This window comes from Zonotrichia leucophrys, chromosome 6, assembly GCF_028769735.1.
Source record: "Zonotrichia leucophrys gambelii isolate GWCS_2022_RI chromosome 6, RI_Zleu_2.0, whole genome shotgun sequence".
Taxonomy (NCBI): domain Eukaryota; kingdom Metazoa; phylum Chordata; class Aves; order Passeriformes; family Passerellidae; genus Zonotrichia; species Zonotrichia leucophrys.
In genome coordinates this window covers 23,982,651-24,126,829 of record NC_088176.1, presented here as the reverse complement: position 1 = coordinate 24,126,829, position 144,179 = coordinate 23,982,651, and the positions used below count along the sequence as shown (strand labels likewise).

Here is a 144,179-nt window from a genome sequence, read left to right as displayed (position 1 = left end):
ACAAAACAATCCTTCTCCAGCCTGGGAACCAAGGACACCATTGCAGCTTCAGGCCCCAAAAATAGAAACAACAGCGAATTGAGGAGAGCAATCTAGAGGATGGGACTTCATAACCTGAAGCTGTAATTGTGCAATTAACCCCAATATGTAAATGCAAAAAACTTACAAAAGTGTGAAAACATTCACACATGGATGTGTGAGCCATCATCCATCTTGGGTGTAGCCTCAGCCAGACTCTTGTACTGCCCAAGGTGTCTCCTTTGAAGGCTTTTTAATAAATCCCTGCTTTATTCCTTTAACACTGTCCAGCTCCTAGCACTGCCTCTGTTCCAGACACCTCTCGAGGGATCAGTGGAAGAAGGGCTCTCATCTGCTGGGCAGCCAACCGAAGAGCTCCCAAACAGGTGGGAACAGTTTTGTGCTCTCCCAGTCAAGGCAAGGCACACCTCAGTGGTGAAATTCCCAGGTGTTTGCTGTTCCCTCATTAACATTGGTGCTGAAACTGTAGAAAACAGTTTTGAATTTTGGAAAGATACCTTTAAACCAAGCTCTGAGTTTTGTGGGATTTGCAGAGACCACCTCTCAAGAGGCAGAACAAACCTAGCAGATGTTACTGGTCTCAAAGCAGACAAGGTACTCTGTCCTGAGGGATCAGCCCTCACTAACCAAAAGCTACAACACAAGCAAGGTCAACAACAGCACCATGTCCAACATTTGTAAATGGAATTCTGCAAAGTAAAATTTTTATTGGAACATTCCTGACACATTTACATATGCTTTCCCCACACTTTTGCCAGAAAGGACACCTTATAGAATAGAAAACCTGCCAAAAACATATGCAGTTCAACTCTGGGAATAATTTTTGAAAGTCTGTTCCTTCCTGGATGTGAGCAAAGGTTATTATGTGTCTAGAATAGATCCAGTCCAGACAGATGGAGCATCATGGGGGGAGGAGGACTGAACTCATGGTCTGTTTGTTTCCTGAAGAGCCTTTGGTAATGAACTCTGTAAAAAGACTTTTTGTAAATCCAAGTGAACTAAATTGCTTTATACAGCACTGGACTAAACAACTTATTGACAATTAGATTTTTTTTTAATTGCTTAAGAAATGAATCATGGAAACAGAAGAACAAGGAGGAAAAACTGGATAAAATAATTTTAAAATGCACACCTGTCAGTAGGCTGGAAATTAAACCTCTTCCGAAAAAAGAGTTTCTCATTCAAATCATACGAGCAATCCCATCAAAAGTCAGTAGTTTATTCTTTTCAGGAATAAAGATCTCTATCGTTCTTTTCAAGCTCTGACCAGCCTCAGATCACAGAATCATCTATCAAGATCCTCAATAATCCATCCTGTTCCCTGTGTTGTTACTGTCTGGAATTAACAATGTGCCCTAGAAACTACCACATTATCTGAAACCCCCTGAATCTTTAACAGGATGCAGTCTTCTAAGATTTGCCGCCTCTTCTGATAATTTTTGAAAGGGCAAAAAACACTGCAAACACATGCTGAAAATTTGAGCATAAAAGAGAAATCTTAGTGGTGTTTTTCTTTAGCATCAGATTCATACTACTCAAAAAAACCAAGAAACACAAAAAAAGCAGAACGAAAACAAGGAACTTATGATTTTGAGCCAAAACTGAGAAAGAGACCGAAGACAATTTTAGCAGGCCTCATGAGATTGAAGTGACTTTCAGCCACACCTAATGTTATTTCAATCTATCTTTGCTTGTATCATTTTACCCTGTTTGGTCCAGCTCTTGTTCTTACTCAGGTACTGAAGTGCCAGGTTTGGTTCAAACCCCAGAGGCAAGAAATGAGCTCATTTCAGTTCAGTCCCAGCTATGATACATCCCCTTCCCAGCTTCATCTCCAGCGCTGTGTTTTCACTCCTTTCCCCATTCCTACAGAAGGGGCAATGCAGAGTAAAGGGCTCCTGATCATTCTTCATCTCTTTACCACAACATGGTTGTGGGGACTTCTTTCTCCACGTCCTACTGACTGCTCCTCCCATGGGAAAACAAGACAAATATTGGTTCAGGCAATTCAAAGTACAAACCTACAGCAAATATGCAATTTGTGTTTGAGTGAAATTTTGAGTAAGTCTTTACCTAGTTTTGCTCACATTCAGGCTATGGTCTTCTAGTAGTTAAAAAAACCTTGAGAATTCCTTCACAGATATTATCCACTGATCATTTAAAATGAGGCTTAAATGGCAACCTGTTTATACCACAAAAGGTGAAATTAGTAAATGGATGATACTGTAAAAATCCAACTAGCTTTTAATACTGAATTTCTATGGATCATAGGTTTGTTTCATAGCTCTATGAAACCTGCCCTTAAGAGTAATTGAAGAATAATTACAATAGCATTTTTCAAACATGTTTCAATCGTGACTGCCAACGCAAGAGGGGCTACAGCAGAAAAGGTAGGAAAACCAAAAACTGGCTCAAGACTTTTCCCCCTTTTCTGCCTCCCCATGAGATTTTGCCAAAGCAGATGACACACCAAACTGTGCTACATGGCAAACTGGAGCAGAGAATTCACCCGAGTCAAAAGTCCCTCCCCTGTTTTCTTTCTTCAGACACCACTGATAAAGGAGATTGGCAACATTCACTCAGGATCACTATCCAAATGCCCACATCCTTAGGCCATAATCTGAAACCCTGATTTTTTGCTCAGGAAAGCTGGCATTTAGCAACAGAAATTCAAAGCCAAAGAGCCAGTTGCTCCAGACTGCACCATCACAGACAACCCGTCTCAGGTTCACTGCTAAGTTATTTTGGTGCCAAATAAGTTTTCAACACAATCTTCCAGCATAGAAATTTAAGAACCTCCAAAAGAGGGAAATATAACCCAGAAGGAAAATTTAAAATAAAAAAAAAGTGAAGGCAAAACAAATTCAACTGTACCCAGCAACATGTTGGGAAAAAGAAATGAATGAAGGAAAAAGTTGCGGATAGCTCTGTATCTGATTTTATACAGTCAGCACAGAAATGCTTTATCATCACCTACAATATAAGCAACCCAACATTTTTAGTACTGTATAGAAGCATGTATCTTTTTTGTACTAAAGAGAGTTAATTTTCATCTATTTCCTGTATTTCCTCCATTCAGGCAACTACTTAATAAATTGATCTTTGTTGCATTTCCATTTTCTCCACCAATACACTTCTTATAATTGGAATGAGCTGCTCTATTAAGCTTCTTAATAGATTCTATGTTCTCAAAACCCAATAACTTCAGGACAATACATTAAAATAGACAACAAATTAAGCTTGCTGTTTGCAAATGTGAGACCCCATCAACAGTGACCTTTAAAGTTACTGCAAGGACACTGTTTAGAATTGGTTGCAGAGAAGCCAGTATCTGATACATGTAATTGCAATAGTTTGTGCCAATGCTGAACACCCTGAGACTCCTCTGATGGCCAGGAACCAGTCACAGCTCTGATGTGAAGCAGCTTTGCACACATGTGCAGATGTCAATGAATTCACTTAGAGCTGTGGGTGCACAGTGGCTGTGGAATAAACAGGACCTCTGCATCAACCAGCACAGACATTGCCTGGTTTGAGTGATGGAGTCTGGGATTAGCTTTGTATATGCAAACAGTGTTGAGCATTACACACAGCACAGAAGTATTTTGACAGTCTAACATATTTATTTTAATTATATCAATTTGATTCAATAGCTATGCCACAATATCACATTAACTTAGTTTGGAATACCATGTGAGCAGTTTTTATTTGCAAACCATTACAAAGATGTAATTCCATTTAAAAATAGCAAGCAGTATAAAATAATTCTCTCAAAGCTGGTTAGCCCTGGTATGATTTCTGCCTCTGCCAATAGCTAATAGCTACCTTCACATGCATTTTAGATCACTTCTTAAGTAAGTCAGAGGGGTTTTCTGCCACAGCTGAAGAACAGGGCAACCTGATAATGTGGATGGTGAACACCTGCAATACACTGAGCGGCTGGAGCCAGGGGAGGGGCATGCCTGACAGACACATGGCAAACTGCTGGAGTGGGTGTTTGCCACAACCCAGCCTCTAGGACAGGGCAGGAGATCACATTTGCTCCAGCAGGTGTATCACCAATTCCAGCCTGAGACCAGACTGAAACAACACTAAGAGTTAGGAGGAATGAGCCTGGTAAAGTGAATCTGGGTAGATAGCCCAAAAGGGAAGATTGTCTTCATCTAGCTTTGTGCTTCCTGGGAAATGTTTTATTTAAAAGTGAGTCCCCAGCTGCCCTTCACCTGGCATTAGCCTTTGCTAACCACTTCCACAAACAGCTCCATGGGTAACATCAGCAACACAGCCGCCCTCCTGGCTGCCAATCGACCCCTCACACCTCTATTTATATTTGATTCCAATGCCTGTTTCCTTGCAATTTCAGTTTCTTTCGAGTTACACATTTCCGCAGCCTGGCAGGGTGAACTGTTGCAATCCCCCTGCTCACAGGCAATTAGTGAGTGTACACTTCCATGTGAAATACTTTGGCATACAGTTCATTTCGTATTACCCTGCCTGCATGATCTGTACGGCACCTTCTACCAGCACGTTGCTTTTTTTAGCATGGAAATCGTCGTACAAACGACTTTGCTTTTGTTACAGTTTTTCACATTTGCCTCAGGCTTAATCACGAGCACAACTGCTAATTATTTGCACCTCCCACAGTGCGGACTGGGCTTATCCAAGATAAGAACAGTTCAGCCCCTCCTTCGCCACCTGCCAGCCCAGGCCTGCTGCCAGCAATTCCTCTGATAACCCCGGCTGTGGCAGCAGCTGAGGACGAGCAGTAAATATTGTTTGTTTTCCTAGGGCACTTTTACTGGGAGGCTGTGGCGAGGGGTGTGGGGCTGGGCAGGGGCACAGCTGAAACAATCCAGGCCAAAAGCGCTGTGAGGGACTGCTGTTACCACTAAAACCTAGATTTATTTCATGTTTGGGGACAAAACCGAAGTACCTTTGTTAGCTGGCATGTGGTGGTTCTCCTCAAAAGCAATATTAACATGTCTCCAGCCAGGCAGGGGCTGTAGCTCTTTTCAGGCTGCAGGCAGGGCTCCCTACAGACATGCCAGCCTCTTCAGCGGGCAGGGCTCCCTGGAGCCTTCCCGCAGGACTGGAAATCCGGGAGCAGGAGCAGCGGCAGGGCAGCCCCTGACCCGTAGTCTGTGCCACCGCCTTTCCCTCGGCAGGGCTGGAAATCAGGAGCGGGAGCAGCGGCAGGGCAGGCCCTGACCCGGCCCCGGTGCCACCGCCATTCTCTCGGCAGGGCTCACGACGCACACCAGCTCCCACCCGCTGCCTACTAAACTTGTGTTCATTTCAAACAAGTCTGGTCAATTTCCAACGTTTTCTCTCCCATTGAAGAAAGCTACCTAAAGGAAACAAGCATAATCCAAAACAAGTATCTTTACTGTCTTCCCAGGTGGAGCATCTTCACGCTCATTTGGCTCGCCGAGTGCTTCTCTCCACAATGAAGACTGAAGCCCACCATTTTTATCTCTGACAGAGCTATTATGGATAAACCAGATCCAAGTTATTTTTCATCATGTGCAAATGGCAAATGTGAAAACCTAAAGTCTAATGTTGCAGTGCTGACTTCCCAGGCAACTGCTTGTCTCATGTGAACACATGGAAGATGCAAACAGCACCTAAGATGGAAGTTCACTCACAACAGCATAAAACCAGGGTTAATAGAAACACTTCCTTGATGGCTTAATTAGACCTAGCCTAGTACAGCTGGACAGAAGCAGAAAAAGCCCTGCAAAAACAAAGTCATGGACAAACTACTCCATGGGGCAAAATGCCAACAATTTCCTTGTAAATCTCTGAAGGCAGCAGTTGTCTATTCAGCAGAGACTCTTCAATTATTCAAACATAAGCCATGTTTTCATATTCACGTGACCTCATCTGAATCTCACAAGGGACAAAAAAAAAAAATTACTGACAAATTAATTTGAGTCAGGTGTCAGCCTAGTATCATACAGACAAAGATGAATGCATTAGAATTTCAGTATCAGTAAACAGAACATTATGAGATTAATTAAGAAAATCCCAAAATACCAGATGTTTAAAAAAAAAATCTACAGACCCATTCAACCAAATGCTTTTGTATGAGGCAGCCTGGTCCCACATGGGATCTCACATCTGAGATAGCAAATATTACTACAGTATAATAATAATGAATTTCAGCTTGATGACAAAGAGTAAACTTTTTCAAGAAGGAGACCAAGAAATTACTGATATTATCTGCCCCACTGCCTGTTTGAGGATGAAGTATTAAAAATAGGTATATCATAGTAACTACTTTTTTATGCTATATATGGCATAAAAAATAAATTCTGCCGCTCTTCCAACAAAATGATTGTTCAAAGTCTGCTGTCATACAGAGAAAGACTTCAACTGTCAGCTAATTTAACAGGATTGAAACCATCTACCAACTCTTTTCTCCATTCATCTTAAGCCTAACAATGTACCATGGAACCAAGCTGGCTGGACACAGGAAGATTTTCCCAAAGGAAGCAAGTTACCCTGTCAGTGCCAACCCCACAGAAAATCACAGAGTAGCTACACACATTGGGAAAGGTCTGATACTGTTTGTCCACAAAGCTGCAGTCAGTGAGGGACCCACTGGCAGCCTCAGGGTGCCAAAACTGGCCAAGTAACACAAGATCTAGATGCAACACTGTTTTGAAGATCTGCTTAATAACCTAGTGAGAAGTGGAAAAAACTGAGATGCTTTCATGCTGGAGGAAATGATCTAAGCACAGGAGTGAGCTACTCTGATCAAAGATAAAGAATTTCCCAAGCTCCTACCCAGTAACTGTTGATCTTCACACATCTTAATAAAATATTTGCCAAGGGCAAAACTTAGGTAATAACTCAAAGTAAGGGACATATTTGGAGACATTCAGGAGAGTTTTCTTCCATGGAAGTTCACTAAGGCAACACACAAAGAGACAATATTCTGTAATTGATTAAAATACTTTATTGGCTAGAAAATGCAGAAATATGCAGTATGCATAGAAATATACTGAAATATGAAGTCTTCCAGAATATTCCTGTATAAAAACCACAATTCATACTTCTACATCTTATTTATATACAATACCAAATGTATTCAAGAGTGTGAGTAAGGTCATATTTGCATTTCTTTCTTCTCTTGAAAGCACATTTGGTGTAGTCCAAGGCCTTTTTGTTTCTTCAAGAGAAAATTGCACAGCTACCCTATTTCCTCATTTGGCCTGAAATCTGATGATATTTTACATACTCTTCTCTCCCTTACTAGATCCTTTCAAGCTTGACTTCTGCCTCTTTTTCTCCCTTTGTCCCAGTATGCGATAGACTTTTTTCTTAGCCTCCTTTTGCCTCTTGAATTTCTGTTCATCCTCCTTCTGCTTAACTTTGAGATATTCTTTAAGCTGTTCCCGATGCTTTACTTTGGCTTTCTTTATCTTGTAATTGTTCACTGTACTCAAAGCACTGAGTAGAGCTGATATCTAGAACAGAAAATACACAATCAATATACATGCAGCTCAGTTTTGGTGAGCAAGAAACAGTGTAACCTCAGCAGACAGACATAATGAATCAGAGATTCAAGGCAAGTTCCTAATTATCTCTGCACCTGTTACCCAATTTCTAAAATGGTTTAATTATTTATCCTGTTTGGAAATTAATCAAAGCTTTAATTTTTGTGAACTCTGATTTTGGTTAGATAGCTTTTAAAAGGCTGTGCCTAATTGCTACTATAGAACACTTAAACTGCAGTGTGGATCTTCTTGCCTCTGCAAGCACTCTAATTCTCAATTTTGGAAGCAGAGTATTTGCTTCAAATCCTGTCTGTGTTAATAATGCATGGCAATGACAAGTCAAATAAAAAACTGCAGCTGCCAATTTAAGTCACCCATAATATGAGAGCACTAAATCCAAGTGAAACACCTTGCAAGTGCTGTGACAAGGACAAAAGTCGCATTTAGGCTTAGGTGACCTACTAGTCTAAAAAATAGACACCATCCACTCAGTGACAGTTCCATACACATACTGTGTGCCAAACAGGAACAAAACAAATTGCAAGTGATCATTTTTCACCAGGAACATATATATCTTTAGCATTAGCAGTAGATTCAAATGCCAGAACAATAGTCCGAAAAGCTTTAAATAACACATTTACCCTTCAGGAGTCCTTGTTTCAGAGTAAGTGATAATTACCTTCTTTTCATGAGGCTCCCTGATAACAGCTGGTCTCCACTGGTCTTTTGGAGTCTTGCCTTTCTTCTCAAGATTCTTAGGCTTGTTCTTAAAAGGCAGTGCCTTCTGCAGTGCTTTAGGGATGTGGAGCTTATTGAAGTGCCTCTTCTCCCTCACAATAGGCTAAGAGAATGAATACAGAACATACATATAATACTCATGATCTTAAAAAGCTTTTATTTAATTTTGCATCTTTTAGTGGGGAAAATACCCCACAAAACACCACAAACCAAAATAGAAATACACACCCCTCAAAAAAACCCCAAACCAAACAAAGCATAAAAAACACGAACCAAAAGTAAAAAACAACATCCTCTGACATCCTTGGACTGAACTGTAAATGATATGTTCACCCTAATTACTACAGCAGAGGTCTCAGTAAGCTTCTGGAGAAGACTTCTACTCTGCAGATTACTTTATAAACTTTAAGTGACCCATAACAATCTACTCTCAACTGTTTTATTTCCATCTCATGCCAGGACTGTGCCTTGTAGATAAAAATTTAAAGTCCCACATGCATGTGTATGAACATGTATGAACACTGCTCTCAGTCTGCACAGGTGAGACACACTGCAAATCTGACTGGTTTAAAAAACAAAACAAAAACAAAACAAAACAGAAATGTACCTTATAGAGAGAATCCTTGTTTTGTTTCAGTTTGATGCCTCGCTCATACCTCAGCTGGCCTGTTGTTTTCATTCCACTCCAACTATCTTTCTCACCTGCTGGCTTCAGCAGGGATGTGACAGGGTTATAAAACATTGGGATAGAAACAGGATACCAAGTCCTCACAAAAACAATATCTGAAAGAAAAGGGAACATTACTTGGCTCTAAAAATATGAAATGTAAAGAGTTCATCACATCCACACTCTAAGCAAAGATGGCCTGAACAGAACAGATACTGCACCAAATGCTAGCAGTGTGTTTGGTATATAGACCAAATGTCTTCAACTTGTGGTAAAAGCAATGCAAAACCCCATAAAGGCATGAACAGCACACATTCCTCAAGAGTAGGCAGCTGAATACCATCCTGTTCATCATTCGTATTCAAGAACAAGCAACAGAATTCATATATGTAGATGTGCCTGTAAAATTACTGACAACACCAATTTTCTTTTCCTTTGCCTATTTTTATAAAAGAACAACTTGCTTTTATTTTGCACTATCTGTGATTTTGGTGTGTTTAGGAAAACAAGTCATATAAACCCAAGTAAGTATAAACTCATATTCTCAATATCACAGTGACACTCAGCAAACATAGGAGATCCTCTGCACAATTTCCCCAAAAGGTTACAGGAAAAAGTTCTCAGAAAAGTGTCCTTTTAAGCACTTGTACCACTAAATTCAATTCATCATGTTCAAGGAAAAAGGCTGTGTAAAACACTAAAACTGTGCTCTGTAAATCATTAAAACACTTGAAGATGCTTGTCTTCAACTCAAGCCTTTTCATCTGCATACTATATGACTTCTGAGTAGAAGTGAAAGAAATCCAACACAAAATACCCTTCTTTTGAATTTCACTCCACATCTCACAAGGTATTTCTTACTCCATGAATTCACATCTCAATTATCAAATCCCAGAATTCTGAGACACAGCTTTACAATCTGTGAAGAAGGATGAAAGCTGTGTGATACCTTACATGCAATGTGCAACTTACCACTCATCAGCAGCTTGTCTTCAAATGTTGCTCTGAAAGCACCCACAGGAGCTCTGAGGGCCTTTTTGATCTGGCCTCGGATGCCACTCACACTGCGGATCGCTGCACCTTCAAACTTGGCCACTTCCAACTGAGAGTTAAACATGCCCTGAAAATGTGAATTACCACTGTCATTCAAGATGCCAAGTCTCTCTCTGTGACCTGTGTAGGCTACAAAACCAGAATTCCCACAAGCATATCTTATAAAGAAACAGGAGGAGCACAGCATTGTCTTTAGAATAAGAGTGCTGATCATACCAAAAACCCAGAGCTGACTTTAGGTGAGCTACTGAAAGCAATGTACTTAGTAATACATCACAGGCAAGGCTGCTAAGCATTAAATGTATGTATCTAAAATTTCAAACCAGAACATATCTACAGAAGCTTTACAGTTCTCCTTTAAAGTAATTTGCTAGAACACAGGGTACCTTAAAAACAACCAAGCTGCATTAAGTTGCTAGTTCTGAGATTCTAATACAATACAGATTGTGAAGGTTTGTTCTTCTTTCACATATCACAAGAAAAGCAAGAAAAAAAATCTCTCTATGCCTAGTGCAAACCCTTGAATGCTTCATTGCTGGGATCACCGCTTAGCTGCTTGCTGCCTCAAATGCACAACAACCTAAGCTCTCCCTGAGCTGAAAGCCCAGCTAAGCACAGTGGGAAGGTCAGTGAACATTCACTTCTGCAGCACTCCCTACCTTAGACATTTTTGTAACTGTAACTGAGAAGCCTTAAGCACTGCTAGAAGTCTCCTTTGACTCCAGAGCTGAAATTTAGTGGGATCAGACTGATCAGTGGGATGAGGCCAGGCACAGGTTTACATCCTCCAAAGCTGTCTGTCATTGCTAATCAGTGGGTTTTTAGGAAGGAAGCAGGGGGTGGGAAGGAAAAAAAATCACACTGAATGTGAATCAGGAGACTGTTCCAGAATTTTTGTCTGCTTAACAGTTACTCATATTCTTTGTAGTAACCAGTTCCTTTAGAGATCACTTGGAAGGGAGCTCCAAAAAGCACAGGCAGCTCCTGAGATCCAGAACAGCATTCAACAATAACTGAGAACTTCTGCCTCAGGAAAGACAATCCCAGGGTGCATTCCTTCCTAACATCAGTACCTGTGGTTTTGCAGTATACATACCTATGAACTTACCTTAATAAAACAAGTGTTCTTGAAAATTTTGAATGGAAAACCAGTTAGCTTTAATTTCTTTACAATAGTGATGGATTTATCTAAATCAAGCACAACTCCTGTGGCAGCAATCCGGAAGTCAGGCTGAAACATCAGACATGAAAGACACTGCTGAATGTGTATTCCTCAAACGGTGAAGACACCATTTAAAATCACAGAATCATACAATACTTTGACTGGAAGTCATCTCTAAAGGTCATTTAGCCCCACTCCCCTGAAGTGAGCACAGACCAATACATGAGGCTGCTCAGAGCCCCAGCCAGTCTGACTGAATATTTCCAGAGACGGGGCATCCACAATCTCTCTCATCAACCTGTTCATGTTTTACCACCCTTGTTGTAAAAACCTTCCTCCTAATATCTACCCTAAATCAACTCTTTTAATTTAAAATCATTTCCCCTGATCCTATCACAGCAGGCCCTGCTAAGTTTATCCCCACATTATTTTTAAGCCCCCCCTTATATACTGAAAGGCTGCAGCCTCTGAGGTCTCCCCAGAGTTTTCTCTTCTCCATGATGAACCCCAACTCTCTCACAGCCTTTCTTCCTGGGAGAGTTCCTCCATCCCTCCAGTCATCTTTGTGACTGCTCTCTGGACCTGCTCCAGCAGGTCCCTGTCTCTCCTTTGCTGAGGGCCCCAAGGCTGGCCGTGGTACTCCAGCTGGGGTCTCACCAGAGCAGAGCAGAGCAGAGGGGCAGAATCCCCTCTCCTGCTCTGCTGCTGGCACTGCTCTTGCTGCAGCCCAGGGTGTGATTTGCTCTCTGGGCTGCAAGTTCACACAACCACAGCTCAGCCTCTTGTCCAGCAGAGCCCCAAGTCCTTCCCAGCAGGGGCTGCTCTCAATCCCTTCACTGCACAATCTGCACCGACACTGGGGCTGCCCCACGTCTGCTGCAGGACCTTGCACTTGGCCCCACTGAACCTTAGGGGCTGCCTCCAGGACCACTTCCCAAGGTTCCCCTGGACTGCATTCCATTCCTCAGGCACATCAACCACACCACTCAGCCTGGTGGTGCCTGCAAACTGCCTGTGTCACTGATGGTCAGTGCTCATCAAACAGTGCTGGTCCCAGCACAGACTGCTGAGGGACACCACTTGTCACCACTGCACACCAGGACACTGCACTGTTGACCACCACCCTCCAGATGTGGCCATTCAACCAACTCCTCCTCCAGCAAACAGTCCACCCACTGAATGAATATCTTTCCAACTTTGAGAAAAGGATGTTGTGGGGCACCTGCACTCCACATTTCACTTCTAAGATTCAGAATTTCTAACCTTTACAGAAGTAATGCAGCATGAAAAATGCAGATTGACTAGTACAGACTCGTTGGAAGTGCTGCTGACATAACATTCCTACCATTCACTAATGAGATTTCCAGAACTGCCATTCTAATTACCTTGGAAACAATCTAAAAGTCCTTGTGATCTACCTCACTGTGTTCTCTTTATGGAACAGAATCTTACTCAGACAGAAAGTCTCAAAGGAGAAGTGCTTTGTGCACTGCTCTAAGACACTGTATTATGTGAGGGACACATGATGAAAACAGACTTTTAAAACATGTAAAAAGACAACTGTGCAATAGTACTTGAAGGCATATTTTAGGAAGGAGATAATAATCACCACTGATTACTGACAAGCTCATTACAATGCCATGCAAAGCTTTTGTTACCAGTTGTCTGCAAACATGAACCTACTTCTGATTAATATATATCTGATAAAGATCATATCTGATAAATACTGCTTTAACACTATTTAAATTGGAATTATGTAATGGCTTGGTTTTGAAGGGACCTCAAAGATCATCTCATTCCAGCACCTCTGCCATGGGCACCTTCCATTAGACCAGCCTGCTCATCGCCCCATGCAACCTGGCCTTGAATCCACAGCTTGTCTGGGCAATCTGTGCCAGAGCCTCATCACCCTCACAGTAAACAATTTCTTCCTGAAATTTGCTAAAAAAACAAACAAACAAAAATATCCTCTCCATACAGTTTCCCACCTCAACATAATACACCTTTCAAAAGCTTGAGTCCCGCTACTTTCATAGTTCCTACAACTACACTGTTTTATCATAATGTAAACTTTTTTCCCAGAACATATGTATTTTCCACAAATATCTATAGAAAGTGTTAATAAACATTCTGTGGTAACAAACCTACCGTTGTGCCACTGACAGACTGCACTGCCAAAAATCCTGTCCCCTGAGGAGTGATGGGCCCTAAAAGAAAATAAATTTTAAAATTTCTGAGAAGTTTTACTACACAATATATCTAGCCCCTATTTAAATTCCAAAAGCTTAAAAAGACATGAAAAATATACTCAATAAAGAAAACCAAAGTTTAAAGCACTGAAACTATTGCTTACATTAAAAGGCACATAAAGGAATGGTTAACAAGAAGTTACTCCTGCAAGGGCTGGGCCCATAATGTGTGCAAAGTCTATCTGCACACAAATCAGGCTCTTCTTCAATTTGCTACAACTTAGCAGAATGCTCAGAATTTGATTAAAAACCAAGCAATTCACAAATCATTTAAATAATCCACAAATATCAGAGAACTGCCAGTTTTCCCACACTACTTGATATTTTTTGTTCCAGGGGAAAAAGCTGTACTTTTCATTGCAAAAGCTGCATTTCCTGGCACATCCTGCAAAGCCAGAGAGCTGCACTCTGCTGAGGTGAGGCAGGACACACTGCAGCAGGCTCACCCCAGAAGGCTGCCCTGCAGTGCATGCACAGTGAGAGCTGCACTCTGCTGAGGTGAGGCAGGACACACTGCAGCAGGCTCACCCCAGAAGGCTGCCCCACAGTGCATGTGCTGGGGGGTGTACTTGAGCAGGCGGTGCCGCCCGTTGTGGTCCTCGATGTAGAACATGGGGATGGTCTGGAAGCGCCTCCAGCCCAGCGACAGGATCAGGGGATCGCGCGTCTTCAGGATCTTCTTGTACCACCGGTGCTTCTTCAGGCGCAGCTGGTTGGAACAGAGGGTGAACCACGCTACTACAGAATGGCAACAGTGATTCTGTTTTCCAGGAATGATTGAAAGCAACTTCTAGCTACACTAGAATTTTTATACACTAAGTTTTATCTTTGGTTTATCTTCAGAAGATCAATCAGTATTTCACTCACTCTGAAGCCATGTGTGTACCCATACAAGCAAGTATTATATTAAAAATACATTTATATATGTGCTAGTAGCTTTTCTGTAGTCACTTGTATATAGATCATGAAGGTCAGAGAACAATTAATGTTTGCAATTTAGCAATCACAGTATCAGACCTTAGTCCTAAGACACCTCTGCAGCTGAACATTAAACAGCAGTAACCTTTTCCAGTTATCCAATTAAGCCTGCAAAGATCGAGAATCTGCTACTGTAGAATTACACTTTGTGTCTAAAGCAAATCCCCTATTCAGGAGACAAGGATGGAAGTTCCTGTCTGTGTTTACTGTATTTTAAGTACACAGAAAGCAGTAACTCCAGACACCTTGAAGCACACCTGCACTGAGATAAAATGCACTCAGCCCTTTGGCTACGTACCTGTACATAGCCGACATTTCCCTCGCTGTTGCCCAGACCACCCAGGATGATGGGATAATGAGGATCAAAGTTCAGGACAAATTCACAGGGCACATTCTCAATCTCTATTCGAACATACATGCCAGGCCTGAATCCCTCATACTGCACTCTGGTCTCATCATCCTGATCTTCAAATTCCGCTCGGTTCAGCTATGGGACAAAGATATAATTCACAAAATTCAAGTACTAGCAACTTGTTCAAGAAGGGATGGTTCTATTTAAAACATTCTAACATCTATATAAATCTTTTTGGGAAAGATCTAATAGGTTTTGTGACTTCAGAAGAAGATCTCTACCACCACAAAGCCCTTCCAATTTGAGATCCCAAGTGGGCCTGTTAGTCTACTTGAAAGACAGTACCCAGTATTCAGACACTGATTCTTTTACTGAATGTCCTTCTTTACCCTTTAAGTGCTCTCAGTGCATCAGCATATCAGAGCTCATATTATCCTTTGTGACAGAGGCTAATGCAAATAGGGAAGGATTAATTTAACAACTATTTAGGGCAAAAAATTGTCAAAAGACAAGACAGTGAGGTTATTAACATTATTAAAGTTATTAATGTAAGGCAGTGTTCTCCCAAGTCAGTCAAAGAAGGAAGCTACTTTTAAGCTTACAAGTTCTCATGTAGAAAAAAACAAAGGCCTGGAACAAAACCAACACCTCACATTCTGGATACAGTTACACTGAAGACTTCTACCACATGTACACAGCAATAGTCATTAATTATTTTTTCCTCAAAATAACTTCACAGTTGGATGAAAAAGCCTGTCACGGAGAATTTACTTATCCATTAATAACACTGCAAAAAATCATACTAAAAATAATACTGGGAAAATATATGGCAGAAATTAATATGAGGAGGATTTTCAACTTCCTACACATAAAAGGATGCTTTTTGTTTAAAAACTTTTTAAGTAGTTGAAGTTTAGATGATACATCCTGGCTTATTCAGTGATTTAAAGTATGGTTAAATATTGCACTCAGTGTAAATTAAGCTTTCACTTGTTTGGCTTATTTACTTGCTTTCCTTTCCAGATAACAGAATCAAAAAGGTCAAGCACAAAAAAATCACAAGCATGTATTTCTTTCTGAAATACCTCCTGAGCATCACCTGTGTCTCCAGGAAAAATCTTTGGGAGACAAACTCTGTGGAGGATTTTGGAAGACATATAGCCAGATAAATTGTCAAATTAGCAGACAGTACCTGTGCTTGTTTATGCATTTCTTCTTTAAGATCATCAAAGTATGTGGCATCCCCTTCATCATATTCTGCATCAAACATTTCTTTAAGTTTTCTTTTCTTGTCCATGCGCTCCTTTTTCTTTTCCTCCTCCTCAGGTTCTGGTTTAGACATTTTTTCATCTTCCTCCTCCTCTTCTTCACTTCCAGACTAATCAACAATAAGTTGTCAAACATGTAAAATGGTTCACTGAAAACAACTCATTCTGATCAACATTTTGACAAATATCATTAAACAATACTTTCTTATAATGTCAATTATTAGAGACTTGAAAAACACTTCCGTTTTAGACAGAAATTAGCAAGCTATTCATACAAGGAGACAACTTCAGCAAGGACCAAAAGATCTCAAGATCTAATCTATTCCTTTTTACTGACAAAACTTTTTTGACTGAAGATAATTTTATCGTAAGGGAACAGACCCTAGAACTGACCTACCTGTTATTCTACAGCTAATATAAGCATATGTAATAGAGGAGGGAAAAAAATTGTAACCAGTTGACATATCAACTGCTGGAAGGCTGGAAGCACTCTAGAGAGCAGGGAGAAGGAAGTTTGTTCACAGACCATTTGAAAACTGCCAAAATTATGCCATTACCCTCAATTTTATAACAAATGCAAAGCCATCAAGTTGCTCAGTCCAAAAAGAAATTGATTTTTCAGTCTGTACTGTCACAGACAACTACAGTTCTGTTATTGGAAGATATCCAAGCCGCAGCATAAAATTGCTTCCACCAGCCTCCTTTATGCAGATAAGAGGAATGAACTAGGAAACTGTGTCAAGTTTCCACTATTTGTTGTGTTTAAACAGAGTGCTATAATCTTCTGCATCAGATGAGATGACATAGTACAAACAGTTATGATTACATTTGGTTTTAAAATACTTCTGTCCTGCCTCCAGATCCTGCAGCTCTTGATTAAGCCTGACACCTACTGTTAAATAAGTGAGGTGACTTCTACATAATTAACTACAAACAAAAATTCAAGTCAGGCTAAAAACATGCCACTCTAGATAAAGTCAGTAATAAACATAAATTTTCTTTCATGCTCCCACTGATTTTCTTCCTATTGATTTTATGAGCACCGAATTTGTTACATAGGATGCCTATCACTTGGTAAGAAACACATACTTATCTTGCTAAAGAACATAAAAATGCAGATCAGACCTGCTCTCCTCCAGCAGCAGCTTTTCCTTTGTGCACAACCCCAGTTTCCAGATCTTCAAAATCTCCATACAGCTCTTCTGCAACAGTGAGCACCCAAGACATGTGAGCATTAGTTAACCATCCTGCTGTATTGCTGCACACCATCTCCCATGTGTTCAGTGCTATGCATTTCTCAGTGCTGCCATCGAGATCCATTTCAGTCCAAACACTTTTGATTCCCATCAAGTTTTATACATTTGTTTTGCCCTCTTTACAGCTTCAGCTGAAAATTCCCAGCTAAACTCAACGTGGTCTTCCTTTACCCTTTCAACACCCTTATGATTTAAAAAATGCAAATAAAGTTTAGATCACCCCAAAGGACTCCCAATACATTAGTTTGCACTCTAATGACTCAAGACACCAGCAGAGCAATTGAGCTCCTATGTTTAATTAAAAAAAATTAAATACAGCTGTCAGTCTTTGGGTTAAAAACATGTGCTTATAGAAGCCTGTTAAAGCACAATCATAATGCATGTAAGATACAGCCACATTACTAAACTTTTTAAAGTATTTCCTAATTTAAAAAAAAAAAAACAAAAACACCACCTCCAAAACATCTGAAGATAAATCTCACTTTTCAGCCAAATATGAAAGGCAAGTTTGTCTTCCTAATAAAGAATAGTTTCTGTTTATTTCTACCATGACTATCCAAAAGAATAAACCATATATGATAAATAGATGAACTCAGATACATAATTCAAAGCTGGCATGACCAAGTGTTGAGACTAAGGACTCCATTTTGTAATTTAAGTTACATACTCTATTTTTCAGACAGTAAATTTCCAGAATGTGGTATGTGCCTACTGTTTCTACAGAGACTGACCGCAATGTGTAATTATATTAGTATCTATATAATAATTTATATATAGTTTGACAAAAAAAACCCCTGTAAGTATAGCACTAAGGTACAATATTCTATATACATAACTAAAATGTCATACTTTTCTTAAAAATCCTATAGAGGAATCATTTTTACAAGTGTTACACATACCATCTTCCTCCAACAGCTTTGCTGCATCTTTATCATCCTCCCACTTTCCAGTAACAAAGCAGTCTCGAATACTGCTCATAACCTGCAAAATAAATTGCACAGCTGCATTGCCTTGCACAGCTGCAGCTTATCATCAACAGAAATGTTCTCCAAGACATTCCCCACACCCCCATCAGGGACAATTCTCAAATGCAGCTCGACATCAAGACACCCTCACCAAAACTACACAATGCCTCCCCAAAAGCAGGATTGTGAACTCAGTTTAATTCTTGCCAAAAAGTCTTTACATTACCAAAATCTCTACCCTATATTGTATTTTCAATTGGGTCTCCCCTACTTTTTATTTTTTGGTAAAAGAACAAACTGTTATCCACCAAATACTCAAGAGAGACCAGCATTAAACTGATTTACTGTAACTTGCCACTCTTCTAAAAACAAACCTTGGAATCTGTTACTTATACTGACAGCAAGTGGCAGAATCTAAGACACTGTGGCCATAGCTCCCACAGCTCTGTTTCAATGACAACTCAGCCATGCTTTATGAGACACAGCCAGGACAAAACCAGCAGGATATGCAGAAGCAATTATCCAATGGCATTACCTCTTCTAAATCCCAATCTTGTGGCTTTTCTACCAGGAATTTGGAGCAGTCAAGAGCATTGGCCTTCTGTTTGGATGCCTTGTCTGGACGGCTGACACGAAACAAACCTCCGAGTTCATCATCTGCATCCTCACTCTCCTGGTCCTCATCCTCCACAGCTAAACCAAACACAGAGGCTGTGATGATTTCCCCCACAGTACATGCATGAAATTCATTAATCACCTCTCTCCTTATGTTTCCCAACAGCTGCAGCATAAAGAAATAACAGAACCAAACTGGAACAGTTTTTGGATGTAAAAGCCTGAAGAAAAAGGTACACTGATCCAGTTGTTTCCATAACTGGAATTATATTAAAAAAACTTTGCCCAATAAGTAAACAGAGGATGCTTGTGCAATATCACAAATCAGAACAAAAGCAAAATGGTCTCTGAACAGGAAGGAACAGGAATTAAGCTTGGGTATAAATCAAGAATACCAGACTGGAGAATATGTCAGAAAGTCTTCTCACACCTGCACTGTGGAAGGTTTACAATCTCACCATGTTCTACAAAGGTTCTGCACAATGAGATTGGCACTCTCAGACAACAACTGTAAAAGTTGTGAATTAAAACAGGACAAGTTACATAAACAGCAATTTTCTCTTCCTTTTAAGCCAGCTATTTTCCCTTGACAAACACCTGATACTAAGTCATGTATAAGAGACTCTTCCACAGTCACTGTGAGACAGAAATTCCTGAAACCAGCCAACAGACAACATCCCTTTATGAAACACAATTACCACAATGGGTTTGCATAATATCTATCAGATGATTACATAAATAACCAAACCTTAAAGGTTTGGAAGAAATAACTGTGTAAGAAAACATGAGTAACAACTGAGCAGTCTGGAAAATGAACTCAAAATGCTTTTTATGGGAAAAGTAAAAACTGTCTTCTCATTACAATTATTAGTGAAAATGAGCATCAGCAATTAAAAAGTCAATTAACTCTCCTCAAGCCTCCCACCAAATGACCATGCTCAAATATTCAGACTTGAAAACTTGGTAACAGCTAAAAGCCAGCATATATTGAGTCAAGTTTCCAAGCAGATCTGCACCTGTTCCATATACAAGTTTCCGAAGATTGGGGGTTGATCGCTGCTGTCTTAGAAAGGCCTCAGCTGCCTTCTGTGTGAGGTCCTCTTTCCATTTAAGTGCACCTGAAAAGGGAAAAAATTGCAAAAAAAAACAAGAATCAGCAACTACAAAAATAATTTAAATAAGGACATGACTTAAGAATGTTCAAAGGACAGCCTTTGATCATCTCCAAAGATGGAGATTCCTGTTCCAGTGCTCAGTGAGCAGTTAGTGCATTTTAGTAACATTCCCCCAAACATGTTTCAGTCTTTCCAGATGTAATAGAGCATCATAATTTGTTTCATATAAATAGCTATAAAGATTAAAGAGAATTATATGCAAAATCAATGACGTTTTGTTTATAAAATGAATCACCTCCATTGTAGAGGAAGGAAACCTGACACCGCATACCACAATGTAAATGAAAGGCTTAATAGCAAGTATTTCAAGCTTTCCTAACTTGAAGTTTTGCTACTTAAGAATTATATATAAATACATATTTATATATATGTATGACAGGCAAAATTATGGAGTATTTACTAATTATATCCTTTAACAATTAATACAATTAAAGTGAACAGTAAAAATTAAACAGTTATAGTCTACCTGTTGTGTCAGCAGAAAGATCTATTTTTTCTTCATACTCCTCTTCCTCTCTCAGCAGGTTCTCCACATCATCATCCTCAGTATCCACAGTTTTAACTTTGGTGTGTTTAACACTATCAGCTTTCTTTGCTTTACTGTCCTGAAATCCATTCCTATTTGACTCTTCAGCTTCTAATTCCTCATGTGATTCTCCCTCATCATCACCCTCTTCAAGGGAAGAGTTCTCATCCTCAGATTCTGATGCCTCTTCTGCAGTGCAGTTTCCTGAATCTGTAGTGAGCACTGCTTTTCTTTTGGGGCTGTGCTCTGAGATTTGTGGTTTTGTTTCTGTATGTTCACTATCCATATCACACTGCTTAGATTCAGCTCTCTTATTTGCAGCCTCGATTTCACTACCTGAGCTTTCATCTTCGCAAGTCCTTTGTACATCCCCCTCCTCCTCTTCCTCCTCCTCATCTTCCTCCATCTCACTGTCTTCAGGGGCAGTTTCTCCTTCTTCTTCAGAGCTCAGCTCCAGATCATCATCACTGTCAGCAAATGCTGGTAGCTCATTCACAGCTTCTTCCTGAGGCACCTCTGTTTTCAGACGCTTGGCTCTCCTAACAGCCATCCCTTCCCTCAAGAGCACTCTCTCACTTTCTTCCTCAGCATCATTTTCATCATCACCATCACTTCCATCTTCAGACACTGCTTCTTCTTCTTCTTCTTCTTGGTCATCTTCCTCATCACTTGCTACATCATCATTTTCCTTCTCGTCGTCTTCAAACACGGCTTTCCGACGGACTCTTCCAGTCTTCAAATCCACCTGCCTCTCTTCTTTTGGCATCACAAACCTGTTCTCCCAAAGACCACATTTGGGGTAAGATGGTAAAGTACAAGAAAATTTTAATGAAAGAATGAAGCTTCATGTTAATATTGTTAAACAGTTCTACAAATTTTCTTTCAAAGAAAGTGAAGTTACATAGACCATTAGAAAGGCACTGGCATCCTTTAGTGTCTCTTTATTCAAGAATATTGAACGTTATAGCCAAAACTAATTCCAATAAATTTCTTCCTTTTCCATGGAATTAATTAAAACAGAAATGTTACTTGTATCAGCAAGAAATTCCTGGAAGGCAGGTTGCAAACATTCTAGTACCAATTACTTTTATCCCAAAATACACTGTGGCATATGAGTAATCACAGAAGAGGAAGAAACAGACATTTTACAGGCTGTGCTCGATTCAGAATTCTTCCTAAATTAGAGCCTGAAATTAGAGATTCATTCATGCTCAAACACTGTTCAGCATTCAAAACTTACTCTTGTCCTACATCTTCTGAACCCAAGGGTGCAGAGTCCATGAAGAGAGAGACCTTGCTTGATGCCATCTTAACATCAATGGCTGAGTGTGTGGAGATGAGGCTCTGAACAAGTTCCTGATTTGGCCTCACTTCCTCCTGGAAAGACAAAACTTACTTTTCAATGAAGTTGAATAAACAATTGTCTAGTGACACCTATCAGTCTAAACCAGCAGAAATATACATATGCAAGAAAAAATTGCAGAGCATTTTAAAGAAAGATTTTCTCAGAATAGAATAGCAAGGTCTCCCTTCCCCTCTTCATATTTCAAGAATATCTATAATATCAACCCAAGAAAAACTGAAGAGGGACTCCTTCACAATATGCAACCACTACAGTAAATACCAGCAAACACATTATCATAGACCCAAAGGTATTTAACATTTAGCACAATATAGGGAAAAAATTGAATTCAATTTGTTTGTAGGTAAATCCTTTTTATTCTCCCTTTTGACCCCTTTAAGTTTTCTCCCAACAATCACCATGCCCTGCAAATCAGAATACTAATAGTTCAGCACCAGGAGATTTCATAAATTTTAGGTCAATATTTGGAAAGTTATTACACAAACTTTAGGTCTTTAATATTAACTGATCTTCCAATGTTTTGTACAATACAAGAAATAGAAATATCCCTTCTCTGAAATCCCTGAAGGAGAAAAGAACTAATTATCACTATGGACAGATAAGGATTGTTTTAAAGAAGCTTATTTTTAAACACTTATTTTGGCTTTAAGGATAAAAACTATGTTTTCTAAGAGAATTCAAACCACCACCAGCATTCTTTTACCTCTTCTTTTTCATGAGCATGGCTTCCACCAAGGTCAATGTAAACAGCATCTTTGTCATACACAATACCCCCAACTCCTGAGAGAGGGGCATAGACCAGCTTCTCCTTCTCATTTAAGGAACGTTTCTTCTGCTGCTCAGGGAGAGCACAGGGGTCTGGCAGGAAACTCACATCACTCACTGTGAAGTCCCCAACACCTGAGGGGACAGACAATGGTTCATCAACAGGAAGCTCTGTACCAAACATCCAATTCCTCTGCCTTACCACTGAACTCAGAGAAGTATACAGAAATTCACCAGAATCCTGCAAAGCTTTGTTTGTTTCTTTGGTTGTTTTCAAATGACAAAAACAGCAACTCACTTTTCTGAGTAGGTCTGTAAATTTATTATCAGGGTATTTCTAAATTTAAACTATTTAATCATTCACTTAAAATATTAAATCAATTCTGACCATAATAAACATAATCTACTAATTCACATAATTTAAATTAACTTGTCATTATTAGGGCTGATATGTTTTACATTTTCAGCACTTTCTAAAAGTGATACACTTATAAAAAATTTTAAGTACTGTGAATAAGGTGTTTATCAGTGCAACAAAACTGCAAAACTATTTACAAGATTTATTTTCACAAAAATGTGCACTATGAAAACAATTTCAACAACGTAACAGAAAGGTGGAAAATCTGTTGTATAACATACTCTGAAGATACAAATAATTTCAGTTATGCTGTTTTTCACATATCAATACAGAAAGAATTCTAAGACTGATAAATTACCTGGCATATGAATTTGACTTTTGTTTTTCAGGTGTGCTCCTCTCAGGTATCCATACAGGGATATCTTCCTGTCACATTTGGGATTGATTCGAACATCCTCTGGGTTTGTCAGCTCTTCCATTCTACTCAACATTTAAAATAACAGTTAAAATACCCAGACTCTCAATGATAACTTTTGAGAGAAGTTAATTTAAGAAAAGAGAACATCACTGCTGCCACTGCATGATCTGCAGACTCTAATAATCAAAACTGAATTATCGTAAGAAAGAAAATATTCATGGGAAAACTGATCTCCTAAGAACATTTTAGAATTCTTTTCTAAAAGCTGTGTAATTATGCTCAACAAATTTCCAGAAGGTTTACTGACACTTCACTGAGCAGGTACTGCTTTCTTAGCACATTTTAACTACTCTTTATTGGCTCTGTACACACAACCCTCCTCTAATCAATCTCACCGATAGAGGGCAAACAGAGCAGAAGGGGTATTCCAGGGAACTCAGGGGACTAATTCACCAGCTGCTGTTTAATCACTAGAATGCTGTTTCTTTTCCACAGAAATTCAGTATACTCAACAACAAGCAGGATTATTTTCTGTGTTTTCAAAAATATTTACAATATACCAGAGGCATGTACATCAACTGACACAAAGTGAAAACTGAATGGCACAAACCTGTCACCTTCCCTTCCCAAAGCCACCCAGGGAACACCAAACACCCATGCACACAGAGCTGAGGGCCAAAAGTGCAGCTTTTTCAAACAACAAGGTGCTATCTAGGCTGGGAATAAAGAACAGAGACAAAACCACACACCTGTCTGCAAGAACATACGGGTGAGACGTTTGCCAAGTGAGAGGCCGGAATTTCATAACCGAGATAAAACGTCCCAAATTGTGAATTTCCTGCTTTTGATATTCTCCATGAACCATCCCAGACAAATAAAACAACTTGGCACCCTAAACACGTTAAAAAGACATAAAAACATAAAAAATTCTATTTAATACGCATAAAGCTAACAAGAAAAATACACAGTTAATGCAATTGTAATTTGTAAGTCTTAATTGAAAATTGTATTACAACTGGTTCTGAAAGATCAAACTAACAAGGTTACTTCAACATGAAAATTGTCCCCTAAATCTCACTGGAAAACTATTGACATCCTCAAGACCTCATACAGACCTACAAGCAGATCCACCTTGCACAGCACCTGCATAACAGACCTAGTAGTAAATTAAACAGCTTATCACACCAGGATAGAGAATAATTACACAAGTATTTTAGCAAACAGAAGAAAGATTAAACAATCTGATCCAGTATCAACATTGTTCACTTACCTATTTAAAAGATGTAAGAACATAATAAACACTTAATTATTGAGCCACTTTTAATTTAGCTTGCATAAAACAAAATACATGAAAAAAATAATGCTAAATGTCATACCGGATACACTTCAGTCCAGAATCTGTGCTTTAACTTCTTTTTAGTCTTCTTTAATTGTTTGTTGTTCTTGAATGTGTCCAAATGGGTCAGAACACCCATAATTTTGGGAAAGCCATGTACCTGGCAAATGTTCAGGAATTCAAATGTCTCCATCTCAAATCCAAAGCTGGCATCAATGAGCATGAGAACCTGTAAACACAATATTCACATTTCACTACAGCAATACCCCAGTGCCTACATGAGATCATTTCAAAGACCACAGCTTTAAACTCTTCTCAGGAACCAAAATTCTAAAATGCACTGACACAGCAGCCAACAGTCACATGAAAATGGAAGCAAAGTTGGTTCAGGGTTTTAACAATAAAGAACTCAAAGTATACAGGAACTGATGCCAGATCTTCAAGCACTGATGTAATCTCAGCCCCCTAACAACAAATCCAAACAGATTCTCAGCACCACTATGTGCACACAGAATTTGAAACATCCACTAGCAGAAGTATTTGTACTGTTTGGTACATGTCCTGCACTCAGTAGAAAACACAAAAGTAGAAGAATATCTAGTTAAGTGTACACATGCATTTAGATATTTACACAGTTAATACTTAGACAAGGATCCCAATACCTAATCAGCTGTGAATAATATACTCCAAACCCACATGTAAAGTAAAATTCTAAACAAAGGGATCATGCACTGGATCCCCGGGATCAGTTGGTGTAATCTCTTGATCCAAAAGTTGCAAGTAAATTACAACAGTGACCACACTCCACTGAAATCAGCTGTATTACTGCAAAACAGATGGAGACCTCAGGGTGCAGAAAAAACCCCAACTAGTACACTAATAAATATTTGTACTTTGAAAATTAGTTTAAAACTTCTTGACTAAAACTCACTTTCAGATTTTATATGGTTTAACCAAATCCCCTAATGAGAAGTCACTGTGTCACCTTGGCTCGTTGTAACACCTTCCACTAGAAGTTTACCAGTTGCATTGGCAATGAAGCTCAGCAGCATTTCTCTTCTTTCATATCCTCCCCACCACCACACACACACACAGAGTTTTACTTTCCCCCACCCTCAGGATGAGCAAAGTGCTGGGGTTGTTCCAGAACATAAGGTGTGTCAAAGAGCTCAGGTCCTGTTCTCTTTCAAACCAAGGACAGTTTTGCCTTTGATAGCAAAAAATGTGTAGACAAACCAGACACCAGTGCAGTCCAATCAAAAGTAGTATTTCCAATCTAAATTATAGTAGGAATCACATTCCATGGTTAACTTACCAAATCAGCAACTTTAGCCAGGTCAATCATTGTGTTAATGTCACACCCACATTCAATAATGGTCAGCCGGCGCTTTTTACCTGGAAACAGAATTAAGCATCAAAAACTGAAACAGGGGGAGCAAACCAATTTGTACAGTTTTCTTTTCAGGTCACATTCCTGGAGTTCCTCCAGGTTATCTGGGACTCAGATTCTGGTCTAGCATGTAAATCATCCAACATTAATCACGGCAGAAGTGTCTGTTTTTAACTGTTGATAACTGTACTAAAATATAATTTTTTAATTTAAAATTGTCCAATCTTCTTTTACTGTACATATGCCAGATCACAGATCCAAGTGATATCTTCAAAATGACCAAAAACCATGAGAACATGAGCACACCCCAGCTCTCAAAGCAAGACAAGTAAGGAGCACAAAAGCAGCATTTCCATTTCTCCTCTCTTTGTTCTCACCTGAAACAATTGTAACAGGACCTCGAATTTCAACCAGCTTTTGCCTGGTGAAGTTCTTAATGAGACATTTTATCACAGTGCTCTTCCCAACCTTGGGAGGGCCAACCACAACCACCACCACGGGAGGTGGCTCCAAAGGAGTCCGGTCAACCACGGGAATGTGATGCTTTTTAGTCTTCAGATCCTGAGTTCTGAGGAGAAATTTGTAATAAATAAACAGGAACACCATGGATAGCAGCATTTAATACTTCAAAGAAAGCCCAGGAACTCCCACCCCTCCAGCCGCCTCCGAGGCTCTGGAGCAGCTCCCACCCTCACCGATGGAAAGTCCTGGCCATCCGCACGGCGGACTGCACCGTGAAGGCCTTGGGGTTTCTCTTCCGTGCATTCTCCTCATCGCCTATTCCCAGCTCATTGAGATAACGCTTCCTTTTCTTCTCTGCCTTCGGCCCGCTTTGCTTCGCACGATGCTTCTTCTTCTCTTTTTCCTCCATTTTACTGGTTCAGCACTTGTTTACAGCCAGCAGGATCCCGAGTTCCTCCGTGTGACGGCGGGCACAGCTGGCACAGGGAGAGAGCACAGTTAGCCCAGGGCACGGGTACACAGTACTCCAGCTGGAGAGCACCGGGCGAGCCCCACCGCAGCCCGCTCCCGGGGCCCATTCCCGGCGCACGGCAGCCCCCGCGCCCCGCACACCCGGCCCGGGGCCCCGGGCAGGCCGGCAGCGCCCCGGCAGTGCGGCCGAGGGCGGGGAGCCGCCGGGCACACCGGGGTCCTCAGCTCGCCAAGGGCTCCGGCCGCGGGGCCGCTCCCCACGGGCACCCACCACTCACCGGGGCCGCGCGGGCCGTGGGCGCGGTACTGCCCGCTCCGACGCTGTCCTACCCCCTCCGACGCTGTTCCCCCGGCTCCGCGTTGTGCCCCCGGTTCGGGTGCTGTCCCCCGGCCCCGCAATGTCCCCTCGGTTCGGGCGCTGTCCCCCAGCCCGGTCCCGCCGCCCGGCCCACGTGTGCCCGCACCGACCGCTCCGTTGCGGAGCTGCCCTCCCGGGAACAGCGGCTGCGCGCGGAGTTCCGTACGCGGCAGCGGCGGAGCGCTATTGCCGGTGCACACGCTGTCCCACAGCGGTAGGGTGGCGGCGGCGCCGCGCAGCCCGGGAACCGGGACGGGAACCGGGACGGGAACCGGGACGGGAACCGGGACGGGAACCGGGACGGGAACCGGGACGGGAACCGGGACGGGAACCGGGACGGGAACCGGGACGGGAACCGGGACGGGAACCGGGACGGGAACCGGGAGTCGGCCCCTGTGCGCCTGTTCGGGAATAAATGACTCCCCTGCAAGCTCTGTGAAACCCGCGGTAGCTGCCCGGCGGGACCGGCCCCACAGCACCCGGAGCGGAGGAGGCGTGTGGTCCTTCGGGTGCCCGCGGGCTCGGGGCAGCCCCGTACGAACTGGCAGATGCGGCCCCAGCAATTACTGCGAGAAAGATAAAAAATCAATCCTTGCCAAGGACTGTGGGAGAACGAACAAGTCAGAGGGTAAAAGCCTATGGAGAGTTTTTCCGTGCAGTGAATTCTGACGGAATTCACCAAATAATGACAGGAACAATGGGGATTTGAGCCCTGAGCCCGGGGTGATGAGGCCACCCGGTGACCGAGCCCTGCCTGGGCCCTGAGGGCCGCGCTCCTGAACCCTCCGGGAGCGGGGACTCCCCCACCGCCCCGAGCAGCCCATTCCAGTGTCTAATCGCCTTTTCTGTGAAGAAATTTTTCCTGATTTCCAACCTAAGCCTCCCCTGGTGCAGCTTAACACGGTGTCCTCTCCCCCTGTGGCTAACACAGCTCAGGTGGGGCGTTTTGCAGGCACCAAGCCCTGCAGGCACAGGGACAAGACCGGGCACGCAGAGGGCAGGGTGCCCGGGTGAGAAGTGAGCCATTGTTCCATCTCCGCTCTGTGCCCCGCCTGCAGGCCCGTCCCCGTGAGGTGCGCTGTGGGTGCGCACCCTGCTCAATGGAGAGCCCTCTTGCCAGGGGTCATTCTCCGTATGGCAGAGCCAGCGAGGGGCAGGGCTGCTAACGAGGTGTCGGGGGTAAGCGGCTCCCTCCGTGCTGCTGCCGGCCCATCGGGCCTCCCAGGCAGGCGCCTTCCCCTTCCCGCTGCACTTGCGGGGCCGTGGCTGTCACACGGGAGGAGGCGGCTGGGAAGAAAGGAATGTGATCGCAGGTTCCCGCATCAGGAGCTCGGGACACCCTGCAGTGAATTAGCCCAGCCTGACTAACAGTGACATTGGTGAATTTGGGTCCTCGCTATCTCTTTGACAAGCTATGTAGAAAATACATTTTTCAATATTTAGCTGGTAAAATCCTCCATTCTTCTATAAACAGGAACGTTTTACAGGCAGTAGAAGAGTAGTTCAACTACTGAACACATTTGGTTCCTGCCCCAGCATCACCTGATCATGACAGCAGAGATGCTGGCCAGTCCAGGGGAGGCTACTATACCATGGCTGTGGAAGTACCTCCTACGTGTTGAATGAGCATTCTCATTAGAAGATATTGTGAGGGAGAGGGTATATGTAAATAATTAAGTCTTAATGCATTTTTTTCAAAAATTTACTAAAAGAGTCATAGATACAATCGTAAATACAATCATCTCTTTGTCCTTCATTCTCAAATACAACTTGTGTCCAAAGTGCCTTGCAGCTATTGTCTGAAGCCATACAGCTGTTCTGTAATACATGAGCTTGTTCCAATCCTTTAGGTCAAGGCAGAAAAGTTATAGCCAGATAAAAATTACTGACAAAAGTGTGGACTAATTTTCCGTACTTCTGTGTACAGACCTCCAGAGACAAGTTTGTTCAGGGATATCAATTTCATTAATAAAATAATGGTCTGTGATTTTTATTGTTACTCTTGTTCTATAAACAAAATAATTGAGTTAACAACAAATATATTACAATCTAAGCATACTTTAAAATATTTCAGAGCCACATTTTAAATCCAAAAATAGATCTGCATGTAGAGTTTTCAGCATCAGCCTTCAGTGAAAAACCTTTCCATGATTACTGTGGTCTTCTGGATAACCATGGATCTTGAGAATTCTAAAAATAGGCTACATGTACAAATGCAAAGATGAAACACATTCTTCTCTCCTCTGAGTGCAATTCTACGAATTCATGAAGGTAAAAAAACCCTTAATTTGGCAACTAAACAATCACAATTAAAACAAAAAACAACTATTTGCAAACAAATTACACACAAGAAAATCACAAAAATATTGCCTTTTAAAAGACTGTGGTCATTTTTAAATGAAAACACTATAAATTAAGTACCCAGCAAAAGACCATTAGTGTTCTTTCTGAGGAACACACCTAATGCAAACACACCCAGTGAGATGTCCCCTGCCACCACCAAGGCTGCTTTTCACATGCTTGTACCCCTCTTGTGTTAATGCTTTCTCAACTAAAAGCTATAAATAAGTCTGTTTTCTAAGATTCCTTAAGTTAAAATAAGTGAATTATGACCAGAATAGAAACAAAACTCAGTAAGGCCACAGAAACACCCCCACAGTGCTAAACCTCCTGGCAGAACAAATGCAGCCCAGCCTGACACAGAGTGCTGACACAGCTGTGAAGGTCAGTCTGTGCAGGCAGGTTAGTGTCAGGCTGCCCATAACAAACACGTGCAGGAACACTGCAGGGGTGATGGCAGATGGCCTGGGCTGGGGAGGCACCTCAGACAGCCCTTGCTAACGTGGCTGATCTTTCTTTCCCTGCCATACAGGGCACAAAACTCAGAGCAAGCACTCTGCACACCTAGGCCTGCAAAACCTCTAGCCACTTCAGACAACACTGGCAACTGAGAAAAAAAATCACATTCATTTTCCATCAGGCAAGTGGACCCACTGCCAATTTCATGTCTGACCCAAATGACAGACTGAATTCTGGCCACCAAAAGCAGAAAGGTAACTTCTTGTCTGACCTTGCTCTGCATTTTGCTCATTCTCAAGCAGCCAATCTAACCCAATTCCCAAAATTTCATTTCTCATGCCCAGCCAATGAGAGTCATAGTCATTTACTGTCTCCAGCAGCTGCTGCTCATAGAGTGGGGCTGGAGTGCCAAGTGCCCTTTGATACCCCCCTTCATGCTTTGGAACTACCAAAGGAGGGCTAGCATTGCTAGCTGCAGCCAGAGGTGAACTGTGCCTCATCTGCTCGGGCTCAAGCTTGGGTTCCCCCCCATCAAAACTGAAAGTGGAGCCATTCCCAAAGGGAGAAGTGCTTGACTTGGCATACAAACAGTTCTCAACACCCAGGCCCTGGTTAGCACTGAAGTAGTTTAAGACAGGCTTTCTGTACATGTTCTCTTTAGGTGCTGGGTACTGGTGATCTGTACAAGGCTGGAAAACATCTGCATCTGAGTAGTAGCCTTCAGGGAAGGATTTCTTCAGGTGCGGATACTCCTGTGCCTGCTGCACAGGGAGAGAGAACGGGGCGGCGCTCCCCACGCTTCCCGTGCCTAGCGGGACCCCTCTTCCCGAACAGTCCAAGCCGAAGTCAGCCGGGGTCTGACCCAGCGCTCCAAAGCTGTTATCCAAGCTCCTGAAATGCATGTCGAGCCTTGAGTACAGCTGCCCCGAGTAGAACGGCGGCTGCCCTCCGAAGCTCTGGCTCCCTCCTGGCAGGCCCGGCTGCGGGCAGAGGCGGCTCCGCTCCGTGCCCGGGCCCTGCTGCGCCCGGGGCCGCTCCTGCCCGGCGCACCGGGGCGGCTTCGGCTTGCCCGGCCTGGCGTAGGCGGCGGCCTCGCTCTTCTTGTGGTTGAGCTGCCGGGCTCTCCGGTTCTGGAACCACACCTGCGGGACCGGCAGACACTGAGCACCCGGGCCGCCGGGGAAGCCGCTCCACCACCCGCCCGTCCTCCCTGCCCGGAGCGCCCCTCTCACCTGGATGCGGGACTCGGGGATGTCGGTGAGGCTGGAGAGCTGCTCCCGCAGGGCGATGCCGGGGTACGGCTCCTTCTCGAAGGCGCGGACCAGCAGCTCCAGCTGCGCCTTGCTGAAGGTGGTTCGCTTGCGCCGGCCGCCCTCCCGCCCCGAGCTGGGGCGCGCCCGGGGCTCAACTGCGGGGAGAGAACGGGAGCGGCGGTCAGCGGGGCCGGGCAGCGTCCTCCTGCCCCAACGCCGCCAACACCGCCACCACCAATACAGCCACCACCAACACCGCCACCGCCACCACCAATACAGCCACCACCGACACCGCCGCCAACGCCGCCACCACCAATACAGCCACCACCAACACCGCCACCAAAAATGCCCGTCCGGCGCGGCTCACCGGTGGCTCCGGGGCTGGGGGCCAGGCTGGCGCTGGCCGGGGGCAGGCTGGCGGAGGGGAGGCTGGCGAGCTCCATGCGGGCCGAGGTCTGCGGGCGGTGTAACGGCACGGGCAGCTCCGTGCCTTAAGAGCCCTCCACCCCGGCCTTTAGCGACCCCCACCCATCGGCCCGGCCCCTCTGCGGCTCCGAGGGTGACTCAGAGCCGTCTCCAACACCTCCATTGTCATCCCATCACCAAAATACACATAATGAGGGCTCGCCCCATCCAAGGAGCCAAAGTGTCTCCCAGCGAAGTCCCCGCTGCTGCCACCAACCCATCCACCTTTCTTTAATTCAAATGGAGAGCAAATAATTTAATGAAGAAATCTTCTGCCTTTGGTTCATCCCTCTGAGGGTGCTCCCCTTCTCTCTGCACTGCAGGCCTGGAGCTCTGCTGGAAACCCGGTGCTCCCCCAGTGCAAGGAGGCCTCCATAGCACCCTTCTCCTGCAGCCAAGCCATCCCAGCGCTTCCTGCACCCAGGTGACAAGTCCTTGTCTTCCCCATTTGGTTACCCTGCTCCTATTCTTATCCATGGGACATTTCTCATCAGCTTTACTGCAGGAAATAAAATGCTGGTGGCTTTACTAGACATTGCATCAACACCCAATGTTCACAGCAAAGGACAAAGCCTCTCCCAGCACACTCAGGTCACCCGGGTCAGATGGAGCAGTCTCCCTCCGGAGTGCATGCTGAGCAGCTCAGCAAAGGTTTTCCCTTCCTGGGGCAGCTTTCTTTCCCTCCAGACAGCTCTGCTCATCCAAGTCAGGTACAGAACAAGCAAGGTCTGTGCTATCAGCCCAAGGTGAAATCATGCACAGCATATTAATTCAAAAGACTGGCCAGAAATATCATTTAAGAGAGCCAAGAGTGACATAAGGGACTTACAGGGAGCAACAGTTGCAACTGAAAAGGATTAGATGTTAGAAGAGAAGCAAATCAATTAGTCAGTGTAATAATTTGTCAAATGAGGCCACTAATGGCTGTCACTGAAGGTGTTCAGGAATAGCAGCATCATTACATCATTTGTTTTTCATCTCAACTTGTCCCCATTCATTTTTCAAACTTGGGACCTGCTCCAGCTTGCTGTGAATCTGAAGGCTGCAGGGACAAAGTGTGTGTGAGCTAGTACACACTGTTTGCATTCTGTAGGGACCAGTGCGCCCATCATCCATGCTGCCACTTCTGGGTTGAGCTGCAAAAGGGTTTTACCATTACATACACCATCACAGTGCTTCACAACAAAAATGAATGTCCTTGCACACAGGGATGGCAGTCAGCTCCTGTGAGTCTGGTACTCCAGAGACCAGACTCCTTTAGCAGCTTGGTCCAAAGGCTCAGAAACCACTATGCCTAAATGACATCTTCAAGCAGAAGTGCATGTGTATCTGAGTGCTCAGATACAATAAGCAGACTTATAAAGCTTGGGAGTGTAGTTTTATTGACAGGGTTCACTACAGCAAATTCAGCTTCAGCTATGAATTCTTGTTCTAGGCATGCAGGTTCACCTCTAGCTGCCATAAAGTCCTCACAGGGCTTTGCATCCAGTCGAGCACAAACCATCTCCAGTGCACTCTGGGCTAGCAAAGCTCATGCAGCTGCTCCTTCAAAAAAAGCTGATCACTTTTTCTTTTTCTTTTTTTTTTTGGCCAATTTAGTTTTTGGTGAACTTAATACAAGCATCAGCATGGGACAGGGATGTACAGGGGCAAAGGGAAAGAGATAATCAGGGAGCCTCAATTTGAGGTGGCTCTATAAACTGTGGAATTGCACATGACATTTCCATCTCTGCAATTCCAACAACGGTCCATGGGATAGATGCTACACTGGTTCAAGGATACCAAGGAAGTTTGCAGGGTACCAAGAGAGATTACTCATTCAGTCTGGACAGAGGGTATGCTGGAACAAATGCTCAAAATTTTCTTTCTGGATTTCCAGTTTTTATGGCAGAAAAGATCATCTCATGGCACGAAGTACAACACAAAGCTGCCCCTGTAGGCAGCCTGCAATATTGAGTTCAAAAGAACAGGGAAACCACCTCCTCCAACACCCACATACACACCTTATAGACAGAGCCAGTGCAGAAGAGATAAGAAGGAGCCAGCAGAGGCTTGCACAGACTTGCAGTGCTTGCTAACAGTGCCTGTCCATCAGTACGAGCTCGGCTCAAATAGAACAGCTTTTGTTAACGTCCCCTAGCATAGAGAGAGCAGTTCACACTTCCCGGAGTTATTGTTTGAGGAACTCTGCCAGGCAGCCTCTTTACACCCTTCATTTCCAGAGATTTTCTTTGCAATGCTAATCGATAGAGATTGCGAGTTTTGTTTTTAAGTCAGATTCCAGGAAAGAAGATGACAATCGTTGCCTCCCCCTCCTTTTCTGCTAAGGCATATGGACTTGGCCTAACATAAGAGCTAATTTCTGCCACAGCTGCAGATGGAAAATAGTATTCTGACCCCTACTTTTGATTAATTTCACAAATAGAGAAATGGGAGAAGTGTGGGAAAAGAAGCAGGAATACCCAAAGCAGCACGCTTTAAAAAAACAGCATCTCTTTGGTTCATAGATTGTCTACAGACTTCCACAAAAATCCACGGAATTTTGCGATAGATTTTTTGCTACTAGAGTCCAAATGTGGAAACCCATTCTGCCAGGGTTCCTTTATGCCCTTTGTGGTACAAGTGCATCTACAGAGGAATCCAAATCACGGGTGGGATATGCTGAGAATAGAACAGAAATGAAGAATACGTAAGTAAAGTATATTTAGGAGCAACACCATCATTATTAGACAAGGACTAGCCTCGGTGCCCTTTAAAATGGCTCTCGAAAACAGGTTTGCACCAATCCTGTGCAGGGCACGGGAAGCAGCTCTGTCGTCTCCCTCCAGAGCAGCCCTCATGTCAGGAGCTGCCCGGCAGCCCCAAAGTCGCGCTGGCGTGAATGGTGTGCTGATTCACCCAGTGCAGCACGGCCCTGCCACCAGGCGCCTGCCTGGGCAGTCCGGGGACAAACACCCTTCAGAAATCCCTACATCAAACATTTTCCAGGGCAGTACAAAGCTATTGATGTTTGAGCAGAACTTTCAGCCCGGAGGAGTCAAGATCAATTTCACTAGTTGGTCTTCGGACATTAACACCTCATAAAAAGGATGCTCATGCCGTGCTTATCTGGAATGTGTCTTTAATTATCTTCTGGTATACACCTTTTGCAGCCCATTACTTACCAGTCAACACTGCTTTAATTATGGGCTTGGCAGTAACAGGCAGCTCTTACATCGTTGAAATAAAAATGCCAGAAAGCAACCCGGGAGAAATGCAAAGGGATTTCATGTTCAAATGGAAAACGGTGGAATTCAGCAAAGGGACATGGATTCTCATTCACAAAGATTTAATACCATGAGCAGGACTCTCATGGCCAGGGGCACCCAGGAACATGAGCAGACAAGTGCTGGTTGTGCTGTGCCCTGTTCCTCAGGGAAAGGAGCACTTCCAGCAGCCCCACTTGCTTTGAAAAGTAGTTCAGTGTCCAGACATGTCCAGTTCCATGGGGTGCCAGCAGGATAAGCAGGATGGAGGCACAATTTGCACCTTGAGCGAAAAGAAGACAAAATTTATGACAATCCTTGCTTTTCAAGAGTATTTATTCCCCAGTTCAGAACTGCCTCTTGAGGGAGCTGCCACCAACACTGAGCTTTCCCTAGCAGTAAACACCTTTGTTAATCCAAGGCATTGCTCTAGATTTTTCTCCTACCAGAAATAAATGTTGCTTCTAATGCTTGAAAGTGGAGGCAAAATTATTGCTGAAAACACCATGCACTTTTGGGACATACCAGTCTTGCTCTAGTTCACACTAAAATCTATATATTTCAAGATGAAAAAGGCATTAGGCCCATTTCAGATAACTTGGAATAATATTACACTTCAATATTTCTTATATTTAAATAAATATAAGAAATAATTTAAATAGTTTATGTATGTGACTGATTGTAATGCTCTGAAATCCAGGGTAATTATAAAAAAAGACTGGATGTCTGTCTCACCTGATATTTAACTCTTCACCAGTGATAAAAACTGGATACCTGCTATGGGAAGGTAGGAATCTATAACCAGCTCAGTAAATTACATACTGGTACTTGAAAATTATGATGAAGACCTCGGTCATTTTCAGCCCAGAGTTTCTGTTTAGTGAATTTATTCTGTGTTTGTCTGAATGTATGAAAAATTTTAGCTTCCAGAGCATCCTTTCACTAGGACTTGTCACATTAAACAGCATTTTGTTTTCTGTGTTCTGAACACGTAACTTGCTAAAATCATTTGGTGCTTGCTGCTGCCCACCCAAGAATGTGGACTGACCTTCACTGACTCCAGCAGTTCACACTGACCATTTTTTCATAAAACCCCTTCTCTCTCTGCCTTCAGCCACCTCATTTACAGACTGAAGAATCCCATCTTATTCATGCTAGCTGCTCCATGCCTTCCTCATTCACATTGTCTTTTCCAGAGCTTTTTCTGGTTATCCTGTATCCTTTGTGAAAAAAAAGAAGATAGAGTGACTCTCAGAATTTAAGATGTAGAGGAATAATAAGGTTTTAACTATTATGAAGGCAATGTGCAGGTTTTTTTCCCAGTGCTTTCCTAACAGCTAACATTTGCTTTCTCTTTTTGACCCTCACTGAGCTTGCATTCTCATGGAATTATCTATCCAGCTCCAAAATCTCATTTCTGTGTTGTAATGGTAATCTGCTGTGAAACCTGAAAAGTTCCTTACTTGTACTGGATGCTGCCTACTGGTGAGGTTTTAAGTCCTGTGGCAATCTAGAAATAAATTGTCAACCCTGTCAAAGAGAAAGCCGCCTTAAATTTTAAAGGAAGTAAAACCCTAGATAATACCAAAGGTAAAGTATTTGTAAAAATTGTGTATTTTTTGTGTGTATTTTGAAGTGGTAGCCCAGCAGTACCCAACACTGTTCATTTTTTCTGGGCAGCAGGAAGAAAGTTTTAGAAGATGGATGTAGGATAGCTAGGAAAGTGGTGATCAGTGCCCCCAGCCTCATGCAATAGAATGTCTCCTGCTCTGGTGGAGGAAAACTCTGTGTTCTGGGATAGACCTGCCTCCCACAGCCACACATAACACTGATCTGCAGTTTGGACAGGCTGAGCCTGAGTCTGTAAAGGGTTAGGATGACCACAGGGAAGGACAAATCAGCAGAGCAGAGTCTGCACCAGTGCAGGAATGGGCTGGCGTAGGATTTCCCTGTTCAATAAGCCTAATGAATAGATTATCAGTATCCTTGACCCTTGAACACACAGTAGAAAGAAAAGTAGTAGAAAAGCCACACAGCCATGCAGTAGGAAACCTGTGGTCAGTAAAATCCTGCCTCAGGAAACATAAAAAATCTGTGGATAAAATATTCTCCAGAAACCCAGCCTGGGCCTCCAGAGGGTTACTGAGCACCTTTCAGTCTGGGAGCCCTCGCTTGCTGCAGCACCACTGAGATAAAGATAATTCCTTTAAATGTCATAGTATTTCATGCCCAGTACAGTCAGGCTCACAGGCTATCTTATTCTATGGTAATCCTTTTCCCTGTGCTCTGTGCCATGTCCCTCCCTGTCTCCTTTCCTTTGTGACAAACTGTCTGTCATCGTCCTCACCCTGCTGTTTATGTAACTGCAGATCTGTCCTGTGACTGATCAGCTCCAGAAGCACTGCTGGACTCTCAGACATGACAGCATCAGACCTCTGAACTGCAGATGTTTTAGGAAAAGGACTATCTTTTTCTTGTGCTGACAGAATCCAAGCACACCACATGATAGTATAGAAATACCACAGATCTCAACATGGCAGTCTTCTGAACTTGATTATGATAACTAGTCACCTAAGGACCAGTGAATTTGGCCTTCAGGCTAGTCTGCTGGGACTGGAGACAAGTTGTCTGGAGTCTCCTCCTCCCTGTTTAAAGAACTATTGCTCTAACCTCCCTTGTCAATCCTACTCCTCCTCATCTCCCAAATAACATCCCCACCCATGTGGCTGCAGTGAAACATGCTTCCCACCTATCTCACCATCTGCTAGCGAGTGACCCCATTTCTTTGCTAGATCTGTGCTGGCTTTTTTCTACTGCATTTAGTTTTCCCATCACAATATTCCTATTCCAGACACATAGGAAAAAATATTCAGGACTATAAAACTGTGTCAATTGATATGACTTGTTCATTAACTGAGGAGCACAAAAAAGATCCATTAGTTGGTCCCAATGGACCCTCAAGAACAGTAACCTAAATGGAAGCCTTTGCTTTTTCTCAACACTGCACTCTGTGTTTACTGCCATTCCCCTTGGCAACACAAGGCAGTGTCTTTCCCAGTAGGAAGCAGTAATAAAGAATGAGGAATTCTTTCAGAGAGAAAGAAGTAGTGTCAGATTCCAAACACTACGTATTAAAATACACATGCACTGTCACAAAGTGGTTAAAGGCCACAACAAGGCATCAAAATGGAGATTTAGTCCTTCATCCTGTTATAACCAGTGTAGGTGCTGTAGGATGCTGGTGTGCAGAGTCAGGGCACTGGACCTGTATGAAATATGGTTTTGAATAGTCTAAGCTGCTCAGGGTTTTCCAATGTGACCAATATGAATAAGGCTGTCACAATTTATCCTTGCAAAGTACATTCAGTTTTATTATTAAATACCCTCCCCAAGTGACATAAAATCTTTCTTTGCTCCCATAGCTTCAAAAAAAAATTCTTGTAAAATGCTTGTAGTCCACTCATATCCAATTTTTAAAATTCCATCAGATCCATTTAGCATAAATCCAACATTTATAAACTGAGATTTCAAACGGACTTGTTACTTGTTAATATTTCATTTTAAAAAGCTATCTCATAATAAAAAAAGACATCAGAGATGTCCACAAAATATTTTCAGTAGGACTCAAGTTACTGACTCCCAGCAGATATGGGTGAAAACAAGTAGAGGACTGTAAACTGCACAGCTGTGGTCAAAACTGAAGCTCTCTGTGCAACCTGGACTTCAAACTGCTGAGCCTTGGATGTCTCTTGACAAAGGCTTATTAAGACAATGTTGGTTGAAGCACATCATGATAAAGATGTCTGTTTCACCTTCCTCTTCCTCTTTAATAAGAGAAAAAAACCCACAGTGATATTGCGAGGATGAGCATATGGAACTCTGACATAAATTCATCTCTAAAATGCACAAACTGAATTTGTTGTAAAATCAGTGAGAATTTCATATGTTTATACTTTATAGGTGTTACCTAGTTCCAATCTTTGCAAAGAATAAAGTATTTAGCTGGGACCTTTATAGCTTACAATCTCCAAGACTTGAATTATGCTCATAATTGTGTTTAAAATATGATAGAAGAGAAGCAGTTTTATCAAATACCCAAGGAATCCAGTGACAAAGGAGAAGGATACAGCAGACATATGCAAAGGTTACCTCACTCCAAGTTGCAAAGGCTATTCACCACAGTATCAAACAGAATTGCTATTGCACATTGTTTCCTATTATGCATATCTCATGACACTCAACATTTCCTGTAAGTACAGGAATCTGCTGAAAATCTTGTCCATTAACCCAAAAATTTAATGCTTGTCAAATTGCAACACAAAGTATTTCAAAAGACCATACTTTTCCTTAGCTTCTCTAATCTTAGAACTAAAAGATTAAGGTGATACAATTCTGAGTCCCCACTAAAAATTAGAAATGACAGGTTAACTAGCTACATTAGGAACCAGACATTGCTTGCAGTGGTTTCATTATAGCATTGTGCCATTTAGCTCAGATTTTAAAAAAATCCTGTTGATAATTCTATTTCCTTTTCCCTGAACGGATCCCATCTCTTTTACACCAGCTTCAAATCCAGTTTAAAATAGGCTCCAGTTTATTTCCAAGTAACTTCCTAAGAAAAGCCCAGTCCCTAAATCCTGACTTATAAAGAAAGTTGCTGTTTAAACAACTCTAGCATGATGACTCATGCCGTAAAATTTGTTTGAATTTGACTAATCCTCCCTCCTCCCTCTCCTCCTTTTTTTCTTTTTAAGGAATTTTAAAAGACAGGGAAGAGCTAACGTGTCTCTATCTATTCTCTGGCATCCACGGAGAACACCAAACAAAAGAGGCCGACTACCTGGCAAATACCCTTTGTACTTCCCGATGGAAGTGAGATAGCCAATATCTCTAAGTTAGAGATAGCAAATGTTTCTAAACTGAAGAGGCAACAGTTTCCAAAGTAGAAATCTCAGAAGTTATGGTAAAATAGTTTTACTTTCTGTAAACTCAGCAAAGTGAATTTGTTCTGCATTTTTTCAATAATTCACATACCAGTGTTTGGGATTTGTTGTTTCCAGTTTAGATTATACCTGTCAATAAATGCAATTCACTGACAAATAACATTTCCAATGCTGAAGCCACAAAGATAACTAATCTGTCAAAAATATGAGGGCAGAATTGCAAACCTTCGCAAAATATGATAGAGCAAGCTTTTCAGCTACTCTGGGAAATTACTCCCTCAAAATTAGTCATCAGATATATCTAACAACACCTAAGAAACAAGAAAGATTAATCACTGAAAGCTGTGGACTTTCTGTTTTATGACACCTTGAAGGTAAGACAAAATGCCCCTTGAAACGTGTCCTGTAAATGCAAGTCACTGCCCTCTATTCAGAGAAACAAGGTAATATTTAATGGCATGTGCTGGCCAGACTAGATGATGCTACAGGTCTTCTGCCTTTAAATGATTACAACTGGAGCTATATTCAGCTGCTTACATACTCTAAAGACTCTTGTCTTTGTCAAGAGAAATAGCCTGTTTTAAAAAGTCAGGTCAAAGACACTGGCCTGGATCAGAAATGGAATCTCGGAATGTCCAGCACCCAAGAAAGGCCTGAGCAAGGAATTCATGAACTATTTCACATTCAGGTCCAAGGCTGCTGAGACGCTAGGGCCGGTAGAGCTGCCCATGACAGTCAACAGGGCTGGCAGTGAGTGGGGGCTGCTGCCCCACGTGAAGCTGGAGGAATATCACTTAATAAAAAGATATATTGATTATTTTTGGCAACAGAGAAGCAAAAGTAAGCCAGCTCCCTGTCCTCTGCCCACGGTGCGGGCGGTCCTCACTGGACTGTGGCAGTAGGGGTGACAGGACACCGTCTCTGGCCCCACCTGGCCACCCAGGCCGGTCTAACGAGGCTCATGCAGCAAGCCCGTGCCTTGGCTGTGCATCCACCGCCCTCTGCAGCCACCGCCGCGCAGCAGCCCAGCAGTGAGAGCAACCCTGCAGTGAGAGAGCAACCCTGCAGTGAGAGCATCCCTGCAGTGAGAGCAACCCTGCAGTGAGAGCAGCCCTGCAGTGAGAGCAGCCCTGCAGTGAGAGCAACCCTGCAGTGAGAGCATCCCTGCAGTGAGAGCATCCCTGCAGTGGGAGCAACCCTGCAGTGAGAGCATCCCTGCAGTGAGAGCATCCCTGCAGTGAGAGCAACCCTGCAGTGAGCGCAGCCCTGCAGTGAGAGCAACCCTGCAGTGAGAGCGACCCTGCAGTGAGAGCGACCCTGCAGTGAGAGCATCCCTGCAGTGAGAGCATCCCTGCAGTGAGAGTAACCCTGCAGTGAGAGCATCCCTGCCGTGAGCGCAGCCCTGCAGTGAGAGCATCCCTGCAGTGAGAGCATCCCTGCCGTGAGCGCAGCCCTGCAGTGAGAGCAGCCCTGCAGTGAGAGCAGCCCTGCAGTGAGTGCAGCCCTGCAGTGAGAGGATCTCTGCAGCCCCGGCTGCCTTTTGGCCGCATTCCCAAGCACAGGCCGTGCTGGGACCGCGGGGATGGTCCTGGGCTGGGCACGGTGGGCTCTCCTGGGCCGGGCACGGTGGGTTCCCCTGGTACGGGCCAGTCCCACGCTCTCCTGCCACACAGCTCGGTCCGGATCAGGAACTCAGCTCCACCTTTGGAGAAGCAATTGTGTAGAAGGTTCTAAAGAGGAAGAAATTAACAAATGGGCCACTAAAAACAAACCAAAGCAAAGCAAACCAAAGAAACCCAGGAGAAAAAAAACCACAAAAAGTTTAATTTCAGAAATTTCTCCCAGATACTAAGGTGTACATGGGGCCACGCACTCTTCTCTCCTGCATCAGCAAAGCAACACAGGGAAATTTATGAATCAGGTTTAAGTTCACATAGCCAACCTCACTGGGTTTTGTAGATGGAATTCCCAGCAACAGTTTTAGTACAGCAGGACTTTTACCAAACTCTCTTGTAATCTCCAAAGAACACCCCAGAAAAAAGGAGGAAGAAAGGGAGGGGGAGGTGAAGCACAGGTATGTAATTAACACATAATTAACAGGGCAGTATGTTTAGCCTTCATGCAAAGAGAAACAAGAGTACAGCCAACATTTTACATTGTCTCTACACTGTCAGTCATGCCAAGCAACCAGGTTGCAGAGCTCAAAAGAAAGCACAAACCCGCCCAACCCACCCCCAACGTTTCTACCCCTGAGCACCTTTCCCAAGGCCCTGCTGACTCATCACCGAGACCACATTCCCAAAAGGGCACAGGATAGAAAATGCTGGATTTAATACGCTTTGAATGGCCAGTTTTCAAAAGGGAAGGCGCTCTGTAATGTTCTAGATAAAGACTGAACTGCCCAGGGGTAGGAAGGTCAGTAGCTGTTTATTTTCCCCAGGAACGAGCGCCAGTGCACTCTGCGCCCCGGTGTGCTGCGGCAGGGACAGCGCGGTGTGCCCGGACAGTCCGGGGACGCCGGGGACAGCCGGGAGCCGCCTCCCCCCGCGGCCACGAGAGGGCGCTACGGGCCCTGCGGCGCGGGCCGGGCCGGGGCTGCCCGGGAGCGGGGCGCGCATCGCGGGCCGCGTCTGCTGCGATTGATGCCCATTGCCTCACCCCTAGGCAAACCCTGCAGGAAAGCAGCAACGAGTCAAGCTGAAAGGCTCACTGCAACTTCTGTGCTGTTCCATGCTGCGTTCGGTACAGAATCGCAGAATCGATTAGGTTGGAAAAGACCTCTGAGACCATCAAGTCCAATCTGTGATCGAACACCACTTTTTCAACTAGACCATAGCACGAAGTGCCATGTTCAGTCTTTTCTTAAACACTTCCAGGGACGGTGATACCACCACCTCCCTGGGCAGCCCGTTTCGATGTCTAATCACCCCAAACTGCCCTAGTGTGGTTCTGGACTATGTCCTCTTGTCCTGCCACCGACTGCCTGGGACAAGGGACCAATTCCCACCCGGCACACCCTACTTTCTGGCATTGTACAGAGTGATAAGGTTTCCCCAGGCTAAACAACCCCGGCTCCCTCAGCTGCTCCACATATGTGCTTGTGTCCTAGACCCCTCAGCAGCCTTGCTGCCCTTCTCTGGACGCATTCCAGCAGCTCAAAATCCTTCCCAAACTGAGGGGCCCCGAACTGGACACAGCACTCGAGGTGTGACCTCACTGGTGCCAAGCACAGGGGGATGATCCCCTGCCTGGTCCTGCTGGCCACACTTTGCTGATCCAGGCCAGGATGGCATTGGCCTCCCCGGCCCAGGGGGCACCCTGCTGGCTCGTGTTCAGCCAGTGCCGAGCAGCACCCCCGGTCCTTCTCCGCTGGGCCTGCAGAGGCCGAGCGCAGGAGGCGACACTCGGTCACACACATCGGTGCCGGGCCGCCCCCCGCCCAGGCCCGAGGGCAGCGCCCGCCCGGCGCTGGGCGAGGCCGCACTCCGCCTCCGCCCGCCGGGCCCGCCCCGGCCCCGCCTCCCCCAGCCCGGCCTTAGCGGCGGCGGCGCGGCCTCCGCTCACAGCGCGGCCCGGCGGCATGGCGGCGGCGACGGAGCGCGGCCGCGATGGCAGCTGCCACTTCCAGCGCTCCCGGCTCATCTGGATGGTGGCCATCATCTTCGGCATGGTCGTCCTCGGCGTAAGGAGCGGCGCGGGGAGGGAGGGAGATGGGTCAGAAACCGCGGGATGCGTGGAACAGGTGCCGTGCACCGTCCCCGTATCCGCGAAACGCCGCTCCCTAAAATAAACGGGGAGAGAAAGAAAACTGGAGGTGCTGCTTTGGCCAGGCGGGAGGAGGCTGGACAGAGCCATGCAGGAAGGCCAGAGGGAGGGAGAAAGCAGCTGGTCTGTAAAGGGAAGCGAGGCCGTGGCGCTGGGGGCGCGTCCCGGGCCCGGTCCGAGCATCCCGGGCGGCAGCAGCGAGGGCTGGCGGGGCAGGTGCCCGGGAAAGGGACTCCAGCATTGCCAGCGCTGGGAGCTGCGGCACCGAGCAGCAGCACAGCTCCGGGACAGCTGGGGGACATGTCAGTCCCCAAGGGACATTTACAGGGGAGGGCTTTGGGCGCAGGCTGTGCGATCTGGTGGTGTTGGAAAACACACGCGTTCAGTCACCACGCTGTGTTAATTTCCAAAACCAGACTTCAGCTAAGTTAGTTTGGATTACTGGAGCAGGGATATTAATGGCTTTTTGATGTATCTGGCAAGTTTATGAAAGTCATCCCTTGACTTTCACACGTTGCGATTTTCTTTCTGTTTGCACAGATTTTCTAAACTTGGGAACCACCACTGTGAAAATGGTAGTCAAGGCACGTCAAGCCACTCACAAAACAATTGTTGGGCTGTTTCAAAAGAAACAAGAATGAGCTTTAAGCAGATTCCCTGTTTAAAATCATCACCTCACCACATCTTTGGCATAACTGAATTTACATATAGTGAGAAACTGCAGTGTTGATATACCAAAGCAAGATAAGGCAGTGTGAACTTTGGCCTGGTGCTTACCTTATGTCCCCAGTGGCCTCTGAAGTGCACAGCCCATCCCTCCCTGCCTGCTCTCCAGCCGGCTTGTGGAAATCAGCGTGCACAGTGCTAAAAACGGCGGACAGCTCTGTGACAGGAGAGAAACTGGGAAAGGAATTCTGCATCTCTGGTCTTGGGATTCTTGCTCAGCTTTCTTCTGTGCCCTGTTAAAAATAAACAAAAATCTGACATTTTCTTTTTTAGGGGATGAAAAAAGAAAGACTGATCCCCTAGTTTTAGATAGCTATTCCTCCTAAACAGTGTACTCATGGTTTGGCCTCCTCAGGTCACTTGCCTCAGATTAACTTCTTCAGGACAAAGACAATGTAGGTTTTGCAGCTTCCATGTCTAATAGGTAATGAGCTTACAACTTAAATACCACTTAATGTGCAGATGCACTCTTGGTCCCCAGACAGCAACCTTAAACTTAGCCCCTTGGCATCTGGTATGTCAAGGAATAGAAGTTTCCTAGTTGGAATCTTTCAAAGGCCACTGGAAGAATATGGTCCTTGGACAAGGTTAATGGAGTGAAAGAACTTAAGTACTATGAATAAATGAGCTCTGAACTCATGGGGCTCAAAAATAAAGCTATATTGAAGGTTTAATTGATAGTACTTCTACCTTGCAGTAAGATAACTTTATTTTTTTTTTCCAGTGGGTAACACTTTGGCCTTCAACTATACCTTATAGTTACTTGGGATTATTTGGTACCTTCCTGAATTATTTAGTGGAACACCACCACAAATGGGTATGCTACGGGTAAGTTATATTTGACTGTATCATTATTTTGCCTCTCTCTGACTCCTGTACTTAGTCTGTATTAGCAAGCTTTCCTGTAACCCAGTTGTTAATTAGATTTAAAGAGCTCTCCTTTCAAGCTCATTACAATTAAGGGTGTGGGGTAATAAGTATGTAGAGGACTAGACAGGCTTAAGACCAGGTTGATAGTTTAAAAATTCAACTTCGAATTTGGCATCACTGATGGTTTAACAAGAAAGGGAAAAATGTTAAGATACTACTTTTGATGACAATTATTAGTCCAAAGTTATACTTGTACCATCTACTGCAAGTCTTTTTCTTCTCTAGTTGTTACTCGGCAGTCCAGTTCTTTCTTTAGGAATCTTTTTTATCCAGCTTCAGTTAAAGAACATTTTCTACCCTGGTCCTCACTTCTCCTGATCTACATGAGAAGTAACCTGCTGAACAAACAGCATAGTGCTGTTTTGCTGGGTTACAAAACTTAGTTTTTGCTACTGTAACTAACAAAGGGGCCAGAAAATATTTCCTTGAGCTCACTGGCTTCCTGTAAAGACAGAAATCAGTAGGGCTTTCTTGTTTATTTTATGTATCATGTAGAACCTTCATCTTTTCTCAGAGCATCTTTTGCTTTAGCAAGGTATTTAATTGATCCTAACTGAATATATTATCTTTTTTTTTTTCCTACAAAAGCATCTATATAAAAGTTTGTAGGCCAAGTGTGGCTTATCAAGTCACATTATATGTTCTGAATCTATACACACAGTTGTTTTTGTAGAACTAAAGCTGTAAAAACTTAAGTAGCTCCTTAGGACCACTAAAAATACTTATTTTTAAGTAAGTAAAAGGATAGATTTTGCATGCTTAACTAAGATTAACTTGTACTGCTTTCACTAAGCATTTGCTTTTGGCTTAATCTGATTGCTGAAAATTTTGGAAGCCTAGTGGATGTTTCAAATGGCAGGTCAAGGCTTATTGCACAAGTTACAGTTGCTCTCATTTTCTCAGTGGGCTTCAGCTCCTTTTAAGTGTACGCTTGTGGGGTTTTTTCAAGATAAAAAACACCCCTTCCTTTTTAGGTTAAAATAGGTTGTTGCTTCAGTGCTTCCAGATTTATATTCTCTGCATAATTAATCTTGGATACAACAGTCTTCTCCCTGATTTTCAGCAACATAAACCATGTTTTCTTTCCGCCAGGTTCTGGATATCCTGGTTGATTCACATAGTGGAAGCCCTCTACGGTATTAAGTTATGCCAGTAAGTTGTTCCCTCCTCTCACTCCAACACAGGTTCTCTGTAAGGAGTTTCTGAATCAAGTAACACAGGCTACAGACTGATTGTGGTGGCTCTCAGCAGCAGTGAATCCAGAGGATGCTGGTAAAATTCTTGCTGCAGTGATAGTTTGCTGTGCTCCACAGTTGGTTGCTGCCGCTTCTCCCAGCAGTTGCTGTTGTGCAGGGCAGCAAAACCAAGGGCTGGCACCTTGCAGGAGTGGCAGCAGCAAGGTTTGCCAGAGCTTGTCTGGCAGCCTCTGAACCCCCTGTTCACTGGGTGACACTGCTGCTCAGGAGGCAGAGGGAACAATAGATAGTGTAGAAGTAGTCTGATAACTTCAGGTGTTAGAATTTTATCAGATCTTACCCCATCAGGATTGCGATACTGCTAATTACACACTTAAACAATCACACTTATATTGTGGGAACACAGCTGGGCACTTTCATTTGGGGACTCTTTCAGATCTACTTGCATCTGCAGGTGCCTGGGATAAAATCCTGGAACCAGTCAGACCATACAAGCAAGGCCATCTGAGTCTAAGATTAGGATAACCACGTACCTGGAAAGGAGTGCTGTCCAAACACAGCCTCCTTCTGTTCACTTGTGGTTGCAGTAGTTCAGAACCATGTAGGTACTCATTGGGTTCCCATGCTCTGCACAGTCAGGCCAGTCTGTTTGGCATGATGGGTTCCCACTCCATTCGGGTCATTCACTGCTGTCTGTCCCAGGCTTCTCAGGTGACAGCTCTTGGAAGCAACAGGATTTTGTTTCATGGAACGCTGCATAAGTTGTTTGGGGATTTTTGGTCTTTTTTTAAATAGTAGAATATGGATGATTAATTTCTGCCTTCAGATTGAGAGTTAGTAAAAACGTCATGTTTATCAGATTCCCGTTTTAAGACTGAGTGTGCAAATAAATGGGTATCTGGCCTAAGGCACTTCTTTTTAGTATGAGGAAACTTGACTACCAGTGAACATACCAAATGAGTGTATTGTAATTAATTTTACTAATGAAGTTTTACAGAGTAGTGTTAAAACCCACAAAACAAAAAAAAAAAAAAAACAAACCAGAGATGAGCTACCCATCATTATCTCATCAGGAGTGCTGCTTTAGATTACCTAGCACTTGTACTTCTGTGAGCACCAAACACCGTTTATTTTTACTTATGTAAAAGTTGTGTCTACTTGGCAACATCACAAAGGAGGCACAAACAACAGTGTGAGGACTCAGATACAAATTTGTTCATCAGCAGTAGTACTGTCATTGGCTCTTTGCCTGTATTGCTGCACATGGTCTATTCATTAAGCTTGTCTTGTAGCAACAGGTAAATTTCCTAAGCCCTTGTTCTCTAGGTTTTGCACTAATTTGAAAACACTGCAGCTGGGATTATAAACAAAAAAGCCTCAGCTGTGGAATTGTTTACAGGAAATGTGAAACCCCTTGGGTTTGCTGTTGTGTTTATACTTGTTCCTTTCAGTAGGAGTACTTCTCAAGAACAATGGAGGAGAAAATGACATTTTCTCTAACATACAGAAAAGGTCATCTATGTTATATTGAAACTAACTATCATAGAAAGGTCTCTTCTTCATAAATTAAGTGAAGCGCCTTCAGCCCTGTTACCTGTCTTTGTCTAGCCACAAACTCAGCAGTTTTTCCATCCTCCATCACACAGTCACTGTCAGGTCTCTGCCCTGCCAGCATAGTCTCCCTTGACTAACACAGTCAGCAAGAAATTATATTCAGACTTGTGTATTAGGATCAATATTAAGCTACTCCAGTTTCTTGCTTCTTTGTACACAAACTTCTGGGGGGATAAGTCATTTCAAATAGGACAGATGGAGATTGCAATTTATATATCATTGAGGAAACTGCATATATAGAATGTCTGAAAGAACTTTTGTTCAATAAATAGCTTAAAATCCTAAAACCACAAGAACTGGTATGTTTAGTTAGCACAAAAAATGTCTCAGTAGATGGAAACGAATGTGCTGAACTGAAATGTTCTAATCCAGTCTGAATCTCAAGGATGGGTAGAGATAGCTTACCTTGCTTTGTAAGTACCAGTACAGCCTAGAGGAGCATAAGTTTTTTGACACATTTTGTGTTTTTGTTACAGAGCCAAAGGAATCACTGACCCAGCTGTTCAGTTTCAGTGGTTTGTTCAGACCCTTTTATTTGGATACGCTTCCTTCGGTCTCCTGGTGTCTTACAAGCCTGCAGACAAGAAGCAGTACTAGAAGACAATGCAAGAGGTCACCTCTCACATACCTAATCTCATTTTTCTGAAAAGACCCCCACATACATGTCTAGGTGCTATAATTAGCTAAATTACATTCCTGCTGTATGATGCAGTGCCCTTCTACCCAAGCAGCTCTCCTCTTACTAAGCAACATCATTAAAATTCACAGGGCCCTGTGGATAGTTCAGTAGAAAATCAACTCTTCAGTCTTAGCACTGCCAAATTTTTATCCTATTTGTTATGCAAGAAGCCAGAAGTTTCTCCTCTGCAGATTTTGACAGGTGTACTTTGTCACTGACAGCTGGTAGCAGTGGTTGATAAATCACTTTTTCATTGTTCTACAACAGGGAGGGTTATTGACAGCCACAAGGCAGCTTGCACCTGTTTTGTAATAGGATTTAAATTTAGCTGTATTTTCTCTATGGGACTGACACTATTGTTAAAGCCTGCTCTTTGCACTTTGTTTTGTCTGCTTACTTTGTTCCACAGAGGACAGACCACTGTACTGCTGCAGGCACATTGAAAAGACCAGGTCTCAGCTCAGGATGAGGGACAGTGAGCTTGCATACATGAAGCACTTTAACTTGGTTTAATACAAGTGCCTTAAAATTCATGCAGCATGACCTCATCTTTGTAGTGAAGATTTTAAGTTATGAGTTATTATCGTATAAAGTAGCTTTGAGGGCAGCTTTTTTGAGAAGTGATTTATTACCTAAAGGAAAAAAAAATCAATCAAAAATCTAGCTGAAAAGCTGATATTTGGCAATGAAATTAGATGCAGTGAATAAACATACACCACTGGTTCCCAGATGCTGGTCTTTAAAACCTAAGGTTGAGAGACCATCATAAGCACATCTCAAGAGTATTTCCTGTATGTGTAGTGAGTCTTCCATCAGATTGTCTCTTATTTTTGAATATTTGAACAAGAATTTACCCTGTGTAGTTTTAGCACTTTTAAAAGGAATAACTATTTAAAGTACTAACTCTGGTGTGGGGAGAAGTTTTACCATGCCACTTGCCATGATACTGTTGTGGAAGAAGGGGTAAGAAAAGGTTGTTCTTTAACCTCTAAGAGCTCCACAAGGTGGTAAAAGTAACTTTGTGCAGTACCTACAGGCTGTAACACTTCTATACTGGAAGCCTTATTCAAGCACAGATACATAAAGTTTTTGCTTTCAGTGGGTACTAAAAGCATGGAGAACTGAAGGGTTTGAAATGGTGGTTTGTTTATCTTTTGGGTGGTGTTGTTGTTGTCTAATAGCAAACTGTTTAACTTAAATATTTTATAGAGAAGTAAAAACTCATTTAGTGAGTAGAAATCCAACAGCAATGTCAAGAGCCTGAGCTACGTTTTACTGTGTAACCTTTTGTCTTTGTGACCCTGGAATAAAGATTTTAAAAAAGTGAAGAAGTTGTTTTTAATGCAGCCTAGAAATAAAATGCTCATACAAAATACATAGACACCTTCCTGACACCAATATCAGTGTTCACACTTGGAACATGTGGGATCAGCTTTCCAGAGTAATTCCCATCACTGATGCTACACTGCCTTCCCCTCCCAGGCCAGGCTGCACTCCAGGCACTGCTCAGGCTGAGTCCCAGCCCTTTCCACTGGGCTCTGGAGTGGCTACAGGCAAATCACAGCTCTGAGAAGTTATCCACATCCTGTCAGACTCCCCCTAATTAGACAGGCAGTGGCAAAGCTTCCTCAGTGCAGCCCAAGGAAGCTACAGTAGAAAAAAATATCTACTGCCTTAGTTGAAAAAAATTACCAAGTTAGAACAAGTTTTAGCCAGGCATTGGCATCAGCTTCATTTTTTTAAGCCTCTTTGGGATTTTTGTTTGGCCTGACAATTTTCAGCAGCTTTCTCTGTGGAGGTTGCTGGGCATTGCTTACCAAAGCATCTAGAAATGCAACTCCCATGTATTCACCCACCTTCAGAGACTTTCTCTCCCCAGCCTTGGCTTCACAGCACTTCAGTTTTAACATTTGGTTAAAAAAACCACAAGACATCCCCAAAAATAAAAACCCAAACAGAAACCAACCAGTGTTTGCTGTCAGCCTCTGTCAGAGCTGTAAACACAGATGCCTGTTTGCTGCAGTTTTGGAGGCTTCACAATGCAATCCCAACTGCAAACCTGAGGAACCTGGGACAGGTAATGCTGACTGGCCTTAAGGAAAAGGAACAAACCCCCAGCATGACAAGACTGAAAATAATACTGAGATATCATTTCTGAGTAAGTGTTTATAGTGCCCTCAACAGCACAGTGAGATAAACATACACTTAATATGTGACAAAATTATTTTTAAAACCCAGTAGGAGCATGAATACATGCTCACTCATGTAGGCACCTCACTCAGCTCACAAAGACACATTCCTGGCTCTGTCAGGCTCTCTGGAAATGCTGCTGGTTATACCAGGCATAAGCATTTCTCCAGGCTAGTCCTAGTAATAAAGGATTACTCCTGATCACTTAGAGCAACTCCACTGCAATCAAAATGTCCTTTCCACAACAGAAGGGCAGAACAACACAAGTGCACCTTCTGTTTCCAAAGGGTGTCAAATCACCTTCATCAGCACCCAACCCACACTGCTTACCAAAGGAAAATACTTGCAAATTCACTGTAATAAAATATTTCAGAATATTGTTTCCCATTGAAAGGAAACCCCAATGAAACATACAGAAGAGCTTTTACTGTTGGAAAAGACCACTAAATAAGAAGGTAAATCACCAGGAAAACTAAGATTAATAAAGGTTTTTCAGAATGGATATTTGTGCCAATTTTGTTGGTCACAGGACTGAAAAATAAACACTTTAGACATCCATTTCAAATTGGAAAGAAGAAAAAAACAACCCATGCTATGAAAGCTAAGTGCAAGACTGGGTATGCATTATATTAACAACGTAAAGTACATGCCAAGAAAATTTAAAAAGCAACCATGCCTGTTTTTTTCTAGACATATTAAAAACCACCCCCATTCTGTATTTATTTGGCCTGCATTGGTGATCAAAAGGAATAATTTCATACAAGTCAGAAACACCTCACTTAAAAGAGCACTTTTATGTTGTGATTGCTTGGCAGCTTTGTTGCATAAGACAACAAATAAACCACCCAGATCCATTTCACCCTTCAATCATAATATATGGAAACGAGTGTCATTTACTGCTTAAAGTCAGGTTATCCAGATCAGTATGTTTGGCAAATCATTGCTCAAATCAAGCTCTGTTGAGGAGATCTGGCTGTGTAGATCAGGACATGCAGCATCAGCTCAGAAGCACTGCAGAGCCTGGACAGAAGCAGTGAGAGGTCTCCCACCCATTTTCAAGAACTATTTCTAAAGCTTTCAGGGCTGTAGCTCATTTTTGTAAGGGAGTGATGAAAAACTCTTCTCAGAATCTCAATATGTTGTCTTGCTTTGACCCTTTTTCATGCTGACCTAGCATATTCTAAACACAACAGGAGCTGACTGAGGCAGACTTTGGAAATACCAAGTGCAGGTTAATTAGGGACATTCAATTTGCTCTGGGGCTGGGTCCCCTGCAGAGCAGCAGAGCCTGGTGGAGCTGGGGGAATGGCCCCCTTGGTCACTGCCATGGAGTCTGCAGGGAATTGGAGCCCTACAGGCAGGTCCCACAGTCTGATGTCTGGGGGCATTCTGGTGCAGTCTCTTTGTGCAAGAGCTACATGAACAGCTCAAGAAATGACCATAGCTTATTGAAAGCAAAAGAAACAAAATGCCTCAGTATTTCCTTTCCTCCTGCTTTTCAGAAGAGCAGTAATAATATGGCACAATCCACGTACTGTGCCAGACCTTACACAGGACCTGCAACTCCAAACCTACAGCACATGCATGAGGGGAAGGAGGAGGGGAGAGGAGGAAAGAGAGGTGTAAGGAACATTATTATATCATTTATCAGCATTCTTTGAGACCATTTTCACAAAGAAAAACCACTCGGGTGCCCCTTGTGGGAATACACAGGGTGACCAGTTTACTAAGTTTAGCAATTACACAGTTTAAAATGTCTTTCTAAAGACACTCTAGGTCTCTTATCAAAAGGAAAACCATGTCCTTACCAAAATTTCAGAAGCGTGAAGGATAGGGCTTTTCACAGTTGCAATCTGCCCCTGCATCCCCCACACCAGGCAAGGAAACCAGAAGTAAATCAGAGTGCCTGCATTTAGAGAAGCAGTCAGACATCAGCAGCACAGGACAAGCTCCCTGTATCCTTTGTATGGGTGCACTCAGATGTGACTGACCTGGCTCTGTCCTTAAGGACTCTTGGTTTCTTTAGACTGACAGGCTGTATGGGATGTTGATTATTATTGACATACTTCACAACATTCATATTTGATTGGAATATTTTCCAAATACTGGCACCAGTTTTTGCTGCAGCTTTAAAAAAATAAATAAGTGCTTTTGAACAATGAGAAATTCATCAGCTCAGGAAGGCACAACGTGCTGAAGGATTCCTCCTCCTCTGAGATGGAGCAAAAGTTTGGGAGCACATGAAAGCAAAGATTTGTAATAGAAGAAAACTCTAAAAACTTTAACACCCTATACATGACAGAATGCTTGCAGTTAAACAAACTGCAGAGAAAGTGACAGGAGAACCAAAGCTATCCAATAAATGACTGGCAGGAATTACAGCCCAGCCCCAGAGTGTTGCAGTTTACTTTTCCATTCAATAAACCACGTGCCTGTGTTTGGGTCTAGCAAAAGTTAAACAATAACATGTCAAATGCACTTACTGCGTTGTAGGACGGGGAGTTTGTGAATCTCCCAAAAGCTGCAGGCCAGAAGGCAAGGTGCTGCCTGTGAGGACATGCCACCTGCATGGGAAGATAAACTGCTCCTGGTTCTGCAAAAACATGTACTGGCAGAGATTTAAATGTTAATCCCCAGCTAACAGGACCTGGCTGAAAAAATTAAGGAATTAGTGTGGGAAGAGATTTTGTTTCAATTTAAGATGCACCTTGTTTGCAGCAGTCCTGGGAAGCAGTTGTGCTGTGCCCCTGACAAGCAGCGTGTGCCTAGGACAGCTCCCAAAGGGGCTCAGCTCCAGGGACACACCTGGGGCAGGGCATCTCGTGCCTCTGGAGACAGGACTGTGCATTTTGGCCAGTGGCACCCTGGAAGTGAAGGGCAGGTTCCCCAAAGTGGGTGGTGAGTGCAGTGAGAATCGCAGAGAGCTGACTGAGCTGGTCCATGGACTTCAGTGACCCACCTGAGCCCAGCCCAGGACACGCTGCACCCACACCCTGCCCACTGCCCAGGAGCACAGCCAGGGCAGGGAGCAGCTCCTCCATCTGTGCCACTGAGCAGGGTTTGGGCTGGAACGAGCAGGGTCCATGCTGGAATGAGCAGGGTCCGTGCTGGAATGAGCAGGGTCCGTGCTGGAATGAGCACGGTCCGGGCTGGAATGAGCACGGTCCGGGCTGGAATGAGGGCAGTCCATGCTGACTCCCACCCAGGGCCAGAGCAGCCATCCTGCCCAGCTGCTCTCTCCTCCCTGCCAGCTCAGAGCTCCCCCCTCGCATGAATGATGTGGGTTTTGAGCCAAGGTCTATGACAGATAAAAGAAAAATATTAACTCTGATTTTTTAAAGTGAGGCTGCTATCACTGTCACACAAGAGAATGACAAGTCTTTCATTGCTGAGGTGGCGTAGCAGAATTTTAATTGTTTTTCAAATAAATACAATGCTTAGATTTATATTTTGCTCATTTAAGCATTAGTGAAATTTTAAATAATCATTCAAGTTATTTTTCAAGGTACATAAGAAGACTCTATATAAAAATAATTCTTTAAATAATACATTCAAAACCACATTATTAAATATTTGAAATGCCATAGATCTTATTATATTTCATAATTAAAAAAGTAAAAGGTTAGCAGCACAGATATTTAATTATTCTTTCCAAGCATACATTCATTTAAATGTCTCATTTTGAGGTTTTTTTCCCCCCCTTGGAAGATCCTAATTTTATCTTTTAAGCCAATGAGACTTCAATGAAGGCAATATAGAATGTAAAATACCTCTGGTATTATTATATTCACATATAAAGTGTTTATTACTGAAGAGTGATTTACACTTTAAACTATGTTTATACTTAAAACAATAAAAATAAAACCAAACAGCAAATATAATGTTCGACATTTTAAGAACCTTCTGGACATCACCTTCCTTCCCCCCCACCCCAAACATATTTCCAAAATTTTATAGTGATTTCAAGTGCATTGATTTTTGGTTGCTCTATCTGCTACATCTTCTTGCCCCAGGTTTGTGAAGACTTGCTAACTGCAGTTCCCACTGTTAGGAAAAGTTGTTAATGCTCTGAGCTTCTAAAACAACAAAGTCCAGCATAATCCAAAATTTTAAACCAAATACCCAGACAGCAGAACCTGTAGGCCACTACTGAGAACTTTGGTTATAAAATTCCATTTTCTTCTCATGTAGGTACCTGAGACATCCTCAAAATTTCCTAAGAATTTTTTTCAGAAAACATGAGAGGGTACTTTACCTCACCAATAGTGGGTTTTCACCCCCAAATCCGCTCTTTGATGATGTGGTTCATTTCTCATTCTGATGGAAGCAGCAGGTATGTAATATGGACTCTGTCATCTATTTCCATACAGATTTTTAAACTCCCCTGACAGTGGAGAGAGTTGTGTCTGATAAGACACAGCTGTGATTTATAGAACCAAGGCCTATACCCATCATTCTGGATGGCAAGAAGGGAACAAAACAAACCACTGGGGCGTCAATAATTTTTAGTTCCATGTGCAAACCAATACAGTCCTTCCAAAACCAGACCAAACCTGTAAACTTCTATTTTTTGTCCACCATTTGTCAGACTCTGCACTCCTGCTCCTCTGTGAACTACAACAAGAAGGAGAAAACAGATTATTTCTCAGAAAAATTCTGCTGCAGAGACAGTGCTGCCCTTCTCATCCCTTCTTGCCTGCATAAGCTACAGGGGGAGATGGATCACGGAACCACAGAATGGTTTGGGTTGGAAGGGACCTCAAAGACCATTTAGTTGTGGAGTTGTGGAGTTCTGTTCACTAGACAGATTGCTCAAAGCCCCAACCAACATGGCCTTGAATCATTCCAGGGATGGGGCAGCCATAACTTTTCTGGGCAACCTGTGCCAGAGCCTCACCACCCTCGCAGTATAGCATTTCTTCTTAATTCCTAATATAAATCTGCCCTCTTAAAAGCCTTTGCCCCTTGTCCCATGCAGCTTTCCTGGGGGCTCTCTTTAGATACTGGAAGGAGCTGTAAAGTCTTCCAGAGCTGAAGTTAAATTCTGCCCAAATGAAAGGCACAACTGTGTTGTGTGCACATTCAGAAGAGGGCCTGAACTTCTCTTACATTTCTTGCCATCCCACTCTGTTATATTATTAGTTGGTCTCTGCCTGTAGTGATAAAAATGGTATTTAGGTCAATGTGTTCTTTGTTAATTGCATTAGCCATGTGCCTAAGACTTAGGCTTCCTCTTCTCCCAGTACTGCCTTTGGCTATTAACATGTGGTCTTTAAATATATGTCACTATTAACAGTGCACTCAATCTGTCAGGTGAGATGGATAGAGCCTGTTTTAGACAGACTAAGATAATCAGTGGAATGGTATTTACAAAATTCACATTGGTAGCGAGACCCCTTTTTATGCTGAGTCTCCAAAAGCAGAGGGAAGAAATATATTTGTGTTCTGTTTATGAGCTCTAATCATCTCTATACTTTTTTTCAATTTCTGCAAAATATTTTGGAATTTTATTTTGCAAATAGGATCATTTTCCCTTGGGAAAAATATTAATATTATATTGGCTTTTATCTTCCAAGGGTTTTTCTGTCTGTGTTTAAATTACCTTCTATTAGCAGAATTTTTCCTCACATGGTAGCAAGGATCAGCACATATTCATGTTCAATCCCACACACCTCTTGAAGCAGATTTAGCAAACAGAAAACTGCTTCTGGCTTGGAAACAGAAAATTTCTGCACTTGTAATGTGGCTAAGTCCAGCGGAAGGAGCTGCATTACTTCAACAATGGGCATCAAAATCAGAAGACCTTTGAGAGATCTATATCCAGATGTAAAGAGAAATGCCTTCTCCTTGTTTATGGAATATCATTGGGTTCTACAAACTAGCTAAAATCCAGGCAGCCAGCTGATAATGAAATGAGGAATTCCAACACCAGCAGAGACTAAGAGCTTCCCTTAGCTAAACTAAAGTTTTGAGTTGAACTTTTTTTCCCCAAAGACATTTACTACATTTTGAGCAGGAAATCAATATCCTGATGCTATTTGCTAACTGTTCAGCTCTGAAAGATGATATTTGTTGTGACAGCCTCCAGGCTGGGGCTCTGCAGAGTCCTTGGCAGAGGCCCTGGTGCCCCAGCCGCGCTGTGCCCGTCACCGCTCCGTCCAGGCAGCTGTGGGGTAGCGTTCCAGGAGTGCATTCCTCAGCTGGGCTGTGTGGATCTTGTCTCTGGTCTCCACAGTGCAGATCACCTGGAAAAAGAATTAGGACCATTCCTGATGGCATGGCAGCAATCTCAGACAAAGACATTTCCAACTTAAACGTAAAATGCACTCATAAAAACAACCAGTTCAAAATAGAAACTCTGGCCCTCACATCCGCTCTCTGTGCAGGTAAGAGAACTGAGATTGCAGACATCTGGGGCTCTTCCAGCCCATCTGCATGACCATAAAACCTTCCAAAACCCTACTTTATTGCCTTCAAAGTTTAAAGAATACAACTGATCCTCTGCTGGCTCTTGGGCAAGGTGCCTCTCTGCTCCTGGCCTCCCTGAAGACATCTGTTAGCAGCTTCTCTTTTCCTTTCCCTGTGCGTGGCATTGCTGCCACCTCACGCACCTCTGACTCTTACCTCATCACGTTTCTGTATTTCTGGCAAGTGTTTGTTCCAGTACTTCCATCCTTCAAGCATTTTGTGTTCTTCTCTTGTCTGTCATGGAGTTATCCCCCAGTTCTCTACCATCTCTGCAATATTTTGGCTGGTTTCACTTCTCACACACCTTCTTGCTTCATTCTGTTTTTTGTTTGCTTATTGCATCACTTCTAGTTTTCTTTTCTGGTTGTTCTACTGCTAAATAAAACAACTTGGGCAAAATTAATCTTGATTTTTTTTTTTTAATTCTTCACTTTCCTTCAAAGGTACTATTGAAATCTGTCATGTAGACACTAAAGATAATAACTTGAATGACATTTTAAAAATTTTTCAGTTATCTCTCTTTTTTGCATACTCACATCTCTGCCCCCATCACTTGAAAGCCTGGGCACTAGCAAAGATGAGGCACCAAAGTAAAGGCACAGAAGGAAAATTATACTTCACAATTTGAGGCTCCTAACTTCCATTACTGATAGTCCTGCTGCAATAACCACTGGTGTTGAAAGTGCCACATGGGAAAACAGAAACGTGGAAATCTAGCAAGGAAAGGACCCAAGATGAGTCACAGTGCAGCTACAGAGAGCTCAGTGTAGCAGCAAATCTACAGAGAGCAGAGAAACAAGGAGCCATGAAAACCTGGTGGTGAGCTGCTCCAAACATGCCCTTCAAAACGTTCCTGTCAGAGCTGCATCCCCTTTAGAAAGCAAAAAATACTCTAATTTGTTTACAAGGACATTTCTAAATAAGAACTTCAAATTCATGTTTTCTGGAACTGTCTTAAAATAATAATAAACCTTTAGCAAAACTGCTGAATGAAAATATAAAACACTAACACTCCAAGTTAATCTAAATAGCCATAGCTCACTTAATTAGAAAACTGGCTACAGTTTCTCAAATACCCACCATGAAATAAGCCACAATTCTGATCTGGTCTTGTAATTCTTCACCTCTTGTGCTGCACATAGTTCTATTTGTTTGTCTCTTTGGAATGCAAATTAGATGCTAATTTTTTCTTCTTTAAAAAAGTGGGGTTTAATGTCAAGAGAAGGACAGTCATAGAGGACAAGAAATAATGAGGAAAGGGGAGAGAACACAATGATTGGGAAAAGTATCTGAGAACACCAATGTACCCAACACCCATTATCCATCCCCTGCTTCATGTAAAATCTCCAAAGCTTTGCAATCATATCTTCAAGGGGACAGACACATCTCACATGGAGTCTGTAATTAAAAAAGTAAGCTTCTTCCTCTTCCAGAGCAATCATGCCTGTTTTGTCCTGAGCAAATCAATTGCTGCTCCTGGAACCAGTCTGCATGTAAGAGATTCAGCCTTGAATGTCTGGTAGCAAGCTGTGGTCTGCCCTGGGACCAAGCATGGGGAAGCATTTTGATTTATGGCTAATTATCCTCTCTGCCCTTTCCTTTCTGCTCATGATGGAAACCAGGCAGATCTCAGTAGACTGGAGCCAGAGAGCTTGTGAGCACGCTGGATAAACACTGTCATTCTGTTCTAAGCATGCACCACAAGCAGCAGCTGATAAGGGAGATACTGAGCTCCAGTGTGTCATAAAAGTACTAACAGCAACAGTAGTGATAAAAAAAAAACCCAGAAATTCACCTGATTTTTCACAGTTGTCAAAGAAAGGAATAGAGAACATTTGGTCCCAGCAGGAGTGAAGAGAGAATCACACAGCACCTCGGGGCAGCTCCAGATCTCAGCAGCAAAGGCAAGAATTTAGTTTCTTGCTTAGATTAAGCCAATTTATACTGCAGTTTTACTTTCACAAACTTTCTCTCTTGCTTGCTTTGCCTGGGACACATAATTTACGCAAGTGTCCAACAGAGCAACCCTCACATTCACAGGGTGTTTATGGGTTATATTTTGTGTGGGAAGCAGAAGCACCCCAACGCCCATAGGAGGTTGCATAGCTATCAATGACCTAAGAGTAAGTGCCCCAAAATGGTCTTATTTAAGAATAAATTACAAATCCTATTGCCTGATCTTTCTTGTACACCAGACAAGGTAACTTATGACAACTAGAGAAAAATTTACCTTAAACTTATTTCATACTGATAAGCCCTCAGAACGATACATGGGATTTTGGAACCTGCAGAGTACTAATTGGCTGCAGGGCCAGCTGTGCACAGCACACCTTGCTTTTCTCTGTATCAAAAACCCCACAAAACCACCAACAGAGTGCATTTTACAAATTTCTCTCCTACATATCATATCTTTGCTGGATTAATTAATTAATTAATAAAATAATTGTCTGGTCCAGTAAGACCATTAAAATAACCAGACAGATAGAACCTTTTACTGCATTTAGGTTCCATTCCCTGTGACAGGTAATCTAAAGATATATTTCAGCCAAGGGGTTTAGTCAGCCCGTAAGTTTTTTTCAGAGCAGGCCTACAAGTTAAATTAAAGACAGAAGAGATTTCATTGAATACTGATGGCTTGTGGGGTTTATTTTATGACTGGAAATTATTGAAGAAGCAGGACAAAAGCTAAAAAAGAATTAAAGGAAAAAAATTATAAGAAGTTATTGCCATGCAACACCAAAATCCAGATGCATAAATCCAAATACTCTTTGGAATTACACTGACTTCAAAGACAGGAAATTTCATAACTTCACAAAAGGAAGAAATATGCAAAGTTCTGTGCTGAATAGGGTGGAGACCTCTACTCCCTTTTAACTGCAAGATCTCAGTGGGGACACTTCACCTTTTAGTTCATATTTTCCTAGATTTTAAAAATTAATTTGGCATATCTGTCAGCTCCCTTATGTCTACTATCTGTAGGCTGTGCGTGCAAATAAAAACAGTGGGTGGACATGCTAAGCCAATGTTAGAGAGCAGAGGAAATGTGAGCTGTGCTGCTGAATCAAGAGATTTCAGTCTTTTGTGCTTTTCCAGGCTCTATGTAAAGCTAATCCTAAATAACCAGTGCAGTCCTTTATGTCTTTGAATCATCCATTGAACCTTTCTATTCTACTTCTTTAATTCTAGAAATCATATTATTAATCTTAAGTATGAATAACTTAGTATTCATGATCTAAGTCTTAGTATTCAGGCATCTAAGTCTTTTTGCATAACTCATTATTTATGATACACCACATTTAGCAACATTAGAGGTTTGCTTGCATGAATGTTCAAGTTAAGAATGAAAACTTGATTTATATATACTGGTTTCTGTTCTGTATTTAGAAAAAGGGGTTTCTTTTAAAATAATCAACAACTGGGCAATTTTCTGAATTATATTTGGTAAACACCCAGTGTAGATTACGTCACATTACAGATTATTTGGTAACATCAGCTCAGCTGATGGTTTGGGGATCAGCTGCCAGATCGTCCCCGTGGTCAGAGCAGTGGAATGCTTGAGAAAGAGAGCAGCAGCTGACAGCCGGTTGTGCAAGCTGAGCCCTTATCTTTTGGCACTTGGGGCACTCAGGTGGGTGAGCACGAGCAGGAACAAGCTGCAGCCCTTACGTAAGGCAGGTAATAACCCACAGGAACACTCAGACCCTCCCAGGGCAGCCTCTCCTTCTCACAGGCTGCCCTGTGCCACAGTCTGCTGGGGAATGCCTTAAAGAACAGCACCAAATTCTTCTGGGGAGCCTCAGAAGAAATGGAGTGTTGAGCTTCCCACTCCCAGTGTCTCCACTCTGCAGTTGGGGATGGAACATGGAAACAGAGCCTTGCCCAGGGTCATGTTTTGGGAATGATAGCACCTTTCTGCATCCTTCTGCACATGTGAGCTGCACAGCTGCCTGCTCCTGTGTATCTGCCTCACAGGACAATGACAGGCAATATGTTGGCAACTAGGGACTCTAATCCAAAATATTCTCTTCCATCCTTTACAGAATGCAAGTTGGCCCAAATTAGTTTATTCAAATTGACCAGAGCAGACTGAAATAATTTATTGATTTCTGGCCTGAGGGGAATGAACTGCATGAGAAAAACAGGCACTATGCTACCCAAAGCCAGGAATTTCAGCACCACTGGGAGAATGTGCAATGTTACTGAAAAGAAAAGGAGATATTTGATTTATGATTCAGCATTCTCATGCACAGACAGAGAAGTAGTGTGGTGGATGTTCTTTTCACAGGCAGTCTCTTCCAAGTTCCCCAAAACTACAGCACAGTGAAGCTCCCAAGAGGCCTGAAGTGAACAGACCAGACAGCCCATAATGCCAGACAGGAGTGAGCTCAGAGGGAGCACTGACACCCACTGAAAAGCTGCTGGGGCAATTCACAACCTTACAGAACCCTCCTGGACCTGCCAGTTTGACTATGCTGGAGTTTCAGTGGTGAGAAGACTTTTCTAGAAAATTGATGAGCTCAAGGAAATTTTTTTTTCAACTAGGTTGCCCGAGTCCAAAAATTATACACTTATTAAGCAGGCAAGCTGCTAAACTACATCATAGCAAAGAATGTCCTTACCTTATTAAGTTGCTTATTGATTTTGTCCATTGACTTCTCTATGAGCCAATAGTATTATGAAATTAAAGGGTCTTAAATGGTTTTAAAGCGGTTTACATATGGAGGGAATTTAAATGATAAATTGTTCCAATCGAATCTGAGGAATATTACTGATGGAGAACAGAGAAAGTTCACAGAAGCAAGTTGTAGCTTCCTCCCATGATTTGGGTAGTCCTTTAGATATCTGTATCCACTTAACTGGTGATATCAGATGATTATTTTATTAGCTCAGATCTTTTTTCTGCCTAGATATTCCCAGTCATCTAACCTCCTTCAACAGGTGTAAATGTGAAGCTTACCAGACTGGTTATTTGTCTGATTTGCTAAGAGTTATCTATTTCAATGCAGAGACTTTGGAAGTAGTTTCCTAACCAGTCAGGTAAGACTGAATAAGGGTGTATTCCTCTGCAAGAAAGAAATCCAGAACGAGTCACAAGGGAAGAGAATCTAAACTGGAGGTATGAGCAGGCAGAATCCTAAAGAAACTCCCATAATATTCCATGAAACATAAGCAGCTGATCCCTCTGCACAAGGCACTTCTTACTCTAATATAGACACATTCCTTCCTTATTTTTTAGTAAAGAAAAAAAGTCATATTTGTGCCAAAAAAGTTTTTTTTTTCCAGAAGTGAAGATTGAACACAAAATTTCATTTTAGAAAGTCCTTCCTTTTTCATGAAACCAGACTATCAACAAGGATCTTCTCACAGAGTGTTCCAAGTGTGCACTAGATGAACAAACACTAACCCAGAAAAGCATTTCACTAGAATGAAAAAAACCCAACCAAAGCAGCTCTGTCAGCCTGATAAGTGACTAGAAGCCAAGTTTCTCTCTGTTAGAAATAAAAGAGTACATCTAAAAGGATGATTAAATACTGAGGCAATAATCTTGACAGGACAGATTTAGTGTTTCAAATCAGCATCTATGCTCTCTGCTCTGTTCTGTCAAACACCTCATCTACATCCACAGTCAAAAGTACACATTAAAGTCAGAATGAAATGGGTATAGCTGCAATGCCTTTCTTCTTATTACTGCCAGTACAGCACAAGGTGGTAATTTTGGTTCTTGATCCAGGTCTAAATTCGTACCTTATTTTATGTGCTGTAATTTATACTACAAATGCTTAAAATGTTTTGATGACACAGGTCTTTGGCTCTTAGAAACAACAAAGAAAAAACTAAAATATCCTTCACAGATCTTAGCTTTACTCTGAAAATAGGTATTTTTTCCTTGTACCTGGATAGAGCAAATTCATTTTGATGCTTACATATAAACCCTTTTTGACTACACATGTTTTGATTTTCAAAGAAAGCTTCACAGTTCTCTAGATATCAGCAGATAGAGATGCCTGCAGAGGTCTGTATGTCTGGGTCACTACTTTGTACTTCACATCTAATTATGCAATAGCCTCTCCCAGACTGGTTGAAAGCCATAATGCAAATCCAATATCCAATTAAATTATTCAGGGATGCAAATTCCTCCCTTCAACCTTTTTGTACAACACTGTCAGATTCTTGAAGTGAAATTACACTGTTTAAAGTGCAGAGAATACTATATAGCACTGTTTTCATTCAGGGCCTGTATTTACTAAAAACTGAAACACCAAACTAAAACAAAACAAACAAAAAAAAGAAACACCTAAGACAGTAGATTTCATTTGATTTGCTTAATAGCATTAGTAAAAACTACAAGCCTCACTCCATAAAAATGGCATTGAAAACTTTAGAAGAGTTACAGGCTTTATTGCATCTAACCTTCAGTGAAAAGCATTTCCAGAGCTAAGCTGGTCACTCAGAGGGGTTTATCCACCTCCTGCACCTCGAGCAGTGAGTGTCACACTATCTCCAAATCAGCCAAAGCTGGCCTATCATTATGGCACACTGCAGAACAATGCGGGTTAAGTCCTAGATGCTTGAGAGTATTGATGATATCATGTACCATAGTGATCTTTAATCTGCCTCTTCTTTATATCTGCAAGTGAAGATATTGAGCAGGCTTTTGCATCCAGGCGGGAAATTAAATTTAAAGGCAAAATTCAACAAGATTGCTTACCCAGTAGCTTTTCTGCACCCCAATTATGAGCCTGATTAGCAAAGATCTCTAATTTGACTTCCACCTGGGGTTTCACAAACTAAGTCAGGTTGGACCTGGACAGCAATAGCATGAAATCAGTAGGACCACACCTTTGCCAAACCAGTTGAAATAAGAGATGCATCATGAGAAAAATGGTGCTTTTAAAAGACACCATTAGCTGGTAGCACCTCTTCACTCTTTCTGCATCCAATACTCAACAAAAGGATAATGGCTTTCCTCTGTGCTCTGGGTGGCTAAGAAACAAATCTGAGTCCCTAGTTTAAAAGGGGAATTCCTTAAGAGTAAGGGTGTTCTCTACATTGCTTTAAGGCAACCATGTCAGACAATTACAGCCAGCCTACACAGCTGGCTCTTCAAGTTCTGGATGGATGCTGCAGCTTGCTCACCTCCTCCAGCACCTGCCACACGTGTCAGGAGGGTTCCTACCAGCAGCAGTGCCATGCAACACATGGAGTACCTCACCACAGTGTTGCAACAGCAAGTCAAACTGGTCCTGTGTTATTTATATGCCTGCTAAGTGCTTGGCAAGAAGCTGTAGAACACAGAGGAAATAATCTCTGACACTCTGCACACTCTGCTGGACTTTTTCAACATAAGCATAAAGAGACAGGGAAACAGAATAAACCAGGGGAGGCCAGTACTGTCAGAGAAACTGAAATTGCATCTCCTCTTACCTCAACAGTGAAGAGCTCAGATGTCACAAATGTGCGTTCTTGTCTGATATCCAAAACTCTAGATCAAATAAAGGACAAATTAGAGATCACAACAATCCCCTGTCATTGCAAAACAGTTCCTGAAAGTGTTTGGAGAGTAAATATATTTCCTTCTTTCTGAATTAGACACAATTCTATGCCACAAAAGTGTTTTCAGACTGGAACAAAAATCAAGGAAATAAAAACTTTTCTGCAATATAACAAGGAAAAAACCTTTGAATAATGAATTACTTACAGACTTGGCTTCACAGATGTTTGGAAACGTTTCCCAATCTTTAATAATCTTTGTGCTAATCTGTGATTATATTTCCCAACTATTAGTCTGATTTACCTTGCTTCCTCCCGAGCCAAAAGCTCCAGTAGCTTTGACATGTCTCCTGGGCAGTCAGAAATCACAAGGGAAAATCTGCACACTCTGTTATCCAGGGTCAGGGCGCGAGCGATGCACTGCTGCAGCAAATGTAATTCCAGGTTTCCACTGCATATAACAACTGCCACTCTGAAAACAGACAGAAAAACAAGAGTTTTGATTAGCACTTGCCTGTGTAAAGGAACTGTAAATCATAAAGACTGTGCCAATATCAGCCTAAGGTCTGCTAGAACCTCCCCTCAATAAATATTACAGATTAGAGGGCTCCTGCCTCAGTATCCATTGTGAGCAGGTAGGGGAGGCCTATAATTTGGCTGCATTAGTTGGTCTGAAATGTTGTTTTCATTTCACATTTCCTGGAGATTTGAGTTTTGTTAGAGATTATTAGCTGGGGAACTGTAGGTCTAAGTTGCAAGTTTTAAGAATTTGACATAATTCTCACCTGGAAGTTCTAAGTTTCAGCCTCTTACTGATCAGACAAAATGTATGTTCAAGGTTTTCTGTAACCATTGATTAAATTCATCACAACCCTGAAAAATGAGTGCAGAAATGTTTGAAGTGCAAGTGAAGAGCCACATGATTAGTCTATGAAAATCTCTCTGCAGAGTCAAACCTAGCCTCTTTGCATTTTCCCTTTTACTTTAGCTGTACTGAAATGTGTTGCTGCTCTGTGTGCACTGCCAGCCTCTTCTGAAGAATTGTCTCAGCAGTATTTTAGTGTGCAATCCTCTGCACTAGAAATCTTACTTTGTCTTGAGGGCATGTATGTTTAAATACATTCTGGACTGTGACCTGAGCCAAGGCTCAATCCACTTAAGTGCTGAGTGCCCAGGCTGAGAGGCCAGGCAGCACTGGGCCACACGCTGAACACCAGGCACAAGGATAATCCCTCTGGGTGTGTGCACAGCTCTCAGGATGGGAGGCAGGTGCCACTGGGTCACTGCAGCAGGCAGCCCAGCTCTGTCCCACCACAGCCAGGGCTGCATTCCACAAGTGGAACAAGAGGAGACAACAGGCTGACAAGGGCAGGACACTGTCCTGGCAGGTGCAACAATGCTTTGTGGAGTTGTAACTGCCTTTCCCCAGGTATCTGAAAATCAAGGAGTCAAGGGAAAAGACAAAATGTGTCAGGTCTCCAGGCTGGCATCTGTCTGGTTCAGCACAATCTTACCACCTGTGACCAGTCCATTCAGGCTGAAGTTTCGGCCACCAATGAGCCCCTTGCCAGTTCAGGGGCAGGAACTGCCTGGTCACCCACAGAACAAGGACATGGTCACTGTTTGCTAGGACCAGGGTGCTCAGTCCCATGTTTCTGCCACAGTTCCCTGTTTGCAGCAGCTGCTGTACCTTTTACCCTTCAACTCAGGCAGCTTCCCTGCCACCAGTGCTGCAAGCCCAATGGCCCCTTCTGCATCAACCGTGGCTCGCTCGTACTCCAGCAGCCTCAGCATGGAAATGAGGATGTCCTCCTCCCTGAAAGAGACACCTGGGTCAAAACAAATCAAAAGAGCTCCCAGAAGCAGAAGACAACACATTTATGGGTAACTGAGTTCTTGCCATCCATCCAGCTACATGTGATGCCAAGGTGGTGTTACAGAATGCTGTGCTGCTGGGGGTGAATGTACATCTCAGACTCATTATTAACTGAAAGACACGGTGGCTTTTGACTAGAAATATTACCCAAATCCTAGTAGCAAGTATATCCCACAAATGTGGCCTTGTGAAGATTTAGAAGAGGTTTGCCAAGGGCTGCCTTCAAGTGTTGTAGAACACAAGGACAAGTTTTACATCCAGAGCATGACCAGGTAGTGCTGGCAGGTGAAATTTTGGCCAAAGGGTGAGTTTGGACAACACTTTCAGTCATATCACTTAGTTTTAGGTAGTCCTGTGAGGAGCTGGGAGTTGGACTTGATAGTCCTTCATGGATCTCTTTCAATTTGAGCTACTCTGTGATTTCTATGTTTTGTGGGTCTGGGTTCAAAGCCTTCAAGTGCCCCTCTTGGAAGGAAAGGTACCCCATGCCCACACTCCCACAGTCTGCATGTTGCATTTTTCACATACAACAACGTGCATCCAGTATTAATAATTTCACTGCTTTTCTTCACCTACCTCACAGTAACAACTTTATCCACAAGCTTCCCAGTCAGCTGCAAAGAATTGCTGCCAAAGCAAACTCCACTCACATCTGCAGATTTCAAAAGACAAAAATATGAAGTTGGCTGCTTTAGACATATTTAACATTTTTTAGAGTCCTGGCTCATTTGTGCCCTTAATGAGTGCAGCACACTGCTGTTACATGACCTTAAGTTGCTTGATTTTTTCATGTGACAGAAATGTGTTTGGCAATGAAAGAACAACTCTCACAAGATTTTGCCATTTTGGACCCCTTCAAGAAACTTCTGATACTTCACTGGCATTGTTGCAGTGTGGGAGTGACCCTGCAGCCCAGTGCTTTTCACTGTTCAAGGAGGATTGAAGTAGAGGAGACCCAAGCATGGCACTGGGCTTGTTCGCTCCAGCAGCACAGCTGGCTAAGAGTGCAGACACAGGCAGAGCTAACCAAGAGAAATTAAAAGTTTCTTAAAAAACTCCCATTTAATCCAAAACTTCCAGAGATTTGAACATCAGGCAAACAGGATTAAATTGCTTAACAGATGAGGTTTTTTGAGCAAGTGATAAGGAAACAACTCTACCACTTATAAGCACTTTTGTTCTGAGTGCAGTTTTGTGTCTAAATGTTTAAGCACTGCATCATTTTCCTGCCTTTTCCACAAGAGCTTTCCCATTGACTTCACTGGTTTAGATGCTGTGTGTGAGCACAATGTTCAGATAAATAATCTCATATTTCTAAGTATTCATGTGCACTAGAAATAATATTTTACCCCATCAGGGCGTGGGGGAAAAGGTGGCAGAATTTGGTCTTACAGCTTGAACTAAATTGTAACTCTTCAGAGAACTTCCTTAAAATATGTTTGAATTGAAATAGTAAGAAAATTATACAGTTGGAGAAATCTGTCACAACCTTTATTTTACCTCCAAAAGAATACTGCATTTTCTCACCTCCATAGAAGTGATGATTGTTGCAGGCCTGGTCGTCATTTGGGTGGCCAGCTTTTAAGGACTCTTGTAATACTGGGAAACTTTCAGATTCAACTCCCTGAGGAAGAGAGAGGTTGTCACTTTTTAATTGAACCAGTTGTAACAGAAGTTATCACCAAAGTAGACAGACAAATCTACAGAAATTTCCTCTTCAAATTTACAATCAATTTCAAGTGTCAAAACAACCATGCTACCACTAAACTTATTCTGTGGCTTACTTAGGACCAAATTTTTCCAGTAAGAACTTATTTCAAAACACAGAACTGGATTTTATTTTCTTAGGAAAAGTCTTCCCACACTTTTCTCTTAAATCCAGCCAAACAGCTAAGGGACAGGAACTTCCCTGGTTCTTACAGGGTCTTCTCTGAGGCAAAGCCCATGGGATCAGAGAGTTCCTGCCCCAGCATAGGCAGTCTCTGCAAGTGTCACTAGATACCAGTGTCTTTTGTAAACAGCAATGCTCAATAGGTGAAAGGCAACTTACAATTACAGAAATATGTGGGTTGAGGTGTTTGAGTGCAGCAGCTGACCCTGCCAGCAAGCCACAGTGGCCTCCTGCAGGGAAAATCACCGCGTCCAGCTTTGGCACCTGCTCGTACATCTCCAGCCCCACGGTCCCCAGGCCTGACAGGTACACAGCACTGTCCTCCCTGCGGAAGGAAGGGCACACATCAGCTGAGGTCAGGGCAGGAATAATAATTCCATCTACTACTTTCAAGATCTTGTTCAGCAGAAAAAGATAAATGTGAGGGGAGGAGGTGATGCAACAGGATGGTGCCATGAGGTGAACCACAGCCTGCTCCTGCCCACTGGGAGAAAACCTGTGCTATAGACAAGCCTCTCAAAGAGTCTTCAGAATGAAGAGCACTTAACTCCCATCATCATCAGGGGTTTACACAACTGGCAGGGAGAAGTCATATTTCCATTGCCATCACTTCCTTCAGCTTCATAAATTTTAGATGCTGCAGCCTAAACTCTGAGCTAAGCCTCAAAAAGGAATCCTGTCTTTACTTATCAGTGGATTTAGTGTTTGTGATGAATGGAAATTTTCATGAGATTTAAGCAGTGTGTTCAACCTCACAAATATCAAGGAGATTGCTAGAGCTGTCTTTCCACAGTCCACAGCCAATATCTGATACCTTTCCATTAAGGAAAGCCTTTAGTCATGCCAAAATATTTACTGGTAAAATACTTTTGGGCAAATGTAGTATAAATAATAGGGACAAGCAGCATCAAAAAAATGAAGAAAACTCCAGTATACTGTCATGACTGACCTGGATCTATTTCTAAAAGCTGGTTTGCATTTTATTTACAAGTTAGCAATGATGTAAATGTAGAACTACATGTAAGAAAAGAAATATGAGCTCTCTGTACATTCTGCTTTTTCTGGCAAACAGAATTGCAGATCAAATGGTTATACTTGATTTACTCGACCCAAGGATGTTTGGGCACTAGGAAACTGTTTTTATTAGTGTATCTGTTAGACAGGCACAAAGAGGCTCAGTGTAAGAGCACAGAATTCCTGCAAGGAGGAGACCAAGGCCCTTGAGAAGCTGCCTCATAGAAAATTCTTCAGGGTAAGGGTCTATATAACCACATAAGAAAGGTTTGGATTAATGAACTGCCACTCCTGTAGCACAGCCAAAGACAAAGGCAAGAAATCATAGTGGAATGAGTAACTGAATCCTTGTGTTTACTGTCCTTATCAAGATACTGATGGAGTTCTCTCCTCCTCCTTATATGTGACAAAATATATCATTGGCCTCCTGAATAGTTCTGGGGACTTATTCCCAAATAAGATTCAGATCCAGGTTTGTGGAGCTACCCCTGCCCTGGTTACATGGGGTACAAGGGGACCTGCAAAAGTGAATGAAGGCTTGGGATATTCACTGAAGGAATAAAGCCTCTCTAACAACTGAAAACTGTCCAAATGAGACTGCTCTGAGCATGGAGAGCTGTTAGCAATTGGAATCAGTATTTCAGATCATCATGTTTTCCTTGATAACATCCAGCTGAAACATCAGTTCACTGATCAGACATCAGCTCTTATAAGAAAGCGGGTGAATTTCTTTGCATTGTGACTCATAACTTTTGCTTTTTGAAAGCAAAAAGTATATGCTATTGAGGCAAAATGATGGAAGAGGGCAGATAAATCTAAAGACTGGAGACTGAAACAAGCATTTTTGAGCCAGAGCCAGAAACTTGCATGTTTGCCTTCTGAAATGTGTGATACATCAGCAGTCAAAGATGGGCTGTCAGGCTTTAGTTTTCCAATGAAGTTTTGGTGTGGCAGCTAGAAGGCTCTTTTCCTGTCTGCTCCAAGGAAAGAACTCAGTCTGTTGGATAGAGTAACAGACTAACCAGATCAGAAATAATCAGGTTTGATCAGCATTCAGATATAGAGTTACACAAGAAGAAAATGGGCTCTCAAGGATGGAAGATGTGTAATTCAATCTGCAGCACCCTTTCCTCCCTGATTCACAAAGGAATGTTTCTCACATCCTCACAGAGGGACTGAGTTAGTTATTGGCAATAGTCACACTGCATTTATAATGAGGTCCTGAGCCCCTGTAGTTAGTAAAAATTTCAGGGCACCTAGGCAGCAATTAGGGGGACTAAATGATTGAATTCCAATTTGAAAAATCACATTTCCTTCCTGGGATTCCCCAGGAAGTTGCAACCCAGTAAAAAGTGTCCTCCATCTATTTGAATTCTTGCATGGTCATTTTCATGACACAGAATTTTAATTGCAGCCAGCAATGGGAAGAGCTGACAGTGACACACCCAGCTGCAGGCACAGCCCAGCCCAGTCACGTACCCAACCCTCTGCCTCAGGAAGGGCAGAATGAATTCCTGGGTGAGGAGACCCAGAGACCAAATTGCTTGGGATTGCATCCCAGCTAGAATTAAACTGGAATACAATGACATTTTGCAAGTTACACTCTTGGGAGCTCAGCTGGTATTTTACAGCTTTGGCGAGCATCAAGAATGTGTGTCAGACACACACTATCCATAAAGGCACACATTACACTGGGAAACCTCTCCAGGTCTACACCTAACAAAATATTTTTCAGATATCCCATTATGAAAAGCCTCACAATTCAAGTGGGGGGTTTCTCCTTTTTTTTTTTTTCAGTGAAAAATTGCATCTGTGAGGTTTTAGTTAAACACAGTCACAGATTGAACAACTTGTTTCTTGTAACCTGAAACCTGAAATAAATCAGAGTGCTTTAGTATTTTTACTGGTAGCGTGTACATTCAGAGTTCCTCAGTGTTGGATGCTGAAGTTCTACACATGCATTGTCCCTGGAGCTTCATGAACCTGGAGAATATCTACCTTATGTAACTGAAATCATTTTTTAGGGATGAGGGGAAGATAAAAGATCAAATTACAATAAAATAATTTAGTTCTTTTGTGTGAACGTGATAGTTGATGCAAGCCAGCTGGAGGTTAATACATCAATTGAAAAATGGCTGACAGAAATTTGGAAATCACCAAGTTAGGGAAAACTGTGGTTTTCAAAGGAGCTTAAAAGTGTTTAAAATTCATTGGGATCCAGGGCACCTCATTCCCCATTGAAAATCGCAGTCTGGGACCAGACTGTGCCCAGGGTGCAGACCAGGCTCACGAAGCAGCCCTGTGTGTCACTGGCTGCTGGCAGAGCTAACACAGGAGTTGTTTGTAGTACTGCCTTCCCAATACACCAGCTGGGAAAGAACTGAGGACTTCCTCTGTTCTGCTCATTCTGGGATCTTCCTCCCAGGCAACATCCCTCACCATTACTGTGTTTGAGGCAGCAGTGCCTGGGAGCAGGAGGGGAATGGGCACTCCCTGCAGGAGATGCCATGCAAACACCAGGAGTGGGATGAGGCCTGCACAGAGGCAGCAGTGGTAGGGGGACAATTCCAGCTCAGGGTATCAGAGGGACCACTATTAACAATTAACCCCTCTGTGCTTTTGGAAATCTTTCTTGAAGAAAGGTAAAAAAAGAAAGGGGGCAGGGCAGAGGGGGCATGCATAAGAGGCTACAGATTAAAGAGAAAAGGAAAAAGGTAGGAGTTCTAAGAGTTTTTGCCCATCTGACGTTTTTGTTAGATCTGCCTTGTCCAGTGACCTCAAATAGTTCAAATTTAGATTTATGCTCATCCTTAGCTACTTAAAACGTATGTGTGAAGTACACTCTCAATCATTGTTTTTCAAGATAGTATCAGTTTTGCTCCTCACGCCAGATATGTGAAAATCTTAGAGCATTAACCTCTTCTTGCTCCACATTTTCCCACTGAACAATTTGCATTAAAGATTAACTTTTACCCACCTAACTTCAAACAGAGAGACCAGAAATGAACACCAGCCTAAATGCTTTCTGACAGAGTTACTGAAGAATTAAACTATAGTCTCTATCATATTAGGTCATAGAAATCAGAGTTTGCCTAATTGAGGGGCAGAGAAGTGTGTTTCATTTTGGTCTCCATCCCCAGCTGTTACAGAAAGACACGATTTGTGCCTGGGAACACGTAACTGTCCATATTCCAGGTAAGAGGAGGGTTTGGATGAGCTGTGACAATTTTAATGAAACTGTTTTTACAGAGCTGTGCAGGATCTAGTGAGCTCTCTCTAGCATGCCTGCTGTCACTCACTCTTCCAGGTAGAGGTATCCGTTCTCCTGTGCCAGCCTCCGCGCGTGCAGCTGGGCGTCCTTGCCCGTGGTGCCGTAGGAGATGACCATGGCGCCGTAGTCGCGGCACATCCTCACGCGGGCCGGCGCCGTGCTGGTGCACAGGATCACGAACACGGGCACGCGGAGCTCTGAGGCGTGGTGCGCAACAGCCATGGAGAAGTTGCTGTCTGAGGCCACGATCACCCCTTTTCTTTGCTGCTCCTGAAAACAGGGTTGTAATTGCACGTTAGTGTCACATAGCTGTCCCCTATGATCCTGGATCATTCTAATGGTATGGCTTCCTTTTTTCCCTTTACTAGCTGATTGAATTGTGATGTTATGGTACACTGTATGCATGGCTGGTGTGATCTCAGGATTGACACACAAAGCTAAAACAGCACAAGATCCATCCCTGTGCCTGCACTCCTCTGGGTTCAATTCTTGTTCCATGGGAAAGAGCTGAAAAACTCCAACTGATCACAGAAGAGCTGATAGCAGGTCCCTCAGAGCTTACATCTCTGCTCTGCCTGTATGAAATTATTTAATTTCTGCTTCCTTTTAATAGAAGATTTCATTCGTATTATTACGAAAGGCAGGAATAAGCACTGCTCTGGGCTGCTGTCTCATGCCTATTGTAACAATTACTGCAGAGACTCCTATGACAATGGCAATAACCTCCTATGACCGATGATAAACAAGCTATTCATGTAAGAAAACTGAAATTCATTACAAAATCAATTGGTGATCTAGATCTTTGTCATCACTTATTGTAATTCAATTTCATCATTGCTCATCAGTTTGGTGGTTTCGACACATCAGAACTACAGTACACATAAAAACACTTGCATCTTAATGCCATAGGAAAATGCTGATGTTTCCATTTTGCAAGCTTTTTTTTCAAACATTAAGAATTTCACTGGTAGATCAGCCAATTGTAATAAAGTAGTATTTTACATTCAGACCTATCTCTGTTCACATGCTGCGTTCAGTACAATGATTCTAAAGACAAGAAACACTGTGATTCCCTGGAGATTAGAGACAAGTTTATCTTCAACTCTGCTCCATTTTCATGAAGCAGAGCTACTCTGCTCCTTTTTGGATGCTGACATTTTGCTGTACCTGAGGCAATGACATCAGAAGGTAAAGTACACCTCGTTCCTTCACAGACCCCGTGTACTGGAGGAACTCCTTCTTCAGGTAGATGTCCATTCCATACTGCTTGGATAGCCTAGAGTACTGGAGTAGATAAATAATATTATGTCAATATATCTACTGCTAAGAAAAAACTTCCACACCCCATCAGCTGCATGTTGAGAAATGAATTCTACTGCTATATATGGGCTCTAAAAGGCAAAATTAATCCTCTGGTTCTTCATTCACAACAGAATATTGTTACTTACCAGGTCCTTCTGCTTTATGAAAGTGATTCTCAAACTCACAGCAGTGAAATATGGACCACATGCCATTAAGAACTCTGAAAATAGCACTTGCTTTGGATCTTACTGTTCAAACACAGGCATTAAAATAAATATTTTCAATTACCTAAAAACCCACACTTCCAGCACTTGCCAGAACTGGATATTGACTACCCAAAAAATAAGCTCATCATCTAATAGATACAAAGGCCATCAGAAACTATCTCCTTGAGCCCTATTATGGCTCTGCTATGGTTTCTGCCACTAATTCCCCATTGAGTGTTGTCTATTTTGCATCCTAAGGCCAGTAGAATATTAGCAAAGACATTTCTTACGCAAAGAAAAATGGAAACAATAAAAAACAATTTCCCAGGACTGCAAGTGTAAGCAGCAGCTGTTTGGAAAAGCTTAGTGTTTGGAACAGAAATGATGCCTGAGCTGAGGGGAATTAGCAAGCACATTACATGTGATGCACTGCACTAGATGCACTGCACTAGTGCATGATTTTAAAAAAATTTTAATGGAAAATATTTGTTAAGCTTTATAATAAGGCACTCCCAGCATGTATTAACATATTAATTTCCTATTATCATATTCATTAAGCCCAGAGTTTTACACAAGATAAATTGTGAAATAGAGCTGCAGTAAGCCTGTGGGTGCCAGCTCCCCAGGTTTATTGCAGCTCTATTTCAGAATTGGCTCCATCTCCTCTATTGGCTGCCAAAGCAAATGAGGCCCTGGTGATTTAGGGGATCAAGTCTTCATTTAAGATAAGTCATGAAGTGAGACAGATCCAGAATCAGCACGACAAAATATTTCTCTCAAGCAGTATCTGGCAGTGTCACACACACAATGTATAGTGTACACACTAATAGGCACTGACACGGCTTTCAGACTGCAGGACTTTCCAAGTGCATTTATATAAACTAAATATATCTGAATCAGACACTTCCTTTCAAGTATGCAGTTAAACTACGTGCTTCAGGTGAACACTTCAAGGCTTTTTAGAGGATTTCCAAGCATGTGTTTAAGTTCCTCACCCATAGGTGGGGCCAGATTCTCTGTTTTGCTTCTGAAAATCCTGACATAGGAGCTACCACTTGCTGCTCCTTTGCAAATCTGGCTGCAGAAACTGAAACGATGGAAAGTGCTTAGCACACTAATAGGATAATAGTTTATATCCTAAACATCCTAATCTATGAGAATGCCTATACAAAATAGAACAAAAACATCATAAAAGAAATGCTGCTAGTGCTCCATATACCAAGCTTGTTTTTGTAGACAATCTTGGATTCTAGAGTGAACAATCAGAAAAAGGATTTAAGGAGATGAATCCTGTGCATAATAAAGTTGTTAAGCCTCTTACATTTAAAACTGTGTCATTAAGTCTCTTTTCTACAGGGGTGGCGTACTTTAGATAGATATTTATCTTTAATTTTGATAGTCAGTATTTTAATTCTTTAGGTTATCCTTTTTGTCTCCCTTTAACTGAGGATTTTTTCATATAGCCTAAATATAGCAACTACTTCTAACAAAGCAGGCATCAGTGCTATTTGCAGTTGAACTGACCTGATGTGTGACCTCCTAAGACTCATTGAACCAGCCTGTAAGATTTCCTTTGAGTCACTGTGATCTTATCTAAGGACCACAGATACCATGTGTAAGGTACAGCACACAGCACATCCACCAAACTAACACAACACAGCCCTCACAGCTCCTTCATCAGTAGCCAAGCCAGGTGTCCAGCTTGATGTCAGTTCTTCATTTTCCTATGCCTACTACCTCTTGGACACGTTACAATTCACTCATGATGCCACATCTCAGCTCCAAGGCAAACTCCTGCCTAAGGAACCAGGATGCTCCCTCCATGGTTTTACCTGCAGATTAGGAATTGCCCTCTGCAAAGTGTTTCTCCCTTCAAATAATTAAATGGATGATAGTCACACTCACTGTTTTAGTCTAAACAAATATCTCTGAAAGGGACTCTTACCTCTACACAATGAGTTAAAACAAAGGTTTTCTGTGTTTTTCTTGACACCACTCTGTGCTTTTGAAACAGTGCATGAAATGCACTAATAACTTCTCCAGGAACATTACTTTGAATAACAACAGTCACGGGTTATTTTCACAGTAAAATATACAGGTTTTTATATGGGTATAGGTTTTCCACTATTCTGATAATTTTTAAAGCATAGTTAATAAAAAATTACTAAAGTGAGACAGTTTAGCTTGAAACAGTAAATGCAGAAAGGGGATACAACTGGGTTGCATAAATCTGCCAGGGATAACCAGGAGCAAGGAGCTATTTAAGTTGAGGGGTGTCATGGTTTAACCTCAATTGGCAACTAAATATCATCCTACTCCTTCTCATTTCCCTGCCCCTGTGCTCTAGGCAAGATGAGAATTGGAAGGGTGAAAGTGAGAAATCTCATGAGGTGGGATAAGAACACTTAGTAAGAATAAATAAATAAATAAATAACAACAATGTAATTAAAAGGAAAACAAAGATAAATAAGACCCAAGAGAGACAGCTTATGCAATTGAAAACAATTGCTCATCAAAAACCAGGCCCTGAGCCTCAGGCCCCCAGCCAACTTTCCCCCTAATTTTATTGCTGAGCAAGGTGTCATATGGTATAAGATGTCCCGTTGGTCAGCTGAGGTCAGCAGCTCCAGCTGTGCCCCCTCCCAACTCCTTGTACATCCCCAGTCTTCTCCCTGGTGGGATGGAGTGAGGAAGAGAAAACACCTTGGCTCTGTGTAAGAGCTGCTCAGCAGTAACAAAAGCATCTCTGTCTTATCAACGATATTTTCATCACAAATCTAAACCACAGCCCCATACCAGCTACTGTGAAGAAAATTAACTCTACCCTAGCCAAAACTTCCCTGCATTCCAGCCAAATCTTTTGTGCTACCTTACAGCCCCAAACTGTCTTGTGCCACATCCTTTGACACAAGAGACACTTCAGTAATGTGCTGAGAGTGTGATTTGGGACTGCTGCTAGAATTGCCATTTGGCAAGGACACTCTTTTCACCCACCAAAAGGAAAAGAGATTACCCAGAGAGCCCAGAGTAGCCTGCTTGAAGAGCTCCCAATGGTAGAAAAACACTATGAAAAAGCACAGAAATACAGCACAGCTTGCCATTGTACTTCTCTTCTGCTTTAGCAGACCTTGCACATTGATGGGGTCCCTCAGTCATTTCTACACCAACGACAGGTGCACGTTTGTGTGCATCCTGATTTTGCTGAAGACACCTGCGGGAGAAATATCTGGCTACAGAACAGATCCAGCCCTTCCTGGTTGGCCTGACAGAAGGCAAATCTCTACCTTCAAACCCTCCAAACAAGAGGGCTGGTTCCAAACCAGACCCTCCCACAAGAGTGCTTACCCAAGCACTCGTAGTCTTGCCAGCTCCAACTCAGGTCCCTTCTAGCAGGAGTTTTTCACTGGCAGCATAATACCACAGTGCATTAGGTCTATGCCTAATGTGCTTTATCCTTTGTTTACAGGCCACTGCAATCTTTGAGGATTTAGGTTAGTGTAAACAGATAAGAAGAAAATTATTATTGACAGTCAAGTACAATTAATATGAACATGAGTCTTCTCACACAGATCTATCTGCTGCAATTCACACACACCCTTTCTTCATTTCTGATTGACTTTCATAAGGAAAATGAAAAGAAACATTGAGAGAATGCAAACCCATCAAGATTCCCTACCATGCAGGGGGTTTTCTGAACACCACACTGGATTTTGAAGGCTGCTGCACTAATGTCTTCAAACCGAATGAGCCTGTTACAGCTGGCCAGGCTGGTCCTACTGCTTGGCTGGGGGATGCAGGAAAGGGCATCCCTGAGTAACTCCTCATTCCGGCTCACTATCTTCATTTCCCAGGTCTTCACATCCCCGTTCAGGTAATCCTCCTCACCAAAATCCTTCAGTCTCTCGGGGTTGATAGAGGGTGGCTTCTGCCCAATAAGGCCATTTCTTACAGGGACATCCTTACAGCAGTGAAGATCACAAACTGCTGGGATATCTTGTTTCTTTATTTTATTGTCATCCCTGAAAACGAATAAAAGAAACTTGTTAGAAAGGCTTGGATGATTAAAGGTTTGAGATTTAGCATTTTGGAAGGATGCACATCTCAGCTGCTCTTTGCAAGCCTCAAACAGGCAGAGTGAGTTTGCTACTGACATAATACCTACCTGCAGGTGCACTGAAAGATACTGTAACCTTCCAGCTGTTAGAAAAGCCACATAAATAATTCAACATGTGGGCAAACTGTGAGACTGTCCTAGCCAAGAAAATAAGAATATATAATCTGTGCTGTCTTGACAGCCAGACCTTCCTTAGTACTCAGTATTCAACCAGAAATGATCCTAGTTGAGTGCTTCCAAAAATTTTGGAGTAACTGGAACTGTATTTTCTGTACACAATTCTATCTTTTTCAAAAAAGGCAAGGAGCTGCTGCAGACCATTCCCATAAACTATAAATAGCAGTCACAAATGCCACTATGTTGTACACATGCTCTCTGTCCTTGCATACTTGCAGAGTGTACTCTTGACAGCCATCAACTGCCTCGTGAAGGGAAGCAAATTACTTTGATAAGGTACAATAATTATATCCTCCTACAGAGCTAAAGAATTAGGTCTTCTGATCTGTGGGTTAACATTTAATGGGCAAATATCTGTGTAGATATGACAGAAATATGATGGCACAAAAATCTCCTTTCCCAAGAAACACACAAGAGAGAGCACTGCTAGAAAAACTTGCAGAATTTGCTACCTTCAATTGCCTGACTCTGTGGTCCACAGCGTTCAGCCCAGAAGGAACTCTGTACTGTAGTGCAGGATTCTGCAGCCCTACTGACAGATAAATGCAAAGCTTCTAGGAATTCTAGGAATTTGGAGATTATTGTGGGGAAAGGGAACATTAAGCAGAAGACCAGTGATTTGGAGAAGAGCTGATAGCACCCCTGGTTTCTGACTGTGATTAGACAGATGGTACAAGCTCCTCTGCATGACTCACTATTAATCTATTTGGCTGAAATGGTTTTCTAAAACCAAATGTGTTAAATCATGTCAGACATTCCAGCATTATCCCCAGCAAAAAATATTTACGTTTTTTCTAAAATAATTTGGGTCTAAGTTTTGCAGCTATCTGTCAACAGGACTGGCTAAAGCACATTTTACAGCAGCGATCAACACCATAATATGCTTTGCAGCAACTTCCAAAGGAATTTTTAAATATTTAGAAACATCTGTTTTTTGAGCAATTGCCCACTTTGGGCATCATCCATTTCCTTAGTGGTATCAATAATCTGTGCCAGTAGCTCTGGCTCCCATTACACTTCCAATTTTTCCACTGAGGAATTCACATAACAATAGAGGCAACGTAAAATGTTTTGATATTAGAATCAAGTAATATACCACAGCATCAATCATTCTGTATATCCTCACAGGACAAAATTTTTATAGCAAGATCCTCTCTCTCTAAAATTAATGAGAACACTAATTTTCTAAGGTAAATAAAGTATATACACATTTGTAACCTCTTTATGTTGAAACTTGTGATCTAAAGTATTTTCCCAATACTGTATCTTAAAGCTGATACAGCCTAACACCAGGCATTCTGCTTCAAACCAAGTAACTTATCAAGGAGCTCTGTTCCATAATTTTCTGCATCTCTGCCCCACTGGGGTCAGACAGCTGGAACACTTCACAAAGATGTTAAGCTTCCAGTGTAAGCTCGGGTGCACATTAGTCTGCTTAATGCAAAGCTGAGAACCAGATCAGATTTCCTCCCTGTGAACTTGTTACAGCACAGCCCAAAATACAACTGCAGCAGCAGCACCCAGGAGGCCACAGTAGAGTCCATTCCATGCCTCTCCCTTCCAAAAAACTGTTTTCCATATCACAGATTCCCATAACCACTCCAAAAGGAAGAACAGATATTATATTATAACAGTCTTATTTCTGCACATACTGTCTAAAATGTTTAGCAAGCATTAGCAATGAATTATGTTCTTACACTGGAAATTATTTTGAAGGGTCTATGTAGGGTAAAAAAATTAGGCAGATCAAAAATTTGTGAGTTTATGAGTCAAATTTTTTATCCAACTGGCATTTGAGATGGAAGAACAATTCTCATTTTTCATTGCATCTGTTGCAATCAAAAAGTCTATAAAAACCCCCAGCCATAGATGACCACAAGAAGTTTATCAATGAAACAGGATTCTGTGAGAAAGTACAAGTACATGGTAATGCCTCATCACACTAGTGCCATCAAATATTTGTATCTGCAGGTAGACTGAAATGGTACATTGACTTTTTGCCCTAGTCTTAGGTTTCCCATTTTTGGAGAAAAAAAGGAGGCAAATAAATCAGATTCTCAGTCCTTAATGTGCAGTACCACTCCCATGACCATTGAGTATCGGCTCAGGACTCCATTGTGACCATTGGAAAAGAGGAACAGAAATCAAACAGCTGTAAAATATGTATAAGCTTTTCAGGCTTGAGTTTGGTTTAGAGCACATCTGAATTATTACCATCTCAATATCTAATATAAAACTATCATACATTTGCATCTGAAAAGTCAACAGTCTTTTCATCAAGGGGATATCATTCTATTGTATATATATGTATTGTATTTTTTTCAGAATAAATTTGATTCTTCTTCTACACTCACATGTCTCATTTTCACTAGGGAATGACATTTTCCCATACTGAGCCCACCTGGATGTGGCACAGACCCTCCTAGAGCTCTCAAACTCCCAAGATAAACAGTGGGCTGAGGTTTGATCACATACCACAAACGGGGAATTAATGGCTCTGTTGGGTCAAAAATGTTTGTTGCCTCAAAAGCATTCCACATGCTTGGCAGAGATGTAGATGGATTTCTTCTACAGGCAGCAAAGCATGCAAGTGCTCACACAAACCCAGCTCGTGACTTCTCAGGCACAGTCACAGAACACAGCCCCTGCTCCAGCAGCCGTGCCCACCGGCTGAAGATCTGAGCCAATATAAACCCAAACCCCAGCATCATGAAGCACTGCTCCTTTCAGATGGAGCTTTTCCTTCTTTGGAGCTTGCCACAAGTTTTCATTAAAAGGTCTGTTTATTTCCAGACATAAAACAAACACCCAGCTGGCAAGCTTTGTTACATGGTTATAAATTACAACATTTTACCTTTAAAGTGATTAGTAAAAGCAAACATGAAAATACAGTTTATAAACCTACTTTTTCAAGAACAGCTGCTCAGCATAACTGGAAAAAAAAAAAGAGAAGATCCATATGCAGACTTTCCATAAACAATTAAAGCACAGGAAAAAATATCATTTGTTTAAGTAGAATGCTTTACATATTTTAAAATCTCAAAGTCAATGCAAAAACAGTGTGTACCAAAACGTACTCCTACAATAATAAAAAGCAACAACTTGGAATGAATCATTTTTCTATTTCCAGTTTGTTTTTTTGAACATACTGATAATATTCATCAAGTTAAACAGCGCTAGAAAAAAAAATCCAAAAATAGCAATATTAACAAACTAAGAAAATAATAAAACCAGCAAAAATAATTTTGGGAAGATGAAAGGCAATAACCCATGCTATACCTAAAGACCATAACTGTTGCCTTTGCCAGACAGAGAGGTGTCCAAGTGTGCAACAAGGGACAGTTCCATGTGCCCATGGTGAAGCACTTCAGATTGCCTCCCTCAGCACCCAAAAACAGACTAAACAGATTAAACTGATCCACTGGATCTCCTCAGCTTCTCAAACTGAAGGAACAAATTCTGCAAAAGCATTCATGTCCAGGGAATAGCCAAGTGTGAAAGACTATTCACCATTCTGCCCAGTATAAATGTTAGAGAGAGATGGTACTAAAGCATGAGGTAGAAAATTTTAAATTTCCCTTCTTAGAGAAAATGATTAACTCACAGAACTCATTGCAAGAGAACTCTATGAAGAAAAAAAATATAAACAGGCTCCTAAAAAATACACTACTAAATGTAGTGACCAATACACACATTATTAAAGAATTAATCTGTGATTCAGGAAGCCCCTGGGCAAACTCCATGAAAGCATGTGAGAGAAAGTGTCTTAGGTGGCTTTCATCTTTCCTCCAATTCTGTTACTGGCCACCCCTAGAGAGAGGACACAGAAAGGACTGCTCTTTGGCCTGACCCAGTGCTGATTGCAGAGGTACCCAGTTAGCCCATTTGGCAGCTTTTACACTTCCAAAATGAGTCACAACAGCGCGTGTTGAGGCAGACATGAAGTTGAAATTACGGACATACAGTCCCATGTACTGGGTCCCAGATGGAAATTCAACAGTCACAAAAGGAAAGTAATTTTAATATAAGACTGAAAACTCAGCCTTTCTTTGTCATTTCTGCAGCAGCTTTTGTCATCTGCATTCACAGTGATACACATTCACTGTAAAGAGGGACTGACAGTGTTGCAAAATGTGCAGTTGAGAAGTCACAAAATGTTAACCTTGAATACACTTCAAACTCATATACACATCTTCTCTACATATGGATTTTAATTTTGTCCTTTTTAATGTTTTGGGTGTAGGGGTTTCTTAAGGTCATACCTATATGCTGTCATCACCTTCAGGCTCCCTGAAGACTTTCCTGGAGCACACTGACCAAGGGACATTGGTAAGAAACAGCTTTAGACAGATTTGTCATCTGCTTTCAGGTAACTGGGCTAAGATCTTACACCTGCAAGTTCAGAATACTTATTAAGGCAAAAGGTGACCCCATTTGAAGTCACTTCTGCCCCTTTGCTCAGTGTTGAGCAGAGGTGGGTCAGGCACAGGGGGCAAGGCAGGGCGAGCAGCCTGCTGCAGGTGCAATCTGCCTGGCTTATGACTGCAGTGTGGCTGGGGCTGGGATCTCCTCCTACAGGAGTGAGAAAGAGGCAATCCCAGGATATGACAGAGAGGGTCCTTTCCCTCATCCTAATCCCTTCTACCCAGAACCTCTCCAGCTCCATTAATCCTTCTAATTCCATGTCCCAGTGCTGTCTCCTCTGACCCTTCTCACCACTTGAGCCTCCCAGACCCCTCTGATACTTTCCTTGTTTGCTGCAATCTCCTTTTCCAGTAGCTCATAAACATTCCTGTTCCATCTCAACTCCTCTTCTACCTTTTTACCCTTTCCCAAATACATCCAAATACTGCAATAGCAGCAGTCCTTTAAAGCTTCTCAGCAACTTGAGCTAGTGCGACTTTATGAAAGAAAAATGGTAGAAAAATAGAGGCTTGCTGAGATAAAAACATCCAGAAGGATCATAACAAATATCATCTTCACTACCAGAAATTCCAGGTTTTGCACTCAATAGTGTCTGAGTGCCCTGCACACCACTACAGGGTGACAAGTAAACTCCTGCAGGCACAGGGAAGGAACATAATAAATTTGACAATTCCCTCTCTTTGACAATAAATTCAAAACAGATCAAAGAAAATACTGCACTCTAAATATGACTGTCTTGAATTATCATTATTTTGATACTGAATTGAATTAACAGTATTTTGTGTAACACTAGCACTTAGAAACACCCATTTGAGACTGTATCACTCCAACTAGAGGCACATACATGATGGAAATATAAAATGCATATCTGACATTTCTATATCTAGAGCCTATGCAAAGTGATTGCTCCTAAATCACACAGGAATCACCACCACCTTCCCCTAAACAGAAGGACAAGTTCAGCAAATTTAAAGTTCAACTTTATTGATGGAAACTGGGACACAGACAGATCCAGTGGCTTGCCTAAGACTTCCGCAGGGCTATTTATCAGGGTGTCTTAAAGACAAGGAGGTCGGGGCATAGTAACCATGCTGGGGGACAAAAGTGTCAGCACTGTGTCCATCCAACAGAGACAGCTACATAATAACCAAGCCTTGAGACTGAGCAGGCCTTTAGAGCTCTACTCACCATATACAGGCCCGGCAAACAACCAAGCTGTATTATCACCTCTGACAAAATCTCTCCTTATTTCTGGCAAGTCAGATTTACCAAAGCCTGAGCCTAGCACTACATATGCCTTCATCTGTGATCATAATCTATTACCATTCTTCTGTACACAGTATGCACATCTCATTGCTTACTACTGGCAATGGCAACTGGGTGTCAGCTGCCAAATAGAAAACACTAGGAAAAGCAATCTGAAAGCAAGATGAATTCACAACTGCACTCATGATGGAAGTGTTGAAGCAGAGGTAACCAACTGTCCCTCAAACAGACTCATCCCTCTCGGAAGTTCTTATAAGACCTTCACAGCTGTGAATGCCAAATTATAGCTATCCAACACTGCATAGCGTTTGGCAGCTAAAACTCATTAAGCAATTAAACTTTTCCCTAAGTTGAATGTATTCTGAGTCTAGAGGCTTTCTGGTGACTAACACATCCCCATAATTCACTTCCAATCAGGAACAAATAACATAACTCAAAATAAAGCAAAGACTGGTCCTGCGCTGAAAAGAGATCCACAGCGCACTGCAGGACAGGTCATATCATGGGTGACTTTGGCCATGCCCTTTTTACAGTGCAGGAGACCTTGTCTTCCCCTTTATTCACAGCATGAGGCCCACTGAAACAATTTATATCTTAAATGTTAACAACATCTGTGACAAGGAGATGCAGGAAATAGAACTGTTCCTTGTTTGTACCACATCTGGCAAAACCAGAGCATGATCTCAATAATGGTGTCCAGATAATAAAATGGAGGGAAAAACAAACTATGGAAAAGGTTAAGAATGAGGTTGCACAACACCACCATGCCATGTGTGTGCACAGCCTCAGCTCATGCTACACAAGGACACTAGATGACTCTTAAATTCCATCTGCACCATCCAAGTCTGAAAACAGGAATTCAAGATCACCATAAACACCATAACAATGACAACCACAGAATTGTAATAACAGGATCTGACATGGGCTATCCCAAGATAAATTTTCAGCAGTCCACTGGCCTGTCTACGGTTATTTCTGATACCATACTCATGAAGAAATAAAAAAGCTGAACTCTGTGGGCTAAAAGTATTAAAATCTCCACCACTTTCAGTGGATAACTCCAACCCATATCCACAGAACCCTGGGAAATTCGGGAAAATTGCAAACAATTTCTTGGATTTTTTGTTTAGTTTGATTTTTTTAGGGAGTTAAGGAAAGGAAAAAGAAAGCATTACCTATACAGCACAGTGACTAAATAAACAACGAGGCGAAGCAGAACTCCAACTACGACAGCATAAGGAGGCAGGAGGGGTCCAGGGGTTGTCATGTCCGTGGGCCTGGCCCTGGGGGGACCCCGAGGGCTGACCATGACCCCTGAGGGGGATAAAGGAGCACTCTAGCTCTAAGTCAGACAGCAATATTCTCCAACCTTTGCCAGAAAGGATCGTAGTCTTCGTCTTCCCTGTAGCGCTCTCTGGGACTTCTGTTTTTTAAGACCCTGGAGTAGATAAACTGTGCTGCAAAATTCATGGTAACTCCTGGTGCAGAGCAAAGCTGGGACACTGCTGGCAGGGGACACACTTGCCTGTGAGAAGTGTCAGCCCTGCACTGCTGGGTGGGAAGTAGCAGGCAGTGTGCTGTAAGCAGCTCTCAGGGCTGGCTGGGGGAAGTGCCTTTGAAAGAGATGGCTGCTGCTATTTAAAGAGATTATTTCAGAGCCCAACCTGTCCTTGTCAATTTGAGTCAGGGCCTGGATTATGCTTGGGTGACGCTCTGTTAGCAGGACACTTGGAGCTTTAGTTACTTACTGCTTAGCTGTGGAGCATGATCCCCACCAGCTGCAGGGCCCACAACTGAGCAGCAGGAAAGGGGTGCCAGGCTTGGGGTCTCTGCAGGGATCCTTTCAGGCAGAACCAAGGGTCATGGCTCCTCATGACTGAGGCACAGAGAGACAGCTCTGCTTGTGTGGGTCTTCTCTTGGCACAAGTCCCTGCAGCAGAAAAATACAGGCATCTAGATCATAAAGTACAGAAAACAGCGTCTAGGGGAAGGACTGTAGCAAGTTATCTATATCTATATCTATGTACATATCTGTTCTATCTATTTTTTTTATATATAGGGTTTATATATATATAAACTCCATCTAAATCTGTTTTTCTTTGCCCTGAGAGAGCACTAGCAAAGGCAGAGTCACAGTTCCAGATACAGAACAGCTGTGCAGCAGGGATGGGGCAGAGTCCTTTTGTGGTTCCTCTCCTCTCAAATACATTCCTGATGCCTCCAGACTGCCTGGAGATGAACCAGGTATCTATTTCCAAGTATAAGTGGGCCCTCAGTACCCTCTGCTTTCTACTGAGACCATACAAAATCCTAATCTCCAAGACAGAGAACAAGCATGTCATGAAATCTAACCCAAGCTGTGACCTAACTCTCCCCACAGGATATCATGAGAAATACTATAATGAGATTTATATGGGAGAGTCAAAATAAATGCTCAAATAGTCTTCTGGGATCTCTGGAAAGTCTGAGCTGTCCTGGTGGAGCCTTCCCTACACTGGCGTGGCAGGCAGGCCCATGCTCTCTTGACTTCATGTTGATGAAGCTCCAGATTCACCATTTTTTCCAGTTTCTCACACACAGACCCCTTTTATTCTTTCTTTTCCAGGTGGTGGATGTGCAGGCTGTGGTGGTGCCATGTGCTACAAGTGGCCACAGCCCAGCAGGAGGCTGCGGCCAGGGGAGGTGAGGAAGGAATGCACTCAGCTGCTGCCAGCACTTGCAGCCCCGCAGCCAAGTCACCTTCAGCCAACTTCACTGGTGCCTTGAAGGGCAGAGGGAAGGCTGGGGGAGCTACCACTCTGCTCACAACACAGCTGAGTGCAATGGTGGGCACAAAATGGAACTCTATAGCAGTGAAAACGGCAATTCCTTTGGCTCTTGGGTACCTGGGGGTCCAGATGCACTCAAATCTTGACATTAATTCAGTTCCTTACAAACAAGGCTTGATCTGTGACTGACACTTGGACCACATGGGTGAAGGGACTGCTGGGATCATTTGGTCAAGAAGCTGGAAAAAAATTCACCAAGATGTTGCATGACAGAAGTACATGAAACACTGAATTGCTATCCCAGTAAACACTCCCAAACAAGCAGCCAGCTATAGAAAAAGGATCTTTGGGAATTTCTGCTGCAGATTTCAGCCCATGTCAAACATTCTTTCAAAGGCCTTGCCACTTCCAAACCTGTTCACAGTGCTTTAAAACATACCACAATTACCACAGGAAGGAAAAACTAGCTTTCAGCTTTGATTTTTTCCTTTTGTATGGGTGGAAGGAAGGGGTAAGTAAGATACAATTGCAGTGCTGGTACAGTCAAGTGACATCTAACACAATTGCCATGAAACCATCAAAGACACTAAGTTACAGGTCACCCTGGAGATGACATTTCTTTTCAAATCCAGAGTTTCATACCTCCCTCCAAGCTGCTCTTTGGTGGGTCCTAAGGGAAGGAAGCCAATGCCTCAGTGCTGTGTAGCTTTCCAAAGGTTTCATTTACAACTTCCATGCTGCCACCAGTCACACTTTGTGTGTTTGTGCAAGGAAATCATCGTGTGCCCAGCTTTAGGCTGAGACCTCAGTAAAACCAGACTAGGTCAGAGGCACTGTGTACATCAGAAATGGCAATTATTGGGAAGTGGTTTTATCCACATCATAATAAAATATTATCTTGTACTTAGACAATTTTGAGTCCAAAGAAAAAATAAACCACACAGTTTATCAACAGAGAGAACTGAAATACAGTGCTTGTGTGCTGGTGTGTAAGAAAAAACAATGTTTAGCACTGGAAAAAATTGGAAAACCCAAATCTCAGAATAACAGTTTTATACTCACTAGGTCATATATAACTGCCAGTCCTCCTCCCTCAGTCCCTGGTGCAAGCCCCATTAAGAACAGCATAATGTGGAGAGTAACAGCTTCTTTTTCTAGAAAACCTTTTAAACAAGGTTATGCTGCACTTTTCCTGAACTTAAAAATAAAATAGAACCATTTTGCTGTCAGAACGGAAAAGAATGCCTCATTCTCTTGTAACCAGAGAGAACTCAGTTTGGACAGCACTGAGAAAAATAGCTATGGCCATTGTAAATACGGACTTTATTGAATTACAGAACTTGAAAGATTGTTTTGAAGGGTTAGCCAAGCTTTTCCCTACACTAAATAAAATTAATAACATTTCCAACCTCAGTGAGAACAGCATGGGTGGGAAGTGATAGTCTGTCCAAAGCAGAGAATTCTTTACAGAATTTGATCACTTGCAGAAGGAAAGAGGGTGGAGACAGTCTGCAGTTAAGCCAAGAAAAGCAATAAAACTTTCTCAGAGAATAGCAACTCAGAAAACCAAAATTATAATTGAGGATTATGCAACATATTGATGCAAATGTGGTGGTAAACCACTGTGATAATCAGTATGGATAAAAAAATACAGGCAACTCATAAAGAATTGCCAACTAAAAAAAAATAAACCAGAAAGAATAAAAAAAAATAGGCACCAAAAAGATGCCCATTTCCTTCTAATTAAAGATACCAATTTAACTCCCATCTCAGTTTCTTCATAAATCAATATTCATAGAGCAGACCGAAGTTTCGGTCCCAAGTGTTTATATTTTTATTTGTTTACATTTGTCAGCAGCTGACCACAACAGTAAAATATCACATTCCCATTTACTATCTTTAGGGATCTCAGAAAAGGCTGACAAGGTAGATTCAAATCAGTGGAAACAGAAGTAGCTTCCCCAAGCTGTATTTCACAGAGCCTGAAACAAAGAGCAGGCATCAATTCAAAGAAGATATTTGCTGGAACAAGAGGCAACAGGGAAGCCTGGATGTGCTTTATCTAAAGTTTTGGGACAGACTGCATCTGTTAACGTGGGACAGACTGTATCTGTTTTATGTAAACATTTTGCAGAAAGGATGAGATATTTCTCAAGGCAAAGAGCAAAAGCTTGTGTTAGAGTCCAAAAATTATCTCCTCAAAATAGTATCTATATCCATAAGAGGTTTAACACTAAGATGCTGAACCAATTGCATTCTATGAGGAAAAACTGGCGACAAAAAGCTTATGCCTTGCTGTAGCAAAAAAATGTATATTCTCTTCTACTGAGACTAAACTGGTAAGAACCAGCAAAATATTTTGTGCTGCTATTTGAGATATTTAACATCTTGCTTATCTCAGTTTCAAGTGGTAGGATAACATTTATAATACATGCAGAGGCAGCAGATTAGCATTGCAGATGCATCAAAGTACCCAGGACTCTATTCTAAGCTACCTCACAAAATTATATTAATGAACAAAGACTGTATCCAGTTATCTTTGAATAACATGAGATCCCTTATGCTGTCACTGGCTCCAGGGGTTTTGCCTATATGGGTCTAAAGCACTGGTCATGCAGTTGTGTTCACACAAAGTGGAAGTGCCCTGGCTGAAGCCCACACAGAGAATCGCTGAAAATCCACATTTGATTCTCTGTTCAGAGAACAGCAATTGTGATCAGCTGTTTCACTTCTGCTTTTCCAGACACAGAGTGGCACCATATAATTTCAAAGCACTACTGCAATAATCTTTTCTCACTAACAGAGATCAGGCATTCAAATGGCAAGTGAACGTGAGCTGAAGCACAATTAACGCAGGGGGTTTTTAACAAACTTGACTCGCAAAAGGATGCTGATTTGCCACCAAATAACCACTACACGATGCTTTCGGAGGCTCACGATGGCTCGGAGGATGCAGGACCCGGCAGCAGTGCAGCACAGACGGCGTTTGTGCCGGGCGGGTCGGTGCCGGCCGGTGCCACTCCCCAGCCCCGGGCACGGACCGAGCGCGGCTCCCCCAGCGCGATAAGGGTCAAGTACGAACAGCCGCGGCTGTGACCTTGTCCGAGACACTCAGCGATCCAAATCCTCTGCCCTGCCCTGCCGCTGTGCTAATTAAAACGCTGAACTCTGGGCTGCAGTTCACGCTGTGCCGGAGATCAGCGCACCTGGGCCGCGGGAGGAGCAGGGAGGCGCAGCCGCCGGAGCCAAAGCGGGGCAGGACAGGGAGCGGCCCCCGGGTAACGTGGTGGCCCGAAACGGGTCACCTCAGCGCCACCTGAGGGGCAGCTCCCCCGCTGCCAGGGGCCGGGACACGCGTGTGTGCCAGCCCGCCCCCCACGGCCCTTGCCCTGCCCCACCTCGCCCCCGCCTGCTCCCACGCTCTGCTTCCAACAATCCCATCAAAGCTGAGCAATCAAGTCCCTCCCAGTGGCCCCAGCAGAACACTCTGTGCACCCTGGACTGATATAATTTCCTCTAAATTCAAACCATAGGCTTTTGCCCCATCAGCTTCTCCTAATTCACCTTTTTAATGATGAAGAGATTACTTCAGAATTATTTATAGTATCCTGATGATTCAATTGACTCCTGCCCTCACCTTTGATGCTTCTTATTCCTCGAACACATGCAATGAGCCCTCCATTTCCCTTCGACTTTTTTATCCTCTAATCTTGTATTTCCTCTTTTCTCAGGGTTAATGAGAAGAGACGTTAGAGAGTCACCACTGTGAAAGTCATACCTTCATTATTCTGTAGATAGCAAAAGTAGTATTTAAAAAGATAAAAAACAGATAGCACTTACAGAAATTAAAATTACAGCATGACATAGATTAATATCTGCATGAAGACATAATATTTCTGTTACTCTTACAAAGAGTTCCAGTGGTGGGTATGAATTAAAGAACATTTGGGACAGATAATCTGAAGTGTTTTACTGCATGAGGACAGAACACTGTAACAGATCTTTTAACTCTGAGCCAACTGGTCTCTTAAGGCAAGGAAGGCTATCCTAAAATCTGACATTGGAAACAGCATCCATGCTATCCCAATTTCCTACATGGATGCTGCTTCAGGTGATAACTCTTCCTCCTACTTCTTTCATGCTTAACACAACCATTCATGCAGATACAGCAAACTAATAGCCAGTGCAACAACCATCGGGCTCCCTCCTAAATACATGTGGAACCGATTGCACTTTAACTAACTCATTAGAAAAAAATTTAGAAAAGGGGTGGAGGACAATAGTCAAGTTCACATCTGTTTTCCAACAATTGGAGTCCATGTTCTGCCTCTGGAGTTTGTAGAGTGTGCTAATCTGTTCATTTGTTCATCTGCTCACAAGGTTTTTCATGCCTTGAACCAACTTTTAAAATTTTTTTTAGAAATATTTTCACAGGCCCTTCTCTTCCTTCTTACGATTATACTATTTCCCTATGGTAACTACCACACATTCTCCTGTTAAGTAGTGGCATTATGAAACTATTTAAGTTGTCTTTTACTGCAGTTTTTCAGCTGGAATTAAAGAGGTGAGAAGCCATCAGTACCACACAGTAATAACTAGCTGTACTGTTGGGGAATCTTGTTGGACAGGATCCACCATGTGATTAACTACACAGGCAGCAGGATGAAAAAAATTCATACACATTCTTGTTCACTCTCTGCCTGGAAACATGTATTGGAAACATGTTTGAAGAAAAATTGCAGCTAAAGACATAAGGGATCTATAATAACAAAGGAACTACTCTCATCCTGCTTCAGTATTGTATATACACTCACACACGTACTCTAAAAGGAATTTTAACCAGGGATTTTTACTGCATTGGCTTTAAAATTATACACATACTGTAAATTTTCAGAGAATTGGCAGTAGAATGATCAACTTGGCTTCTCCCTCTGGCACATCATTCTTCCCCTTGCAAGTCTCCATGACCTTGTGGCAATTAAGAGCAAAGGAGACCATGCTGAGTGGCAAACAAAAATAGGATTTATTTCCAGCTGTTTCTCTGTTTTGTTAGGTATCTCCACTCACATGGCAAACATGACTTATATTCAAAGGCTTCACATACACAGCTGCTGCCTCCCCTGCTGGAGAAAGGTACACAGGTGTTAAGTAACAGACCTTTGCCATTGTCATGACTGTGTTCAGCAAGGTGCTACTCAACACGTGAGTAGCTTCTCAGGTATTAGCAGGACCTTAATAGAAGAAATTGCGGCTTCAGTTTCAAGTAATTATCCGATTTAATTGGTGTGGTTTGCAATACTGATCTGCTAAAGACACTAGCTGAGTAATTCTAATTGGGGAATAATCAAGGACTTCCCCTGTATTATTTTCCCCAGTATTATCCACCACACACTCAGAGATCTATTTCCCATTTTTACGTGACGCAAATGGGTGCACGTAAAGTTACAACAGCAAAGGGCCACAACCTTCTGCAATAGGAAACAGAGCAAATATCAGGCCACCATGTGTGCAATACAAGACTGGGAGTAAAGAGTCTATTCATGAATCACTAATTTTGCTGGGAATATAGTTAATCCAACTTTCTAAGGTTTCTTTTAAAGAAAAGAAAGGTTTCTTTTTATTAAAATGGGTGGGCACACCACATATCATATTTCATAGGCTTCCTGAGGCATGGCCAGCCTTCATAAAATGCCTGAAATGTGTCAAATGAAAGGGCATAACTTGTTAAAATACAAAACCAACAACATAATTCACTAATATTCCCTGTGACCCACCTTTTCCTTCAGCTTTCTGATTCAGTTTCCTTGCGGATCATTGCTCAGGAAGCTGAAGCCACAGACTGAAAACAGCCTGAAGCCATGGGATGCTTACCTAATGCTGGCAAACAGAATCCAGCCTAGTGTGCTGGCACCAAGATGACACCAGAGAGTCAATTCCTGCACTGACTCACTGCTGGCTCTAGGCGTAGCACAAAATGTATTGTTTTGAAGAAGGCTGGATCAGAGTAGTTGGCTCCATGACACACAGGCTTGTTAACTTCTCCAGGGAGGGCGGAGACAGAGCTGATCTTCACAGTGCTTCACACTATGAACCATGTGATATGGGGTTTTTAACTGCATCAGAAATTATGCCTTCACGACTACAGCAGAACTTGACGTTTTTTTATGTCCCTTGTCAATCGAGATAATAAACACGAGAACAAGCTGATATGCAGCAGACCAGAGAGGGGCTTGCAGTGGCCAAGGGAAGGTGAACACTCATTCAAGGTGATCACTCACTCAAGCCTGCAGACCTGTGACTCCAACAGAGGCTGCCCAAGAATGACAGAGGCATGGAGGCTCTGTGGAGACTGCCAGGGATGGGTGCTAAAAATCACCACTATCCAAAGCTTTCAACGGCAATGTTTACTTCATTCTATTGAAATCACCACTGCAAGAGGCCCTTCATCTGTTCACTGAACAGAAGTACTGTGGCAGAGTGAACTTCTGCTTCTATGAGAAGTAGCCCAAAAGCTGCATGCCCGCTCTGCACAAATCAGCCTCCCCAAGTAATAAAACTCTGCTTCTGCATCTGTTCAACAAGTGCTGTGACCCAGCAGTCAGAAACCAAATGAATTAAGAGAGTGAAAGCAAGTGACCTCTTCCAAATGGGTCATGTAACAAGTCTCAATTTACATTAGGTATTCAACAGCCTTCAAGTAGCAGGAACTTCTGGTCATGAGCAGCTGACAGAAGTTAAGCCTTGACAAGAGCCTAAGGTACCTCCACAGTCTTTCCTCAGGGGCAGGTAGGCAGACTACACAAACCTTGCAAAAATTTCATCATCCACCAGTATTAAATCCAGGGTGGTGATTATACTCTTTCATTTCCTTCTCTTCAGGGTAAGGCACTTTCCTCTCCCTACAAGGACTGCTTTTCTACCATATTTTTGTCTCCTGAAGTAATCTCCACTTAATTTTCTTTGTTTCACATAAGGTCCCGTTTTCCCCAAGAGTTTGCTCAGCTATATCTGTTGTCAGCCCATGCTGCAGGATTTCATGTCCAATAGCAATGTGATTTTTTTCACATGGCACATATGTCCTCTGTCAACATATACCCTTTATTTAGTCCATTCCTTCTCCCTATGCACCCTGTGGGATCACTGTGCAGTTATTTATTGCTTTTGCCAAGCATTTAACTAGTCCAAGAAAGAGATACAGAAAGACTGTACCAAAAACAAACAAAAAAGCACCTCCCAAAATAGACTTAGTCCTTATGTTTGCTCTCCCTTTCACCAAACTGCCTGCTGGCATAAATTCACATCCCTGTTCACTGGTATGCTTTTTTTGGCTGCCAGTGTCTTGGGAACATCTCAACAGCTGGATTTTGTGCAAACCTAGATTCATATGATCTCACTGTGTTCTCATATATGGCCATTTTGAAGATGAATGTGCTAAAGAATGCTTTCTCTGATGGCAATCAGTTACTGACTAACTTCTCAGAACACAAATATGTTTGCATCATACTCTTTCTTCTGCTCTCACATCCTCTGTCTTCTGAAAAACCTGCTTTACAATTTAATGGGCATTGCCACATACCCAGATTTTTTGTACTTTAGTTGCCAGTTGTCTTACCCTGCAGCTTCCTTCTGAGTATTTATAAATTACAAAAGCAATCTGAGGTAATTACCTAAGATTATCAAAAATCTCAGGACAGGTAGTCCCACTGCAAAGCAGAATCCCACTAGGCAGAAATATTCTTTCTGGCTGCAATTCCCTGCAGTGGAAAAAACTACTCTCTGATTACAGAAACAACCCCTGGAGGATAATACTAGAGAAAACCCACACTATTTTGTTTAGTTCTCCATGGCTATCAGACCAACACCTCACTATAGTCAAACATAACACAGTATGCAAAAATATGCAGCAAGTGCCTTAGAGGGACTGAACTGTTCCTGCAGTCTGAGAGCAATTCAGGAGGAACCTCAAGGAAACGTGCTCTAAAGGGGGTGAGTGGCCTCAGCAAAGGTGGTCTGGAATGGAAAATGCCATATTTTTTACAGCATGCCAAAGAGAAAACTGTTTCAATGAATGTTGCTTTTTAGTGTGTGGCACAGAGCATGGCAGAGAGAGCTTGCAGAAATCCTCCATGAACAGGCTCCCTTTGAAATACAGAGATTGCATTGGATGATTCTGCTTTAAAAAAAGGACAAAGCCAAAGGACAAACGCATTCAGAAAACAGCAGCCAGCTATTAATAAATATTCTTCTTGTGCTCCCCAGTCCCCTCTCTTTAAAGCATAGACAGCACACAGATAACATCTCACTTCAAAAATCACAGCCTAACACATCAGCATCTCTTACAGAAACACAGGGTGCAACTGAGGCTGGACTCACTGTTACCTTTTGCACTTCCCCTCTCAGGACCTGATAATAAGAAATTAAGATTTATGTAAGTTTTCAGCAGGCATAATCAAAATTATTCTCAAAACAAGAATTTGAAATAATTGCAGTACGCTACATAGTGATTCAAGCTAAAACACTGCTAAAAACACTGCCACTCCAACTTTCATAGCTAATTTAAATTTTTATTTCTTAAAAACATTAACGTATTCAAACCAAGCCTGAGGGCTTAATAAACATGGAGGTTGTTCTATGCCTCATCAAAGTTATCAGATAAATTCCAGTCACAGAATCTGTTATTATTTTGCCTTGCAACTGAGCTTACAACCTAACTTGTTATGGAAGTCACTAAGGACAATTATACTTTGAACTCTAAGATAGCATCTCTACAGCACCATTTTCAGATATTCAAAGAACTAGATTTTTTGACTGCTAGGGGGTTGGCAAAGACCAAGAAAACCTGTTCTAGCTTGCAGGGGTTTATTTTCAGTGGTTAAACCACTGTCTATCCTGAACAATGGCCTTTGGGATTAATTAAGATGCCTTACTGGCCTCTCATTTTTTCTTGCAGTAGTTTGAAAAAAGGTAACTCAAATGAACAAGAGGAATAATACCAGGAAGGAGACACCTTAAGTGTTTTAACATCAGCCTAGAGGGGTCAAAGACTGATACTTATCCAGTCAACACCCAGGAACCTACAAGACAATGTTCAACCAGGATCCTGTTAAAAATCACACACATTGCCAGTGCTATTTTTGCGTGTGCTGTTAGCAAGCCCAACCGATTTAAAAACCCTGCCAAACTGAGAAGAGCTCAGATGAGATCAGGAGATCCTATGATAATGTCCAAACATGAAGTACCACAACCACCTCTCCCACAAGACTGCCACACGTTGTGCTGCCCAACGAAGATGTTTCTGTGCTCTTCAAAAAGAGCAATAGTAAAAGCCCTATAAGCTCATGAGATCTAAAGATTGGAAACTGTGTTTTCCAATGCTTTGCCTGCCCCAGATGAAATTCTACAGGGACAGACACATCCAGCACCCCTTCCTCCTCCTTTCTCCCTTCCTTGCCTTTCCCCACTTGCTATATTTACAGCATCCAAAGCTTTTCATCAATTTCCATTGTAATCTATGTACATAAATACAAGCGTAAAAACCCCCAACTTTGGGGAGCCTGGGCCACTTCCAGCTTGGCTGGATAGCTGGGCTGTGCATGGAGCTGGCAGGGTGTTTTTAAAAGGAGGGAAGCAGAAGAGAACAGCTTAAGAATCTTGGCTCAGGCTGGGCATATTTCCGCCTAACTCTGGCTAAAGCTCAGCACGAAGGGCTGGACGAGGAGCCGATAGGAAGCCGGGGAGGGAGGGAAGGAGGGAAGGGGGAGAGGCTGCGGGGCTCCAGCACAGCCACGGCACAGCCCGGGCAGGCTGGAAGCATGCTTTTCCTCTGGGCACTGGCGTTTGCTCTAGTCCTGCAGGAGCAAGACCCTTTAGGTAAGTGACTCTGAACTTGCAAAGCAGAAACTGTAACAATCTCAGTATGGCCAAAGCCTTTGCATGGGGTGGGAGGGAGAGGCAAATAATTGCTTAATTTCTCTATGGACTTCACGTGAAGGTGACACAGGTATGTGTCAAAACTCTCTGATTTGAGAGGTAAAACTCCATTTTTGTGACCTTAAAGTCTGTCCTATAGACATATTGCTTTGGTAGATCTGGAGATTTTTTACTTCTTACAGGAGATAGAATCACTCTACCGTCAGAAATTTAGGACCACATTGAGGTGCTGCAGACAGTGCTCTCAATTTCCATAATTACTGTTCTGGCAGCCATATTAATATCACACTAATCCACTTGGAAATGAGACTGAAGTTCAAAGTGATTAGAGAAAGATTCTGCTTTATTCAAAGCTTTCTTTTTAAATTTCCGGGTAACAGCATCACCGCTTTGTTTCTTCTGCTTTGGACTGCTTATTCCTGAGATTTTGAGGTAGAGAATGACTTCTCCAAAAGCTTTGGGAGAATATAAACAGAGAACATCTGATAAGCCTGCATGTGAATTCTACTTTCATTAACAAGAGATTAGCACTGCATAACCTGTAATCACATTGCAGTGCGACAAAGCTATTCAGTTTGGCTAGTTCAAGGGTTTACAGTCCCTGTGTAACCACAAACCTGGCTTCCCAGCCTGTTTGCACTGCATCTTTTCTGCTGGCTGAGGCTCAGATTTATTTTCCCTCTGGTCCTACTTTCTTGACAAGACAATAGCTGTATTTCACGGCAGGGTAGTAAGATCCTATTACATTCAAAACATTTCCTGAAAAACTGTTAGTCCCTTCTGCCCCTAAGTTCTAGTCACTCTTCCTTGCCCTGACTCCCTCCTTCTTAACTGGCTTTGTGATGTTTATCTCAGTGATGAACTGAAATATCAATGCAACAGCAAGAGCACTCTAACTTGCTTTCACTCCACAAGAATTCACTACACTCTTGTGAGTTTTGTAAGCTTCACCGAAATAAATGTGAAATAAAAGAAAATTAAAAAAGGCTTTTTCTATTCCCATAAAAGTAGGGTTTTAACCTAAAATAATTTGCAAACTCAGATAAAATTCAGTTAATTAGAATAGCATCTCAATAATAACTGCAGAGGAGACTAGCACTCAGTATCATGCCAGGTGGCAGCTACTCAGTCAGCACACCATGTTTACTGTCTTAATGGTTTTCATCATGCAAAATGAGAATTTTGTGTCTGTCATGGCCAGGGGAGCACCCTGCCAGACTGAAGGCTTAAAAAAGCCATCCCCACTTTCCCTCTGCTACCCTTGAGCTGGGGAACATAACTTATGATTCCCTTGCAGAATCCTCCAACCTAACTCCCACGGGTTCCTCTTAAAAATTATTCAGCCAAACTAGAATTTATGTTTTAATTCAGCCATTAATATGAACAATCTCATATTCAAAGAGCTCAGCCTCCAAATCATTCAGGAGGAGAGGCTGGCACGGGAGCCCTTCGGGATGCAACCATGTGCTCCTGCCACAGTTCACAGTGCTTTGCTGCCCGTGCTGGGTTCATTTGTAGGCGCTGCTCAAATGCAGTGCACAATGTAGTCTGGAGCACAATACCTTTATTCAAGGTATGCTTTTTTGGCTGCCAGTGTCTTTAAACGTGTTTCCAGGCAAATCGTTCCGAGGGGCGAGCACCCCAAGAGCAAACACGGTGCTCCATGTGTGTGCGTGGCAGAGAGGTGACCTGGAGCTCCTGGGCGAACAAGCCCCAGCCCCCGCGCCATCAGCGCAGCACCAACACCGAGCGCTCCACCTGGGACAGCTTCCAGCCAGGCGCTGCTGCTCCACACCGTGGCGTGATTTGCTTTCCAACAGCACAAGTTCCAGCCGGTTCTAACTACGAGTTAAAGTAAATCAAGTGTATGAATGCTTCTCTTCATTCACCTAACGTTTTTTGAATTCTCAAGATGTTTTGAATCCTCTGATATTCACATGCAATATCAAAGCTGGGAAGCTCTATAAGCTAAACCATTATCTAGAAAGTGGGGGAAAAAAATCCTTTCAGAACAGCCAGAATCTGCCCCAAATTGACCATTTGCATTGTCACAGAGAAGCATTTTTTCTCTAGGAGATTAAAACACTGCATTGTAGAATTAAAGACACAGTAAAAACTTATGATAGATATCCTATTTTAGGCCTGACTTGGACTTATATTTCTCTACTAACAAACTAATAATGGTTTAACCTATACTCCATGTTATAGCTATTTCCTGTCCTTATAGAAACCCACCAGCATTACTGTCTCCAACGCAAGGATTACAGTCCTTGCAGAACCCACCTTTGAGCGCTAACAAGGAAGGAGAAATAAAGTTTGCAACAACAAAGTGTACCCCAAAATCACAGTGTTTTTTAAGATTGTGAGTTATCTGGAGATCAGGGTTCAGTACAGAGCCTTTTATAAAGAGATTTTATATATCTGTAAAGCCCTATGTTTTTATATATTGAGTTAAAAGGAATTTCAATTCTGTGGACATTATAACTTCTACATGTAAAGCAAAAGTTACTATCAAACTCTCCCAAAAAATGAGGAGTTTAGAAATATAGGACTCCTGTTGTTCACCTGCAGGATGAGGGTTTATTTATAAACACAGCTGATCTCCTCTGGCTGAAGCAGATGTAAGTCCTGGGCCTGAATGTCAGCATCTACTGTGTGTGTGTGTTTGTGTGTGTGTATCTGTCCTTCTCTCACTATTCTACTTCCTGACTTGCTGCAGACTGCATGAACTGTCAGCCAAGAGAAAATAGATCTTCAAGCAACTCCTTAGATTTGTTTAGATTTTAGGAAAAAACCTAAAATTATATTATTTCATTTTACTTCTTTCTACTGCCATGACTTAGACATATGAAAACTACACAATCACAAAGCTGACTAATAAGTCACAGACTCACCCCATCCACTCCCCATGACCATCATTTCTATTACTAAACACAGACCAAGAGCCATGCTCTCAGAAAATTGAGAAACTCTTTATCCCCTGATACCAGTGGTTATCCTCAAATTGATTATTCATCTCACATCGGCCACTTTCAAGCCAGCCTTAAGTTCACTAATTCTGCACAACTTGGATTCTTTATGGATACTAAGACACAGCTCCTCTTCTTCCTAAACAGCTTCCCCTTCTCTACACACAAGTGTGTCCTACACAGCTTCTAGCTATAATCCTCTTAACGTTTAGCCTTGGTTTCCATAACAAAGATGCATTCACATGAAAATAAATCCATAATAAAGGCAAACTTTTCTGGAGCCCAAAGCATCATTGTAAGATACAGCATGAATTAGAATAACGTACCTGCTAATTACGTAGCTTGTGTCTCTTATCAGTCCAACTCCCTGCAGTCATTTTCCACTGCAGAAGCAAGTGCAAGAGGATATTCTCTGGCTGCTTGTTCTGAAGACCAGCATGCTGAAAACACCCTCCAAGCCAATAGTTCCCTCACAGGAACATTTAATTACTATCCCTCTTCCTTTGAATGAAAATACACAAAACTTAAGTGCTTCTTACAATCACAGATATGGTCAAATTGCAGAAAAAGCAAAGTAGTTTTTCAAGCAGCAATATTGCTTCTGGCACATAGCCATGGCAAGGGCCCAGATTTTTTTGTGTGTCAAAAAAAACCACCCACTGGAAGCATGAACTATCCCTGGTCTTGTGCACTCCTTCTCAGTCTCCACTGCTGGGTAAGTGAGAGATGGATCCCCTTATGAGAATTACATGGGTCACAACAGCAAAAGCTGCCTGTAAATAAAGTAGTTTAACACAGAAATGTATGCTATCTACTCAGAAACAATTGCTATGAGGTCCCATTTCTGATTTTGCACATTTCACAAGCACAAACGATGTGCCTTGTTGTTCTGCCATAAAAGCTAGAGCCTAGTCAAGGCGTGTGCAAAATTAAATATTTACATGTGTATGCATATATTTACATGTGTGTGTGTATATTTACATGTGCATGTATATATTTACATGTAAATATAAGCAAACCCATGCAGTTGTCTCCAGTGTGAAGCATATGGCAGTGTGTAAGTTGCGAAGGAATTTTATTCATTTATTGCAATTCCTGCAGTCTTTATTGCAATCACTAAAGGGAAGAACTCCCTTATCTTTAAGATAATACAGACTGAACTCTAAAAAGAGGTAGAACTACCTGGTTAGAACTACCCAGAGGTGTCAAAATCACAGCTAAGCATTACTGCTTTATGGATTATAGCCAGAAAGATGCTCTATGTCCAGTTAAAGATATGCTTCTGAGTGGCTAAGAACTTGAAGGGAATCTGTGCCCTAAAAAGTATTTTCAATGCAACACTTGCTATCCAAATAAATTATTTTTGATGTCCTAACAATAAAATTTTATTTGGCTTGAGTTATGCATCACAGCTTAAAATGAATTTGGATGTACTGGTGATAATGAAACTGGTAGTGACACAGAAGGTTAGTTCAGTACTTCCAAAGACAAGGATGCCAATGTAATTAATTAAGAGCTGACATTAATGGAAACTTACTTTGATGCCTTGAAGAACAGCCCCTAAAATTAAATATGACTAACAGTTTTAGCTTAACATAGTCTATGGTCTGAAAGCACCAGTACTGATAGTTATTAGTATCAGTTCAGATTCAAAGCAGTTGAATCTTTCCTGAATTCAGCTGCAAGTCATCTTCACCAATCACTTTAGGAAACCATGTGATTTCTTGAGCTAGCATTTCAAAATTACATGCAAATTTCAAAGTGGAATCCAGCACTTATATTTAGAGAAAATTAATTTAAGCAAGGGTCAGCAAATCCATTCAGAAGTCTGTTGCATTCCTCCCACACTGGATAGTGGATTCATCATTTGAACATGATCCTCCAGTTCATGACCTTTTTCCTGTTGGAACATAAATCATTACTATTGCCATTCCTTTTCTCATCAAAGACTGTCTGGCCACCTTATGCTCCATGCTTTAGGAATAAAATGATATTACTAAACCTAAGGCAGTGCAAACAAAAACACAGAGCACAGCATGTTTTCTGGAAGAGTTAGTCATGTTCTGCTTTATTCCCCTTGCTCTATCACGTGTTTTCAGGTTTCCTCATTTGCCATCTGGTTCCTGTTTCAATCTCCCATGTCTCCCACTTGGCTTGTGGCCTGCTTTGTTTTATCCCTCCCGCCCTACTGAGCACAAACAAGACCTTGCAGTCAACTTTCAAAACCACACTGATCACAGAATGAGGCCAAAGAATTTGACAGGTTTTAAGACCAATGGGAAACATTGTGGTCACTCACCTTGACCTTCTTTGTAATGCAGAGCAAAGAACCCAACCCAGCAATTTCTAGATCAAGCCTGTAACTTCATTTGGAGCTGCAATGTGTCATTAGGAAGGTTACTTTAGAAGACCTACCAGATCTGTGTGGTCACATACTTCAGTTCTGGCAGTCCCAGTAACCACAGAAAATGACAGCAGAGAGGCAGGGCCTTGGGTTTATTCTGATGCTTATCATTAACTACTTGGATGATCAAAATGAACCATTTAAGAGCACCTGGATAAAAAGAACCCTGACAGTCCTGGAAGGGAACTTCATCAGGGAGCACAGAGAAGGAACACCTTGTGGCTTGGGGGGAATATATCAAATGGACAGGAGGCAGAAGAGCTTAACAGAGGGATATTCTTAATCAAAAGCCTCTGCTCATAACCTGTTTAGCAAGGCTGTTTTGATTCTTACTTCATTGCTCATTCTCTCCCTTGCTATAAAACCAAGTTTTGTACAGCCAGGCTGACCATAATACACAAATCTTACTCTCCCATGGTCTACTTCTTTCAAACTTGAGGCATGTTCTTCTAGTCAATAGATCCTTATTAACAACCAGTTCAGAGATGCTCCATTTCCCTGCTGGTGTCTGACTGCATCACAGCCCAGGGTGGTTAGAACTACTCAGATTTATGGGGCACCATCAATGTAGCACAGAGGACTTAATCACAGCAAAAAGGCATGAGTCGTTTTCTTATCTTGAACATGAGAGTTCTGGTTCTTGATGGAAAATAACCACCCTATACATCAAATAGAATGGATTTCAAGAACTTAACTGAACATACTTGCAAGAAACATCAGGTGGAAATTTGCAGATGGGACATTAACTGAAAGGTAATGCTCTCTCTGCCATATTGAAATGTTGCAAGTGTCTGCATGAAACAATCTATTAAGTTTCAAATTAGATATTTAAGACATTGAAATATGCCTCCTACACACTTGCCTAAGCTGTCAGAAGTTGCAAACACCTACACATTTTAAATATGTAATTTATATGGAATACAAAGAATACTTCACTCTTAAAAGTGGTTAGCTTCAAAACTTACTACCAAAGTTGTCTCTATGCACATGCTTTGAAACACAGACAAGTAAAAAGTGCAATTTACATTTTAAAAATGTTTCTTCAGTAACTCCAGAAAGCAAGTACCTGGAAGTATCCCAAGTCATTAGTCTTTTGCTTACATAGTTTGCAGCATTCTGCTCTTCACTTCCTCTATATGATGACTGTAAAGTCACACGGTGACTTCATATACATGAAGTAGAAATGGTGCTGGAGTAAGGTCAGTGCCAAAGGCAGGTTGTGTCCCTTTCTTTCACCAACTGCAACAGAGAAGGGCAGTGCTCCTAAGCAACACTCCACGTGCTCTCTTTGAGCACATGGAAATTACTGCTTTGGCTGAACTGCCTGACCATAGTGACCCAGATATGTGCCATATTTACAAGGGACCGGATGTGTCCTGTGAACAGCCCATCTCAGAGATAGAGCTGTGGCTTAAGAGGTAAAGCCAAACAACAGAATAACAATGAATGTTTTGGGAAGCCAAAGCCTCAAGCCAGGACTCAGAAAAAAGAAGAAACCTACACTGACTGCCCAGCCACTGTCAGCTGAAATAGCCTGTTCTGGTGTGGTGGTGAAGGGGCAATTGCAAGAGCTGGAGCAGCTCTGTTCTGGTGTGAAAGTCACTAACAAGACATGGACATGCAGGTCCTGAGAGGGTTTCTCCTAGCTCAGCCCTCACACAGCTCACAGCTCCATACTGTGCAGTCTACAACTAGACACGCTTATGCTTATACCAACCCTTAGCCTTGCTAACATTGGCTGTCAGGTGCTTCCTGAGATATTTAGGCTTGGCCTGTTTGTCAAAGTTTTAGGCACTGCACTAATTCTGTGGTTCTGAGTGATATCTTACAGCCCTGTCAAACTAGGACTTGGTCCTCCTTCAGTATGGCCATTACAGCTGGTAAGGCAGCAAAGCGTTGTGAGCGATGGAAAGCTGTCTCCTGGGTCAGGAGAGGAACCCAAGGAACCAGGAGCTACTGAGTCCTGTGTCCCATAGCAATCCCTTTATCTCCTTCTCTAGGTACACACAAAGCTGTGCAGCGCTTTGCTAAGCTCACAGTAAGATGCAACAATCTTACACTGGCTGTACATAGCTATCATGGTACGTATACGTGTGCTTTGAGTAACTGTCAGTCCATCGTATCTAACCTCCCCACCTACAAACACCTGACTAGAGAATCAGCCACCACAATTTCAGTATCTCCACACTGTTCCAGTCATGATGGAAAAAAGACATGTCAAGAAGCAAAAATTTTGAGAAATAGCACAGTACACTTGACCACTAAGACAGTAACAAGACTCATAAACCACCACCACTAGCAGCAAAGAGAAGGAAAAAAAGGGTAATTGCAAAGCAGCTGGTGTTGAAATACCTGCTCTATTTCAGCACTCTTCCGTAAACAGGTAGATGAAGTCTTCAGGATTCTGTCCTAACAGCACCACCTTCTGGTACTGCACTAAAAAAAAACCCTAACCAAATCTCTGTCAAACCAATTTCTACATAATACCCAGTAAGTCAGGTCACTTTATAATCCCCCCTCCACCCCCCAATTCTAAGGATGCCATTCCAACTCAGTACATCTCTCACGGTCTCCAAACTGCAGTGATCCTTACTGACACGTTTGCCATCACCTGACACCTGCACTCCAGAAATCTTGGCACAGGCTTGACATGAAGCACTGCAGCAGTTCCAAACCACTGCTCTGGCACAGCAGCACTGGAGACAGAATTAGTTACTGCTCTTGTAATGAACAGTAAGACAGACAACACACGCTCTGTTTTGTCCTTGTTACAGACAATGACAGAATGAGTTATTGTTGCTTCCTCATTATCACAGCTGCTTCAAGCATCAAACAAGAGCAAAACCTAACTTAACATGCAGGAAGATATGTTATCACTTTAGCAGAGTTTAAAATATTCCACTAAAGTCCTCCACACACTTTTGAAAATTTAACTGTTACTGAATGCTGCACAGAAGTTATGAAAAGCAAATAGGCTCCACTAAAGCATGGACACTATCAGCTACTGATCTTTCATGGAGCACAGCCAGCAAAATGAAAAGTTCAAAGAGCAGGAGCTCACAAGTACTGAGAGGTAAACACAGATAACTGACAGAGAAATGTGACTTTGTATAGCAAAGTCAGCAAACATGCTCAGCAATAAAACAATTTTTATTGTTTCCCTTCCCATTGCAAAGTCAGACTGTCTGGGACAACCTTCTGGCAGAGAGGAACCATCAGCATCCATTTGCAAGGTGGACAAGCTTAGCTAGTCTTCAAACCTTTACAGCACCAGTTGCTTCTGAACAAAGTCTATGAGGAACTGTTGTGTTAGGCAGATCTTCCCAACAGTTAGGTTTGACACCCAAAAGTCACAGCCTATAAACTTACCCTACACATGCAGGAAAAAATAGCTTATGTTAAACAAATACATACATACAAAAAAAACCCAAAACAAACACCCATGGCAAGAGAAAACACCTTGTTCCAACCAACATGACGTGTGCAGGCAACTACTAGGGCACAGTTGTAGTTATTGGAAAAGAAGTTCAAATCCTACATTTGGTTCATCAACAATGCTGTGTAGCATGCAAAATACCACTTCAGAAATCAGAAAGGCAAGGACTGCTATTAGCCCTCTGCCAATTACCCGTGTCTCTATTTCCAGCTGCTGCTGATCCTGTCACTATGGCACCTGAGAGTTTGGAAACAGGAACCTGGTGTAATGAACACATGCTCCACGAACGCTTAGATATCATTGAAGAGGTAAGAGGGATTGTGCTGGCTCCTGAACCTTACCAGACCTCTGCCCTATCCTTTTGACCAAAGAAAAAGGATGTTTCTAGACAGTGTCCCTTCTTGACTTTATTAGTCAAGGTTGGACTACTTTTTTCAGATGTCCTATTTATCCATAAATCCATAAAGCCATTATCACCAGAAATATGTAATCTTAATGAATTTAAAAAAAACTGATTAACAATTTTTTATATATCAGCCTCTTCTCCAATGTTTATCATCTAAACATTCTAATCTGTGCCTTTAATCTAAAAATCTCAGAATCTGTATTTGTAAAGTTTCACACTGACTTATGGGTAGATGTGAGTTCTGCAAGTGACTCCAAGACTGATAGAGGAATTTCTGCTCACCCCAGCTGACACTGAGCTCTATGATGAGGATTCCAGGAAAGCTGCAAAGTTTGATTTTTTTTCCCCCTGGTGTCTTAAGCACGTATCACAAGATATCTCTTAACTCAGCTTAACTAACCTGCTAATTCTCAGCTGGGTAGTTCCCAAACATCATGCTGTGGTTCTCAAATGGGAACATGACCTCTCTTCTGCCCTAGTCCCAGTCCTCATCCTTACACCCCATCAGGTTCTCTTATCGTCCATGCAGATACTTTTATTGCATTTAATAAATTGCATTTCTGTCAGAAATGAGAAAGAATTAAAAACCAACTAATGGAAAGCTCCAAGAATTTAAATTCTTCTTCATACAGGGCTGCTGTAACATAACTCTTGCAAAACCGAGTGCTAATACTTGGTGCCACTAGAGGCCAGCAGAACACAAGGAATGTTTAAACCTGCAATGCGCATTACAGATTAAATTAGCTGTTGGCAGTAAAGGATATGAGGTTTGCATTTCTGCAAACACATCTGGTGCAATTCCTTCCACTTGACCCTCTGACTACCTCCTTTCTCCATTTGTCTCCCTTGTTTCCATTAGAAGGTAATAAAAACAGTGGAGCACCTAGAATCAGAAGTCAAATCACTCCTCAACATCATCAGTGAGACAACAGTGAATATCCCCACCGTTCCAGGAACTCCACTTATAGACATTTTTGATGGTCAGTATCTCGTCAGGTATAACCTAAGTTGAAAAAAGGGTTACATATGTTATTATTATACATGCCATATTTTCTCTCTAAAGATGCGAACTAATTCAGCTCAGTGTAGGTAAGGCCTCAGAACTGGGGGCCTCAGGACCCCAATTGCACGTCCAGCTTAGAAAACCAGATTTCAACAACCTCTGAAGAGAAGGCTGGGAGCAAAGGAAGCAACTCACCTTAGAACAGCAGGACAGACTAGGTAATCTCAAGGTCCTTTCCAGATTTAAGATCCTGTGATTCTTTAGCTTCATGTGTGACAAAATACAGGATGGCATCACGATTTTACAAAATTGGAGGTATTGCCATTTTGATATCCTAAATCCAACTTTGACATGCAAGCCCCTCATACAAAATATGTTCCTGGATAAATGCTTTTGGAATAAATTAAATCACAACAGAAATTAGTTGGATGAGACCACCTCTTCTACTCACTTTCTTATAATGCTCTATGCTCTTCATCCTCTGCCTAAATATCAACAGTGCATTTAACAAGGTGAGACTCTTGGTGGAAAATAAACCACTTGTGGACAGATGAAAGCATCCACAGACATGTTTATAAAGTCAGTTTTGTCAGTGCTGAGCTGTTTGTTCATTAAGGTAGCTGTACCTGGGCACACCACAGTGCACTTACATGATGGAAGTAGGCTTGAAGTAAACAGCAGCAGAGTTTATGCTGGTTTTTGGAGGTGGCTGTATGGATCTGGTAACCATGACTGATACTAACCTCACCAACTTTGTTATCCATTAAAGTTTATGGTTTTCTGTGAGGGGCAGTTAACAGGTTAACAATAAAGTTACTCCCCTGCAAGGTAAGGGGATAACCCAGTAAAAGTGAAAAATATTCCAGTAAAGCATTGCAGTGAATTTAAAACAGAAATCAGCACATCGGCAGCAAATCTATAGCAAGTACTATTCTGATCGATCTTGCTACAACTGACAAATTGCTCAAGAATTACAGATTGGACCTTTCTTCTATGATTTTGTGCATCAAAGTGACAATTTCCCACTTTAGAGTAGCAAGATTCATTGTTTTAAGAGAGATTTATCCATAAAGATTGATCCTGATCTCATAACCAAAAATAATCACATCAACTCTTCTCTATACAGATACCAGCTGAGCACTGTGAAGACAGAAGACAGCTGAATGTAACAGTGTGGATGTCATAAACAGTTGCACTTCTGATCATTTAACAAGCTTGTGTTTCCAGAATTTGTGCAGGGTGAACAACCCTCAGCTGTAGTTTCTCTTCTGTGTTGCTGTGCTTTATAATAAAAAGGTATTTGCTTTCAGACACAGTTTTAAACTTTGCATTCTAAATCTTTCAGGTGCCCTACTTTATCAAAACTGCATTTCAAATGTCAGTAAGAAAACACTGTCAGTAAGAAAACAAGATCAAGTGGTGTTCAAGACTATAGCACAGCTAACAAACGTCCCTTAATTCAAAAGCTTCCTCCTTCCCCTGCAAGGAAGTGAACCCTTGCTATTGGTTTCAGCCAACAAAGAGACTTGCAGCTGCAAATTCCTCTCAAGACATGCTCAGATTGACAGAAATAAGTGTATGGTCTGCCTTTGGACACAGGACACACTGCTGCCATTGACCAAACTGAGTCCTGTCAGCAAGTCCCAGTCAGAATCCATCATTTGGACATACAAATACAGAACATGGCTATCATATTCTGTAATCTTTACATTCCCCTCCCTTGTCATGGTGACAAATGCAACCCAGAATTAAATCCACGACACTGTCTTTTTCTTTCAAGACAAATAGCAATACAACTTCTAGGAAAAAGGACCTGCCTGACCCTTACATGTCAGGAGAACACTTACATGTATGTACTTCAGTAAGGGGAGGTTGCACATTCCTGATTAACAAGCCATCTATTTTCACTGACCTAGTTTGGAAACCTTTTCCCCACTTTGTACTTTCTACCTTTATGTGTTTTTATTTTGAAAACAACAAGCTGAAAAGATGTCATCCATGCCAGCAGGGAATAAAAACTCAGAGTTCCAAGAGTAAGAGAAATTACAACATGCAAACTGAAAATACTAAGCAATAACTACAGATTACATGTCTCATGTACAGACAATTGCTCATCAACAGCACACAACTCCCTAACTCTAACCAAAACAACAATTTCTGAATAATCCTGTGGCAGAGAATTTCTATGGAAAAACAGTTACATAAACTGAGTCATCACTCATATACATCAATATGACATCAAAAGGCACAGTCTGCAAAGACTTAGCTTTAATTTCATAATCTCTTCTTACATATATATATATATTTAAGGCACAATCCAAAACCTTTAAACAATAATGACAGAATCTTGACTACTGTCAACATTACTCCTGCCTTGTGACAGTCTGCCTTAGCAAGAATGAAATGTAAAACATAACTTCCTTGAAAAGAATCAAGGTAAAAAAACAGAACTTGACAAAACTACTTTAAAGCAGTCTTAACTAGACACAAAACCTCGAGGCTGCTATCTCCACATATCAGGAAGTCGGCTAGCCCAAAACCAACTCTGCATACAACAGATATAAAACTTGCATTAAAATGGCACTCAATGTTTATACAAAAGAACACCTTAAAATCATACAGCTGTGATTGTTGTTAAACAAACATTATTTCAACATGATATAAGCAGAAAAGAAATAATGACCATTCACGTATTGCTGAGTGTACTACACAGAATCCTGAGAAGATGGCACATAAGCTTGGTATTTTGGGGGGCCTTGGCATTTATTACCTACTACTTTTGAACTGAAGATATATGCAGTATTATCTTTTAAAATGCAACTGCTTTAGAAGAAACAGGTTTTACAGGTTTACATATTTACTTATGGAGAAAAAAAGACGCTCTGCAGCAGCTTTTTTAAGAAAAACTCAATGCTCCATTTAGTCATTTCCACCACACAACTTGAGTAGGATTTTCCGGTAGTCTCCTGAAGTATCACCCTGAAAAGGAATCCAGAAAAAGAAAAGTTGAAGAATAACCAAAAGAGGGGAAGCTACAGTTGAAAAACTAAGAACTTTCTTTCCAGAGACATTTTTGCCTCTAGTTTTACAGAAATAAGCAGCAGAGCTTACATATGTGGATATATAGACCCCATATTTACTGAAGCCAAGTTCTGGTCAAAAATTGTCCATTAAATAGATTTGGCCTGCTCTGCCTCTGAATGATAAATTACAATGTCAGATCAAAAGAGGAACAGGGCGAAGAAGCAATACAGAGCTTTTTCACCAATGTCTCACTGCTTTTTACTCAGACATTGGTGGTTACAGGGCATGCAACTACTGTAGAAGAAACACATGGAACATGCTATCCTCCAGAATCTCTACAGGATTCTTTCCAAACACTACTAAGTTACAGCCCCTCAGTGTCCACAGCAGAAGGAATAAACAGGGGCTTAATAGGTTTGGCACCCTCATTACAAGGTAAATAAAAGTGGCACCACTCACTCTCCTCCAGTTTTTATTACCCTACCATTGGCCAGGCATCCAGAGTCTGGGCTGTTGGTACAGCTCTAAATTGCAATAGGAAGGTGGATCAACTGCTAATGAATCTGAAGTTGAATCTATTTGCAAAGTCTTGTACTTTCAAGAGAAGGAGGAGGCAATTCTTTAGATTCTTAGAAGCTTTATATTCTTCCAATACACAAATGAAGTAGAGCACCTCTGTTACTCAACTGGAGGACTGAGTGGTTCCCACAAGATCATATAAGGAGACTGGGACAGAGAGGCCTCAGAAACTCCTCTGGACCAATTTTCCTTTCCTTCCTTGCCTGTTAGCTTCATCCCCATCTCTAGTTCATCAAGCCTCCATGCAAACCCAAGTGCTCTCCATCCTCTGGCCCTGAGCCTCCATGCTCCTGGCAAATGCAGCAATCCAACCCAGCCAGCCACACTCAGTGCAGGTAACAGCTGCTGAGCACAAGGAGCAGCGTTCTGCCAGCATAGGGGCTGTCATGGCAGGGCAGGGCAGGTCTCCAGGGCTTACAGTGATGTCTGAGTAGAGGGATCTGCCATACATCCGCTTGTACTCTGCACGTATGTCCAGCAGGTCAACCTCGCTGCGCGATACCATGATGCGGATCAGCGTCCTGTCCTTGGTTCCTGCTCCCTGAAACAAACAAAGCAGCAGTATAATGCACTGCAAAGTGTATGATATAGCACCAGGAAAAAAAATGAAATGCCTGTTTGCTGGCATAACCCCACTAACTTAATAAGCTTGAACAGTATTTAGCCTACCATGCTAAAATAAATTACATTTAGCAGTAGGACACTAATTTCTCTGCACAAGAACAGTTAAAAAAAAAAAGAGGGGGATTGACAGAGCTACAACAGGGTCAGGAAAATTTGGTGAGATAAATGGCCTACTTATTTATTTCTGCTAGAATTCCCTAGTTTAAAAGTATCAATTCCAGTGAGTTTTAAGCATATCTGTGTTCACCAAGTGAAGATTATTGTTTAATGCACAGTTGTATTCACTGCTCTGTTAAGGTTGATCAAATTAGCTAGATTTTCCAGCCTTTCATAATAATGACTGCATCATGACTGTTAGTCATCTGCCCACTGAAAAATGTAATCCCTTCAGTTGCACACTTCCTTCCCAAGAGCTGTACAAGCATTTAAAAAAATTCCACACTGTAAGTTTATGTAACTTGTCACAGACACCTACCTTCATTGCTTTATGTAATCTCTCTGCAAAAAAAGCTGGTGTGTTCTTGAGACACTTCACTGCAAAAAGGAACAGAGGAACAGTATTACAGAAATAAGGCATTCCTCCTCAATCAGAAGTCAGTAATTTTTTGAGTTAATCCAACATAGTCACATGCTTGAATTTTACATAAACATACACTTAATATAATGCAGCTTCCACTCCTTCCATTAGTCACTGAAATTCTTTTAAATCCAAACACTAGCTGCAATACAGTTAAAAAACCTGCAACGCATGGCTTAAAGCAAACATTTTTGTCAGTAGAAACCATCTAGTGTGAAGCAGCCATAATGAACTTTTGAATTCTCATGACCAAATTCTTGTTTATGAAGGGAAAAGAGGGGATGAGGAGGGGGCAGAAGACTTGAAGCAATATATAGGTAGTAGTGCTACTGGCTTCTTAATTCTAAATTTTCAGGCCATGCATCTGCAAGGTGTGACAAATTCAAGTCCTGCCCTAGGACAAATTAGGAAACCATCTATGACAGCAGGGAATCTTAGGTGGTTCCTTCTCCTTAAGGGTGAGTCATCACAACCCTTATTTTAAAGTCTCATTTTAGCCACAAAGTTCATCAGGACTCCTGAAAAATTTTTAACAGGCTAATTTAGTAATGACTGGAAGGTAATATTTAATTGGCATAGCTCATCAGAAATCTGAAAGAGCAAAATCTAAGTCAAATTGCTGTCATGTTAATCAGGATAATGAAAGAATTGTCCATCACTGATCACAATTAAAATCTATATATTGATGCAACATTGTTACAAGTCAACAATCATGCAAAATGTGGCAAACTACAGAGGAAACAGACCACACTTGACATTTAATAGCACAATAAGGTATCAAAATCAATCCCACAGAATCAATACAGAACTAAAGGGGTAAACCCAGACAAGTTTTTTCATAGAACACACATTCTGTATAGGAAGAAGCATTTTTCTCAGTAGGAAAATGTAGATGAGAGATAGCAGTTCACCACAAAACTGTCAATGATATGTACAATACTGTTCAAAAATGAATGACAAAATGAAATGCATGTTTCTGTATCACTCTATTTAACTAACACAACACACCTGCATTCTAAGATGTTTAAAGATATTGTTGTAAGTTACCAGTTGTACAATCCAGAAAGCTTTAAAGAAAGCAAAATCAAATATTTTCAATTAGAAACCCCCTTTTTCCTGCAAGTAAGGTCCACAGAACAAATGACATTAATATAACTTACTGATATAGATACATGTTATGTACATATAAATAAAAAACCCCACAGAATCTATTTAATAAAGGGAGTTATTCAGTGAATATTAATGACAAGCCTTGCTCCAAAGGTTATTGACTTGTCTGCCAGCTACAGTCTCAGTTGTGAATCTGGACCTACATGGAGACCTGTCAAGTCACTATGAAGCTCCATGAAGTCAAATGCCTTCTAAATGCTGAGCAGTTTCTTTACCAAGGCAATATTTTTCTACAAACAGAAATATATTTTCCCTAAGTTTAGTTTTCTAACAGTAGTTTCTGAGGTGACAAAGATCGAATCCTGGAAAAGGTTTGTAAAACAATCACACACAATGAGCTAGATCCAGTTTGTGTCATTAAAAGATCAGTACAACGACAATGTGGCCAAGCAGAATAAGAACAGTAGTTACATATTTCACACATGCACAAGACAGGAGTGAAAAAATGAGGTTTTTAAAATTGATTTTCATTTTGCCAAGATTTTGTTACAAACTTCAGCAAAAAAAAATCTGTTGTGGTTGAACTAAATATCTTCTATCTCATTTCCAAGTGATGCAAAGTCCATTTTTCCCATTTTGGTAGGAGTTTTTGGGTTTGGTTCCATTACTACCATATTCAAAACCGAAGAACGACACTTTTAAAGCAGGAGCTCTAGATACCACAATATATTTACAATAATAAACAGAAAAAGAAATTGAGATGTAAAGAAAAAAGACAGGAAAGTGGTTCACAGTTCTGTCTATAATAAAGCATTTTAAATAAAACTACTGCACAGCAACTTGAGGCCTTGTCCCAACCTCATGGAAACAAATTACTGCTTCTGAAGAGACAACAGTAGACTTAAGGTAAGAGGTTTCACTCCTCAGAAGTACTGGAGGCAATTAAAGATTTTAAAAAATTGTAGCCACAGTAAATGTGAGGAAAAAAAACCCTTTTGCAATGAAATTTAAGTTTTCTTTCTACTAAAAAGAGGTAGAAGTAACTAATTAGAGGGTTAATGCTGTATTTTAATTAATGATTTCTAAAATTGTCCTAAATACTCCATTCTCACTGACCCATGAGTTGGTAAAGTTCACTTCTTAAAGCAGTGTCAATTATAGTTAATAATTACATATTATGGAATTGTTCCCCATTTTAACATGTGAAATTTAAATTCTGCAGTTGCCTGAAACAAAAAAGCTTCATCAGGCATTTTGAGGTGAAGTGCCCCACTTTACTAATCCCAAATGCCTTCACAGAAAGCTCAACATAAAAAGCAGAAAACTGGAATTACCACTAATAAGAACATCTTTAGCTGAAGTCAGAGGCCCCACCTGAGGCAGCTGTCCAGGAATAGCAGGAATGACCTTGCTAAGGTGGCACATACCTACTGCCAGCATGCCCATCTCCAGGTCTCCAGACATCTCACGGCATATGCTGCTTTCGATGTCCCGGTTACACATCCTCTGGTACTCGCTGAAGACTGCAAATGGAAAAGAAAGATTCCAGTTCCACAACAAGAGGTGGCACTGGAATGTGCTGGATGGCTTCATTTCAGTGGCACTTCTCAGCTGGACACTACAGTGTACTCACACTAGTTTGAACATCTCAAGGATTAATACTGTTATCAACCATTGACATGTTATCATGCTCCTCCTAGCTTGCCTAGATGTGTCCTTTTCATTAAAGGGCTGGGCCAAGAAAGCAGTGCAATTTTTTAGGAAAGTTTCAGGTCTCAGTAAAGTTAAGAAGAAAATATTCAGGTTCTCATATTCACCCCTTTTCTTCATATAAGTACCTCCCACCCCAATAGCACAATGCAGAAGTTCTATGTAGTTACTAAAACATTTCCACAACGACAGACTGATGTAGCACCTTATGTTAGCAAGTAAAAGGGGAAGGTTTTCAAGTGTCTTGCACACACAAGTATGCAAGACTGAAACAATTCCAGTTTTTCAATTCTTTCATCAGAGGATCACTTGAACAAGCATGTCCTCTACCTGCTCTGGTATCTAAGAAAGGTGACTCTCTTTTCCTCAGCAGAATTCACCCTGCTTTTCATTGGTATCTTTCTGGGCTCATTTTACAGATGGAGGAAATTCAGGCACAGAGCAGTGCTGTACATTTTTATCATTACACTCAACAGAATTGAGTTACAGTTTATACAGACATCATTACCTGCTCTAAGGTGGGCCCTACTTCTGGCACACAGAATGGCATTGAACTTGGATTCATCAGTTCCTAGACGGTTCTCTCCAGCTGCATACAACTCCTGAGCACAGAAGGGAATGCACACTTCATTACTCAGAAAAGCACTCAGGCTGAACAGTTGAGTTACAGATTTGCTTCCTTGCAGCCTCTCCTCCTTTTAAACTTCTTAGCCTATGCACTACTGCAAAACAGGAGCAAGCAATACATAGCAACTAGTTCTAACCTTCCCTATGCTATGCTTCAGTCTTCCCAGCTTGCTGATGCAGAAATGCTCCAGATTACTAAAGGAAGGGACATTGTTCTTCCTAACAGTCCTTACATCTAGGTTTCCTTCTACAATTCCAGGTGTGCTCTGGGACGTTCTTGTGTTTTGGCTAAGGCACACTAGATAGAAAGCTTACGACATTACTATCTATATGACACTAGTATGGCTAAAACAATGCAGGGCTTCCCCTTTGCTATGTAGTGAAAGGAAGATACAGAAAAAGAAATGGGGCAAGCATTATGAAGGCCACGTGCCTTATTTGCTGCAAAACTCCAGACTTCCTTAAACAACATGCAAAGGCTAATGCAGGTGTTGAATAGTTTGAAATTTAATCTACACACCTATCATCTCAAATATCTTCAGACAATTTCCTTAGAAAGCAGCATAATCCAACACTTGGAAAAGCCAATTCATCTCTATATTGCACCTACATGGCTCTAATGCTCTGTCACAGCTTTTTATATCTCTTCCATCCACTTAAAGATAAGCACTGCATCAGCAGTCATCACAAGGTGTCCATAACTAACAGTAAGTAGAATCCACACAGCCAAATTTCAGCATATTGAGTTGACTATGCATAGAAACAATGAAGAATCTCTACTGACCTGTACATCTCTTTGGACAACAGACATGTCAACATTTGTACTTTCATCTCTGTTTCCCTGAAAGAATTAGAAGATCCAGAAGTGTTACTGGTGGGCTCTGATGAGCTGCTTTTTTTTAAATTAAAAAAAAAAAAGACCAAAACCAAACCAAAAAAAATCCACACCACCTACAAACACACAACAAACAAATTCCAAAATCCCAGCAGACAAGTACCTGAGCAAGTGAAATTAAAAGCCTCTGAAAGTGCCCAGATGTGTCACTTTTTATTGCTTCCTCCAGAGTTTTCTTATATTCTGGAAAAGAGAGAGTCATGAATCCTCATACAACTCTGCTCATTTCCTAAATTTTTACAAGCAGTCAGTGACTGAGTAAGAAAAGGAAGAAAATTTTGATGCAAAAGATCAAACCTGCTTTATAGACCCTGTTGAGCTCCTGAATGTGCTCATTACTGCGGGAAGCTAAGATTTCAATGAGACAATTTTCATCTGTGCCAACACCCTAAAACAAACAAAGGAGAAACACTTCAGATTCTTGATTTCTACAACCTAGCAGAATTATATAGGAAAAAATTCAGAATATAACCTTGTATAGGAAGTCAAAGTAATCCCAAATAAATCCAAACTTCTAAATGGCAACCAAGTTTTTTATCAGTACAACTATTTCCTCTATGTTGTAAATTTGTATCTCCTACACAAACCTTTATAGCTTCCTTGATTTCATAAGCATCAAACATGACAGGTGTCTTCATCATTGCCAAGATTGTCCTCTCAAAGTTACCTGAGAGCTCAGACTTGAGATCCTTGATCAAATCCTAATGAGAAGGAAAAACAAGGAAAAATGCATAAAGACCAAACTTGACAAAAGCAAACACCAGAAATACACATTTTACTAAGAATTCTTTATGCGTAAGCACCAGTAATGTATGTCCAAAGTAAAGCTATTCCACTTAATACTAAAACAGTATAATGGTATTTGTACACTGAGGCCATTTAGGTCCAATTAAATAGATTGCACAGATCCAAGAGCCAAAGTAACCACTTAGCATAGAAACTGCTTTACATGTTTCATCTGCAACACTGCAGGAAGAAGTCAAGCATGGGTAAAAAGCAGAACTCTGAACTGGCTATGACCCAAGAACCATGTTCCCCTAATGCACCTTCCAATCTTTTTTTCCCACCACTATGTCTTCTGACTGCCACTGAAGGGATGCAGGCTCTCATGTCTTCTTCCTTCTGTCCTCACAATGTACTTACCTTTCCATAAGCTGTTTTGAAGGACAGGATTATCTGCTGCCGCTGCTTGTTTGAACGACTTCCAAGACAATCGATGATTGCCTGCTCATCAGTTCCTGTACAGACACAGACACCACAGAATGAGTGAGGATTCAGCTTTCTGTCTCTATTTCATCCTGTTCTAAACCCAGTAGAAGGACACGAATGCCTTGAATTTATCTACAGTATCTACTCTTGTGTATAACCACAGAACTTTGAGCTGACAAACACAGTAAGAATACAAAGAAAAACTCAACCAAACTCATGGTATTGTTTATGCCCACATGAACTTCCACTAGTACTTCTGATAACCAAGGACTCAGTACACACTCAGTCCTGCTCAGTACACATATAGCAACAGACAAATATCAGTGCTGAATGGAGATGCAGTTCTACTTTTAACTGAAATGTAAATCCTCAGATTGCTCACCGAATCCTTTCATGGCCTTCCTTAAGACTTCTGCATCCTTCAGAGGGTCAAAGCCTGGTGCATCAGTGATCGTACCTCGGTTTCTGTGCTGAAATGAGATCAGTAGTGTTAAACAACAGCAGTGTTAACAGCGTATTGGTGTCAAATAGTGAAATGTTGTGGTTTACTACTTAAGGAAGATGATCATTTATCAGTTTTCTTTTTGTGAGATAATAAAGAAAACTCAAACCAACCTTGCCTTAAGCAATTTGTTAATTTCCAGACACAATTTACAGGAAAATTCAAGATCAAGGTTTGCTGACACTAAATCTGCTCTCCAATTAATTAAGGTTTGATGATACTGTATATACAACTGGCAATACTTGCTAAAGTCAGGAAAGGCAAGATTAATTAATTAATTCGAATTCATATCAAACCTCTTTTCTTGGATACCATGGTAAAACATAATTTGTTTCAAGACCATATAAGCTCATAGTGCTTGCATTTGGAAAAGTTCCGTCGCTCTCTTTACTCAAACTTTTTTTCACAGCTTTCTTTTCAATTTTGGTTTACACTAATACACACAAAGAAAATGCAGAGGAACACATATACAGTCACACCTCAACTGAAAAGCAGTGAATGCTCTTACTGTTACAGGAGTGACTGCAGGCCCTGTAGCTCCTGAGTAGGAAGGCATAGATGGGTTCCCAGCTGGACCTGCTGGATAGCTTGGCATGGGCTGCTGCCCTGGGTGAGTTGCTGGAAGGCCTGGATAGCTCATGGGCTGCTGGGCAGGAGGTGGTGTGGGCTGGCCTGGCACAGGGCCGCCCCCATATCCTGGGTAAGATGGCATTCCGGAGGGGGGATTTCCTCCAGGTGGAGGGTACCCTCCGTACGAGGGCTGCTGTCCTGGTGGGGGTTGCCCAAAACCACCTGGAGGAACTGGTGGATAACCCCCAGGTGTGGAAGGATACATGCTTTGTGGAAGATTTGCCCCTCCAAAGGTTCCTGCCAGGTTGGATGCCTGCAGTGACAGCAATAAAACAAGAGAGGAAAGAGTACCAACAGCTGAGTTTCAGCAACATGCTTAATACAATACAACCTCCCTCCCACCAACACAGATAGCTCTTTATCTGCAGAAGATAGCAACCAGGATAGAAAAATCTGCCTAAAACTTTACACCAAATAGCCCTTTCTTTGCTCATGGCTGCCTAGTGTGATCACAAGGCTGCACCTGGATGCAAGGACTTTAAGCAACCTTTGGCTGTTTTACAACGTGTTAGTAGTTTACAACTAGCAGGAGTTCCTGGACTATATTTGGAAAGACTTCTGCAGAAACTGAAATTAACATATTCCACTCCACATCAAAATCTTATCACTGAAATCTCTCTTCTAGAGAGAAACCAGAAGTGACATTGGATGACTGCAGCACTGTCAGAAGCTCGGTGCTGTGGATATAGGCTCATGCATATAGCTTGATGTTCAATTTGCCTGCTGGCTGCCAAATCACTTGATTTAATCACTGCCTCAGAAAAACATCTATGATGCAAATATCTTCCTACAAACTGCAGTCCTTATGCAGCATAACAGATTTCTGAATACTAAAGTTGTCAGAAGTGTCACTCACTTCTGCTCTATGAAAAAAAAAAAATCACATTGACTGAAGAAAATGTAGACGTTTCCAATGTAAAAGGTTTTTACTTCCATCTGTTAAACATCAGTGTTTGTAAGAGACTGTTGATCCCATATTCTTTTCAAGGATGAATCATTGATATCTCTAATTATACAGCTTTTTTCCTTACTCTGGTCAAAATCCAGGTAAATAGGCAAAATCCAGACTGCGTTTGCCCATGTGAATTCCTCTACACAAATGCCAAGTTATATTAGTTTTATGTCCACAACTTCTGAAGATATACTGTTAACAACATTTAACTAGTGCTCTGTTTTCCTAAAATAAGAAATAGCTTGCAGGAACCATTTTCCTCAATAGGCAATATTGAATGCTCAAGATCTAAACAGATTAGACACAAAGGCACAGAATTCAAGTGATAAACCTCTCAGTGACCATTTCAGAAGCACAGCTTTGCCCTTAAGGACATCACAGCAGAACACATTAAATGAAAGCAAACTTACCATTCCAGCCATGTGGCTGGGATTGAACTGGTTGGCATAGCCAGTCACATTTTCCAGACCAATTGGAGGTGGATTTGCAGGTGGATAGGGAGCACTACCCCAAGGACTGCTACCTGAAATCAAACACAGATGTGCTGAAACAAGAAACTATGCCTTTTGAAAGTTCTTACTACTTAAATTTCTAATGTTATGTATTTTCAACACTATCAGGGAAATTAACTGAAGAGGTGCAAGGTAGCAGTGCAATTATTATAAAAAGAGAAGTCTCACTGGGTATTTCTAATCATGTCAGTTATCACTGAATCTGTAAGTTCTTACTTAAAACAACTCTAAACCTCTTTGAAGGTTAACACTAAAGACTGTTAACACCATATTTTGACTTGAGAGCACCTAAAGTACAAAGTTGTCTGGGTATTCCAGTAGCAAGATAGTAATTCCACTTTGCTAATTTGAGAGGTGTCCACAGAGCACAACAGCACATTTCCAGGCACCAAAGTCATAACCTGTCTGCACACAGCAGTATAGTCTTTAGACAGAATACTCTGCTGAGAAATAGGCTTTATCCTCCTGGCTGGTTGGGCTTCTCACTGTACACTGCTTCCCCTTCCTGAGCTAGCCTAATGCCACATTTCACCATACCTACATAACTCCAGCCCTTTCTTTCTAGCTTACAACAACACTAAGAACTGTAAAGTTCAGCTTGGTAACTAAGCAGTGGTTGAGTATTTCATCAGCTTTATGTTATTACTGTTACCCTTTTTAATAGCCCTCTCCATTTTGTACACAACCACCTGCCTAAGAATAGTGAATTAAGGATCATTTCCTATTTTTTTGGGGGATATGGTTGTCAGTTGTATGAATGATTTCTCCCCATATTCATTTGTCTCACTACCCACCTTGAAGACTCAGTATCAACCAGACATTGATCTTTGTAATTTATTGGATTTGGTCAAGCTAAGATCATTTCCTAATGCTCTGTGCTTTATTTGAGAATGAAACTGGACATTACTATATGAGCACATGGCAGAACACATATATTACACAAATCAGAATCCCAAGCCCAGATAAAACAGGATTTAACAAGCAAGTACAGAAAGCTTTGGGGAGTCAAGGAAACCCTCCACATTGTTGTTCTTCATCTATGCCATGTTTCCACTCCAGATAGGACCACCACTGCATTTAATGTTTACTTCATCTGAACAACTTACCTGGGGCAGCTGGTGGGTATCCACCCGCTGGGGGATAGCCTGGGTAACTCATTGCAAAGACCTGCAAAGTATGTGTGACACAGTTATTTTCTGTAATGCTTCACTCATTACACCACACAACACTAAGAGGCAACATGTATGCAATAGCCAGTTACCAAAATTCAGACATAACCTGCACTTTGTTCCAGCTTTTCCCTTAGAAACCTCTTCCCATTTCCTGACTAATAAACAGATAGCTAAGCAGTTGCAGAGTCACTCCTCACACTATTTGTTTTCTCATTTGTTGCAGTTGCTACTTATTGCTTGGTCTATTATGTTGTTAGGGATGTATTACTTGAACTTGTTTCCTTTACTGTGCTATTAAAACCTCCAGAAGTTTCCAGCATATTCAGAACTGTCTTATCAATGAAGAGTAGAAAATCATCTGACAGAGAAGCTACATTTTCAAGTGAGTAACTAAAAGAAGTTGTTAGAAGGCACCTAAATGCAAATATCTGCAGAAGTGCAAGGTCAGAGTAAGAAGCAGAAGGGATACACTTTCATGCTTACAGCATTGCCGTAAAATATGAAGGGTTTACTGATAGGGTAAGATCACTAGAACAAATTGAGTCTCTCAAAATGGATAGTGCCTCTGTCAGCACAGAACTGCACAAAGTCATTACCTGTCCAAAATAGAAGTGGAGGTCAGAAAGGAAGAAGAGCCAAATGAAGGACAAAATTAAAACTGGCTTCCAAAATACAAGGGCCTTATTTTAAACAGAACAGCAACCAGGAAGAATGGTAAAAGTAACTATGAAGAAAAATATCTATAATGACTGTTAACTTTTTGAAGGCTATTTTTAATGACAAGCCACATTCTATTTTTAGAATTGCTGTGTGAATTATCCCATTTCCCCCCCGCCCCCCTTTGCCCTAAAGCACTACCTTTTGCATCTGGCATGTTTTGCTGTGTTTTGGGTTTCAGCTGTGGAATTTTGTTTTAGATTTGGTTTGAGTTGGCAGGGGTGCTGTTCTTGTGAAATTGTTTTCATTTTGCATGATCACATTAAGTTCCCTTTCTGGTTTGCATGGCTCTATTGCATAGCAACTCTGAAATGGAGAAACACCTTTTTTTGTGGTTTTATTTTTCATATGGAAATATAATTAGGAAATCTGCAATTGACTTAAAAACTGTTCGGACTTCATGCTGCAATACTCATTTAAATTTAAAGAGCGAGAAATGAACTAACAGAAACTGCAATGAATAGAGCACACTAAAAGTTATAACCCTACTTTACTTCTGCTCCAGTACGTAGTGCCTAACAGAATAAATAAATAAATACGTGAATGCAGCCTCTCAGCATTAGAAAAGCAATGCCTGCTCTTAGCCATGCAAAGACTGACCCCAAACTCATGAGGCTGAGAAACAAAAAGCAGAACACAGTATTCTCCCTCTGCTGCTGGAAAATGAGGCGGCAGCTTCCTCCCTCCTGGCCCCACCATTGCCAGAGGCTGGAGCTGCGAGTGCTGGGCCCACACTGCCACCTCTGGGCAGAGAGGCCAGCAGAATAAAAATAACATTATAAAAACTCATCACAAGGCAGCCTGGCACACTTCAGAGCCTCTCTCATTCAGAAATGGGCTTGGCGTAATAAAGCATGGAAAAATAAAAAAGAGCAATTATTACCACATCACTCAAAAACCAACCACAGAACCCCCACAATCTAGATTCTTAGCATGCATGATGTCAATGTGTACATTTACAACAGCAAAATTAGTGTCATTTCCTCAGGTAAAATCATAATTATATTTTTAGCTATTTTTTAGCTTTACATAAAAATACAGTAATGACAGGGTACTCAAAAAAATTGTGAAATGCCTTTTTCAATAAAGCTTTAGATAAAAATTTAAGGCAAAGAACCGTTTTCTGTGGTAGAGGGTGAGAAGCAATGGGATAGGTTTTGTTTTTCTTGGCAAGTCTGTTTAATTGCTTTTAATCCCATATAGAACGCTGATTTCAAATTGGAAAAACCCCCAAGATTAAAAGAGCCTTTTGGCTATGAAAGCTGAGGTTGAGGAAAAAAAACCAGCCAACTTCAGCAATCTGAAAAAAATGCTAGTTTCTATATAAAAATGTTCCACTTGCTTCTTTTGAACACTGTATTTATCCAGGGCTTTTCCAAGGGAAAATTTTCCCAGACTGGTTTGATTCCAGGCAAACCAGAGCTGCAAACACACTGACTTTTCATGCTCAGAAACTTCCCTGATCACCACCTTTTCCACAGTGCCTTTGAGCCTCTGTTGGCCAATACTCTAAATTTAGAAATATTAACATAGGAAGTCACCTTTCCCAATCACTCCCTCAACCAAGCCTACATGTCATCTTCTACTCTCATCTTCCACACTTTCTCCTGCTACATCCACAATATTTTACTAAAATTCTTTGTGATGAGCAGCAGTTGCTGCTGATAGCAAAGGGGTGACACAGGCGAGGGAACAGAAGATATGGAAACCCACCCTGCTGTACAAACACTGCGTGGGAGGACACAGGAACAGCAAGGCCTCTGTTTGCTCAGTCAAAAAAAAATGTAGTGCATAAGACAAGGGAAAAATCCAAACAACCAAACCACACATGGAAAGAGGGAGTGCCTTGAAGAAAATAAAGAACAACTACTGTCAAGGTCCTCTCCCCATTCCCAGTATTCAGTCTCAGAGGTCCACCTCAGAACTTTAAATAAAGACCTGAGGTTTTACTCCCACAGTCAACATTGCTATCATGCCTCACACTGCAAGCTATAAACCATTCAGGCCCTTGAGCATTTTTCTGCTGCTTGGCAAAGCTAAGAGGGAACAGGCCTGTTCAGAAAAGATTAAATCTGTGACAGACTTACAACAGGAATCTTGAAAATACACCTCTGTAAGATACAGTACAGAAGGACTACAATTTGAAAAATTTATAACAAAACTACAAATTCCATAACGGCAGAAATAAAGAAGAAAACTTCAAGGCTGCCAGAAAAGTTCTGTTTCAAGGTGCAATAGCAATAAGCTCAGCCACTGCACTCACACCCATTCCTGGAATTTATTTAGTGGTTGCTGTTCAGGCTCCAGCTATGCCATGGTACAATAACTTCAGAACAAAAAAGGACGAAAAACCATAACATTTATTAGTTCAAATTATTTAATTATGCCCATTTCACAGGGATCACTGAGTAAAGTTAAACCCTTGGCCTTGACTCCTCCACAAGGTTAATTACCAGGATATAGCAGACAAAGCAGCCTGAAGCTATAAATTACAGTACCTGCTCTGAGACTGATCCCTGATTGTGAAACCAGCAGAACAGAATTTACCACCTTACAATACGGTGTCGTTTTTCATCAGATATGAGCTCAGGCATCCAGCACTGTGCTTTTCCAAGACAAGGACAAACCACAGTCAGCACTGAACCAGCTAACTGCTATTTACCAGCCTGAGCAAGATTTATCTTGGACTCATGCACTGCAGCATACAAGTTGTTCTCTCCTGTATCAGTTGTAATATTTTTCATCCTGATGGATAAATAGTCTGGAAATTTTATCATTAAGTCTTCTGTGTATGTGACTCCTGTCTAGCTTTCCTTTCACTATAAAAAAAAAAAACTCATTTAGTAGAATGGGTTTACCTTCCAACAAGGCTGAGTTCATGCCAGCCAACACTCAGGAAACCTCTTTTACACAGATCTTATCACTCATTGTTCACCTTTACAAACTTTTAGTGGATTTCATCCAACAATGTATATTTAAAGAGTATTAACACATTATCTACTTCCTACAAAAAAAAAAAAAAAGCTTCCTTAACAAAAAGCCCAAACCAACTCACAGCTGTGAATAGATGGTGTAACAAAAACAAACTCATATATGAAGTTTTTCTAAAAACTATCCATTTGAATTGCTTGCTAGTAGTATGACTCAGGAGCTCTGCCAGTTTTAGTGATCCTTCTAATTCAATATCATAATCTATTTTATTACAGTAAGTAATCTAGCACTTTGACCTGCTGGGGCAAGGGGGTGAGAAAGGTAGCACTTGCAAGCTTCAGCTGAAATTGAACTGAAAACAGATGCCATGTTCAACAAAGAAAAGCTGAGTGGGAAGACACACCCACATAAGCTACAACTGAGCTGTACAAATATTACTAAGAACATTCCTGTAGCCTTTCCAGTGACAGAAGCCCTACGCAGGGCTTCAAAACCCAAATAACTTAGTTGAGCTGCATGGACTTTCAAGATCTATATGCAGCAAAAACATGAGTTAATTCCAAGAGATGAGTTTCATTTTGGATCCCTACTCTGCCCTGATGCAACTTCTTCCTTTTGTGGCACACATCAACACTCTCTTCCAAATATATAAAATATACAGTCAAAATATTTATGACAATACAGATAGACACCTTCCAAACAACAAAACAAGCAAGAAAAAAAATAACAAAACAAATTAAGGTTAACAGATGTTTGAAGAAGTAATGGAATGAAGTTTTTCTATTTCAAACTCGTAACTTGTTACAGAAAATAATTTGTTGCAAAAAAAAAAAAAATTACTATAAATAGTCTGAGCTATGTTCTCTACTGACTCAGTGGGCAAATGGACAAACCTTCACTCACTCCAGGCTATAAGGAATTAGTCATTTTCAGCTGATTAATTCTTTCCAGGAACAGAATTATTCAAGAACCAACTTGGAGTAGTAAAATAGACAAGTATTTCCAAGCAACCATTACCAGGGTACTTGAAAAGAAAGCAAGACTATAGCCTTCAAATCTAGACTGCACTTGAGATCTACAAGCTTTAGTCCTCAAAGCTTACTACTGAGAAGTGTTTTTCCCCCAGAATTCTAACATTTGTAAGATGCATTTATTCTCCTAGCTAACAGAAAACCAAGTCTTTTTAAAACACTGCCAAGCATAGCAAACAACCAGTTATTGTGACTATAGATCACACTGTTTACTAAGTAAGTGCAAATTCCCAAGCTTAAAGTTGTTATCTCTAGCAATAATAAAAGAAATATTCAGCCTGTCTGCTTCAGGCAACTTAAGCATTTAATTCAGAGCAACTTACTAGGCCAAAGTCCAAAATCAGACATGTTTTTCTAGCCAAGGCAGAGGTCTTTGGGGTGCAGAAATTAAATATAGCAAGTATCACTTCACTACATATTGACTATAGTAAAGTTTAGCACAATAAAGAGACCCTCAGAAGCATTAAAACTCATCTGTATCTTTAATATGGAACTGATGTATTTGACAGTTCTTAAGCTCACCAGAAGTTCTAAAAGCCTGAATTGGAAGCCCACCTCTCCTACTGGTAAAGAGTTTCCCAATGAGCTCAAAAAAACCCTCACCCCCCACACTTTGCAGCAAAAGGGAAAAAAAAAAAACAAATAAAACCAACCAAAACGAGAATTCCAGAAGATTTTTAACCTTCCCTTACCAAGTAAGATAGCAAGTTCTCTCTCAAACAGACAGCACATAAGGCAAAAAAGGAGGCCACACTTGGCCATACTTGGTTCCCTGCCTTTGAAGATCTCAAACAAGACCACTGCTACCGAGCAGAGGGCACAGTGACAGGGCACTGCACAGGAACAGCCAGGTAGTGGAGCTGGGTGGGGCTGTGTTTGTTTTATTCAGTTTATTCACAATCTAACGGCTGGCACTGCTCCACATTCAGCATCTGTCACCGCTCAACAGTATGGATATACATACAAACAAAAAACTAGCTGCCAAGCAAGAATCACACAACAATGTGACAGAACTGTCTCTTGGAAGGACACCACTGAGTCCCACAGCTCTGTCCCATAGCTGATTCCAGCTTCACACCATTCAGGATCTAACTTCTTATCAAGATTGTCTAGCGAGTGCTGATAAAATCAGGAACAAGCACAGAGCAACAATAGAAGCAATACAAAATTAATGCCTATTGCTGTTCTTTGGTTTGCTTATCTACTTTACATTCTTCCCAGCTTGGGGAACTGAGTAGAAAATTCAGCATTTGTATCAACCACACCCACTTTCAAATAAACTGGCAGAAGTAAAGGGACAACTCAAGTTTCAAATAGGTGAAAGTGCTGCTCACTGAAGGGTAAATAAGCAGCCTTTTCCTTTCCTTTAAAAAGTCTTTTGCTGCCTTCAAAAGAAACTCAAAACACTGCATGCAGCTAACAAGTCCCTGTCCTTATTTCCAACAGTTTACATAAAACACTTGAAAAATACATACAATAGGAAACATGATTCAAGGTAGTAAACACAAAAGTATGAAATAAACAAAAGAAATAACATTGGTGCCATTACTTAGCTGAATATTTGATGTAATGGAATCCTCCAAGCACAACTTGAAACTGACAGAGAAGTTTCTACAAATTATTATATAGAGGCTTGGCTGAAAAGAAACTTGCAGCTTGTTCAAAAGCCCTACTATTTCTGTTGTCACAATTAAACCATCTGCTGTTTTCAATTACATCACTGCTTCAACTAGGTTTTTTTTAACATATACCTCCATTGCTATCACAGCTCTAGAATTAGGTTGGCTCTATCTTGGCCCTGATTAAAGCAGTGCTATTGAACAGACCCTATGGAAGCTCCATCTTCCAACAAGACTTGCTAGAGGTTTAGCAAACAGCATCTCCCATAATCTTCAAATCAGACAAACTTCTTGGCTTGATTTTTTTTATAGCAGATCAGGTTTTATATTTTAAGTTGTTATCTAACACTATCTCTTTACAATTCTGACTACATAAACACCCCCATGAAATAGCTGCATCCCACTGCTGGTTTTGTTACATTTGTAGTGATTTTGACATTTCACAGAGTTCTCAGTCTAACAATCCAAAACTTCTGGGGACTACAAATAATGAGCTAAAGTGGCGACAAATCATATGAATGAATGTGCTGGCTACTCCAGAAATTTTAAGTCTAGACAGACATTTTGGCCTCTGACCTTATACTATGGTCAGGCAAGAGAAAGGAACAAAAATACCATAAATATTGTTGACATAAAATCATTAGGCACTCAGCAGAAATGTACTGGGGACAGGGTTACAGGCAAACACGCAAGCAATACTCAGTTCAAGTTATCGGCTGCATCAGTGGGAGGAGAGTGGTCCACATGACTCTTACAGCAACTCAAAATACAGGAAATTATAGAAATAGCCAAGCTATGGGGAAAGGGTTCATACACTCAGGCTTTACAGCAACCATACACTTGCACTGGGTTTGTATTGTTTCTGACGTTACCCTGGGTGTTCCAGCAAAGCACTGACTCACTCCACAGAAAATAACTGTATGCTGGGGGAGGTATCAGGGAATGAACCTCCCACACCGACAGCAGCCGGGCTCTCAGGGGCATAATCCCCATAATCAGCTCCTTCATCGAAACACACCGCAGCAGCACTTCTCCTCTCTGGCCGGTCTGCTTTCCCTCCACACCTCCTGCCCCAGCGCCATCTGTCCCCGTCCTAGGCTGAGATGCCTCCCGTGCTTCTGCCACTCCCTTCAGAACGTTACTTCTCGACAGCTCCTCCTTAACAGGAAGAAGCTTCCAGGAACTACTATAAATATATTTTAAAAGAAAAATATATTCCACAGAAGTACTCCCTTACTGCCCTTACAGTAGTACTCCCTTACAGAAACAAGAGGAGGACAAGAAGGAACTGCTTTTCTGAATATGGAGATATTTGCGCTGTGTTCTGTCACACATATAACTACAGCATAGCAAGAGCTTGAACAGTTTCCGTTTTAAGACAACTGAAACGGTTTGAAGACACTTAATTGTCTTAAAGACATTCGAAGTACATATGGTATAAGAAGATATAAAGTATAGTACGAGCAGTTTAGAGAAAGAGGCCTTCAGGGGGAGTAAAAAAGCACTGCGTAATGGCCAGCCTACCATCTTAGGCTGCCTTCTCCTGACAACTGTACACACCAAAATTATAAACTCAAGATAAACTACGGACACAGGCAAAGGGCCGAACTGCAGCTACAACACCAAAACATGCCCTCTGTTCTGAAAGCACATTTCCCCAGGAAGCAGGCGTTGCTTCCTCCCAGCGGCGGAGCTGCCGCAAGCCCCGAGCTCGCGCGGCCAGCCCTTGAGCCGCTGCCTGTCACCCTGCGAGCTCCGGCCGCCCCAGGATCCCGTCCCGGCGGGGACACGGGCCCGGCCCACAGTCCCACAGCCCCGGCCCGGTCCTGCCGCACCGGACGGCCCCGGCCCCTCGCCCCGGTCCCGTCCCACCGCGGGGTCGCGCCTACCGAAGATCCTGGGAGCCGCTGCTACCACCGCCCGTCCCAGGTGCAGCCGGCGCTGCAGGGCGGTGCCGGGGAGCGGCAGGAGGAGGAGGAGCCGCTGCGGCCCCAGCTCACTCTGCCCGCCCCGCCGCGGCCTCCGTGCGAGGGAGGGCCGGGACCGGCCGGTGAAAAACCTGCCGGGAGCTGCGGGGCGTGGTGAGCCCCGGCAGGGCAGGTCCCGCACCGGCCCCCGGGGCGGATAGACAGCCCCGCACCGGCCCCCGGGGAGGGACAGACAGCCCCGCACCGGCCGCAGGTAGAAACCGCACAGCAGGTTTGAGCAAGAGGCGGGGTTTGGGCCTCCAGCGAGAGGCCCATAGTATAAACACAAACCCAGGGTAGGAAAGGTGACTCCGCCCGCCACGAGGGCAGCCCGGGCATTCCCCAGGAGCGCAGCCTCGCCCGGGGCACCGGGTGACCTGGACACGACAAAACCAAATCCTGGGTCAAGGCAAGGTTGTAAACCTTCAGCACAACGTCGGATTTAAACCCCAAACCACCCCTGACTGTTCTCACCAGGAATTTCAGAAAACATGCTTTCCAAACACGGTGGTACAGAAACACCCCCCCCCCCCCATTTTGTATAAAACATACTTTTCCTTAAGTAAAATTCCACAAAAAATCAAGAGGAAGGAGACTGATGGTGTCGACCTTTTCTAGTACAAGCAGTAATAGTTAAAGGCGTCAATAAACTTTTTTCCCCCTACATGCATTCTTTAAAGATGAGTGAAGTTGCTCACATGGAAGCATTTAGAGAGAGAAAACCAAGATAATAAAAACGGAAAATAAAAAGAGCTAACATTTTCCAATTATATTTCTTTTGCCAAGACACTAATCAGAATAGCAAACACAGCATTATCTAACTGAATCACAGCATTATACAAGTTGGGTGGGGAATGAACTTGACTTTGCAGCTGGGAATTTTGTGAACAGGCTCCAGAACTTCTTTTCCACCACTTGCTTCTCTAATATGTGTGCTTTGTAACAGGCAATTTCATTTAGAATGAAACTAATCTGGATAGATGTGTTCACACTTCTTAAAGCATCCTGTTCAACCACCAATAGCTTTCAGAGGAGGACCTGGGCTTTTTCTCCTCCATACAACTTTCACATACCACAATGGCCAATCATCAAACTACAGCAGCTGTGATTGAACTAAAGAAAAGAAATTGCCATTTTTCCCTCTCCCTCATCAAAAATTTAATTGGTACTGTAGAGGCCAAGGCTGCACTCGTGGGAAACAGCTACATTTAAAGTAGTCTAAAGCAGGTGAATAGCTATATTTGAATATAAGAACATCTGTGGTGGTTTAACCCCAGCCAGCAGCCAAGCCCCACACAGCCTCTCTTCCTCCCTGGCCAGTAAGATAGGAAGAGAATGAGAGAAGTAAAAGCCAGAAAATTTGTGTGTTGACATAAAGACAGTCCAATAGGAAAAGCAAAAGCCATGCACACAGGCAAAGAAAAAGCAATTAATTCTCCACTTTCCATGGGCAGGCAGATATTCAATCATTTCCAGGACAAGAAGATTCTACTACACATAACAGTTACTTGGAAAGATAAATGCCATCACTCCAAATGCCCCCCCTGCTATCATAGACTGAGCACAATGTCATATGGGCTGGAATATCCCTTGGGGTCAGCTGTGTCCCTGCCCAACTTTTTGTGCTCCCCCAGACTCCTCACTGGTGGGGTGAGAAGCAGAAAGGCCTCAGCTCTGTACAAGCCCTGCTCAGCAATAACAAAAACATCTCTCTATTATCACCTCTGTCTTCAGCACAAATCCAAAACATAGCCCCCACTAGCCACTGTGAAGAAGATAAACTCCATCTCAGACAAAACCAGCACATTAGCTTATTGTGGTTTAGCACAAATTATAAATTAAGATACCTTAAGCTTCACTGGTAAAGACATTTTTCATTAATAGGCAAAGCTAAACATCAACACAGGTTCTGATGCAGAGTGTATCCTGATGTTCACTGTGCAAGCAGATGGAGAAATGGAGATGTGCCCAGAGCAGCTCAGGTGGAAAGAAGGCCAGGCATCTTTGTGCTCTGAGTCTGCTGGTATTGCTTCTCTTGGGAGTTAAACCCCTCTCACCTGTGCCAGCCAAAAGGGGCCACATTAGCTCCAACACAAGAGTTCTGTTAACCAGAGTAGCTTTGAAACAGGTTAGGAGCCATTCAGTGGAGCTGCTGCTCCCATCAGATAAGGACACAGCAACTTCTACAAAGCATTATTTCTTCCAGCAGCATTTGAAAAAAACCAAACTCCTATTTCTACAACTTTAGTACTGCTATTTTTTCATGTAGAAAAGCCCTTTGAGTATCAATGCCTAGGCTGGAGGGGGTGTATGAGGAAGCTTGTACTGCTGCAACCAGCCTGGTATTCATTCCAGACCAGGTTGTGCTCACTTTCAAGTCAATTGCAATCCTCCATGGGTTTAACCAAGGTCTAGATTTGGCTTACTTCTATGAATCCCTCTATTTATCCAGGCTCAGTGACTGGAAGTCTCACACCTTTGATGCTCCATTCATAAACAGAAAACTGGACTAGCTATGGCAGCATATGGAATATTCTTCTGACAAAGAAATCATTGTATGGAAACCTCACTACCTGCCATTTTCAGACAGTCAGGGACTGAGACATTTGCTTAACATACTTTATTTCTGGAAGTTTTTCCACAGGAATGATAACTTCTGAGCCCATGCTTTTTGGGATCTCTGGCTGGAGTAAAACATTTTTCCTGCAAAAACTGCTACAGATAGCATATGTACTTGTCAGCATCTACTTAAAGTTCCAGGAGTTTTAATATCTTTTTATTTACCAACTCCTTGGGTTTTAATACTTAAGCTGGTATTTACCCAGGCTAGAACCCCAAAGAACCATGTGCTGTGCAATTGAACAGAGGTTTACTTTTACTCATATTAAAAAAACTGTCATTCTGTATTGGCATTTCAAACCAAATTCATATAGACAGTGATCCCACAGTCAGAAATGAGGCAGAAACTAGAATCCTTGGTGTTGGGACAGTGGGAGTTTGCCTGTCATCTCAAGCATAGTCCCACTGCTTTCTGACATTGTGCCAATACTGACCCAGCACCAATTGAAACAGAGAAACCTTTGTGGGAGAAACCACAAAAATCACAGCAGCATTTCCTGCAAGCAATGCATTTTCCTAGTGATCCTTCCAAGCTTACAAGCTCCAGCCTGGTGCTTTTCCAAGTGGATTTGTGCCATTATAACACACAGACCAGAACTGAGTGGTGGAAACTAGTACAACAAAACATCCACACTCCTGATTTCACAGGTACTATCCTTCTTCATTTTACAGCATTTCATTTCTATCACTAAAATATTGCATTGTTGAAAACTCAAAAAGAAAAACCTTGGGTGTTTACACAGTAAAAGCCAGCAGAAAATAATAGAGAAAGCATAAAATCTCTAAGTATTATAACAGTCTTTCAGACAGTCTAGGACCCTGGAGTACCAGTCAGCGTAAGGTACATTTTTGGGAGTTCTAGCCTGGAACCCAAATGGTCCAGGTTGCCCCAGAAGTTTCCTGCATGAACTCGATCAGGTTCAGATATCTGAAGGTGCACATACATACAGCCTACATTCATTTTGAGCCCTAAGGAGCTGATATACATCATCTGTAACTCACTCTCTTATGAGAAAGGACATTCTCTCACAGTCATGCTGAGTTGTAATTCACTTTTTTTACAGTCCTATTGATTGATGGAGATTTTAGAAAGACATTTGCCTGAATCCTTTCACTCTGCTTTAGCCACAAGACATTTATCTTCCCTCCTCATTTTTTTACTGCTCCTGAGCATTCTGTAGATTTTATACTTACTGGTTTTTTTGCACATGGTTTCTAACTCCATCAGCTTCCAACTCTATGCACCTGCTTTCCTTCTTCTTTATAACTGGGCCTTCAGTTAAACCAGATCCCTGCAAGACAATATCATGCATTGGGATTTTCTTCCCCTGCTTGTTCCTCCACAGGTTCTTTGTATATGCCAGCATATCAGACTTGAAGATAACAAGCATTTGATGATAACAGCACTATGCTCAATCTGTGTTACACTCCTGAGAAAGTTTTACTGCTTAAAATCCATTGCTTGGAGGCAGGCTTAGCTGAAATGACCTCTGCACTCCAGCTTAGTTTCCTCAGTGCATTTTTGTTGCAACAGGAGACTGCAATGTTTAATGTCTGCTCTGCCACTAGTCTGGAATAAAGGTAATACCGCCTAGGCCTCAACTTGCTGTACGCTGAGGAATGCAACACTACAGCCATTTCATAACTGGGCCAGAACTTGTGATGGACTGTACAAACTATGTTATCAAACTATCTGCCTTAGACCTGGGTAGGTCTCAACCATAAAAAAAAAAAATTAAAATAATTTTCTTGCCTATATCTCACATTTTCCCCCAAACCATCACACTGTAAGCTTTGATCTGCGAGGCTGTCAATCTGAACATCTTCCATTGCTACTGAAAGCACTCAAATTAAGTTAAGAGTGAATTGGAGTGTTGAGCATGCATCTGTATGTAAACCATTACTCTTCACATGCAGTAGAGTATAGCCTTGAAATAAACATTTTCATCAAGGAATGACAGATGGAAGTGTTTTCATTTCCATTTTGTATTAACAGAAACTTCTCATTAAACTCTTGAAATGTTACAGTTGGATAGCTATGTGTTTTCCTGCTTGGTGGAAAACTGACTTTGTGGGCTTTGTGGGCTGACACTTGACCACCTGCACTCATAGAAGTCACTAGTCTACCCCTTTATTGATCACGTTTTCTACCATTTGTTTAGATTTTCTGCTTTGCATTGTGTCTTGTGTAAAATTGAATTCTGAACCCCAATCAACATTTAACTCTAAGGAACAGAGTTAGCCAACAGGAAAAGGAACTCACAGAAACAGATGAACACACACTTCACTTACAGAGTTTAAGCTCCCAGTATAGGGAAATAGATAAATATCTGCTAGTATTTTTAAGTACTGCTGAATGCAGTTCAGTTGATTGAATGGGAACCCCATCTGAATGCATTCTGAATGAGCCATTCATCCCTATGTGTCAGCTGTGGCAATTTGTAATACCATTGTGAGCTGATTGCATCATCACTGTAAATGACGTTTCAGCCACACAAAGTTTCTGGGTGGAACTTAATATGATGCAAACACAAATACCTACCTATTTTTTGCCCCTCCAGGAAGTAGAGAGCAAAGCAACTCGGCCATTCAGCAGTATCAAAGCATTTTCAAGCTATGAATAGAAGTCATTATTGTAGGGTTAAGCAAAAACTTTTGTTAAAGAGTGATTTAACAATGATGATTAAACAGCTACTAAACAATGACAACAAGGTGGTCAAACAGTCTATTACTTACCAATTATTACTTGTAATAATTAAGCTAGCTTGTGTAGAGGATGCTTTAGATTTAACATCAAGTGTCACTTACCTTGCTGTAGATTTCAGATGCCAGGCAAGGGATCTCTTGGTCTTGAGGAATGGCCTTGGGAGGCACCCCTGCTCAAGGGGACATCACCACTGTGCAGCCACTGCCACTTGGACTGTACCTGTGGTGTAAAGCGATTGGCTTGTAGTCAAACTCCTCTCTGGTGGCAGCCACAGAAGTTTCAGATATGTCTGGTCTCAGTTCAGGCTGGTCCTCTTAATTCCCAGTAAGACCCAAATTCTTTAGGTGAGGAGCTATAGCTTAGCATAATTCCTCAAGGTTTGCACAGCAGAGCTGGCTCCAGCCAAACCCATTTGCTGGTGATGCCAACAAATGGTGTACCACTGACTCAGAGCAGGTGTGCCCATTACACCATAAAGTTTGAGAAAGGATTTGAGAAACAAAGATCTCAATTCTTCTACTCCTTCACTTCTGATGTAACTGTTCATACTTCTGTCTCACAGCAATGCTTCTGTTGTACTCCTAATAGAAAAAGGTGGGATTTGGAGTCACTCACAAAGCTCCATTTAGCCTTGATTCTGGTTTGACACCTTTTAGCTCCTCCCATCAGGTCATGAACTCACAGCTTTTTACCTTTACTGTCCTATTCATTAGAACTGAACCCTCTCATTTATCTTCTGTTCTGCTCTCCTCACCTTTAAATCCTATGTCAGAATACACATATTGAACTATTCTTCTTTTCCTTCATCTGCTATATGCCCCTCTTTCATATTTGTGTGGTAATTCTGTGAACAAAGGAGTGCCTATAGCTTATATGTGTATTAAATACATCAAAACAGTCATGGAGCTGAAAATACAGCTACTCAGTAAACATCAACATCTGGGTAATTTTAGCTGACTATAGGCCTAGTAGGTGGCTTTAGCCTGTTCATTTTCCAAATTCCGTTCCTTAACACTGGAAATAAATACCATTAATCAATCCTCAGTGTGATGATAAAAACTAAGAGGGCTACATAAATATCCTACATGTACAAGACTTCTCTGTAACTATTAGTCAGAATTGAAAGGCTTAATAAAAAATTCTCAAGACCACAAAAAAACCAGTTCAAACTGCAGTTAAAAGTGTAGCTTTTCAGAGGTTCTGATCATTAATACCTGTGGGGGTCATCTGTGCACAGCGAGGTGTTTGGGGCTTCTTCACCTCACTAATGGTATGGGTCAGCACTTCCTCAAACCATGCCTCCTGCTGTGGCAAAACAGTTCTTTGGGACAGAACTCTTGGACACCATACACCAAGTCTCATACAGAGAAGCAGCATAATCTTCCCATGACTCAGCCCTGACTCACCAGGAGCCTTTTCCACATTTAAGGAAAACCATGTCATTCAAGCCATCTTTAGCACAGATGACCTTTTAAGCAAGATTGCTCAAAATATTTCGCAACTATTAAGAAAAGCAAGCACTGAAAGTTTGCCTTTCATCGGTGTCACAGTGCAGCCTTGCTTGCAGGTAAAAACCCTAACCACAGACTAGGGATCAGATCCTGAGAGAGCTGGACAACACAGTATTTAACTGAAACTGAATAGAGTCAGATTTGTGCTCTTGGTATTGGCAGCAACCAGGCAGCATTTGTGTAAAAGGAAGAAGGCAAATTTAGAGCTAAGTAAGCGTTTTTCCAACAAGTATTGCCCACCCAGCTGAACTGGGAATCAGCACATGCTCCTTTGCTTGCCTTCCAGTTGCAGGGAGCAGCAGTCTCCTGGTTGTGGGAGTGCACAGCAGCGCAGCCCCGGGTGGCCTCGTGGCACAGGTCCCCGCAGCTCTGCAAAACACAGGCTCCACCGCCATGGTCACCCCCCCTGGCCAAGGAAATCTCTTTTCTTTCTCCAGCTCCCTCCGTCCTAGGTGATTACAGCTGGCCTCAAATGCTTTTTGGTTTGCTTTTGGTTTTTCGTTTTGTACCTCTTATCCTTATTTTGAACACGGCAAACCGCCTTTGATTGAAGTGTTAAGGAAGGGAGCCTCATTGCATTCTGAACTAGACTTTCATATTCATATTTAGAAGTAATAAAAAGAAAGAAATTGTTGTTTTCTATAAAGCAGTTGCTGTCAGCAAAGCCCATTATCTGAGCTGGCTCAAAGCACAAAGGAATGACAGCTCATTGCTAACATTTGATTCAGAGTTTCAGTCTATTTTAAAACATTCTATGATGAGTCAGAGCCCTCTCCTAAAATATGGAAAAGCATTTTTCTTTTCTTAAAATAGTTGAACTATTTCACCTGAGAAATACTTAACACCCATAAATATGAGCCGCTGATATTCCTGCTTCCTTCAATTTTAATTTGCTTATACAGCAGAGAACACAAAAATGATGCTCACATGTAAATAGACCAGAATAATTAAAGTCTGAGTTTACAGTTCAGCTGCAGATTGTGGCTAGTTAGTTTTGTTTATTGAAGCACAGCATCATCAATCAAATTGCAGAGATTTCACAAAATTCAAGTATCCCAGGAAGATACAAGCACGCAGTAATTCTCATTCTCTCTGTTACCCATAGATTTGCCAACAGAGGGAGTCCTCTTACTGTCTACCAAAGCTTTGCTGGAGTGACGGTGCCCCTGCTGAGCAGCTTTCATTGCACTAATAGCAAGGATGAAAAAGGTTTGCAAAACAGTCACCTCGGGGTATTTAGCAAATCAAAACATGGGGTAATATCAGACATCCAATCACTAGAAGTGCACTGGAGGATTCAAGCGGTCGTTTGTGTTATTACAGCAATTATAACTATGGGCAGAGCTATGAAATATCTATGAGAGTAATTACTCTTAAATACATTGAGAAGAATTATGCCAGATAAACACATAGTTCCCTTATGTCTGCAAATCAATGTTTAACTGTAAAACTCCTTTGAGTTCTTTCCTGTTGTTACAGTCATAGCTTATGAAACAGCAACTATTCAGGCTGTGGTTTGGAGAAAAAAATTAATTAAAAAGAAACCAAAACAAACCAAAACATCCCCTCCATTCCCCCTCAAACAAACAAACAAAAAAAACCAAAAAAAACCCAAACCAAACAAACCCCAAGACTTTCTTCTACATTGTGATTTCCTTAAAGGATCATATAATTTTAATCCAAACCAAGCTAACTTGTATACAGTAAGACCTTCAGAACTTCATTTCCTTTTCATCACAGAATAAACCAAACTTTCTTATGAACTATGAAAATATTAATATAGTATTTTATAGTCACTGTTTGGATCCTTATGGTTTCTGCTGCTTAGCCCTTACTTGAAGTGGGCAGTTCCCTTATGACTTGATGAAAGGATTTCAACAGCTGATGTGATAATGACATGCATCATGTTCCAGATTAGCTTGGACACAGCATTTCAGTGCATTTAAGGGAAAATTTTTAAAAGGCAGAAACAGCATTATACTTATTACATCAAAGTAAACACCTCACAACTACAATGTATTGCCAGAGCTAACAGTTTTGTGAAATATTAAGTAACCAAACCAAGAACTGAGCAGCAATCAGGTCTGGTGATTTCCTAGCAGTAGCATAAGGACAAAAATATGAGGTTACAATCACATCTGTGTGACAGTAGCTCCTTCCTTCTCACAGAAATTGCCATTTTTACAGTAGTCAAGACTAAAGTGCTCATGAAGCACTCCTAAACCTGTGGGTTTTCTCAGCCTGATATATACCAGCGAGTCTTTCAGAAAAATAAAAACACAAAACCAGTATTACCTTCATCTGTTCCATCCCCTTTCATCCTTTTACTGGGACCTGGATTTACACTGAGATTCCAGCAGCAGTCCTAATCTCAACCAATTATCTTATAAAAGAAGTTCAGGATCAGTAAATCAGTGCCAAGAAAATTCAGAACTGCACCTAAATTGAAACCAATTATTGATGGGAGTAAAATTGAGATTTTTTTATTCTTCATTTTCAGATGAGTAAAGTTCTTTGTTTTCTACTTCTTTTAACACGGCAAACAGATCAGCTTTGCAAGTTTTGGACGTCTGGCCATTTTAGATAAACATTCCAACCTTTTAAGTGTTTACAGACTAAACTGTAGAGCTAAATGTTTATGTTGCACTGAATAACTTCAGCTTTGTATTTAACAGAAAGACTGCTAAAGTAATATTGTTTCAATCAGTAGGTGAAGACACATGCTACTGAAATAACCAAAATTTTAAAGAAAGATATTAATACTAGTCTGACCACAAATATTTAATACATCTCTATGTAGTAGGCTTTATAGTTGGAATATATAAAACTGCCACAGTTTACAGGGTTTCTAATTTTAAAACTATTCCCAGACCCTTCAAAAACAATTATTGTAGCCGTTAGCTTCTAAAACTAGAATGTAGCTGTTCGGGTTTCAAATAGTATGTTCCTTCCCTAATTCTAGTTTAATATGAAATAAATCTTGGCCATGTATTTCAAGGAACACAGCCTCAGTTATTGCTCAGAACAGGGTTTGGATCCTGTTATTGTACCTTTGCAGGGCAAGAGTTTACCCTGACACATGCAAAACTACATAGAGCAGAGAACTGGTCTGGTCCAGAATAGAGAATTTCTGGACCAAAATATCTGTTCTCAATCAGATCTTAGTTTTTAAATAACGATCTAGCTGTTGCTGCCAAGATTAATTTGAATCATGTCTCCCTCTTCTTGCCATTTACATTTTGCTTACTCTTTGGGGAAAGCAACAATATCTAATAGTGTGTAAATCTGAAAGTATATAATTCACTCCAAAATACCACTTTGCTTGCAAAATGAAAACAAGCTGGGGCACAATATTGCTTCTAAGAAAAAGGAAAACAAGATGAAGAGAGTTGCAGTGGCATCAGCTTGCAGGCTGTGTTATTCATTGCTCAGCTGCTCATGTAGAGACTTTCCACGTTAAAACAACACAATGACGAGGATATTTCTTAACTTCTGTGGTTAACTTGTATGTTTCCATTTGACTGTGAGTTTGGGCTGGATGTGTTTTCCACAAGGTCAGAAGAGTTTGCCCTGGATGGGCTCCTCTGGGGATCATACCATTACACGTTTCCTGTTTTGCTCATGACAACACAGTGAGCTTTTTCAAAGACACAAGCTGAATGTGTAAGCCTTCTGAGCAGAGTTACTACTGTACTATTGCAAGACTAAGTCAGGAAAAGGAAAAAACTCTTGACTAAAACTTTTCCCATCTTTCTATTCAGTCCTTCAGAACCTCAGTTCAAGCCCATTGCTCAAACAAGTTGAATTCAAAGAGCAACCACCTCAGGCTTTAACCTGGGTTTTCAAATCCCTCAGTGTAAAGTAATCAAATATTGCATTTATGTTTTATGTTTTTTGTCTTTTGTCCATGGCTTAGGCAAGTCAGTTTTCACTGGGTGAAAGTAGTTGCTTCTCAAGCCTGGTAAGGTGAAGTTACCTGAGACTCAGAACAGATACACCCTTTCCAATGAACCCAGAGGTAATCAGGCAGCAGTTCCTGAACCAACTGATAAAAACTGGCATCACTACTCCTTTGTCACAGACTACTTCACCTATGCTTAAAAAAGCTCCTTACCCCAATTTTCTCAAAGTTCCAAGTTATTTAGAAGTTGAACCATGTCAAGTGATTTACAGTACTCATGCTATACTGAAGATATATTTAGTGTTTTCAAAGGAACTAAAATCTGCAAGAGTTTTCTGTTAATATGTTATATTGTAAAAAGATCTTTTTAAAGACATGGCAACAGTAAAAGCATGGAAATTACAAAGGGAAGTGTAAAGGAAATTATTATCAAGAAACACTTTGGGGTTTTCTTAATCAGTTCAAGTGGACATGCATATAGACACCCACTTGAAAGTCCTGGTGATGATCTGCAAAACTGAGGAGAATGCTGTAATTTTAAGATGGTTTATATCAGCTAAGTATCACTGAAATTATACCTGAAGACTTGAAATAGATCTCACTTTTTCCTAGACTGCTGGAAACACTGTTCAAACCAGAACATTGCATCCCTCATGCACATTTCTACTGCTGTCTGGCCATAGAGCATCTTTGGAGCATCTCAAAGATACGAAAGAAATTGTCTGAAATGGCCAGGTTTGTCCTGACGTGATCTTGAAGTAATGCCAGTCTCCATATAGGAAAAAAAAATAAAAAGGAGCACTTTTGACTAATTTATAGAATCAGATAATCCCCAAAATTGGGACTGTTATTCATAGTTCACAAAACTTTCCTGTGAGAAAGTGCTTGCAGTATGTGGGACAGAACAGCAGGAGGGGATCAAGCCAGCCTTCGATTTTGGGAGCTTCAGGCAGCAGGGGATACCAGGACTGAGATGGAGGCTGCCATGTCCTCCCTCCCCTCTGGTGATTTCTGCATTATCATCACCCCAAAGGAAGCTCTGCCTTGGGGGAACTGGCTTGCCTGCTCCTGCAATCAGGAATGGAAAGCATTGGCAAAGATGAGCCAGAAAGAGTGCATGTACTGCAGGATATTAGTATCTAAACTTAGCATTTGGGAAAACAATTCAGAGGGAAAAAAAAAATCAAGAAAACACATAGAAGCATTGTCATTCCTTTCTGGTGTTTCCAAGGATCCTGGCAACACAGCATTTCCTCAATAAGCCAGCAGCCTGCTCCAGCTACAAAGATGGACCACCTCACTTCACACACAGTGAAAAACAGGTATAGAGAACAATCTGGTGCCTGCTTGAGTCCCCCAGAGTGAGATCTGTGGAGGCACATCCATAAACAGTGTTCAGGGGCTGCTTGCATGAAATTCAGTACAGGACTGGAGCTAAATTCTCTGTTCTGTCAGCTGTTGGTAGCGTGCAAGACCCCAGCTAGTGAGCTCAGATCAAGCCTCAACAGGCACATGCTCACCTCTTAAAATAGTACAGTCTGGCAATAGATTGTAAAAAGGCAAAAATACTCATGCTATAAAACCTAATTACTGTTGCAGCCCATGTCGTGGCCTGCCATTGCACACCATGCATAGTGAAGGAAGGGTTTTATCCAGGACTCTGACAGCTCAGCATGGTGACTTTTCACCCCTGGAGTACCCTGAAAAAGTATATCAAAGGAGAGATTGCTATCTATTTTCCTATAATGAAGTAGTTTTGAAGGAGTGAGATTACAGATGCTAAAAATGGGGAGCACATACCATTGATTCATCATTCATTGTGTTCCATACCTAAACAAATCTGATCTCAACTGAGCATTTATACCAAATTACTCTCTCTGTGAAAAAAAATATTCCACGACCTTCATCTTTGCAGTCTCATAGTGTTCACCATCAACAGAGTAGAAGAATTTCTCTTTCCTGACTACAACCTGATAGTCTCTGTTTTGCACCTGTTTAATAATTCACTTCACTCTCCAATGTTGGAGTTCACCAAGTATTTGCTGGCATTTACCTTGAATTTGCTGCAGGAGGACTTCTGTTCTTTGAGGGTTTGAAGAAAATGACATTCCCTATTCATGCCTCTACTAATGTACTATATGAAGTGCTAGCTCTGCACATATTTTCTAGTCTGTTCATGTTTTCCAAATATAATAACTGGGTCCTGACTATCAATAAAATGGCCAGTTTTGATCACCACCTTCTGCACCTACAACCCCAAGCTTTCATCATATGTATTTCCTCGCCAGAACATTGAACAATTTATCTCTTATTCAGGGATTGCATTTCCACAGTTATTTCTCAGCCCATTCTAATATTTACAGTTTCTCTAAATCTGGTACTATATGAATATTTTATTAATATGCTGCTTCTATTTTCTTTTATGATAGGCTCATGATGTTCTTTCAATGAATGTATTTAAATCAGTAGTTCACCTATGTACATGAGAGCAAAAAAAAAAAAGATTAAGCATTTGTTCAGTGTTATCTCCCACTATGCCTTGCATTTGCAATCTACTGCTTCCAACCCTGAGTTCAAGTCTAAATTTATTATCAATTAAAATAAAACTTTAAAATTTGTTTGAATCTTATCAATTCAAACTCTACAGTCCTAATTTTGGAAACTGAAGAAACAGTTTACTTACCATCTCTGTCAGATTAGACTCTTACTTCTACCTCTATCGCCAGAAATAGAAGAACTGAGCAACTTCATTTTTAAAATCCTTTTCCTAGGATTTGGGGAATGGTGGGGGAAGGCTTTAATAGTGCAGCCACTTTATCAGATACAAGTTATTAACAGGAATTACTTACCTTCATATATATATATATATATATATATATATATGTGTGTGTGTGTGTGTGTGCGTGTGTATATATATTTGTATAGGTATATACACATCACAGTTGAGACACCCACAGCATATCACCACACAGTACCAGAAAGCTTTAAGCACTCACCCTTACAGATTAACACCTTGCCCCATCAGAAGAACTCAGGTGTCTGCCCCTCCAGTTCTTCAGCCCAGCCTTTTATCCCCTCATGCTGATGCACTGCCCCTGTGTGCCCTCTGCTCCCTTTGGTGGTTGGTCAGTGCCCCTGGGCACTCCAGGGCTCATCAGCTCCAATGGGATTCACCTGCTGCTCCCAGCTGTGCCCATTGGGGATGAGGCTCAGCCCAGCCCCACCCCAATTAACACAAACTGTGCACCTACACTTTCATATTAGCTACAGTGTCCAAGAGATTGACATGAGCAAATCTCATAAAATCTAAGCTGAATTGCATGAATGAGAGAACTTCTTCAGAATATTCCACAAAACAGTGCCTG

At 41.8% G+C, this 144,179-nt stretch overlaps 5 protein-coding genes across 8 annotated transcripts; 2 read left to right on the top strand and 3 right to left on the bottom strand.

Annotated features, from left to right (window-relative positions):
• Positions 1–6,977: 6,977 nt before the first annotated feature.
• BMS1 (BMS1 ribosome biogenesis factor) lies at positions 6,978–27,583 on the bottom strand. The gene is made up of 23 exons (XM_064717088.1): positions 27,387–27,583; positions 26,871–27,113; positions 26,553–26,743; positions 26,101–26,180; positions 24,826–25,014; positions 24,199–24,341; positions 23,390–23,511; positions 22,612–22,808; positions 21,786–21,922; positions 20,486–21,318; positions 19,861–19,962; positions 18,765–18,922; positions 18,164–18,245; positions 17,134–17,210; positions 15,933–16,118; positions 14,687–14,875; positions 13,939–14,119; positions 13,310–13,368; positions 11,108–11,230; positions 9,919–10,066; positions 8,887–9,062; positions 8,221–8,382; positions 6,978–7,511 (listed from the first exon to the last, which is right to left on the bottom strand). Exons 2-23 carry the CDS (start codon positions 27,044–27,046, stop codon positions 7,275–7,277), a joined length of 3,948 nt encoding a protein of 1,315 aa, XP_064573158.1. The 5' UTR covers positions 27,047–27,113; positions 27,387–27,583; the 3' UTR covers positions 6,978–7,274.
• Positions 27,584–43,694: 16,111 nt separating this feature from the next.
• TMEM254 (transmembrane protein 254) lies at positions 43,695–50,412 on the top strand. The gene is made up of 4 exons (XM_064716448.1): positions 43,695–43,853; positions 45,387–45,490; positions 46,685–46,744; positions 48,879–50,412. Exons 1-4 carry the CDS (start codon positions 43,752–43,754, stop codon positions 48,997–48,999), a joined length of 387 nt encoding a protein of 128 aa, XP_064572518.1. The 5' UTR covers positions 43,695–43,751; the 3' UTR covers positions 49,000–50,412.
• Positions 50,413–57,417: 7,005 nt separating this feature from the next.
• Positions 57,418–86,081, bottom strand: LOC135449980 (L-threonine ammonia-lyase-like). The gene is made up of 11 exons (XM_064717522.1): positions 85,948–86,081; positions 78,467–78,809; positions 74,450–74,566; positions 73,311–73,552; positions 69,157–69,322; positions 68,634–68,730; positions 67,683–67,758; positions 66,921–67,046; positions 65,535–65,702; positions 65,165–65,222; positions 57,418–57,516 (listed from the first exon to the last, which is right to left on the bottom strand). The coding sequence occupies exons 1-11, from the start codon at positions 86,079–86,081 to the stop codon at positions 57,418–57,420; spliced, it is 1,626 nt and encodes a 541-aa protein (XP_064573592.1).
• Positions 86,082–97,213: 11,132 nt separating this feature from the next.
• On the top strand, positions 97,214–109,005 carry PLAC9 (placenta associated 9). Its single transcript, XM_064717302.1, has 4 exons — positions 97,214–97,410; positions 106,490–106,587; positions 107,545–107,665; positions 108,815–109,005. The coding sequence occupies exons 1-4, from the start codon at positions 97,353–97,355 to the stop codon at positions 108,823–108,825; spliced, it is 288 nt and encodes a 95-aa protein (XP_064573372.1). The 5' UTR covers positions 97,214–97,352; the 3' UTR covers positions 108,826–109,005.
• A 656-nt stretch (positions 109,006–109,661) lies between these two features.
• Positions 109,662–143,905, bottom strand: ANXA11 (annexin A11). 4 transcript variants are annotated; one of them, XM_064717300.1, is made up of 18 exons: positions 143,811–143,905; positions 135,504–135,621; positions 135,238–135,309; positions 133,890–133,987; positions 121,746–121,806; positions 120,538–120,650; positions 119,054–119,428; positions 118,426–118,513; positions 117,978–118,072; positions 117,422–117,535; positions 117,132–117,222; positions 116,938–117,017; positions 116,724–116,780; positions 115,821–115,914; positions 115,030–115,125; positions 112,391–112,449; positions 111,710–111,832; positions 109,669–110,667 (listed from the first exon to the last, which is right to left on the bottom strand). In XM_064717300.1, the coding sequence occupies exons 5-18, from the start codon at positions 121,795–121,797 to the stop codon at positions 110,608–110,610; spliced, it is 1,497 nt and encodes a 498-aa protein (XP_064573370.1). In that variant the 5' UTR covers positions 121,798–121,806; positions 133,890–133,987; positions 135,238–135,309; positions 135,504–135,621; positions 143,811–143,905; the 3' UTR covers positions 109,669–110,607. The 4 variants fall into 4 exon arrangements, 3 of the variants coding, with proteins under 3 accessions (XP_064573370.1, XP_064573368.1, XP_064573369.1); XR_010440875.1 differs by lacking the exons at positions 133,890–133,987; positions 135,238–135,309; positions 135,504–135,621; positions 143,811–143,905 and adding exons at positions 113,501–113,559; positions 129,999–130,287 and having other exon boundaries at positions 109,662–110,667; XM_064717298.1 differs by lacking the exons at positions 133,890–133,987; positions 135,238–135,309; positions 135,504–135,621; positions 143,811–143,905 and adding an exon at positions 122,670–122,688.
• Between the last annotated feature and the right edge of the window lie 274 nt (positions 143,906–144,179).

Bases quoted from the DNA above. Each gene is read 5' to 3' on its own strand.
- BMS1 (XM_064717088.1), bottom strand. From the start codon at position 27,046: ATGGAGGAAAAAGAGAAGAAGAAGCATCGTGCGAAGCAAAGCGGGCCG. The intron at 26,744-26,870 runs GTGAGGGTGGGA...ATTTCTCCTCAG, and splicing joins ATGGCCAGGACTTTCCATCG to AACTCAGGATCTGAAGACTA. The intron at 26,181-26,552 runs GTGAGAACAAAG...TTCTGTTTCCAG, and splicing joins TCCTGTTACAATTGTTTCAG to GTAAAAAGCGCCGGCTGACC.
- TMEM254 (XM_064716448.1), top strand. From the start codon at position 43,752: ATGGCGGCGGCGACGGAGCGCGGCCGCGATGGCAGCTGCCACTTCCAG. The intron at 43,854-45,386 runs GTAAGGAGCGGC...TTTTTTTTCCAG, and splicing joins TCGGCATGGTCGTCCTCGGC to TGGGTAACACTTTGGCCTTC. The intron at 46,745-48,878 runs GTAAGTTGTTCC...TTTTTGTTACAG, and splicing joins TACGGTATTAAGTTATGCCA to AGCCAAAGGAATCACTGACC.
- LOC135449980 (XM_064717522.1), bottom strand. From the start codon at position 86,081: ATGGTCAGCCCTCGGGGTCCCCCCAGGGCCAGGCCCACGGACATGACA. The intron at 74,567-78,466 runs GTAGGGAATCTT...TATCTACTCCAG, and splicing joins TTCAGAAAACCCCCTGCATG to TACTCTAGGCTATCCAAGCA. The intron at 57,517-65,164 runs GTAAGAGGAGAT...TTCTTTTTCCAG, and splicing joins CTGAGCTCTTCACTGTTGAG to GTGATCTGCACTGTGGAGAC.
- PLAC9 (XM_064717302.1), top strand. From the start codon at position 97,353: ATGCTTTTCCTCTGGGCACTGGCGTTTGCTCTAGTCCTGCAGGAGCAA. The intron at 97,411-106,489 runs GTAAGTGACTCT...CTCTATTTCCAG, and splicing joins GCAGGAGCAAGACCCTTTAG to CTGCTGCTGATCCTGTCACT. The intron at 106,588-107,544 runs GTAAGAGGGATT...TGTTTCCATTAG, and splicing joins GCTTAGATATCATTGAAGAG to AAGGTAATAAAAACAGTGGA.
- ANXA11 (XM_064717298.1), bottom strand. The intron at 118,073-118,425 runs GTGAGCAATCTG...GTGTCTGTACAG, and splicing joins GAAGGCCATGAAAGGATTCG to GAACTGATGAGCAGGCAATC. The intron at 117,223-117,421 runs GTTTGTGTAGGA...TGTTTGTTTTAG, and splicing joins AAATCAAGGAAGCTATAAAG to GGTGTTGGCACAGATGAAAA.